Source organism: Poromitra crassiceps, assembly GCF_964638095.1.
Source record: "Poromitra crassiceps genome assembly, chromosome: 25".
In the NCBI taxonomy this organism is placed as follows: Eukaryota; Metazoa; Chordata; class Actinopteri; order Beryciformes; family Melamphaidae; genus Poromitra; species Poromitra crassiceps.
Genome location: NC_139649.1, coordinates 3,198,869 through 3,343,047, shown reverse-complemented (window position 1 = coordinate 3,343,047; position 144,179 = coordinate 3,198,869). Strand labels below are relative to the sequence as shown.

The 144,179-nt window shown below is 43.4% G+C and overlaps 3 protein-coding genes across 13 annotated transcripts in view; 1 reads left to right on the top strand and 2 right to left on the bottom strand.

Moving 5' to 3' along the window:
• The window catches only part of grm7 (glutamate metabotropic receptor 7), a gene marked incomplete at both ends in the record, with an annotated part of 298,362 nt that extends 249,095 nt beyond the window's left edge, over positions 1-49,267 (top strand). The window contains 3 exons of the mRNA XM_083660993.1: positions 6,691-6,891; positions 23,951-24,090; positions 48,299-49,267. Coding sequence (XP_083517119.1) covers positions 6,691-6,891; positions 23,951-24,090; positions 48,299-49,267 — 1,310 coding nt within the window. The remainder of the gene's footprint in view (positions 1-6,690; positions 6,892-23,950; positions 24,091-48,298) is intronic.
• Positions 49,268-61,416: 12,149 nt separating this feature from the next.
• LOC310798372 (uncharacterized protein) lies at positions 61,417-116,743 on the bottom strand. Of its 6 annotated transcripts, none has more exons than XM_083660915.1 (6): positions 116,731-116,743; positions 114,617-114,703; positions 113,597-113,657; positions 104,142-104,239; positions 69,286-69,378; positions 61,417-66,752 (listed from the first exon to the last, which is right to left on the bottom strand). In XM_083660915.1, exons 5-6 carry the CDS (start codon positions 69,368-69,370, stop codon positions 63,172-63,174), a joined length of 3,666 nt encoding a protein of 1,221 aa, XP_083517041.1. In that variant the 5' UTR covers positions 69,371-69,378; positions 104,142-104,239; positions 113,597-113,657; positions 114,617-114,703; positions 116,731-116,743; the 3' UTR covers positions 61,417-63,171. The 6 variants fall into 6 exon arrangements, 4 of the variants coding, with proteins under 4 accessions (XP_083517041.1, XP_083517040.1, XP_083517039.1 ...); XM_083660914.1 differs by having other exon boundaries at positions 104,142-104,234; XM_083660913.1 differs by lacking the exons at positions 61,417-66,752; positions 69,286-69,378 and adding an exon at positions 94,381-99,923.
• Positions 116,744-140,895: 24,152 nt separating this feature from the next.
• The window catches only part of LOC310798392 (uncharacterized protein), a 19,642-nt gene continuing 16,358 nt past the window's right edge, over positions 140,896-144,179 (bottom strand). For all 6 annotated transcript variants that reach the window (XM_083660942.1, XM_083660943.1, XM_083660945.1 and 3 more), the window contains one exon: positions 140,896-144,179. This exon is cut by the window's right edge and continues 4,394 nt beyond it. The gene's annotated coding sequence lies outside the window, so the exon portion shown is untranslated.

Below are 144,179 nucleotides of genomic sequence, written 5' to 3'. Positions count from 1 at the left end.
TGGAGGGAGTTTGTACATTCCTCCACATGGCTGCGTCGGTTTGTGTCAAAACAAAGTCGTGCTAAGCTTGATCCACAGGCGCTCGCCTCAGCTCCCGCAAGTCACAAATTATCTCAAGATCTGCTTTATTCTACGGTTCCCCCCCCCCCCCCCCGCACTTTACATTCTTACATCCGCAAAGGAGGTTTAGTTTTTTTTCCGCAGGCTCGCTCCCCCCGCAGCTCGCCAGCTACGCGGCCTCGCCAGCTACACGGCCTCGCTTGCTCTATGACATCACATCATCATTAGGTAATTAGGGCAATTAGGTAGGGCATTAGGTAATTAGGGCAATTACCTCATTAAAAAATCTGGCTCTATAGCCCAATCGCACATAAAACGGTATAGCTGGGGCCGGCCAAAATTCTTGAAACAGAGAGAGAAGCAAACATTGCTCACATGCTCCCTTTTATAATAGGATAGTGTAGCATGGGACAACCCATTACATTTTGCCGTGTATCCGATCTGATTCGGGTCAAGGGAGGGGGCGGGGCTAGGGCAAAGGGGCCGTAGCTAGGCCGTAGATACTCGGGATTCGAGGGCTGGGTAGGGGGAGTGGGATGGGAGAGGGTGTGGCCAGGAAAGGGAGAGCGGGGGGTGTGGGGGAGGAGAGAGCAGGGAAAGGGAGGAGGTGGAGAGGGAGCAGGGGAAGGAGGGAAGAGGAGAGAGAGCAGAACAGGTCAAATACAGTATACTGTGTCATGAATAGTCACAAGGGACAGTACAGGGGGAGTGTGGGTCAGTCAAGTTTAAGGTTGTGATGCGACTCACAAAATGTGCATATGACAGCAGACTGGAGTAACTGGTAAATGGCCTGCAATGGCTTTTTATCCAAAGCGCTTTACAGTCAGTAGGTACATTTACCTATTCACACACCGATGGCGGCAGGTTACCACGCAGGGTGCTGGCACACCATCAGGAGCAATTTGGGGTTCAGTATCTTGCCCAAGGACACTTTGACATGCAGACTGGAGGAGGCGGGAATCGAACCTGCGACCTCTTTTATCCAAAGCGATTAGTGGGACGACCCGCTCTACCTCCTGAGCTACAGACTGGAGTACTGGCCTTGGTGGAGGTCTGCGCTCTCGGAGTGCACTTGTAGTTTCCATATGGGCTTATACATCATTATAGCTGTAAGCTGGTGACCTTTGGCTGTGGTATGACTGATGCTGTCTTTACACAGCCGACACGCTAAAAGTGTCAAAGCTGAGCGGAGATAGAGTGAATCTTGATAGGTTTCCGTTTATATCCACGTTTCAGCAGCGATCATCACCTTCTCAATGTGCTACGTGGATCAGCAGGAAGCGCTGGATCATCTTTATGTGCATGATTCTAGACTCAATCACCGTGACGTTGTGCTAACGACAGTCACTTCCAACAGACAACTGGCGAATGATTTGAATTGTGGAGTTATCTGCATTACATTACATTACATTACATCATTTGGCAGACGCTTTTATCCAAAGCGACTTACAATAACACATTTTTGTCAGCAATAGAGCAATCAACTATGCAACACAGTCTATGACAACTACAACTTCTGAAGGAACAGTGGTACAAGTTTAGTTCAGGTTAGTTTTTTTTTTTAAGAGAGAAAGAAGTTAGTTCAAGAAGGGCCCAGGTGGAGCCTGAAAAGGTGTGTCTTTAGCCTTTTCCGAAAGATCTGCAGTGATTCAGCCGTCCTGACCGAAGGTGGAAGCTCGTTCCACCATTGAGGCGCCAGGGACGAGAAGAGTCGCGAACGGGATGAGCGACTTTTGAGCCCCCGTAGTGAAGGAGGGGCGAGGCGTCCTGCACTGGTGGAGGAGCGGAGGGAACGGTGAGAGATTTGGAGACTGACCATAGATTGTAGGTACAGAGGGGCTGAGTTGGTCCTCAGGAACCTAAATCTCTCCGTCCGTATAACAGAAATCATGTCCGTCAACCACAATTGAAAAGAAGGTGACGATGGGGACTTCCATTCCTTCCGAATGAGTTTTTTGTCAACAGTAGTCCCTTGTGTTAGAGACTGTTGCACAGCTTCCTATCTGACGTTTATGCTCTGCTTGTTTTATGTAGCTTACAGTGTTAGCATCTTTGATCAACCAAATCTACCCAACAGCGACAGGCTGGTCGGACTAACTGCTAGTTTTTGGCAAAACATTAATAGGACGAATCAGCATGACGTCACTTGCCACCCAGAAATGCGGAACCCCGTGGCAGTTAATAGTATGAGTTGTGCCAAACAAACGTTTATATCTCAAAAACTATCCATCACATGGCTTATATTTTGACATTCTGAGTGAGAGCAGAAGTAGCTCAAGAGTTTGATGTATAATATATGCATGTCGTGTTAAAGTTGTGTGAACTGTCGCAGTTTTTAAAATGTAAACAGAGTTAACTGGCTAGAGTCAGACACTCTAGCCTCGCGCCACTTGGGCTCCATAGGGTTCCATTGCCGCTGCCACCCAGTGACTCAGTTTGTTTACCAAAATGCTGCTCGGCTGATCCCTCCTATTTCCTTTAGTCTGTGGCCCAACAGGTGAATTAGATCTCCAAACTAATGTTATTAATGAGCTATGAGAATATCAAACGTGCATTTTAGACTTCACCATTTTCTCTTCATCACAGTTGTTCCTCGCCCCTTACCATTACCATTACCATTACACTGGAGCTTTCTACCTGGATTCAGAACATATTGGAAAAATTGTGATTGTGTGGTTCTGTTGCCACTCGGCCACTTACAGTATATGTCCGGTAGATTCAACAAGTTTTTGTTCACATTTGTAGTTTTGCTGACTTGAATGAACACACAGTCTCAATTAAACTAGATTAGATTTTTTTTCTCCTTCACCTCAGGCTGTTTCCCAGCTTCCACACACGCCTGACGCACATGTGTGGGAATGCTTGTTGTGGTGTGAGATGGTTACCTTGGTTACCTTGGAGTTTGCTCCTGCTATTCCACCTTCTGTTGACATACTGTAGAACACAGGCTACGTATCCAGGTCGCTTCCATCAACAATAAATAAAACACCATAGTTAATGAGTGAAGGTGATAATGCGAAGCATAAAAACAAAGCTCACCACTCTGTCTGCTTTGTCAACCATGCTTTTGACCTTCAGTGTAAGTCTGTGAGTAGCGTGTGTGTGTGTGTGTGTGTGTGTGTGTGTGTGTGTGTGTGTGTGTGTGTGCGTGTGCGTGTGTGTGAGATAGAGAGATATATATTAATCGTTCTAATCTCCAGATAAACCTGATGGTGAGACTTCAGGCCCGTCCCGTCTATCAAATGACAAACTAAAATTAATTTAAACACCTTTTACAGGAAACGATGCCAAAATGTAATAGAGTCCTCTCTGAAGTCAAGTCTAAAGCACAGGGAGCCCATAGAAAAATGCTTTGGCCACTTTTAAACACATTATAGTCAGTATTTTTTTTAGTATTTTTTTTTAAGAACCTACTTTGCTCTGCGTTTTATGAAAGTTGGGCCCTGCAGCTGTCGCCATTTAAACCGCTGAAGTTATTTTGCTGCAGAATGCGTCTGCTGGCCTCATGCAACACATAAGGAGAAGTCTAACTAAAGCTTCATTTATACTTGTGTCGCTCAGCACATGGTCTCAGACAAAAAAGAAAGTGTCGCTCATGGTGTTGCATTTATACTTCAGTGAACGTTTGCCTCGGTTCAACGGTCACGTGACACTCGAATGCTATAAGCAGACAGCCAAGAGATGAGAGGGAACGCACAGTGAAACCACCTCGGAGGCAAGATGTAACGTACTTGGCTGCAGCCGCATATAAACAGCACACAACCACACAACTCACCTCCTCTCTCTCTGGGAAATTGGTCACGACGTTATTTGTGATTTTCACAAAGTCATACATCAAGGACAGGCTGATAAAAATAGCGGGGACACGTTCATTCATTTCAATCGAGCGAAAATTAAAACAAGGAAGTCAAGCGCGTGCCGTCTATATAGCCAATCAGACTTGCGCGACACATCGTGGCGTAGTCAGCGACACTAGACATTTCACCAGGTAGCAGACACTGCTGCTCGCCGACACTTGAAAGTGTCGACTCAAGTCCTCATTTCTGTCGGCGACCGTTTCAAAAGTGTCGGCAGACGAAGCATAAATTGGGTTTAACTCGTCATATTTGCCTCAATCTCTAAGCTGGGTATTTGGAACCACAATGGAAATAAGTTTGACAACTTTTTTGTGATATCCTGATGAATTATTATAAGTACTGTATGCTTGTTGCTGTACTGTATTTTTTCATTTGTCAAATAAATTAATTAATTAATTTCTCTACCCCTTTCATTGTCACATCATCTGAATCACATACAGCAGCATATCATTATAGATGTTTTTATTATTATTATTATTATTATTATTATTATTATTATTAGTGCACAGACACAGGGGTTTGTATGAGGTTGGTTATCAACATGTTAAAATTACAATTAATGTCTAGATAAGACTAGTCATATATCTGCTCTGTCCCGTCACGCTCCTGCTAGCAGGGCTGCAGTGCAGCAAATGGGATTACACTTTAATATAATAATGTTGCAGGATGTATTAGTATTGTAATAATATTGTGTGACAGCACACAGCAAAAGGGTTGACAGGGAGAGTTCAACCAGAGCGGCCTTCATTGATTTTCTCATTCACAATCATATCCACTTTTATAGGTTTTTGAAATTCAGTTTGGAGAGCACAGCACGATTAGAAAAGTGCAGTATTTTGTGCCAATGTTCAATATCTTGAAATGCTTCTATCGCATGCCAAAACAAGTGTTTTTCCATAGTTTCCCTGCAGAATCCTATTCTTGTAAACACAAAGCATTTAGACGATGGGGACACTACAATTTTTAGATTTAACCATTTATTGCACAAATGAAAATACAGTTATGTTTTGCGCGGATGACTACGCTCTTTACAGAAGATGCTCCCTGGATCAGCCCAGCAGCATGCAGAGCTGAACACGGAGCACAATGCAGAATCCCCCCATGGGGATACAAGAGTGAGCCCAGCAAGACATCGAATAAAGTTGAACCTTTGAGCCATTCAGACTGAACTAGAAAGGTGGAGGCTGGGGTGGTTTAGGACAAGCTTTGCCAGCAGCAGCGTGTGACAGCATAGGTGAAGCAAGATCAGACTAAGAGGAGGCCATATTCAAATGGACCACCTTGTTGTGAGAATGGATGTGATTGGTGAATGATTAAATCCTCATCCAATCAGTGGCTGTCAGCTGATTACAGCCTGTGACTTCCATGTCCTGGTTTAAAGGCACTCGCAGGGAAACCGTGAACAGGTTGCAGAATTAATCATTAATATAAATAAAATAAAATGTAATTTCCGCTTTTCTAGACTGGTTTTAGGGTAGCTGCGTTTAGGGACGAACCTGCATCATTTCGGCAACATGACTACCGATACCTGGTATTTAACAAAAGGCCAATTTTGGTTCGATATATGAGCAAACTGATTCACCGGTCTGCATACTTCATACACTGTATACTGACCCTCCTTTGGGAACACATAACTTGAAACAGAGCTCGTCCTCTCTGTGGAGACAGACTCCCTCAGGCGTCAGCTCCTACTGGGAGAACAGTGATACTCATATATATATATATAGCCTCAGGAAATGATAAATGGTGCCACTCGTCTCCGGCTGCAGCTCCTCAGTCCTCACCTCTCTCCATGCTCACCTTCACACCTGCTTACCACATAGAGTACTGCATGTTCTGTTTCAAGTGGTGTGATGTTTTTCTCCTTCACTACAGAGTGCACGGCTTACTGCTGAGAACCTGTGGAGCTCTCTGAACAGCTGTTCATACTGTACATGTCAGACGCTCAGAACGCCAGTAGTCTTCTTTGTGGCTCCTTCCAGTCGGGGAACGGCACAAATCACTGTCTTCAGTCTGAGGGTGGAAAGCAGGGCGGTTAATTGATCCTCTAATTACAGTTCTGTCATTTCCATAATTACAACAATGACATTAACAAGAATCCCAATATTACAAAGGCTCTATTATGGGATGAATAATATGACGGAGACTACAAATGATCCAAGAAGGCGTGTGAGAGACTGGACTCCGCTTCTCTGCTTATTTGCAACGATTAGTTGAATCTCAGACAAAACAGACATATCAAATGGTGGAAAATGAAGTCTTTGTTCTTGAACTTGTTTTAGCCCTTTGTTAAATAGTGTCTAATTGTTACCCATTTTCAAATGCCTCCCCCTGCAGCGAGCTCTGGGAGCGCGTGCCCAGGGTAGGAGGGCACCTTGTCCTGTCTGGCACCGGCCCAGTAGCTACTTATGGGTCCAGCACGGGCCGGGGCACTGCTATACTATCAGAATTTTGATCCATATGATGCGCTTCCTTACTGGATGTATAAACGATTTAATAGAATTACTTGGGTTCGACTGAATGTAAACTGCATCATCATCATCATCGTTGCATTTGACCTAGCAATTAAGACAACTCTTCTTCTCTCATTTGTGTTCTTCTCTTGTGTTGTGTGGTCTGTGTAGTAAAACCTTGTGCTTATTGTCTGACCGATTGTCATACAGGTACGTGCTTCCGCTGGAGATGTCTTGTGGAAAAAAGTAGGGATTTATAAAGAAAGCCTGTAAATATCGAGTCAAGTCAGTCACTTTCTCGTCCCTCTTGCCTCTCTCAGGTCAGGAGCGGATTGGACTGGATTCCAAGTACGAGCAGGAGGGGAAGGTCCAGTTTGTGATCGACGCGGTGTACGCCATGGCCCACGCGCTCCACAACATGCAGAGAGACCTGTGTCCCGAGTCGTCTGGGATCTGCCCCGACATGGACCTGGCCGGAGGGAAGAAGCTCCTCAAGTACATCCGCAGTGTCGGCTTCAACGGTGAGTTGGACAGGCTGGTGCCCGTGCTTCTGGAGGTGATCAAACGTGCACGTCTGCGCCCGGTGACGTGCTGTCTGCTTCTGGAGGTGATCAAACGTGCACGTCTGCGCCCGGTGACGTGCTGTCTGCTTCTGGAGGTGATCAAACGTGCCGTCTGCGCCCGGTGACGTGCTGTCTGCTTTGCATTGTGCTCCGAGGTGGAGATGATGTGGGCGGATTTCTGAGGGAAAAGTAGGTTCACTCAGGATGACATCTAAATCTTGTTGGAAGGAAACTCGAGACCGGAGAGTGGCAGTTTGACAGCTTTATTCAATCTTGCGGCTCGGGAGCCAAGGAACTCAAAGTCTGGATCTGAATTTTTATAGTGCTGAATATACATGGATTATGTTAATACAAATAGAATAAAGCTATAAGTGTAACTCGCATTGTATAACGTCCCCCCGCAGCTCAGCAGCTGGCATCGAAGTCGGAGCCTCCGGCATGGTCACCACGAGGTGGTCGACCGTGGACGTTCTAGCAAAGAGGCTAAAGCCAATGGGCTGGAGCTTCTGTTGCTGGAGCATCTCTTGACGCATCGGGGGAGTGAGGTTTACTCACGGCACGGCACGACCGCCGGTCCGCTGGCTACCATAACGCTAAGGTCATACAGTATATGAGCAAGACTGAACACAGGCAAGGCTAATTATAGTTAGCACTTAAAGGAGATGAGTCATAAGAGTGAGAGTGACATGACTAGCTTCTTCTAGAAGACAAGTTCTTATAATGTCAAGGCCACTTGTGAAAAACACACACGATGCTACGTTAGAGTGGAATCTGACTGTATCATGGTGACGCTGATTCACTATTCTTGAGTTTTACGCACTTCAGGTGTGAATATGGGTCAAATGTTACATATCAAGTGAGCACATAGGACTGCAGTGGTTCTCAAATGGGGGTCCGTGGCACTTTGCCAGGGGGTCCGTGAAAAGTTTTCAGGAAAATGAAAATAAACACTTTTTTGTGTGTGCAAAAGCTTCATAGTTCCATGAAAATATTGTATGCTTTAGATCTAAAATGGTTCATGGATTACATTCTAATCTAACAAACCTATCAATTTAAATGTCAAGCACGTTAACGTGGAAACAATTAAGCGTAGCCCAAAATCACAAATCAGAATGAGGGGGTCCCCGGTATATTTTCTATCTTGTAAGGGGTCCTTTTGAGAACATTTGAGAACCTCTGGTCTATAGCAATAAGAAACAAAAGCAGAAGATAAAAACACTGCTACCTGTAAAAGTTGACCCAGCTGGCTCATAATATTGCCCCTGGACCATATGGTCTTAGGGTTATATATCTTTGGCACTTTTTTTTTAACAGAGGTAAACAGCGTGTGTTCAAAGCTAAAAATAGGCCATTGCACAGCTGCCACCTGGCCGGGGCAGCTGTTCTCCCAGAGCGTGCGTTTCAGAGGATGGACTGAGTGTCACCAGCGTGCAGGTGCACTGGACACTTCCCTGACCACATACAGTACGCTCTTATTCTGAAATGAACCAGGAGAGCTCTTATTCTGAAATGAGCCAGGAGATTGTCATGACATTGTTTCCAATACATAAACGGTGGCAGCGCCATAATATCGTCACGGCCGGATTAATGGTTGATGAGTGTAAATCTAGATCTAAATGGTAAATGGTCTGCATTTATATAGCGCTTTTATCCCAAGTGCTTTACAATGTGCCTACATTCACCCAGCTGGCACAGCCATCGAGAGCAATTTGGGGTTCAGTGTCTTGCCCAAGTATTTTAGTTCTTCTTCTTCTTCTTCTTCTTCTTCTTCTTCTTCTTCTTCTTCTTCTTCTTCTTCTTCTTCTTCTTCTTCTTCTTCTTCTTCTTCTTCTTCTTCTTCTTCTTCTTCTTCTGTTCTACATTAGAAAGGCCACATGAGTCGGGCTGTCATTGAGATTCTAAACAACATTTGTGAAACACACGTCTGAAAACAAGACTGAATATACTGTAGGTCCAAATTATGTTTGAAACCGTGGCTTTTCATGGACTTTTTATTCATTTCAATCGCTCAAAGTGCTGTGTGATACAATACACTGATACTGTATGATTAGTCAGTGTTACAGTGTGTTTGCTATTTTGATTGACTTGACTCAAAAATCACCAATCAGTCTTTTGAAATCACCAATCAATATATATATATTTTTTACAAGAGGTCAGAGAGTTATCATTGTTCACACAAGAAAGGACAGTAGATTCTCTTCTGTGTGAGTATTTTTAGTCCACTCCATAAGAACTGTGCCTTCCAGCGCACATTGCCATGTGTAGCAGTGTTTTACAGTGACGGGGGATGCAGGGTTCCCTGTGCAGCTCTGCAAAGTATTAAAAATGAATGAATGAATAAATGAATGAATAAATACATAAATAAATAAATAAATAAACATGTCTGGAAATATAACTTGAGTCCACAGCTTTTGTTGATGTGTAGGATAATATTCAGATCGAGGGATGCTCTTATTACCCAGCCGCTGTCAGTATGCATTAAATATCAAATACCCGCCAAAATCAAGTAAGGAAAATAGAGTCTGTCTGGAAAAATATGGAATTTTAAAATGGAATGCGTGTAGGAGCCCTGCCAATCATCTCACATATTCTGATATCTGTCACTGTGAAGAACAATCTTCATCTATACAGTGATATGACCTAGATAGCAGGGGCAAGATGTCTATCTGCGTAAATCATATTGAACACCAGACAAAGTATGATTTTATTTTTTATTTTATTTTGAAATGTCTAGGAAGTGTGTGGCTGCTGCTGCAGGCAGGTTGCCTCTGTAGTTAACAGAGGATATATTTGACAAATTGACAGAGGACAAGGCTTTGCGTCTGTTGCTGGTTGTTCATGCAGTAAATGAGCGGTTGTGTGATAACGTCACCATACCCTCCTTTCAGAATGTCACATCGTTTTTTTACACGCGGCACCTTGTGTGTGTGTCTGTGTGTGTGTCTGTGTGTGTGTGTGCACGTGTGTGTGTGTGTGTGTGCGTGTGTGTTTATGACATCGATACCGCCCATCTTGGAAGGGGAAAAGGGAAAGGTTGATGGATGCCTGTCACATGAGATAAAGCAGACTCAGTGTTTAATGGCATCACAGAATACTGTAGCAGCAGCATAGGGCAAAATTACATTGTCAGAAAATAGCAGCTTGAGCGGTTTGAGTGCAGTGCAAACTGACAGTCTGACACACATGACAGAAGGACAGTAGAGCCCAGTTTACCACGGGGGGGAACTTCATCTGAAAAGAATAAAATGCCAGAAATGGAAGAATTTACATTTCCTCAGAAAGCGTTTCAGAGTAGGCGAAGATGATGGATGGTCTCCATCTCGGTCACCATGGTTACGTTGCCGAGGCGGTGGGATTCACGCCTTCCGGACTGTACTCTCTGTTTGGGAAGAAAACCTCTGCGAGGACTTTCATCTCCTCCTGCCGCCTATTTGCATGTTCAACACCGCTGAAAGGACGGCTTTGACCAAAAGAGCCAAAAGACAATCAGGCAGCGAAGAATATGTTTCCACATTTTCAACATCATACCATCATAAGGGCTGTTTGACAGCAAAGTAAAGATATAGCGTACATGTATGGTGACATTGAACAGAAACCGAAGAAATGTAATGACATATTATTAGACATATATATTATTTATGTCTATAATGAGAGTTTAACGAACCAGTTATGTCCCAGTTTTCTCCTCGAAATTGAGTCTTGTGATTTTTTTTTGTTGCATACATTAAAATAAAATAAAAAATACGACATTTTGGGGTTCAACTTGTCTTGAATTAGTTAAACCTTGGTTAAATATGCATGAACAGTCACGCACAGGTTGCTATTTGCTTGGCAGTGTGCTTTTTGCCCCCTGCAGGTGGTTAGCGAAACATGCAATTTTTTTATTTTATTTCTTTTTATCGTTCAACGCCTGCAAAAGTGTTGCAGTCCTTTTGTGAATTCATCGTTAAGTGACCACTAGATTCACATAAGAAATAGTCAGCACTCTCCATTATAGCAGAGAGAGAAGACTTCTTTCCAATTGTTGTTCCCATATCCCCATTTTAACAAACACGGCCCAAATATCGATTCAGAAACAAAATCCATTTGATATCAAGAGATTGCTCTGTGTTGCCGGTGGTAGCTATTAACCCTCCTATTGATCTAAGGCCGTTGTCTGGTCATGGCAAGAATGACTAATTGAGTGAAGGGGAGTGCTACCCAACAACAGCAGTTAGACACCAGTCAGACTGTCAGTCAGTGGCGCCAGAACAAGTTTGCAATTAGGGGGATTTTTTTTTTTTTTTTTTTTTTTTTTTTTCCCTTCCTCTCTCTCTTTTTTTAATTTTTTTTTGCCGGCGCCCGGCATTTTTTTTTTATGTTTTTTGGACGTTTGGATGATTTTTAGCCATATTTAGAGGAATATCTCATTTTGGCTGTGTAAACAGTGTAACGTGGGCTCTCTGTAACTTGATCCCCAGGTCTGTCTGTCTCAGGTGTAATAATCCCACAACGATCACGACTTTAACAAGCATCACAGGCTGTGTAAACAGTGTAAAGTGGGCTCTAAGCGTCAGGGGCAGTTGCCGCCTCAGATTTTGAAAAATAATTTTTTTTTTAGGGGGACCAGATTTTAAGGGGGACAAAATGTCCCCATGTCCCCCTGCTTCCGGCGCCCGTGCTGTCAGTTAGACACCAGTCAGACTGTCAGCTAGACACCAGTCAGACTGTCAGTTAGATACCAGTCAAACTGTCAGTTAGACACCAGTCAGACTGTCAGTTAGACACCAGTCACACTGTTGGTTAGACACCAGTCAGACTGTCAGTTAGACACCAGTCAGACTGTCATACCACAAGGCTTTTAACAACACCAGTCAGACAGTACTGTCATACTGTACTACAAGGCTTTTAGCACTTTGTCATACTAATACTATACTATAATAAGTACTAGGGGTGTCAAAAATAATCGATTATAAGATGCATCGCGATGCGGATGTGCACGATTCTGCATCGATTCACAAATGTAAAAAATCGATTATTACTATTATTATTATTATTTATTTATTTATTTTTTATAATCGAATAAAATATAATGGAAGTACATGCAGTTGTTTATTTGGATCATAATACAATGCAACCCCAAATGCACTTTTATTTTAAAAGTAGCCACACAGTGAGAAAAAATAAATCATGTATTGGGAAAAAAAGTGATGGATCGATTGAAGATGCATCGAGATGCATCGACAATCGTAATCGAATCGAATCGTAGCCCCCTGAATCGTAATCGAATCGAATCGAATCGTGAGGCCAGTGAAGATTCACAGCCCTAATAAGTACTACTACTTTTCAATCGTCAGTTAGACCGCTTCATGTCTGCATCTTTGGAACACTGTAATAACTACTGTTTCATCATTGAGTGTGCGCGTATGCATGCATGCATGTGCATGATGAACATGCAGAGAGGGAGGGAGAGAGAGACCGAATGAGCCAGTGAAGAAAAAGTAATGCGCGTGTTTTATATTCCATCATGTTTGACTCCAGACACGGACGTGCGCACGCTGAGCAAGGTGTCGGGTTTCAGCCCATGTGCTCCTGACCAAACTGAAAACCCGTTCAAACCACTTCCCTCACTCTCTCTCTCTCTCTGTTAGTATTGTATTAGCTGTAGTTAACGTTAACACCGTATTACGTAGGCTGTCAGTGTTGATAGTAGAATGAACTTGTTAAGGACAAAATGTATAATGCAAATTTGATGCCCTCTCTCTCTCTCTCCCTCTCTCTCTCTCTCTCTCTCTCTTTCAAGTAAAACCTACCCACATGGCATGGCACGTGTTTAGGGGACGTGCAAATTTTTCTTTACCGTTTAACTGATAGTATTAGTCGGTTAATGTTGAAACGGTCGATTATCGGTTAAACCGTTATCAGTCGACATCCCTAATTACAATTATAGCATTTTATACAATCTACTGCATAGCAGATGATAAATTGTTGAAGTAATCTAATAAACCATATGGTTCATATTCATAAGAACATCCATTTGTTACAATCCTTGAATTTGTACAGTTCAGTAGAGCGTGGAGGAGAGTGCAGCATGTATTCATCACCAACCACCATCCTGTTTCCTTTCATCTTTGCTTTTTGTCCATAATACGCACATACTCTGCATGCCTTCATCTCAATGATTTAATCTGATCACTTTTGATCACTGAGGCAATGTGTGTGTGTGTGTGTGTGTGTGTGTGTGTGTGTGTGTGTGTGTGTGTCCTATGTGCATTGCGATTGTTTTGTATCCATTTTGATCACAGTATATCAAAGAATTTGTTTTACTGGGATGTGAGAGTATGTTTGAATACCATAAGTGCTACCTTGCTTTAATCTTTCCTCAATCTGCCTCTTTAAAAAGCTCTTTATACGTCCAAAACATCACCATCTTCATCACCATCATCATCATCACCCTCAGCAGCAGCAGCTAAGACTATTAAAAAATGTGCAGTCTGAATTTCAATGTGGAGTTTTCTTTATTTTTTTTATTCACAATTGAAGTTCCCTGGTTCCAGACGTTTGAATCCGCCCACTCCACTGAGTTGAGTTTGGGCTGCTTCTGGTCTGGCATCGTGACAGGCAACAGTGATTTCCTCGTTTGAACAAATGATTAGCCAATCAGCGCCGAGGGGGATTAGCCAATCAGCGTCAATAAACGGTGCAACGGGTGGGACTAATGTCTTTGTCAAGCTGTTTCTGTTGTCAAGTGAGCTGAGGAGTAATATCAACAATGGCGAGCGCCATGGCCCAGATAGATGCTGCTCTCGATTAAGAAAACCACTTACTTTGAAATCCAAACAGCACTCTGCTTTGAAGACAATTATTCAAAGAGTTTTTATTCTTATTTTTTTGCATTGTCACGACTGGATTAATTAGATTCAGGCTGATGCGTTGGTCTCTAGTGATTGGTTAGGGAAAATGGAATTCCCCTGGGGGAATCCCCTCATGGAAATCAGTTAGAATGGAGGCAATGTCAGACTAGAAGCTGGGAATGAAGTGTAACGAGTCAGTCTGATATCAGGCTACAATTGAAGTGTGCTGGAGCTGGATGTGTGAAGCAAGAATAGGAGTGCTGACATAGCCCAGTTTGCTTTTTATATTTCTATAGAACTGTGATCCTGGATGAGTGCTCTCTGATTTTAAGATTTGAATATGAGATGTGAATCGAACCAAAGAGCTACTGTAAGATATGAAGCGTTTTTGTTTTGGTTTCACCTCTTCCTGCATGCTTGATGCACTGTTGCACCACCTCTGATTGTCCACAAATGTTGCTCCTTTTAAAGCAACCAATAGGAACTAACAGTCGACCAATAGGAACTAACTGTAGTCTCATTTTAAAGCAACCAATTCATAGCTTTCAAGGGGCGTTACGTTCTGCCGGGAACGCCCACCTGGCGGTCAAAAAAAAACTTGTTCATTCCGCAGTGCCCGCCGAGTCACTAGTTTCTCACGCTGTTTGTTCAGCCAAAATGCCGGATACCTGTTGTGCTATCGGTTGCACTAACCGACGAGGAGACACACCTGGCTTGTGCTTTTACAGAATGCCGTCGGAGAAAGAAAACTCACACACACACACACACCCACACCAGTCCCCTTACGAGGGAACTGCTTTTTACTGGCAGAGCTGTGCTGCGTTTCCAATATGAAGCAGACACTGGAGTCACGGTGCAAAGTGAATCGATTCACCGTGTCAGTATGTCACTAATGAAACAGAGCTGTGCTGCGTTTAAATTGCTGATTTGCTGGCGTCATGACTCCTCCTCTATCATGGCGGCAGCTGCAACAGCAGCAGCCTGTGTGCTCGCAGCGGCGTCCAACAAGCCTATTATTGAGCTTTTTAAATATTTTTTGCACCTTGATTTTAATCACAGCCGCGGTAAAAAACTTGCGACCAATACTTCTACATCAGAAAATAGTTGATGAATCCATGGAGAACTTTCCGACGTTCTACCTTCCCGATGACAGTACGACAAGCTACAAACACTTTGGCTATGGACTTGTGGCAACGTATGACTCTTTACTACGGCGTAAATGGCGGCCCCTCATTGCAAAGGGACGTGAAGATAGCAGACAAATAACTTCCATCTGTCTGCTGATTTCGGGCGACATCCATCCGTGCCCAGGCCCCACACCGTATACCGGGGGTACGGAGGCTAATAACAACAACTACCGCTCAATCCAACAAATAGCCTGGCTCCCTCAACAGTCAGTAGCTAACATATTAGCATGGCTTCACTTACCTCCACCGGTTTTCAGGTGGTTAAGTGGAATAGAACCCGCCGGAGGTAATCTCTTCCACCCTACCTCGTCCCAAAACTCCATGGAGGGTCCATCGGGCAGCCAGCCGTATCTTCCCTCGAATCCGTGGCAGTTGAGGGGAGTCGATCCAGGTGAGCGTCCGCATCGGAGCGTGCTGCGGGGTGGTTTCAACGAGCGCCCGCCGCCAGGTAGGCCGCTAGCTAGGCTGCTAGGTAGGCCTATCGGGCCCCCACGGCTCTTGGCAGACCATCCGTCATCTATAACACGGGATCGGGCTGGGCCCCCGCGACCCATGGCTGTCCATCCGACAGCCTCGACTGATCATCCGTCAACTTTAACACGGTCGCGGGCTGGGCCCCCGCGGCCGTCGGCTGATCACCCGGCTAGAGCCTTCATCGAGCTATCATCTGGCGATAGCTTAGCAGCGCCAGCCACATCCGACACGGCAGACCATCCGACGTCTACAACACGGGAGCGGGCTGGGCCCCCGCGGCCCAAGGCTGTCCATCCGACAACCACGACTGACCATCCGTCAACTTTAACACGGTCGCGGGTTCGGCCCCCGCGGCCGTCGGCTGATCACCCGGCTAGAGCCTTCATCGAGCTATCATCTGGCGATAGCTTAGCAGCGCCAGCCACATCCGACACGGCAGACCATCCGACAGCTACAACACGGACGCGGGCTGGGCCCCCGCGGTCGGCGGCAGACCATCTGGCTAGAGCCTGCATCGAGCTATCATCTGGTGATGGCTTAGCAGCGCCTGGCCATCCAGCCGCCAAAACACGGTCGCGGGCTGGGCCCCCGCGGCCTATGATCGGCCACCCGGTCTCTACAAGCGAACACCAGCGAACACTAGCGAAACACACGGACTTGGCTACCTCTACGCGAGGCAGAAGGACTCTGAATACGGCCTCCTACCTGTCTCCCCAACCAGCAACCTTTTCAACCCACACAGCTACTAAGGTAAATCCCAGAAATCCGGTCCTCAAAAAACACAGCAGAATCAAAATGTTTCAGACTTTAAATCACTCCAGAATTGTATGGGACCCTCGTAGTAAACCAAAGGGCCTGTTATGCGGTCATTTAAATATCAGAAGCATCGGAAACAAATATGAGCAGGTTGAACATCTACTATGTAATTCTAATATTGACTGTTTTGGGATCTCGGAATCTTGGTTGAAACCTTCATCTGCTGCAACCCTCTCGACCATGCCTGGGTATCACGTGTTTAGGAAGGATAGGGAAAAAGGCAAAGGTGGAGGCGTACTATTATATGTTAAGAACAGCTTAACTTGCAGACAGTTAGAATTGCCAGCGAACATTATGTTTGACTGTGTTGGTGTAGAAATCAGTTTATCACACGAAATGTCTTTTATTTTATTTTGCCTGTATCGACACCCGAGTGCCAAAGTTGAGTTCTATGACCATCTAAAAACCATGTTGAATTCATGTGATTCCAACAAAGAGATCATTTTATTAGGTGACTTTAACGTTAACTGGGATAATAAAAGAGACAGAAGTAACCTCAAACGAACCACAGAGTACCACAATCTAGTGCAACTCATAGAGAAGCCTACTAGAATAACGAACTCTTCCCAGACTAGAATTGATTTAGTTTTCACTAACAAACCAGACAGAATCCCTAAGACCCTTAATTTTCTGACGGGCCTATCGGACCATAATTGTATTTTTTTCTCAAGAAAGCTTACCAAACTGAGGTTCGTAAATTCTCATAGAGGTACACCCCACACAGCTTATAATGTTATCCCCAAGAACCAGACACAGAATTTCAATGCTGCATTGAAAACTGTAGACTGGATGGAAATTCTGTCCTCCACCAATATAGACTCTAGCTGTGATTCCTTTGATAACAAACTCAAGGAGGTGATGTCCTCTTTTGCCAGTAGAGGGAGCCGTAGGACCAAGGAAGGTGGCAGCTTACCATGGTTAGATAACCACTGTAGAACTCTTATAAAATCTAGAGATCAGCTGCTCAAACAAAGCCTGCATTCCAGGTTGTCTACCGACAGGCAAAAATTCACTCATGCGCGTAACAAAGCTACACAAGCTATAAGAAAAGCTAAGGCTAACTTCTTTATCTCTATTATTGAAAGTGCAAAAGGCAACGGGAAAAAAACATGGCAAATCTTGAACAAACTGCTAGGAAAAAACAACAAACAGGAGAGTAAGGCACCTGAACTAGAACTAAACGGTGTCCTGGTAAAGGATCCCACGGCAGTGGGAAACTCTTTTAATAATTATTTCATAGACAGTGTTTCAGAGATCACAACCTCCTTTAGTCCTTCTACCATCCTACCATGTCAATTAGATAAGGATAAACCAATTTTCCAGATTAGTTCTATTTCAGAAGCTGATGTCTTAAAGATCACTGGTGCCCTCAAAGGCTCCAAAGCTAGGGATGTACATGGAATTGATACCAACTTTGTGAAAACGCACATCGATGCCTTAGCTCCACCCATCACCATCATGATCAATCAGTCAATCAGTCAAAATTCAGTTCCATCATCATGGAAAGTAGCTACCGTGGCACCCATTTTTAAATCCGGGTCCAAAACGCTTGTGGCCAACTATCGGCCTATAAGCATCCTGCCAATCATCTCTAAGATCGCGGAGAAATGGATTGCGAGCCAATTGATTTCACATCTTGACAATGGCCCCTCCATGTTACATCCAATGCAGTTTGGATTCCGGGCTAACCACTCCACTGAAACGGCGAACTGCCTTTTCACTGAAAGGGTTAAGTGCCTTTTAGACAAAAATCCATGTGTAGGAACTGTATTTCTTGACCTCAAGAAGGCTTTCGACACTGTCAACCATCAGGTTCTACTATCTAAACTCTCTTATTTCAATTTCTCAGCGGATGCTTTGTTATGGTTCAAGTCATATCTTTCAAACAGAACACAGTGTGTCTCTGTTGACGGTGTTAAATCTACTTACCTTAACAATCATGTCGGTGTCCCTCAAGGATCTATTTTAGGGCCTTTACTGTTCTCCTTATATATAAATGACCTCCCAGATGTTTGTAAGGAATTAGGCGTCCTGATGTATGCTGACGATGCAGCCATCATTGCGCAAGGTAAGGATGCCATGTTAACTGCATCCAAGCTAACTAGTGCATTGGCCCAGGTACAAGCATGGTTACGAGACTCATGTCTCATGCTCAACACAAAGAAAACTGTATGTATGATGTTCACCAAGCGACCAAATAAGTTGAGCAGATCCTATGTATTCCTGGAGAGAGAAGAACTGGAACTGGTACCACAGTTCAAGTACCTTGGAGTTATTTTGGACTCTAACCTCACTTTCAAAAAACATGTAAAAAAGGTGTCCAATACAGTTAGATTTAACATACAGAATTTCAAACAAATCAGGCCCTTTATCACAACGGATGCGGCTAAAGCCTATCTCCACTGTATGATCCTCTCTCACATAGACTACTGCTCCACTGTTTGGTCCTTCGCTGGTGTCACTGTGCTCAAACCCCTTGAACAGCTCTATAAAAAAGCCATCAAGGTGTTTGACAAAAAACCACAATCACATCATCACTGTGAAATCCTAGAGAAATATCAGCTCCTTAGCTTTAACAATTTTAGAACATTTAAAAGCACGTGTCTAATCTATAAATGTTTACACGGCTTGGCTCCTCCTCCTCTAGGGGAGTTCATTAGAAGGAAGAATAGAAATTTGAGCACAAGGGCAGCAGCTAGGGGGGACTGCGAAGTCCAAGCTAGAAAATCCACGTTCTCAAAAAACACCTGGTCGATCAATGGCAGCACTAGCTGGAACACACTTCCTATGGCTATTAGGGAAAGCCCCACTTTTGCGGCATTCAAAAGCCAGCTCAAAATATGGCTTAAAACAAACCAAATTTGTGAACACTAGCTTTATAGCTGCCTTCCAAATCTTCTTCTCTTCCTGCACTAGGCACTTCACCACTTAAGTGTAACACTTAAGAGAGAGTAGAGTAGCCTTCATATTGTTTCTATGTATTGTTATCTTGTAACCTGTCGAATGGAAGGTGTAGTATTCTTCTTTTAGCACTGACATGCTGCATGTACATCCTGTCTGTGTTTTGCTGTAATTTTGATGTCTGTAATGTGTGGTATCTCTTGCGATGACACGCTACAGGTATATCAGTTTGTTGCGTACATCCTGTCTGTGTTTTGCTGTAATTTTGATGTCTGTAATGCTGTGGTATCTTTTGCGATGACACGTTACATGTATATTTCAGTCTGTGCGTTGAATGAATGAAATGAGTGACTGTTTTGATATTTATTGGGGACAACGGATGTAAATTAGCATTAGCTAACTCCGGCATATTTACATGTTTTTGTATATAGAGGCTTCTGTATTTCTGAACATGTCCATTAATGTGCATTGTCCCGTCACAATAAACCAATAAAAAAAAAAAAAAAAAAAAAAAAAAAAAATATTCCTGACTGGAAACTGGAGGAAAAAAGACCGCTTTTTGCTGCATCTGCGTCTGGTCAGTGTTCAGCGCCATTGTTGTTTTGAGTTTTGACCGCCAGAAGGGGCGTTCCTTGTACCTACGTAACGCCCCTTGAAAGCTATGAATAGGAACTACAGTAACAGTAGTCTTCTTTTAAAGCAACCAATAGGAACTAACCGTAGTCTTCAAGCACTTTTGAAAGTGAGTCATTGCAGCATGCCTATATCTACAACCTTTAAGAAATGGGGGGTGTTGATGGTTATCACTGTACTTAATGGGCTTTTTGGCAATAGTGCTCTGCTGCCTTTAGGTGACCCAGTCACAGCCTGCGTGTAGAAGGTCTCTGCTGCCTTTAGGTGACCCAGTCACAGCCTGTGTGTAGAAGGTTTCTGCTGCCTTTAGGTGACCCAGTCACAGCCTGCATGTAGAAGGTTTCTGCTGCCTTTAGGTGACCCAGTCACAGCCTGTGTGTAGAAGGTTTCTGCTGCCTTTAGGTGACCCAGTCACAGCCTGCGTGTAGAAGGTTTCTGCTGCCTTTAGGTGACCCAGTCACAGCCTGCATGTAGAAGGTTTCTGCTGCCTTTAGGTGACCCAGTCACAGCCTGCGTGTAGAAGGTTTCTGCTGCCTTTAGGTGACCCAGTCACAGCCTGCGTGTAGAAGGTTTCTGCTGCCTTTAGGTGACCCAGTCACAGCCTGCGTGTAGAAGGTCTCTGCTGCCTTTAGGTGACCCAGTCACAGCCTGCGTGTAGAAGGTTTCTGCTGCCTTTAGGTGACCCAGTCACAGCCTGCGTGTAGAAGGTCTCTGCTGCCTTTAGGTGACCCAGTCACAGCCTGCGTGTAGAAGGTTTCTGCTGCCTTTAGGTGACCCAGTCACAGCCTGCGTGTAGAAGGTCTCTGCTGCCTTTAGGTGACCCAGTCACAGCCTGCGTGTAGAAGGTCTCTGCTGCCTTTAGGTGACCCAGTCACAGCCTGCGTGTAGAAGGTTTCTGCTGCCTTTAGGTGACCCAGTCACAGCCTGCGTGTAGAAGGTCTCTGCTGCCTTTAGGTGACCCAGTCACAGCCTGCGTGTAGAAGGTCTCTGCTGCCTTTAGGTGACCCAGTCACAGCCTGCGTGTAGAAGGTTTCTGCTGCCTTTAGGTGACCCAGTCACAGCCTGCGTGTAGAAGGTTTCTGCTGCCTTTAGGTGACCCAGTCACAGCCTGCGTGTAGAAGGTTTCTGCTGCCTTTAGGTGACCCAGTCACAGCCTGCGTGTAGAAGGTCTCTGCTGCCTTTAGGTGACCCAGTCACAGCCTGCGTGTAGAAGGTTTCTGCTGCCTTTAGGTGACCCAGTCACAGCCTGCGTGTAGAAGGTTTCTGCTGCCTTTAGGTGACCCAGTCACAGCCTGCGTGTAGAAGGTTTCTGCTGCCTTTAGGTGACCCAGTCACAGCCTGCGTGTAGAAGGTTTCTGCTGCCTTTAGGTGACCCAGTCACAGCCTGCGTGTAGAAGGTCTCTGCTGCCTTTAGGTGACCCAGTCACAGCCTGCGTGTAGAAGGTCTCTGCTGCCTTTAGGTGACCCAGTCACAGCCTGCGTGTAGAAGGTCTCTGCTGCCTTTAGGTGACCCAGTCACAGCCTGCGTGTAGAAGGTTTCTGCTGCCTTTAGGTGACCCAGTCACAGCCTGCGTGTAGAAGGTTTCTGCTGCCTTTAGGTGACCCAGTCACAGCCTGCGTGTAGAAGTTTAACCAGGTCCAAACTCTAATCATGTCTTCTGCACGCCACTCCCACTCCCAGCACCCGGCAGACATGTGATTGAACACTTGGCTACCATAGGATATACTCCAGCCTTTGAGTTTAAAGCTGCTGTAAGTGATAATTTTTTTGTTAAAATAAGTGTGCAATAGCTCTATATTCTGACAACAATCACTATAGGCCAGGGTATTTGGTCAGTAACAGGGGTCCCTCAGTCTCTCTGCAACATTTCTGGTATCCCATATCCCACTTTATCCAATCAGGAGAGAGAACTCAAAGAGGATTGAGTCATCATGGTTCTCATTTCAAAGTAGTTAAATACTGATACTTTGGGTTGGTGATCTGATCCAGAGCACAACCCAAAGTGTCAGTATTTAACTACTTGGTAATGAGAACTGTGTTGACTCAAGCCTTCCTCCAGAATCGCTTTAATTGTGGACTTACACACTGTGTGAATATACTGTAGTTATCTCTTGATTATAGGCTCAATATCACTGTGTGAATATAGTTATCTCTTGGTCATATAGGCTCAATATCAAACTCATTATACATTTTCTTTGCCAAATAGAGAGCACACTGGGGCTATAGGGTTAGTCTCCTTACGTCTAACTCACGGAGAGAAGTCATTCTTGTATGATCTCTGTTGGCAGTTGGCCTCCTCTACCCGTGCATGGTTGGGGGAATGATTGCGTTGCGTTGTGTAATGTGCTTAGTAAGCCCAAGAGAATGAGGAGAGCGAGCATGAATGTTGCCTTATAAAACACACGCACACACGCGTGCCCACACACACACACGTGTGCCCACACACACACACATGCGTGCCCACACACACACACACACACACACACACACACACACACACGCGTGCCCACACACACACACACACACACACGCAGCCAGCATGCACACAGACATGCATTCAACCAGCCCGTTCTCCTCCTCCCAACCCGTCAAATCGTGACGCTCGGTCAGGAACCCTTACCGTCACTTGCAAGGTCGCCTTCTCTCGTCAGAAACCAACGGTGCGGGCGAGGGGACCGCTAGCCATGAGTCACATAGCCGCTAATCACATGACCGCTAGCCATGAGTCACATAGCCGCTAATCACATGACCGCTAGCCATGAGTCACATAGCCGCTAATCACATGAGCACATGAAAACTGAACAGTCCTAAAAAATACAAAACAAACGGCTAGATGACTCAGACGAGAGCCTCTGAAAACACAAGTGTTCACAATTAGTCATGGAAGTACAAACTACAAACTTATGAGAAAAACATTCGTGAAAAATAAGTTAGTGATCCTGTCTCGGGTTCTGGTTGTCCAATATTATTGGATAACAGCTAGCTTAGCTACCAACAGCAAGAAACTGCAATAACAAATAGGCTACACTTTCCTGACAAAAGAGCTACGATATCTCTGCATTCTCCTATGAATTTGGTATTGAGACAGAAGGAGCTCAGCACTCTCTCTCTCTCTCTCTCTCTTTCCATCTCTCTCTCTCCTTCCTGCTCTTTCTTCAATCTCCCTTTATACTCTTTCTAACACCTCTCTCATCATCCCTCCCTCTCTCTCTCTCTCTCTCTCTCTCTCCCTCTCTCTTTCTAAATCCAATACAGACTTGAAAGAGACTCCTGGCCTACACCAAAGAGAGCTAAGCCAAAGTAAATAAACAGGGTGTCTTTGAGGAGGCCTCCTAGTGTCGCAGAGTGAAAAGAATGAAGGAATAATGAAGGCAGGAAAAGGCTCTGGGAGGCAGGCAGAGAGGCAGAGAAGATGTGGAGGTCAGAGAGCCAACCCATCCAGAGAGAGGATGTGACACGCAGGACAGCTAGAGAGGCTCAGAGAAGGAGATGAGTGTCAACACACCAAGAGAAATGGTCAGGTCTGCCCACTGTTTACCGTGCCTTGTCCATAATACTTGGCTGATATCAGACAGAATTGTGAACTCATTAGACTCCATGTCCATCTTCAGTCTGACATTGCCTCCACACTAACCATCTCCGGTGGGGGAGGCGGAGTCGATTTTCCCTAACCAATCACTAAAAGACCAACGTATCCACCTGGATCTAACCAATCAGAGACCAACGAATCCACCTGGATCTAACGTCATTTTAAGTCTACACTGATGATGCGCAGACATGACAACACCAGAGACAGTTCAGAAAGTCTACTATACAGTATAGAGCATCTTTGACAACACAGAGCAACATAAAAACAAAGTACGATGCAATCTGGGAAGCCAGAGTCTATGAGTAGTTTTTGGTTAGCCAACTTTTTATTTATTTATTTTATCGGTGATTGTTTACAGTCCGGTTGATGTGAGGATGGAGTTGGAGTTGATCAACGGTTCAGACGGCATTTCTGCTCATCTCTATAAACAGATAACTGCATAATAAACATCGTCAGACTGTCAACAATTATGGAGAAACCCCGAAATAAGGGTTGTCTGTGAGTAGAGATATGAAATGTAGTTTGATTGATTGATTGATTGATTGATTGATCGACAGTAGTAATGAATATTCTCCCCCCACAGGAAGTGCTGGTACTTCAGTGACGTTCAACCGTAACGGTGATGCTCCTGGACGCTACGATCTGTTCCAGTACCAGTGGAACAACGTGACCGGGCCGGGCTACCGGGTCATCGGACAGTGGACGGAGACCCTGCAGCTTAATGTGAGTGCAGAACACATGAAAACGTAGCGCTGTTATTCTAGTAAAGATCATGTTACGGTATTTAGAAAAAGTTTGTGTTTTCAACGTTGATGCGTTTTGATGGCCATTGACAGTCATGTATGTCTAAATGCACGTTGGAGTGACGTTGAAAACAGGCCCACGGGTCATGAAACTCCATTTGGACTCATCTGTGTATCTTTGAATATCGAATAGCAATGGTGAGACGCATCATTCCTTCAAGATTTGTCCAAATCTGATGATTGTTATCTGAGAGATTATGCGTAACACATGGACGAACTCGACTCGACTCGATCTCGACTCTTCTCGTCCCTGGCACCTCAATGGTGGAACGAGCTTCCACCTTCGGTCAGGACAGCTGAATCACTGCCGATCTTTCGGAAAAGACTAAAGACACACCTTTTCAGGCTCCATCTGGGCCCTTCTTGATCTAACTTCGTTCTCTCTCTTTCTAAAAAAAAAAAAAAAAAAATACTAACCTAAACTTGTACCACTGTTCCTTCAGAAGTTGTAGTTGTCAGAGACTGTGCTCCATAGTTGATTGGTCTATTGCTGACAAAAATGTGTTATTGAAGTCGCTTTGGATAAAAGCGTCTGCCAAATGACGTAATGTAATGTAATGTAATGTAATGTAACGAACAAAAAACTTTACACTGTAACCATCACATAACCTGAGCAGATTTTGATGGATTTAGGGATTTAGGGCATTACTCTGTTGGCGTTATTTAGCCGCCGTCGCATGCCGACTTCATTCATGAAACCCTATTCAAATGTTGCCCAGAGTGGCTGATTTTGCACTTGGCTGCAAAGTACCTCTCTCAGACTTCAGCAGGGGGGGACACACTAGAGGATTATCGTGCCAATTTACACCAGCTTTGTCTACAATTGGACAATAGGAATTTGTGATTGGATGCAATGATTATCGGGTAGTGTGAGAGGTTTCCAGTTCCAAGCCTGATCTGAGCCGCCCCAATAAGATCAGCCATGCTTGACCACCCATCGTGTCTGGAACAAGTCCTGAGAATTGTGTGGCTGCGCAGTCACACATGAATTCATACCAAGAGTGGAAACAGCCAATAGGAACCGAGTTCACAGTGAGGTGAGAGCAAGGAAACAGCCAATAGCCAATAGGAACCAAGTTCACAGTGAGGTGAGAGCAAGGAAACAGCCAATAGCCAATAGGAACCAAGTTCACAGTGAGGTGAGAGCAAGGAAACAGCCAATAGCCAATAGGAACCAAGTTCACAGTGAGGTGAGAGCGAGCAAGCTGAGTCTGGTTGGTCACCTCCATTGATGTTTTGATTTCATTCACAGATCGCTTGACTTCCTGTCAGATAAAATAAATAAATAAAGTCTTCTCGTGTGCTTAGTGAGCTAATACAATTAAATTCCTCAATATGGGTCAAGTTATGATAACATTTTACATTACATTTTCATCATTTTAGTTATTTAGTTGAGAGAACTTGCATATGGACATTTGAATTCTTATAAGTTGTCTAATAAGGATAAAACTTCTGCGGCCCAAAAGTCTCATTTAGGAGATAGCAGAAGGGTTTCAAACGATTAATTAAGAAGTAAAAAGTGTTAAGATAGAGGAGACCTCTCTGCTGGCTGGAGGCTGGAGTCTGGCATGAAGAGAAGTGGGGTTGTATTTGTCTCATGTGCAGAGTCATTCCTGTCCCCAGTTTAAGCTTCCATATGCTCACTGCTGGGAGTGCATCTTGCATTTTTCTACAAGGAAACTGATCTACTGCAATTAGTTATGTTCCTAATTTCCTTGTCGACGAAATTTGAAATTTAGACAAGTCAATTTAGACGAGTCAACAAATTAGGTACGAAAACACTCAAAACCAGACCAAAATTGAGCACAATTGAATCTATAAGGTTACAATGTGTGAAAAAATATTACGTATTTAAGAGCCATTTGAAACCGTTAATTACGTTTGTCAATAACCAAATCATGTGTGGAACTTTGTGCCATTCATTATGAACGCTACACATCCGAAACATGACAAGTCACCCCGGCATTGTATTCCCAAGCCTTTGCCTTCAACAGAGTTGAGTGGAAGCATCTTGTGCAGTCATGAGCGGCATCACAGTGTTGGGTCTGTAATTACGTCTATTGGAGTGTGGATAAGTAACGTTAGCAGCTAGCATCAGGCCCTGCTGTCCTTGTAGGTTAGCATCCACATGAATGTGCAGAATTGGGGTTATGTATTGCTATTGCTCTGGTCGAGTGGTTAATAATACCAGTTTTATCTGACACAGCCTACATTACAGTGCAACTTTATTTTAATTTTCTAGATCAAAATACTGCCAAGCCACGCTGGTTTTATGAGATGTCATCTCTATCCGCTCCCACTAAAACATCCCAAATCCGGCGCATAGCGGGGAGGGGGACTACCGTAGGTGGCGTTATATACATTATTAATTAAATGATTAGTTTAACCAACTTTTATGGTGCTGACTAGCGAGGCTAGTGGACTAACCTTGTCACGCTCCACTCTAGTGGTTTGAATCTGAACCACCAGTGGTTCGCACCAATCATCAGTCCAGAGGCAGCTGCGGACGGGCTTTAGGTGTGACGCCACAGAGGAGCCTGGGATAGATGTCATAGACAGTTGCTTCATCCAATCATCTGCTTTTTTTTTTTTTTTTTTACATGCCTGTACCGTAATTTGAAATGGTTCCCAGATGTTTATGTGAAAACGAACCATCTGGCAGTGTCAGGTTAGTCAAGATACTGGATGCTGGACAGCAACGTGATGTATTATTAACCAAACGTTATCCCTCAGTTACAGCCAGGCACTGCCTTCCAAAAAGTCTGTCGAATTACATTTTTCAACCATCGCTCAAAATAACTTTTCATACTATTCCCATGATGTCACAAGCATCTTCCTACCAATATGGCGCTACAATACACACAGCTCATTGGCTGTTTGTGTCACTTGATTGTAATCACCTGTTAATTGATTACAATCACCTGTTATTTTCCTACCAAGATGGCCGTGTGGTGGTGATGTAACAGAATACTATACACATGTGAGCACAGTGGAAGATCTATCAGTGTTCACTGTGGGTATGAATGGATCTCTGATCCTACAGTAGCAAGGGTTGAGTCAGTGGAGATTACCAGTCCAAGATCTGTTCTGCTGCGCTTACAAGGGAGCTCCAATCATCTCTACGCAAATGTGCTGACACATGCTGAAAATGGAAATGTGTGCTGTGTGGAAAGTCAGCGCACACATTTAACTGTGTGTGTGTGTGTCTGTGTGTGTGTGTGTGTGTGCGCGCAGTGTATTCAGCGCACACATTTACCTGTGTGTGTGTGTGTGTGTGTGTGTGTGTGTGCGCAGTGTGGAAATTCAGCGCACACATTTACCTGTGTGTGTGTGTGCAGTGTGGAAAGTCAGCGCACACATTTACCTGTGTGTGTGTGTGTGTGTGTGTGTGTGTGTGTGTGCGCGCACAAAGGTACATGGAGTTCAATCATATCATGCCTCACCGTGCCTTAACAAACCACATGATACAACACATTTTACACAGTCCAGCCTGCTGTGTTGATTGCTTGATATGACTATTATCTGTCTAAACATGCATAACGTTATACAACAGTATAGTTAATGTAGAAATTCTCACACGCTGCGTTTACATTACAGAATTGTCCAAGAAGCTCATGTGGAACACATTTTAGGGGCCATTTTGGTCCTTTATTGAGCTATGAAACAATACATTTACAAATACTCGCCATCTGTGCTGATAAGGTTTGGTTCATTTAAATCCTAACATGCCAGCACATAAAGAGGATAGCCTAATAATCAGACATGTTCTACTGCTTCAGGCTGCATGCTCAGTTGTTTGCTGGTCAAAGGCGACTCCATTTTCCTCATCCAGAATGCAAACGGTCAAAGGTTCCTAAGCTGCTGTGGTGCACGGGGGACATCATTCACATGATGCCAAAATGTCACTTGACTTTGACGCAAAAGGTAATTAAAAGTACAATCAAAAATAACAGGATGACATGGTACTTTAATTATCAGGAGACATATTTTTTGCCCCCTTATTTTCTTTTACTAGGCACATGCTCCCTTTTATATATATAGATAGATTAATTCCAAGAGCATTTTATGAACTTTGAAAGGCATTTTCAGGTCCTGTTAATTTCATACACAACTATGACCCTTGCAACTGTAGATACTTGGATCCACAGGCAAATGTAAAATTTAAATTCCTCGTTTGCCGTCCTCCCGCTGTTCTCCAGGAGTTGGAGACTGGTTGGTGTCCCTGGTGTTTGAAACTGGACAGGTTAAAGGTCGGGGCGTGTGATTGGTGAGCTGCGCGATCACTGGACAGGTCAATCACACCCGAAAACATAGGCGCTTTATCGTCTATGTTACTCTAAACGGGACCATAAGATGGACATGACGCTGTATTGAAGAAGACTCGAAACTATCGATTGAGACCAGGAACGTTTTTACTGAGGTAATAAATCATGTGAGAAGGTGGGTCACATTGACTTCTATTCACCTTATGTTGTCACGCCCACTTTTTCTTTTCCGTGTCAGTCGCAATTGTATTTGTTCTTCCGGTTCAGCGTTAGCCGGCCGGCCGGTTGCTTTGTAAACTGTAAACGATGAATGAAGTTTGGCAACATTCAGAAGCTACACTGCGGCCAACTTCAGTTATCATAGCGTTACTGCTGCGAGGAGCCGATGGCTGTACCCGATCGGCATTTAACGTTAGTTACAAAAGCACGTCGACAGTGTTTTCTCACTGCCAGTACAGCAGTAGGGGTTGACAGATACTAGCTCGTCCGACCGGTCAACACAGCCAACGCTCTCAGTCCTCTCGCTGCTCGTTAAAAATTCCCAAATAGGCGTTATTCTGAGAAACCGGTCACATATTTGGAATGGTACGTTCTAGGGATGTCACAATATATCGTCCCACAATATATCGCGATATCAAAACGTGACAATATGTATCGTTGAGATGAAATCTCACATCGTGAGAAAAAGAAGCTGAACATGGTGGCACTGATCTGCATCTGATTGCATGCTCGCTCTCCTTTCCATTGCTTTGTTTGAACAGACGAGGGACGTTCGACACGGAGGATGAAAATGGTGAAATGACTCAACTTACAAATCGATCACAGAAAAATATTGTTAAAATATCGTACCGTATCGTTATCGTGAACCCAATACTGTATTGTGTATCGTATCGTATTGTGAACTGAGTGTATCGTGACACCCCTAGTCCGTTCTCATCTGAAAAAAGAAAAAAAAAACGTTATAACAGTTTGTTTGTTTTTAGCTTGAAAAGCTTTTTGGCAAGTCTAAAAATGATAAAGGTAGGAGTAATCTACTTCCGGGTCTAAAACGGAAGAGCGATTACAAAATGACGTTATGCAGACGCGTCCTGATATGGGCCAATGATAAGGTGAATACAATCAGACTTCTTTTCACGGCCAGTGGAGTCACCCCCTGCACATCATTCAAAAGAATACCGATTTAAGACACTTCCACATTGGCTTGACGTGCAGAGCTACAACCTACTGTACCCCCCCCCCCTTGGTGCTACAACACCATACCTGAGCCGCACTCCTCTGCTTCTGCATGCATGGCCATGTCTCTGCTTCTTCACGCCACTAAATTATTCACCTGAATGGCTCCTGGTGAGCCACATGTGGCAGAGCCCGCTGCTGTTAGGCCGGCCATTACTGCTGCTTTGCCTCTGTCCTTACAACTCCTCTGTGTGTGCTCTGTGTGGGGGGGAGGGGGAGGGGCTCTTACTGAAGCTATATGTTCCAGCATGACAGTCAAGCCTAATAGGATTTGGCTCAGGTACAAGCTCGCTGATTTGTCTTATGCAATTTGAGATCAAGGCTTAGAGGAATAATAATCAGCATCTTTGTGAAGATCGCTAACCTTTGTTTGAACTCGGTGGGCGTGGAGAAGGAGAAAGAGCCCCGCCCCCTCCCGCCGGCCTTGAGGGGCTGTCTGGCACCTTGTGTGTATGGATCAATTAGCCTAATGTGCCACAGTGACATACACATTGTGGCCTACATGTGCTACTGCGCTACGTGTCTGCTATCACAATGAGGGGAGGAGAGGCAGACCCACTCTCTCTGCTCTGTGCTTTGCCCCATACTCTCGTTTGTGATGCCCCCGCCGGCAATAGACGAGGCGGCGGCCTTGACGGGATTTCTTCAAATCGGGCTCAAACGTCCACTTGGACTGAAGGATGATCCGATTAGATTTTGGCGGTCAAACGTCAACAAGTTCATGGTCACGTTAACTGTGTAACTGATTAATCCATGTATGTTAAACACTTGTTTTGCTCCCACTAAGTCCCTAATATCTGTCATTGTACAAAGTAACAAACTACATACAAATGCATACATTATAACTACAGTAGTGTAGGTAAATACAGTGCACATTCATCAAACAAAAATATATATATATATAGAGTTCTCCGTGGTATCGTGATACTACCCAGTATCATGATCATTTGGCTGGTATAGTATCGCAGGTTAAAATATTTGTATTGTGACAACACTAGTCTACAAACTGTATGATAGTGCTGTCATCGTTAGATGAATGGGGGAAAAATACAAAGAGAACTTGCTTGATTAACCAGTACTGCGCGAGGGGCCCCATATACAGTAGTATCAAAATCAGTGTCCCAGATATAGGCTATCCCACAATGCAATCTGATTCAGAATCGATACAGGTGGATTCAATTGTTCACAATTCATGTGGGATTGCCAGCTTAATGGTACTCTTTAAGAATGACTGGTGAAATGGCTATGCGACGCACTGAAATCCCTGCAAGACATTGTTTAATAATGTACCCACCTGGGCTTTGGACTGCTGAACACAAAGCACAGCAGCACTACACTATGTGTGCTTGAGTTTGTAGATAAGCTGTCCTCTGCAGGGGGAGCAGCTGGTCACAGAACCTCAGCATTGCCACCAAGCATACTTGATTAGTTCATCATTGTTGGCTGTATCTTGCATGAATCTGATTCAAGCATGCATCCATCCTGATACAAATCCATTGTCGATAGCCTTATGATAGCGCTGTATTGCAATAAATAAATAAATAAATAAATAAATAAATAAATAAATAAATAAATAAATATACATTGTCTGACACAGACAATATTTTCCCCTCATTCGTTTCCTCCCTCTCCTCTCCTCCCCGCTCTCTTGACATCTGCTGCTAATCCTCTCTGGGACGGAGACCCTGTTTCATCCCGTTCCCGGCCTCAATTCAAATTAATTCAATTTATCGCTTGTAATTTCTTTTCCCATTCAGTAAACCTCTTGTATATTAGCTTGGCAGTCAGTCTCTTCAGAGGGCCAAATTGATTGTGCATGCTATGTGATACTTTCCACATGCGCTGTATTATACACACGGTGTTATCGCCTGCAGCAGAGAGAGCCGTGGTGGGGTAGGACTCACATGACCCACACATGATTCTCCTCTCTGCTTCTGTCTTCAGAGAAGGTTTCTGACCCTCTCCCCCTCTCTGCTTCTGTCTTCAGAGAAGGTTTCTGACCCTCTCCTCCTCTCTGTTTCTGTCTTCAGAGAAGGTTTCTGACCCTCTCCTCCTCTCTGCTTCTGTCTTCAGAGAAGGTTTCTGACCCTCTCCCCCTCTCTGCTTCTGTCTTCAGAGAAGGTTTCTGACCCTCTCCCCCTCTCTGCTTCTGTCTTCAGAGAAGGTTTCTGACCCTCTCCTCCTCTCTGCTTCTGTCTTCAGAGAAGGTTTCTGACCCCCTCTCTGCTTCTGTCTTCAGAGAAGGTTTCTGACCCTCTCCTCCTCTCTGCTTCTGTCTTCAGAGAAGGTTTCTGACCCTCTCCCCCTCGCTGCTTCTGTCTTCAGAGAAGGTTTCTGACCCTCTCCCCCTCGCTGCTTCTGTCTTCAGAGAAGGTTTCTGACCCTCTCCCCCTCGCTGCTTCTGTCTTCAGAGAAGGTTTCTGACCCTCTCCCCCTCGCTGTTTCTGTCTTCAGAGAAGGTTTCTGACCCTCTCCCCCTCTCTGCTTCTGTCTTCAGAGAAGGTTTCTGACCCTCTCCCTCTCTCTGCTTCTGTCTTCAGAGAAGGTTTCTGACCCTCTCCTCCTCTCTGCTTCTGTCTTCAGAGAAGGTTTCTGACCCTCCCCCCCTCGCTGTCTCTGTCTTCAGAGAAGGTTTCTGACCCTCTCCCCCTCTCTGCTTCTGTCTTCAGAGAAGGTTTCTGACCCTCTCCCCCTCGCTGCTTCTGTCTTCAGAGAAGGTTTCTGACCCTCTCCCCCTCTCTGTTTCTGTCTTCAGAGAAGGTTTCTGACCCTCTCCCCCTCTCTGCTTCTGTCTTCAGAGAAGGTTTCTGACCCTCTCCCCCTCTCTGTTTCTGTCTTCAGAGAAGGTTTCTGACCCTCTCCTCCTCTCTGCTTCTGTCTTCAGAGAAGGTTTCTGACCCTCTCCCCCTCTCTGCTTCTGTCTTCAGAGAAGGTTTCTGACCCTCTCCCCCTCTCTGCTTCTGTCTTCAGAGAAGGTTTCTGACCCTCTCCCCCTCTCTGCTTCTGTCTTCAGAGAAGGTTTCTGACCCTCTCCCCCTCGCTGTTTCTGTCTTCAGAGAAGGTTTCTGACCCTCTCCCCCTCTCTGTTTCTGTCTTCAGAGAAGGTTTCTGACCCTCTCCCCCTCTCTGTTTCTGTCTTCAGAGAAGGTTTCTGACCCTCTCCCCCTCTCTGTTTCTGTCTTCAGAGAAGGTTTCTGACCCTCTCCCCCTCTCTGCTTCTGTCTTCAGAGAAGGTTTCTGACCCTCTCCCCCTCTCTGTTTCTGTCTTCAGAGAAGGTTTCTGACCCTCTCCTCCTCTCTGCTTCTGTCTTCAGAGAAGGTTTCTGACCCTCTCCCCCTCGCTGCTTCTGTCTTCAGAGAAGGTTTCTGACCCTCTCCCCCTCTCTGTTTCTGTCTTCAGAGAAGGTTTCTGACCCTCTCCCCCTCTCTGCTTCTGTCTTCAGAGAAGGTTTCTGACCCTCTCCCCCTCTCTGTTTCTGTCTTCAGAGAAGGTTTCTGACCCTCTCCTCCTCTCTGCTTCTGTCTTCAGAGAAGGTTTCTGACCCTCTCCCCCTCGCTGCTTCTGTCTTCAGAGAAGGTTTCTGACCCTCTCCCCCTCTCTGCTTCTGTCTTCAGAGAAGGTTTCTGACCCTCTCCTCCTCTCTGCTTCTGTCTTCAGAGAAGGTTTCTGACCCTCTCCCCCTCTCTGCTTCTGTCTTCAGAGAAGGTTTCTGACCCTCTCCCCCTCTCTGCTTCTGTCTTCAGAGAAGGTTTCTGACCCTCTCCCCCTCTCTGTTTCTGTCTTCAGAGAAGGTTTCTGACCCTCTCCCCCTCTCTGCTTCTGTCTTCAGAGAAGGTTTCTGACCCTCTCCCCCTCTCTGCTTCTGTCTTCAGAGAAGGTTTCTGACTTGAGATTTTTGAACATTTAAAAGCCAAAATTCAAACGAGCGATCTACTTATTGTGCTGTACTTGTTGTTGAGATTCTCTCTGCCTCCTCTCTGTGATCTATCATCAAGCTCAAAGAAAAATTTATTTGAAATATTCTTTGAGGCTTTCTGAATAAATGCTGCATAATGTATGTGAGAAGCTGCAGGTAGGTTTATACTAAGCAGAAAGCGGAGAAGAGGAAAAAAAACACTCCAACCCCAGCCTCAGCCAAACAGTCAAAACAGGGAAATTGCAATATTTAGGATTTGGGTTGAAAACTAATGTCTACAACCTTTTGGTGCTTACAATTAGGCCACAAGACCTTAAATTATAGCTGGAAGGTTTTGGTGCATTTTGGTCACCAGGGTGTTTTAAATAAAATGACTTTACAGTCAAGTTAGATTTGAGCCTACTTCAGCAGCCCAAGAGAGAAGATGAAAGAGTTCAGCACACAAAGAGGAAACCACAGAGGAGGAGAGATGAAGGCGACACAGCCGTATCTCATCTCCCTCTGATCTCTTCAGCGAGTCCTCTGTGTGCCTGTCTCTGAGGGGGCGTGGCCTCTGGGTGCCTCTCTATGAGGGGGCGTGGCCTCTGGGTGCCTCTCTCTGAGGGGGCGTGGCCTCTGGGTGCCTTTCTCTGAGGGGGCGTGGCCTCTGGGTGCCTCTCTCTGAGGGGGTGGTGGATATCAAATGTAGGCATACGAGAGAAGGGATTGGAGGAAGAAACCCGCACGACAGAGAGTAAAAGAGTGAAAGGAGACGTGACAGTGAGGAACAGGCTGTGTGTGAATTGGCCCATAGTGGCTCTGGTGTGGCAGTTGTGAAGGGAATGATAAACTATAAGGGGATTTGTGCATCAGATCGAATGGTGCTGGTTCAGTAAACGTGTGTGAGAGTCCTGCAAAAGAGACAATATAGGATGAAGATCAGCCCATCAGATGGAGGGAGAGGATGAAAGACGGGAGCGATCAGAGGACCTGAGTCAAAGCCGCAAACAATGATATGAAAGAGAACATGAAAGGGACAGATGTTTCAGGGGCTTCTCACTCTGACGCGTGGGCAGCCATGTTTCTCTTTAATGTAAGATACAAAGCAGGGACCTGAAATTCAACAAGTGGGTGAGAAACAGACAGACAGACAGAGAGAGAGACACAGAGAGACAGACACACAGACAGAGAGAGAGACACAGAGAGACAGACACACAGACAGAGAGAGAGAGAGAGAGAGAGAGAGACACAGAGAGACAGACACACAGACAGAGAGAGAGAGAGAGAGAGACAGACAGACAGACAGACAGACAGACAGAGACAGACACAGAGAGAGAGACAGACAGACAGACAGAGAGAGAGAGACAGACAGACAGACAGACATTGCGGCCTTGCATGCTCTATGACATCACTGATGACATCATCACTGATGCCATCACATCATTAGGTAATTAGGGCAATCACCAAATTAAAAAAATCAGGCACCGTCAGGTCACCCGCACAGCCCAGGGGCGGAAGCCATCGCCTCCGTCTGGTTCCTCCCCGACCTACTATACTCCATCACTTATAGCCTCAGACTGATGACATCACTTATGACATCATCACTGATGACATCATCACTGAACTATAGCCTCAGCCTTAGGGCAATCAGCCTTAGGGTAATTAGGGCAATTAATCTGCCCTAATTAAAAAATCCCACACGGGTGCTCTTTACACCCCCTGAAAGTTTCAGCCCGATCGCACATAAAACGGCATAGCTGTGGCCGGCACAAAAATTGAAACAGACAGAGAACAGAGCCCACATTGCCACATTTATATAATATAATATAATATAATATAATATAATATAATATAATATAATATACTATAATGTGAAAGCTGACCGGTGGGGGAGAGGGGAGGGGGACAGGGAGAAAGCAACAGAGAGGGAGAGAAATATGATGATGTCATCTTCCTGCGACCCTACGTCTCACTTCATAGTGTGAGTGGGAGAGAAGGGGTGAAGTGAAATGGTACACGAGTGACAGCCAGACGAGACGTGGGGGAGAGACATTGGAATTGCGTTTGGTCTGTCAACCCTTTGGCTGCATGCCTCCTCCCTCTGTAATTTAGTCCAAAGACCAACCAAAAAGAAGAACATTGAGATGACATCTCAGATGCAGTTTAAGAGACGGGCGAGGAAGGAGAAACATCACATCACAAGCTCATCTCGCTGTGACGCCTGTATGCATCTCTATATTGGAAGGGGGAGGGTGCCAGCTATAAATCAGTGGCTGTGATTGGACGAGGAAAGGAGAAACGGACAGGAGGAGATACAGTATATAGGAGCTCATCTTTCTCTATATGCCTGCATGCCTCTCTCTCTATAATGTACGCAAATAGAGGCAAACGGCTCAAGACGCTCCATCAGACGCATTTAATATAATAATCTGCTATATTTTTCATATACATGTACAGTACGGCAAGGCAGGTTTATTTATTTAGCACATTTCATACACGGGGGCTATTCAAAATGCTTTACATAAAATATGTAAAATAAAAGAGCATAGAGGGATAATAAAACAAAAGATTACAAAGTGAACAAATAAATAGAAGAAACATGCATTACATTAAAATAATCAATTAAGTAAAATAGAGAGATATTTTTTACCCCCCTAAAGGAACCATAAAATGAAGGGGTCTTACTTCTTGGTGGTCTGTTTGCCGGCCTCAACAGACAAAATGTGCCTAGTGCTGACTTATGGAGAGTGAACTCTCTTAGTATTGAGTAGTCACGCTCCTACTGGTGACACTGTCAACCAGTAAACATATAAACATATGACAAATAAATCAATGAATGTTGTGATGCTCCCTATCGCTGATTGATATAATACAGTAGTGAGGTGGGAAGCCGGAGTGAAACTCCTCACTGTCAGGTGAGGAGAATCAGAATTCGGCCATAGTATGTTTGCACATACAAGGAAATTCTATGTGCATAACATGTATCGGAGGAAGCATGTGCATGCTAGTCTACAACTCTCTCCAGAGCAGCAGAGCTGGTGGAGCAGGGAACTGGCCAAGAACAATCAAAGAGAAAACCAGGGGCAAATCTGAAAGAAAAGAAAAAAGAGAACAGAAGATCCAAGTAAAACCACATTGCTTGATTGTCAGGTAATCTCTGGGAAGTGCAAACAGACTGATTAACAGATCATTAATCATTCATTTGATTTACTGTAGTGCTGATCTGAGAGAGGAAGAAACTGGGAAACAGCTTGAGACACAGAGAGAGCCAATCATGTTTGAATGTGATAGACCCTTTTCACAGCAGCCGTTTTGTGTCTCAAAGGCAGGATAAACACAGGTGCCAAAACAATACAAACAATTAGGGTTTTCCAACTTCCGGTCCATTTGGGTGTTCCAGTGCTGCGGCCCTAATTAGTGAGTTGGTTGCACCTTTGTTTACCCAGCCTTTCAGACACAAAATGGCGGCTGTGGAAAGGGTCTATTGTCCCCCACAGCCCTGTGATGGCAAGTTCCTGACTGACATGTAACATGGAGAGACAGGGATTAGATATCAGATACACAGAGAGTGAAGAGTGCAGCAGAGAAAGCAACACCAGAGTATATATGAACGGGTCCAGAGAAGCAGGACAAACACAGTGAGAATAGCATGACTGAGAGACACATTAGGACCTCATTGTTCTATAACCCCAGACTGGATTTCCATAAGACGGTGAGAGAGATCAGAGAGAGAGAGAGAGAGACAGAGAGAGAGAGAGACACACAGAGAGACACACACAGAGAGAGAGCAAGACGTCTTTTGATGTCAGTCTTCTCTGACCCTTCAGCTGCCTATATCTCTGTAATGGGGCTTGTTCTAGTCGTGAATGGAAATGCTTCAAAAAGACATGTAACGGCCCATTGGTCTGACAGCATGATTACAGCATCTATCAGAGACGAGCGGTCCAACGCACCCATGCACCAACCAACCACGGAGGAGGAGGAGAGAGAGGAGGGGTTTGAGCACACACACACACACACCAACCACGGAGGAGGAGAGAGAGGAGGGGTTTGAGACACACACACACACAACCCTATGGCTTATGAAAATACACACAATAGACTACCACGTGACATCGTTTTTGTAGGCTTACCTAGAAATCCCTGCACTCACTTCCGGGTTCGTAGGTATAAAAGGCAATGGGATTTTTGTATGGGAATTTCGGTTTAAAATGCATTGAAATAAGGTATGTGTTTAACTAAAGTTTATAAAACAGAATCATCATCGAAACATCATCTTCACAAATACCACTTTTATGACTTTTGAAGTGTAAATGTGTGTTGTTGTTGTTTTCAAACTCATTCCTGCGGTACACAGCATGTTGACAGATACACAGACTTGAACTCGGTCTCAGCCCGTGACGTATAAATAACAGGTTTCCACTTTCAAAATATGTGCAAAGTCAAATTGTGCGTTCAGTTGATACGTGGAGCGGACTAAGCCGAGACAACAGTGCGTTAGGCGCTAGTAGAGCCGCCGCGGGCGAACTCCAGTGGCGACAGCAGGGTAGACACGGTGTAACCGGTGGTGTGAGGTCGTTTCCTCGTTGAAAACGGTGCCGCATTTCCTGGTCATGTTTAGGCAAGTAAAACATCTTGGTTATGGTTAACGTTAAACAGGACACGTCAGGAGTCAAACCCTCTCACGGTTGAAAGACGAGGAACTTACCAGGCGACCTCTGGCGGGCCAAAGACTCTTTGGCGTATCCCCTGCACACAATTGGAACGTTTGGTGTATTCGCTGCATGTAATTTGAAAGTGTAAAGTGTTATAAGTGTTATAAATGAGTTATTATTTATTTCATTAGTTATAAATTAGCTATTTGTACGCAGATCGAAGAGAACGGCCTGCAGATTTACAAAGATCACTGCATCTAGACGGTGAAGACACTGCAATTCTTTTCATGTATCAACTGAGGAGGAATCAGAGGAGGAAGCAGTATCTTAAGCCACTAATACTGTACATTTCACCTCCCTGTAGACCAGAAAACACATTACTTTATTTCTGAAGTTACAGAATCCTATGCTTGAAGTCCAATACCATTTTTGGGGACTTTTTACAAGCAGCAGTACACTTAATGCTGCAGCAGAGATCTATCTCTTTACTCCTCTCTCTCTATGCTCAGGATTGATATAGTCTCATTCTCTTAGTGCTCAGTGACAACACAAATATCACAAACAGTTTACAAAGAGAAAAAAGGGGAAAATAATTATAGCTCCCAGGTCAGTTTATTGACGTTTCGACCATCAGGTCTTCGTGCGGACTTTATTTATTTTCTGCTCTAAGTTTATTTTGTATTTGTCCTGCACCTGACCTGCTGAGCTGATGTACTTCTTTCTTCAAAAAAGGGGAAACTCCCATGTGGAATGTTGACAGTTGAAGGTGATTCTGACCCAGCAGTGATGAAGAAGATACCAGACCACCTTCTCCTGAAACGTCTCCCCCTGACGCAGAAATCTGCTGCTTCTTGTCTTTCGTGATAGACAAGAGAAGGAGAGAGAGAGAGAGAGAGAGAGATAGCCCCTTTCACCACTAAGTTGGCTCTTTGCAGAGAAATGTCAAAGGGTACTCAGCAGCGCAGACAGGTCTTATGATCTTATATGGTCAGTTTTGAAAGTTCTGACCTCCTAATACATATGTTTAATATATTTCTAAAGAAACTCCTCAACTTTCGATTTCCTTCCAGCCATCACAGCAGCGCTCGCTATCGGCCCCTGCTGGTCGCTGGTCCCCATACACAAGTCTTATACCTCGTGTTTATTGTTGCAATAGGCCGATCAGCTGGCAACCGGCCCAAAACATAAGAAGACACGGCTGCCATCTTGCCATTTCTCGGTTTGACAGTTTGACCGAAACTTGAGGAGTTTCTTTAGAAATATATTTTAAAACCTCTTAGCAGCGCCGAGCTTTCAAAACCGACCATATGAGATGACAAGACCCTTCCGCATCAGCAAGTCACTTTGAAATGTCTCTGCGATGCTTGTAAGACGAGCGTTTTTCCCTGGACCGCTGCTTGAGACTTAATTGTGGGCTTTCCTAACGATCACATGAGGGAGTGTGTAGGAGCCACGTGACAGTGGTGAGAGGGGCTCAGAGAGACATTGTGATGGTGCTGAGTCTCATTAGGAGTAATGAAATGTGACCTTGCTCTCTGTCACAGCCCTGCCAGCTGTTTCATGAGTCAGCTCCAGAGGACGAGACACAAGCAGCCCGTCAGGACTGTCCAACCCTCCTGAATGGGGCCAGGAGGGTAGAGAAGCCATTTTAAGAGCAGGAGGTTGTTACTTCAAATCCCCACAGCAACCCGTTCTCACAACTCGTCAACTCATTAACGCTGCAGCATTATCACTAGGGCTGGGTTCAAAAAAATCGATTCTCCGATTTTTAATCGATTTTTATTTTAATCCTTGATTATCGATTCATATGTCCAGAGATCGATTTTTTTTTTTTTTTTTTTTTAATAGGCTAAAATATTATGCTGTGTGTGGTAGTTGAAACATAGTTTCAAGTTGACGTTTATTTATGTTTGTAGTTGAAACAAAAACATAAATACTGTAGGCTACATGAATGGAAATGTTTGATCATTAATATCTACTTTTAGAAATTATATAGGCTGAAATCAAATCACTGTGCATAATTGTGAAAGTGTCTTTATTGACAGATGAAAAGGCTGTTATTTACCCTTTGTCACCACCTGGTGAGTAAATATATGATATATTAAAATTGACAACAGGTCTGCAACTTTTTGTCCCATGTATCTACTTGGCTGGTTGGAAACCCCTGTGTTACATAACTGGACAGTCATGTAATTCAGGGTACAGCTCAAAAAACAAATTTTGGTATCACTAACCAAATCAATATTGAAATTGATCGAATCCGAATCGAATCGAATCGAATCGAAATGAATCGATTCGCAACCTTGTGAATTGGAATCGAATCGATTCTTGAAATTTGAACCAATACCCAGCTCTAATTATCACAGCAGTGGCACTAACGCTGCAGCATTACCGCGGTAATCTGGTCAATTGAAATAAGCAACAAACTGTACTTTGTGTTTTGCGGTTTGTCTCTGGCGCTTCCCCATTTGCCTAATAGAGCGGCAGCACCTGTATCGTGCACACTGCTCTGCACAACAGCGACTGCACCATTTGTTTCAAAGAGAGATAGTGGTGGGAATTCAGTTAGTCACAGCGACGTCTGTTTACCGGCTACATTTTTCACTTATATAACAGTGTGCTCCTTTTGCCTGGGTTTGGCTTGCACGGCGGCGTCTTGGGAATGCAGTTGAAAGGAATATAATTATTCAAATATTGTTGTTTTTCTCCTGACTGTAACTTTTCTTTGAAGAAGGTTTAGCAGTGTGTGTGTTTATTCAGATTTATTCAACACCTGAACAAGAGAACAAAGACATTTAATTTCCCACCTGGGGGGAAGCACACGTCTCTCCCTCTTAGCCGTTAATATTATGCACGCTTTGCATTATTTTGCTTTTGAACAATCGAAGGTTGCCGCAGGTCAGCCATGAGTGCAACATTTAAGACTCCAAATGAAGTCGAACAGAAAAAGTTGCTCGTAAAAGCTTCCGCAAATATGTTGCCCTCTGGGATTAGGATGAAGGCTTAATTAAATTTAAGATTATTGTTTTCTCTTTTTTCACTTGGCTTTGAAATCTGGTTTAATCCTTGCTTCCAGTTAGAAAGTTCTCTAAGTTTCTGCCTCATTTTTATCATTTTGACATCATTTTGGTACACTGACTTCTAAAGGTGCGACCCACCTCGGCGTCCCGAGCCGGTCTTTGGGAACGACTGCACTAAAGCATTCTGGGCTTATTTCCAAATGTGCCATCATTAACTGTCTCCTTGCTCACCTAATACTCCCCCCTCCCCCACGTCACTTTTTACTGAGCGAAAACGCTTTTGCAGTTAATCAAAATGTGACGTTTGCTCAGAAGGAAATTAGTTCCGCACTGTGTATTGATCATATAAATGCGATCTTATTTTTGTTCAGATGCATGGTTGAGGTATGACATGTCTCAGTGAGCTGTGGTGAGTGTGTTGGGGGCAGAGCCGTTCTTGTCTGTTCGCTCTGTTTTCTCTTGTATTTCTCATTTTGTTCCTGTCACTCGGGCGTGCCGCTAATCTGCTAACTGTGTACATCCAACTGCACACAGCTCCTTTCCATTCAATTAATCACTTTAATCATGATCCACACAGTCGCCAAGTTAATGATGTGCCACACATTGATAGAAGGGAAACTCGAGTCTGCGTGTGTGTGTGTGTGTGCGTGCACGTGTGTGTGTGCGTGTGTGTGCGTGTATGTGCGTGCGTGCGTGCACGTGTGCGCGTGCGTGCGTGTATGTGTGTGCATGCGTGCACGTGTGTGTGCACGTGTGCGTGCGTGCACGTGTGTGTGCACGTGTGTATGCACGTGTGCGTGCATGCGTGTTTGTGCGTGCCTCTGTGCCTGCATGGTGGTTAGATGTTAGTTGATTCGGTTGAGGGTTTTGACGACTTTTGTAATGAACAGAGGCAGTTACTCACAACTGACAGACGCCATTAGGCACAGCCGATGACTGTGCGGCGCTGTGTGGGGACGAAGAGGGAGGTGGAGAGTCCCATTCACTTTGCATATTAGCATTAGCATCAAAGATGTGTTCCACTGTGAGGCCATGAGCTCCAATGAGTCTCAGCCGGGATGATGGAAGGCAGAGAGGTGAAGGGAGACGAGGGGAGAGCTGCCCGTTTATTACTGTTTTGTTGTTATTCTGAATAGATTCTGGTTCAGCAATAGTCTTCTATTCTGTTCTATCTTTTTCACATTCCATTTAATTTTCTTTTCTCTTCCTCTTTGAGTATCTTCAGATTTGGTGATTTATGTTACTGGGTAAGAAAATGTCTTGTTTTTCTGGTTTTGTTTCTTTGTAATTGCTAAGTGTTGCTAATGTATGCTTTGGCAATGTAAGATCTTATCATGCAAATAAAGCCCATTGAATTGAATTGAGAGAGAGAGAGAGAGAGAGAGAGAGAGAGAGAGAGAGAGAGAGAGAGAGAGAGAGAGAGAGAGAGAGAGAGAGAGAGAGAGAGAGAGAGAGAGAGAGAGAGAGAGAGAGAGAGAGAGAGAGAGAGAGAGAGAGAGAGAGACAGACAGACATAGGTTGGAGGAAAGGGCTACGATCAAAAGAGAGAAGAGTGCAAACAATGAAGGAAGGAAGAAACAAACAATCACACAGAGGGAAAAACAGACTTCTGAACAAAGAACACAGAAAAAATAAGATCCAGAAACCGCAAAGAAAAAACATATTTTAAAAGTGTTTTACTAATAGACCGTATAAAAATATGGATGATAATTGACTAATGATGCTGTGTTGAAGAAGACTTGAAACGAGCGATTGAGACTCGTTAGGAAAGGGTTTACTGAGGTCATCAATCAAGTGAGAAGTAGGGTCAGACAGTTTTTTGTTTTCTTGTGTTCAGACATATAGGTTTATTAGATGTTTTTACCTTGACAGTTTCGGCGATAGCTCTCGCCTTCCTCAGAAGCAGTCTACTGACAGCTGGGTATGACGACTGGCCGGGTGCCCAGCAGAACATCTAATAAACCTATATGTCTGAACACAAGAAAACAAAAAACCACTGTTTAAAAAAAAAAAAATACCAGCCACCCTGGAAGCTGAATCGACAGCCATCCGAGCAGATTCTGCGGCTCGAGCAGTTGCGTTGTGACGCGTTCTGACATAAAACGCGTCACAGTGGAGCGTTTTTCCAGATGAGGAAATGGGAGCTTCTCTGTGTGGAAAACATATAGAGAAGGTAAACACTGCCCATCTGCTGATATTAACCACATGATAATGATACAAAGTGAGTTGATCATCGCTAAAGCAATCCTTTAAATACAGTAACAAAAATGTTAAACATGACTCACAGTTGAAATGTCGACTTTGGAAACCTTGGGGATCGAACACAGCTCTCTGGTGTGAAAGGCAAGTGTTTTTATATGCCCTCCAACCACAACCACACCACCCTTACTGGCCACCGCGCTATTCAATAGCACACTCGGTGACTCTATTTATGCAGAGCAGGTTGGGTTGTTTGGACCGTGGGTACAGTGGATTTATGCAGAGCGGGTTGGGTTGTTTGGACCGTGGGTACAGTGGATTTATGCAGAGCAGGTTGGGTTGTTTGGACCGTGGGTACAGTGGATTTATGCAGAGCGGGTTGGGTTGTTTGGACCGTGGGTACAGTGGATTTATGCAGAGCAGGTTGGGTTGTTTGGACCGTGGGTACAGTGGATTTATGCAGAGCAGGTTGGGTTGTTTGGACCGTGGGTACAGTGGATTTATGCAGAGCAGGTTGGGTTGTTTGCACCGTGGGTACAGTGGATTTACACAGAGCCACCCTAATGTCAGGCCATTTGAAGTGCTCATCTACAGCCACATCAAGCCGCCAGGCTGAGTCTGACAGCAGAGCAGAGGCTGCTGGCGCAAGAGCAAAGGTCTGCCTGGGACTGATAAGGGAGACAGAGAACCACAGAGGAAGAGGTGGAGAGAGAGGTAGGCCCAATTCCAATCCGCCCCCTTACTGACTCACCCCCTTAGAGGCGCGTTCACGTGAAGGGAGTGAGGGCTTAGGGATATCTGTAAAAAAAAACAAAAAAAAAACACGCAAAACGAACGAGGAGACCGAGGAGCCGCGTGTACGGGGTGCGCTGGAATGCGTAAATTGACAATGAAACATTACATTAATAGGGATTTTAGATTAGACAAAAATATTATATCAGCGGAATGCAAGTAGTTATATTACACAATCCTAGTATAATCATCTATCATTTCTATTACAATTGCAATCCACAACGTTTTTGATGAATGAGAAATAGTTTTACCGAATCTGTATTGTACAGTATTGACATTGTGTATAATGTTGGGTGACATGTCATTATTAAGATGATTTTAATTATAATTAGCCTACACAGTTATCAATTGCAGATTTTGCAGTAGGCTATATTTATTATTTTTAAGTGACCTGTTGTCCACTCTGTAGAGCCAGAGCCTGGACGAGAACAGACTCATCAGGGAGTCTATCCCTCAAACACTTTAGGTGTCTTGACAATAAACAATATATATAGCGAGTCCCAAACCTGCCAGAGTCAACATCATGTTGTCAAGTGCAAAGGGCTCTGCTGTCCCAATACTCCTATTTATCCAATGTGGATCCCTTCCACACTTGATGACTCAACCACTTTCTGCTGGCGGCCATTAGAGGGAGTGAGGGTACAGGGCTTGAGTCTTTAGGGGGCGGATTGGAATTGGGCCGTAGAGTGAGGTAGACCCAAATAGAGGAAGAGACGGATGGTGAGAGAGAGAGAGAGAGAGAGAGAGAGAGAGAGAGAGAGAGAGAGAGAGAGAGAGAGAGAGAGAGAGAGGACGAGATGGAGAGGTTGTGCACAAACAGAACTCTGGCCCCCTCTTCTCTCTTTCTCCTCTGCTCTCTTATCTGCTCAAATAAATAAATAATCTGCTCCTCTGGTCTCAGGCTGGTCGCTAGAATATATATTATTATTATTATTATTATTATTATTATTATTATTATTATTATTATTATTATTATTATTATTATTATTATTATTATTATTATTAAAAGTTAGGAGTTCAGGACTCTGTGACTGACTCACTGGGTAAAGCAGGAGTTCAGGACTCTGTGAAAGTAAAGGGTAAAGCGAAGGCTGGAGGTGCAGGGAAAATGGGAACATGTGGACTTTTGTGTGTGTGCGTACTCATCGATTTAAGAGCAGGGAGACAGACGTCTTGTCCACGTGTCTCTACCAGCTGTGACATGTCTTCAAACACCTGAGTGAATGATTGAACAGCAGCCCTCCTGACCGCTACGATTGACCCTCCGTCGCTCCAGGCACTTCGGATCCCATTTGAATTCCTGTTGGATTTATGCAGCCGAGTCGTTTCAGAACCAGAACCACAACTCTGCTGCTCATCACTTCTGTCAGAACCAGGGACAACTCTGCTGCCCATCACTTCTGTCAGAACCAGGGACAACTCTGCTGCCCATCACTTCTGTCAGAACCAGAACCACAACTCTGCTGCTCATCACTTCTGTCAGAACCAGGCACAACTCTGCTGCTCATCACTTCTGTCAGAACCAGGCACAACTCTGCTGCTCATCACTTCTGTCAGAACCAGGGACAACTCTGCTGCCCATCACTTCTGTCAGAACCAGGGACAACTCTGCTGCCCATCACTTCTGTCAGAACCAGGGACAACTCTGCTGCTCATCACTTCTGTCAGAACCAGGGACAACTCTGCTGCCCATCACTTCTGTCAGAACCAGGGACAACTCTGCTGCCCATCACTTCTGTCTAGCTGCTTTCTTACTGTACATGTTTCAGAACCAGGCACAACTCTGCTGCTGACGACATGTCCACCTGCGTGTGAGATATGACTGAGGAGCAGGAGGAGGGATTTGTGTCAGCTGCTCATGTCATGTTGATGGCCTGTGTGTCGCAGCACTGCGTGGCATATCGTTGCTTATCTGGAGTGTTGGAAGTGGACGGAGGGAGGGAGGGAGAGAGGGAGGGGGAGAGGGAGAGAGGGATGGATGGATGGAGGGAAGGAGGGGGAGAGGGAGGGAGAGAGGGAGGGAAGGAGAGAAGGAGGGAGAGAGAGAGGGATGGGGAGAGGGAAGGAGAGAAGGAGGGAGAGGGAGGGAGGGAGAGATGGAAGGAGGGAGGAAGAGATGAAAGGAGGGAGGGAGGAAGAGATGAAAGGAGGGAGGGAGGAAGAGATGGAAGGAGGGAGGGATGGAAGGAGGGAGGGATGGATGAGGGAGAGAGGGATGGATGGGTGGAAGAAAGGGCTTATGTGAGCAGAACCTCATAAAATGCAAAGAGAAAGCATGGTGGCAGAGAGGGTGAGATATGCAGAAGATGTGTGGGAGGAGGAAAAAGAAGAAATTGTAGTTTTCTTTCTTTTCTTATATATTTAGCTCTTCTTCAGTGTTGGCCTGGTAGGCAGATGAGAGGGTTGCTCAGGGTTGAGTGAGTGTTTTGTTAATGCCAAATACAATGCAAGGAAATGGAAGAAACAAATGGAACTCGTAGTTCCGAGTGGGGCAGTCCTGCACACAATACGCTTGGCCTTCAACTAAGCGGTTCCGTTGTGAGAGCACCGTTGCAATGCTGTTAACCAACTGTTGACACAGTTCACAACGGGTGAACATCGGAGCTTTCAGAAAATGTCCACTTAGGAAGTTGTGAGTACCACATGAGGGCGGGGCGTTCATATGGACTCGTGTCGTAGACACGGAAAAACACGTACCCCATTTGAAGGCAGCACGAGGCTGACACAGTCCGTTGGTTCGATGTCCTCGGCTTCCTCAGGGTACCAACGCACGGGGGGGTGGAGAGTGGAAGAGAACATCCCATATCAATATTGACCTCTGAGACGAAGGACCGGTCCAGATCTGTCTTTGGGAGATCATCTATTTGAGGATGCCTCTCTGTGTAATTGATCGGTTCTGGGTCACCTTTGAAATCCCTCCAAGTCTTTTCAAACAGAAGCCAGCTCTCTGCCAAAATAAAGAGACATCGAGATACAATAATCAGCCATTTGGCCCCCATCACTCACCAGAACTGCTTCCAAGCCCGGGCACAGAGTCAAGACGGGCCTGGAACACGAGTGGTAAGATGTGAAACTAGGAGATTTACATTTTCTCTTTCACAGTGCAGCTCTGTTCCCCTGCCCGCTTTCATATATTAGCACATTGAAAATTAAATATTGAGGATACTTCTGACTACTACTATTGCTCCCTTTCCCCAGTGTAATACTGTATAAATATAATATGATACTTCATGGAGAATGATCTCGCGGGTCAAGTAACAAACGCAGCGCTTCTCAAGCTCGTCGATTTCAGTGCCTTGCTCAAGGACGCTTCAGCTGCTTGTGGCCATGGGGGCTTGAACCCCCGGGCCTCCAGTTGCAAGGCAGTCCTCCTATATCACTACTGTGTGCCGATGGCTATCATATTGAGTGGTAATTGTACAGAACAGACATTGACTCTTAATGGTTATGATCCAGGTGGAATTTATCCTATTGATGTTTCCCCCTAGGGGATTCATTACTCGTTAGTTACGGTCAAACTGTCAAATCAATAAGACCTTTAGTAAAACACACACACGCACACACACGCACACGCACACACACACACACACACACACACACACACACACACACACACACACACACACACACACACACACAGTTTAACAGCGGTACTACTACACACTGAAAGATAGGATCCTGGCTATAAATCCAGGACCAAGCAACCATAACCTGAGAGTCAATATCAAATGGGTTTGTACCACACGGTGAACTTGGAGGCTTTAGAGTTTATGGAATAGACTGAGACCGGGTCACTGAGGTTTTGTATTTAGTTTTTCCTCCTGCACTTACGGGGTTCAAGGTGGGCTTTTTACCAAGAACCTCTGAAAGAGCATTCCACTTTTCCATATATATGTGTATATATATATATTAGGCCACAAGGTTTGCAAAACCGATTTAATAATCACAGTGTCTGCATATAAAAACCGTCAGAATTAAACGGTAAAAGGATGGAAAAGTGAGCCAACATTTAGCATCAAGCCACTGACTGCATCTAAGCATCCCTTGTGTCCCATGCTGTCTGTGCAGATGGAGGACATGCAGTGGCCTGGAGGTGAGCAGGACCTCCCCAGCTCCGTGTGCAGCCTGCCCTGCAAGACGGGCGAGAGGAAGAAGGTGGTGAAGGGCATGCCGTGCTGCTGGCACTGCGAGCCCTGCGACGGCTACCAGTACCAGTTTGACGAGTTCTCCTGCAAGCTCTGCACCTACAACATGAGGCCCAACGCCAACCGCACGGCGTGCCAGCCCATCCCCATCATCAAACTGGAGTGGCACTCGCCCTGGGCCGTGATCCCGGTCTTCCTGGCCATGCTCGGCATCATCGCCACCATCGGCGTCATGGCGACGTTCATACGGTACAACGACACGCCGATTGTCCGAGCGTCCGGGAGGGAGCTGAGCTACGTCCTGCTGACGGGGATCTTCCTGTGCTACATCATCACCTTCCTGATGATCGCCAAGCCGGACGTGGGCGTGTGCTCCTTCAGGAGGATCTTCCTGGGTCTGGGCATGTGCATCAGCTACGCCGCTCTCCTCACCAAAACCAACCGCATCTACCGCATCTTCGAGGAGGGGAAGAAGTCGGTGACGGCGCCCAAGCTGATCAGCCCCACCTCCCAGCTGGCGATCACCTCCAGCCTCATCTCGGCGCAGCTGCTCGGCGTGTTCGTTTGGTTCGGGGTGGATCCGCCCAACACCATCATAGACTACGATGAGCAGAAGACTGTCAACCCACAGCTGGCCCGGGGGGTGTTAAAATGCGACATCACGGATCTTCAGATCATCTGCTCGTTGGGTTATAGTATCTTGTTGATGGTGACGTGTACTGTTTACGCCATAAAGACCCGCGGGGTTCCAGAGAGTTTTAACGAGGCCAAGCCCATCGGGTTCACCATGTACACCACCTGCATTGTGTGGCTGGCCTTCATACCTATCTTCTTTGGCACGGCGCAGTCGGCAGAAAAGGTAAGAGATGAGTGCAAGGCTGGATGTAGATGAACGGATGCTGTAGATGGATACAGGGAGGATTATGCTGGATGGATGGATGGATTGATAAAGGTATATGTATTTGTATGAAACCATATTGTTCAAAGAAACATCACTCTATGTTCACCATACTTTGATTTGTTCCACATCGATCCTCGTGCAGACGGATCAGAAAAAATGATTGAAAACGCTGTAGTATGCATGTGAGGCCACTAGGTGGCGGGGTAACTTTGCAACTCAACACCACAGAATTCCTTCTACAGTGCGGTAAGTACAAACAAACATGGTGAAAGCACACTCGAAAACTAGATCATTGTGTTTGGACAGACGATGGAGTAAGTCTGCAGCACAAACAGCTCGATGGCGGCCGTTGTTCTTGTTGTTCTTCTGTTCGTGCATGCCTATTATGCTGAAAATGTAATAGCCATGTGCGAAGTGGAGCCGCGTCGTCACAAGAATTGCTTATTGCCAGTTTACACGGCGACGCTACGGATGGCGTTTTGAAAATATCCCACTCTGGAACCCGCTTTCAAAAGTTTGTATTTACAGGCCCCCAAAATGCTGTAGTCGTGTGAACGAGAGGCCAAAGCGCAACAAAAGTTTCCCTCTTTTTATGCAGAGAGCGTTGTCATGTAAACGGGGCGGGGCCACAGACTGCGTTCATAAAGCAGAAAACTGTAATTACACTGTAATTACACATCACAAACCAATCACAAGCCAACAAAAAAGCTGTGTCAAGTGGGGCATCACTGCATCATTCGTAATGGCTGACTGTCAGCCATGTTTCCCCTCTATTCACCCTTAAGGCTTCCAGACGAGCCTGATCTGCTGCTGGAAAATAATCTCATTCCCTTCATGCAGGAAGAGAAATGCTTTGATATGAAAGTCAATGAGCCAGATTCTGCACGTCTCTTTTAAATTAAAAAAGATGATAAGAAGTAGAAAGAAAGGGCCTTTATGCTGTCCTTGTTTTATAAGTGTAGGAATCCAGATGATATTTAATGTGGTAGTAATACCCCCGTGTTGTTAAAATATTGCATTAAAATAGAGACATATTTCTTATGATGTGTTTGTGACGACCCCGGGCGCTGTTTGTTCTCATCTACTACTCGCTCGTAATGAAGCCATTCCACTGCGGAGATGGAGAAGGACAGCTGTGATCTCCAGGTGTTAGAGCTGTCTCTCCAGAGGTGCTCCAGGTGTTAGAGCTGTCTCTCCAGAGGTGCTTAGGCTCCTCCGAAACTCCACCTGATTGTGTTCTGTTGTCTCTGTTCTTTTTTTCCCCTGCTTGTAACACGTCTGAAAAACCCTCAGAAGTCGACGTGATTAGCTCGTTTTCACCAACCGCCTATGGCTGATGGCTGTGAGTTCTGCTGCGCTGTGAGAAGAAACTTAGGATAGAGAGGAAGTTGTGAGAAAAGTTTGAAGCGTCTTACAGTAATTGCAGCATGACCTTTTACTTTCTTATCAATTTTTTTTTATGAAAACTATTCCTTAATTAAATTAGTCTCCACGTTTAGGTCTCTGCCAATGTGCCAAGCAAATGTTAATACGTTTCAGCAAAAACTCCATCAAGCCATGCAAGGTCCAATAATGATGCTGTAAGCTCTGTTAACTGGTTAAAGCCCCTATGGGTCTATGTTCTCCTGGTTCCTGTTTTCACATCCTGTCACAGAGTAATCCAGGGTTTTGATGAATCGTTTGCCTGGAGGGAAACCACACATATGTCTGCTGTTTGCTCGGATGTATTTATTAATGACACTTTGCTTAATAAACATGCATTCTAGATGTGATCTGGGGCTATAATGGATTCTAGATGTGATCTGGGGCTATAATGGATTCTAGATGTGATCTGGGGCTATAATGGATTCTAGATGTGATCTGGGGTTATTCGACGCTCAGAAGCTGTTGCATACTGTATGTTACAGTGCTCCTTGATGCTAATTGTGACCTTTCACATCTGTATTACAGTTAGTATCTGAGTTAAGAAGCATTTTTTGATTAATTATGAAGTAACAGCCTGGTTGCCAGAATACAATGATGGCATGTTTCTGCAATCCAGCGATACGTAGAATATCAGGTCTCTGAACTAAACATATGTGTCTAGATCACGTTTCTAGATAGGTGTATTATATCACTGTTATACACGTTGTAGAGTCTGCTATTGAAATAGTGTGGTGGCCAGTAGGGGCGCTGTGGCCGGGGTGGTTGGAGGGCGTAAACACTTGCCTTTCACACCGCACGGCCGTGTTCAAATCCCAGTCACGGTCACAGCGTTGAGATTGTAGGTTTGCAGAAATGTAAAATGCTGAGATTTTGTTTCAAATTTCCATTGAGGCTGTACGATGGATTGCAGAATCGTACAATGCCGAATGAATTGTAAGTAAATTAAAAATTTTAATTGTATTTGTTATTTTTTTTATGGGGGGGGGGGGGGGGGTAGAGCTCTTTATATAAGCCAGAGGCACAGAATAAGAGGTTTGGTCAGTCAGTTCCCTAAGGAGGATATGTGCCTGCTGTCGACTCGTCACCAGATCAGCGGCCGAGGGAAGAGTCCACCCAGGCTGTGAGGTTTGGGGGGTTTGATCCCTGCAGGGTGGCTCTACACTCTAAGCTTCTCTGCTTGGCTCTCAGTATTAGAGAGGTGGATTGGGCTAAACCCCTGTGATGGACCTGTCCTGTCCAGAGGGCCTAACCTGCTTTAGGCCACAGAAACAGCTGATACGTCTTTGGCCTGTGAGGGGCCGACCAGCCCTGACTGACAGCTGACAGTGCACCGTAAGGGAAATCACTAGGCATATGCAGGCTATAGTGGCGGCACTGCACAATTAATCAAAACTAATATTGAAATATGTGTGATTTTCCCATCGCAAGAGGCAACAAGTTCTTCTGAGGGGAAGGTGCTTCTGGAAAGGATTTTAAACAAGGTAGTCTTGGGCTGCACCGAATCCCTCAACTGCATAAATCAAAATTCAGCATTCGTAACTTTCCACATGTATCATCCTCTGTAGCCTGCGCTTTTTTGGGGTAAGCAGTAAAGAATAAATATGTGAAGGCGTTATTGTACCAAAACACCTGATAGAATTTGCATGTTGGGATTTATGCACAGAAATATTCACGCAATCGTGTTCTAAATTTGAACTCACAGAAAACTTTACAAATCTGCACGCAGCTGCAGAAAAAGTACTTTTTGATACAATACAATATATCATTTATTTATTTATTTATTGCAACTTTGCACATTTTCTGTTGCAACCTATCAGATACTGTCTTACATGTCACAAATGGCGACTCACTTTTGCTGCAATTGTGGAGCATTTGATGCAAAAGTGTAGATTTGTAGATCTGAACCTTCAACATGGTGGCCAGTAACAAGCTGTGTGGACTGATTGAACATGGTGGTCAGTAACAAGCTGTGTGGACTGATTGAACATGGTGGTCAGTAACAAGCTGTGTGGACTGATTGAACATGGTGGTCAGTAACAAGCTGTGTGGACTGATTGTAAAAGTAGAGATTGTATTGGAACGAGGTGCCGCTCGTTGGATTTGATGTATGCAGAATTAATCAAAAGTCAATAATCATTCCTGAATGCTCTGCACATTCATTTGGCAACACGACTCCCAGAGTTTAGAATGGGGTTTTTGGCATAGTGTGAAATAAGTGTAACTGCCAGACTTTTGGGGCTTGGCATAGCACACAAGGCAGAATGGTATGCATAAAAGTTTTTATTAAAATGCTGTTTGCTGAATCTTTTATGCTGAGTTTGGCGAGAGGACAGGAAAGCATTGCCAAGTTTGAACTAACCAAATTCAATATGAATATCTAATAAATACTATACTATTAATATATGATAATATAACCTATATGGTTTTAGATAGCCGAGAAAAAGGAGGGAAAAAACTGTTTTAAATGGCTGTTCATGCAGATCACACACTTTAAAATAAATTTGAGCAAATATCACATTAAGAGTTTGCAGCTTCGATTCCATCCATTCAAATATTGACTTGGACAATATAAATCATTTCAATGGATTCAAATGTAATGTTTGGACACATGTTAGTTGGACACATTTTATATGGGTGTAAATTCCAATATACAAGTTGATTTGCTACAATAAGGCCATAATAGAAATGACAGAAAACCACATGTATTAGAATTCATATCACAATCCCAACATTCACCAATGATAAATCAAGATTATTATTTTTTTGTATCATGCAGCTCTAACGAGTGGGCCTTCATATAAGGAGTCTCTGGAAGAGGGACACATTTTTACCACAGGAGAAAAACAACAACTGAACAACTTTATGAATGATGTTCCCCTGAAATGGGTACATGTCTGGTGTTTGGGTGACTCTGTGTCCATTCAGAGTCACATAAATAAGATAGGCAAGGTTTATTGAAGAAGGACTGGATGTGCAGCCAAATGGACCATGAGAGACCTTGGGAGAGAGAGATTGGAAAAAACAGATAGATGAGTGTGGGGAAGAGAGAGAGAGAGAGAGAGAGAGAGTGTGGGGAAGAGAGAGAGAGAGAGAGATAGAGAGTGTGGGGAAGAGAGAGAGAGAGAGAGAGAGATAGAGAGTGTGTGGGATGTGTGGGGAAGAGAGAGAGAGAGAGAGATAGAGAGTGTGGGGAAGAGAGAGAGAGAGAGAGATAGAGAGTGTGGGGAAGAGAGAGAGAGAGAGGAGAGAGATATGTGGATATGCCAAAAAGTATTTTATCCCAGTCATCAGAATAAAACTTTGGCATTTTACGTGTCTGTAATCAGGGAAATTGTAATGCCTTATATTACTTAGTTACTAAAAAAGTAACTAATTACAGTAGTTACTGCCCAACACTGGAAATGTGATATTAGACGTATGTGTGGATTTATTGTGGCGATCAGGCTGTGTGGCTGCAGGGCTTTAGGAGGCGGAGCCAGAGAATCAGCTGGAATCCAAGGTGGAAAGAGGTTCCATCATTAGAAGGAAAGTCTCATCTGGGGAGAGAGGGAGAGAGAGAGAGAGAGAGAGAGAGAGAGAGAGAGAGAGAGAGAGAGAGAGAGAGAGAGAGCGAGGGAGGAAGAAAGTGAAAATAGCGTGTGTCAGTGTATGTGTACCTGCACTTGAGCGTGCAAGGATGTGTGTGTGTGTCAATTTGTTTGTGTGTGTGTGTGTGTGTGTGTGTGTTACCTGGCCTGATGATGAGCAGAATACAAATTAGCACAGGGGAAAGAGCTGCTCGCCACCCACAGATTGCACGTGCTCACGCACACATGCAAGTACAGTGTATGCATGTGCGTGCGCGCACACATACATACACGCACACATACATACACACGCACACATATGCACGCATGCACGCATGCACGTACACAGTGGCGGATGAAGGACTTGAAAGACACAGTTGAAAAGTACAGATATCTTACCAGAAAATGACTTTGGTCGAAGTTAAACTTCTAACGGTTGGGTTTAGTAAAACAACGTGGTTAAGTTTAGGCTTCTGGTTTGGGTTCGGCTTGAATAACAGAAAAGTTAAATGTGACTTCTGGTTGAAATGTTTGAACACGCTGGGATCGAACACGGCTCTCCAGTGTGAAAGATGAGGTTTTTGTTCCCCTCCGTCCACCCTGACCTCTGCACCCTGACCTCTGCACCCTGACCTCTGCACCCTGACCTCTGCACCCGACCTACACGCCTGGCTTATGTCAATTTCACGCTGCTTCCTGGTTATAGCTCCTGACTCTTTACTTCCTGGTTATAGCTCCTGACTCTTTACTTCCTGGTTATAGCTCTTGACTCTTTACTTCCTGGTTATAGCTCCTGACTCTTTACTTCCTTCCTTGAAAGTGTAAAGTTGTGTTACAGCACGTGTACGCAGATTGAAGAGAACGGGCCGTGCAAACCAACTCACTGACAGACAGCGAGGCACGGAGGAGTGGGTGTTAGCACAAAGCAAGCATGAAGGAGAGAAAGAAGGAGAGAGGGAACGAATGAAACAGACAGACGGCAGAGGACGGGATGGAGTGATGCAATGAAGGTGCAGGGGGAGACAGAGAGCGAGAGAGAGAGAGGGAGGGAGAGAGCTATAGAGAGAGGGGGAGAGAGAGGGGAGGGAGGCAGGGTGAGTGAGGAGAGCAGGGCGTAAAGGAGGCTGTGGACCAGGCTGTTGCTGTGGCTAGTTTTACGGAAACAAACACAAACAGAAGGAAGGGCAGAGAGGCACAGAGTCTCTCCTACGCAATGCGAGTGCAACACTGAGGTAACTGATGCTAATGAATACACACACACACACACACACACACACACACACACACAGTCCACACAAACATGCTTCTATATGCACACACACACACACACACACACACAGTCCACACAAACATGCTCCTATACGCACACACACACGCACGCACACACACACACACACACAATTTGTGCTCACATGCACTTGCACTCGCACACACCTTGGCTTTGTCTCTGCACAGACTCACACACAGCTTGTCCAGACACAAAGAAGCAAAGGAAAGCTATGCAGCCCATTAAAAGTGAATATAAAAACAGCAATATGAGTCCTCATAAAGGTTTTGTCAACACAAAGTTTCTAGAGCCGATTGAATAAGTTGAAGACAGAGACCACTGGACCAACAGCGGACTGCCATTCCTCCTGCTGGAAACTCTGCTTCTGAGAAATGAGGCCAGTGGGGAAGTGCTTTAAACCTGCATCACTTCTAATGGCCGACGTCAGATTGTATAGAAGTCAATGGGGAAATGACCCTATTCTCACTTGATCTATCTCAGTAAACACTTTCCTAATGTGTTCGTGCCATAATGGTCTCAATCACTACTTTCAAGTCTTCTTCAATAACACCACGATGTTCATTTAGTAAATCATGCTCCCCTTTTTTTGGGCCAGGTGTTGCTCGAAAAAGAGTTCTTTGATCTCAAGCTTTTATCTGGTTAAATAAAGGTAAAAAACAACAACAATTAGAGTCAAATAGAGGATAAAGACAGATGATATGCTTTGGGGTGTGGTCACGGACCAATAGCAGAAATCAGAGCAATTTAGAGAGAGGTGGCGTCAGCGGAGGACCAAAATACGTGACTCATTAGCCAATGAACAGCCAGGAAGAGGTCTCGTGCTACTTTTGAATGCTAAAATAAAGCTGACAATGTACAATTTGATTGTAAAAAAAAGCTTTCAAAGTACAACACAAACTGTCCATTTTGCTCCAACTCAACAGTGCTACTTCATCCAGGACCTTACTTCCTGGAACTCTTGAGAGTAAAAAACTGGTCCATTGGAGTGAATGGAGATGTCACGACTCTTCTATATACACGGCTCTGGCAGGAACTACTGCTGCTCTAGATCAAAATGAAATAGAAATAGTCGCTGACCCTCTCCTGGTCTGCCCAGGGCCTGGAGAAAAAGAAGCTCTCTGAGGGCCTGTTGTGGTTCAGAGGATTAGATGGACTGGATAGCGAGTAGTGATGAGCCAACAGCACATTTGGAGACGATAGGAAATGAGGATTTTTAACTGTGATTGTTTATTAACTTTTGGAAATGAAATATGCTGGGATAAGAGTCATTGGATATTGGTCTGTCATGCAAGATAAAAGAACTAAGGTAGCATATTCCCCAACATTTGATGAAATGACTCTGGATAGTATCCAAAATGCCTCTGAAACTTATTTCACAAGGGCAAAAAAAGCCCTTGTTAAAAAGAGTTGATTTCAGCCTGGAACTTGGAGCAGGATCGAACACGGGTTCAATTCAGTGTGAACTTGGAGCAGGGTCGAACACGGGTTCATTTCAGTCTGAACTTGGAGCAGGATCGAACACGGGTTCAATTCAGTGTGAACTTGGAGCAGGATCGAACACGGGTTCATTTCAGTGTGAATGGCATTAAGGAAGAAATTCAATCTTATTCTCTTCCACTCATAAGTTGGCCTGGAAAAGAGCTTCGGGTAAATGGCTTTTATGTCAAATGTGAATGTGGATTTCCTCTCATTATGAATGTGACTTGAGAAGGTACAGTACTGGATTTCACCAGTTTTCACATTTACTTGGCTGAGTAATTTTGAAATAAACCACTGGCTGTTGAGTATTTCTGCTCTCGGAAGCTTTGTAAGCTGATGAACCATTTCATTTACAATGCACAAGATGTTAGAACAATCTGTTAGAAAGTTACAGGCTAAAGCAAGCTGACACTGACTCTAATAGGAGGCCTATTATTGAATAGTTGAGTCTCTCTCTCTCTCTCTCACACACACACACACACATGCGCGCATGTGCACACACACACACACACACACACACACGCACGCATATATCTGTTAAATTTTAAACAGACTACATCAACGGTGTGCCCACAGACTTCATCTGAGATAAGTTGCTAATACATTTTTCATGTTTTATTTCACTACTTTCCTAAGCCTCAAACAAACTTCTTAGCCTTAAATAAACTTATATTCTCAATATGAAAAATAAATACACTTATTTGATTTGGAGTCAGTCTACTAAACATGCATGCGCACACTCACAAACACACACACACACATGTGTGTGCGCGTGCGTGCGTGCACACAATGACTCACCCCATCCTCATCCCTGCACCACTGTGCAGGGATTGTACTATCAAATAATGCTCAGGGATTAATCCTATTCTCATATTGATAAAAGCTGTTTACAGTCCACATCAAAAGGATTTGCTATATCTAAGTGTAACAGAGTACACTGTGTGTATTCTCTGATATGAATGCAAATGCAGACTCAGAGGATTTAGCAGTTAGCTTTAAGTTCAGGGCCCTGGGGGAGGTGCTGTATAGTACCGGTACTGTATGTACAATGGATAGACAGGTTGTGTGTGTGTGTGTGTGTGTGTGTGTGTGTGTGTGTGTGTGTGTGTGTGTGTGTGTGTGTGTGTGCGTGCGTGCGTGCGTGCATTTGTGCATAATTGCTAATATATTGGGCCAATTTTGCCAGCGATATGATGGAGGTGAGAAAATGATTTTACTCAAGATGTTAGATATCATCAGTTTGTGATGTTTATTCCAGGAGTTATTTTGTGATCAAGTTTAATTGACTTTTCCGGGTTATCCACTTCCCTCAACGACCTCTGCTTCAGTGCTTTCAGAGGTTTCCCATAATTACTTTAGACAACCTCCAGAGAAGATGTGAACTTATTCCTTTCAATCAAAGGTGGAATATGGTCATATAATATTAGGCTAATTAGATAACCAGGTAAATCATTAGTGCCAACACTTGACTCCTGTATTCCACTACTGAACTCTACTGTACTGTACACTACACAAACCCCGTGATGTCATGTGCTGACGCAAATAAAGATGGCACCACACTAGGTAACAAATTCAGCACAAAGGTATTTTCAAAAATGGATTTTCTCAACAATGGCTTACTTTTATCATGTTATTTTTATTGTAGTACATCTTAGTAATACACAGTTTTGGGCAAGTTACTTTCAAAATGTAATATACTACATATTACTAGTTACCTTCATTTGAAAGTAATACGTTACTTTACAATATTACTGTCTGTGTAGAGTAACTCGTTACTTATTACACTACTTTTGCATTACTTTTACCAAAACAACAGCAGCAGCAGAATGACATTACCGCCCCGGAACCATCCCGAAAATAAATGTCAACCACCTTGAAATCAGTGTAAACAATCCAAAATTCTAAATGTTATTCTTTTCCTTTGTTATTGTCATCTGTAGTGGTTATTTGCATAAAAACACATTTTGATTAGGAAATGATTCTATCTTTATTTAAATATGTGCTTTGATTTAAAAAAATGAAACTCAATTTGTAACTTGAGTTACTTGACAGAGTAACTGGTATAATATGACTGAAATCCTATAAGTAATAAGTTATATTACTGTGTTACTGCTAAAAGTAATATATTACATGTAATATGTTACTTTTGTAATGAGTTACCCCCCAACACTGGTAATACACTCTGTGTAGTTGTCTATTTTTGTTGTTTCATGTCCTCTTTAACGTTACGATGATTACATCTATCAGCAAATAACATAGTAAGCAAGCACATGCTTGGTGAGTTAAAATACTATCTAGTGTTGTATTTCAAATCAGAAGTTCCCTTCATTTGTATAACTTCTATAGAAACTTAGGAGTTCCATTGAGCTTTGTTGTATACAGACATCAGAGAGAGGCAGAAGAAGACAAGAAGAAAGCCCAGGCCAGGCAGGTAAAGAAAGTGAACAGCTAAGACTTTGCACTATGAGCTGTACTGTTACCTCAAAGAGCACATCCTTCTGATCTGAACATTGCCTTAAACCAACTTCCCCCATCGCTCATTCAAAATGCATGAACAGAGTGGATTTTTTTTTTTTATCACTTAGTGGTTGTCAATCATGAGACACAGACATGTGTGCTGCAATATTATCTCATCGGGTACATCCTTATGATGTCGCCTAATTGCAAAAGAAAAAAAGAAAAGAAAAAAGTGCCAGATCAAAACTAGACAAATATAATTGTGTAACTACTGTGATTTAAATACAAATATATGTAGAAATCACAGCTAAATAAATATGTTAGAGATGATAGAGGCAGACAGAGAGGGCAACAGAACCCAGGCCAGGCACAGAGAAGCCTGTGACAGTGTATCACATGGTGCTTGTCCATAGCCATCAGCCAGACAGACAGGCCCAGGCCTTTTGTTTATGCCTACAAAGCAAATGTTACTTTGTACTTGAGTTCTCCCTGAAGTGATTTTGGTAGATGGGCTATTGTATTTAAGCAAGCAGAATTCTACCATATAGTGACCTGTATGCAGAATATATATATATATAGGGAGATAATTATAAGCACATAAGAGCCTATTAGCATGATGTGTGTAGTCCTTCATAGATCTAGCCTCTTCATTTTGTTCTCAAAGTGCACCAGATTGATGCATTTTACTTCAAAATGTACAACATTTTCTTCCGGGGGGCCATGCACCTATGGCGTCTGCGGACCCTCTGCCAAATGTCCCCCCCACTTTCCAAATCAAACCTACACCCCTGTGTGCTATTCTCCCTGTCTGATTGTTGAACGGTTCAAAGAGGAAGAAAGACAGAAAGAAACACTCGCTCTTTGATTGTGAGGGACTGACACTGAGACATTTCAGTTTGAGATAGTTGATTGTCTCCTGTCAAATGTGGAATATAGCTCACGTCACAGCATTGACTGTTGTCCAGTTATCTGCTGGAGCCTGGAGGATGAAAAATACTGTTGTCCAGTTATCTGCTGGAGCCTGGAGGATGAAAAATACTGTTGTCCAGTTATCTGCTGGAGCCTGGAGGATGAAAAATACTAACCTGACACTGCCAGATGCTTTGTTTTCACATAACCATCTGGGAACGAGTCACTCGGGAAACTGTTTCAAAGAGCACATACTTTTTTCCGGGGGAAACAATGAATTCCTGTATTGATTAAAGGTATACTATGCATATTTTCCCTGTATTTACGTAAAAAAACAATATGCATATATGTAGTTCTCCAGTACATTTTGCCACGTTCACATCATAGAAGTGCAGGAATAGGATGACAACTTGCTGTTACAACCTTGAAATATTCATGTGTTCAACTCATTGGAGCGCCCACATCCAAGATGGTCAATAATTGATTAATAATGACTGATTTGAAGGTAACTTCACCCTGTTCTTGGAGATAGGCATGATGAATTACCTGATCTAGAGCTATAATGGATACGTTTGGTGATGTTGAATTTATTTGACAACTAAGAAATACAATACACCAACAAGCATGCAGTATAAAATACTTCATCAGGATATCACAATAAAGTCGTGGTAAGACTTATTTCCATTGCGGTCCTGAAGTCTCGGCTGGGAGGCAGACAGAAAATGGAGTGACGCTATTGATATCCCATTTTATAATACACATAAAAAACATCAATCTTGTACAATCATGAATAATAAAAACACACACACACAAGTTGATTTTTTTTTTAAGTATTCAGAGAACTATCAGATTTAATTTCGTTAGGTATTTTGTTCCACTCCTCCCCCCTGTTTAGAGGAATGTACTTCTCCCAACTTTTCTTTTTAGGTTGGGTTGTTTCAAGTTTGACACACTAGCCCTAGTGGTTGTTTGTCTTTTCATACTGCATGAACAAATAATGTGTATCCTAACTACTTAGAGTATAGTAACTTTTCTAAAAACAATGTTTACAAGGTGCTGCTAGGTACTGTAATACACAGAGACTCAGATGTTTTTCCATCACAAACATTTATTTCCATTGTGTCTTCTATGAAAGACCAAAAACAACTTGACATACACACAAAACAGCCAAAACAATAAAAGGTTGATAGAGCTATAGCTAAATTGTCTTCATGGTCACTTCTATTTCTTCCAAATTAATGTCCACTTCCTTTTTAAACAGCTTTGGGAGGAGAATGTTAGATTGTCAGGGAAGGTAGAGATATCAGAGGAGCAAAATGAGCTTTGAGCTGCTGAACTTTTCACATGGGGGATGATACAAAATGTGGAATATGAACCATAGTAATAATAAGTTCTGAGAGGCTATCCAGGGCAGTGCCATTTATAACATCCAGGGGCAGTGACATTTATAACATATCAAAATTTAATTGGAGGATAAACCCCTTGAGCTTTTGTAGGGGGTCCTCAGGCATAAAACATAGAAATTATCATTTAAACAAAACAATATACATAATAATAAACAATCCAATGATGCTAAAAAAATCAACATAGTAACATAAAAAAATACATACACATAAGGGCTCTCACACAGACCCAAACCACACTATCTATTACAAATGCCATCTGTAAAGAATGAATAAAAAATGTAAAATTAACAAAGCAAATAACATGATTGTGACCTTGGAATTACAAGGTTCTACTCGCCTTCCCTGTCTAAATTGAGCTACTCACATTAACCTACTCTCCATGAATGCCCATCAACATATTTGTTTATTTATTTAGAAAACACATGATTTTTTTGATTTTGAAAACAAACTGACAAATCTCCATTAAACTCAGTGAACGCCAAAAACTCTGAAGCTCAACATCTCTGAACTATCCTGAAGGTAGATAGAACCCCACAACTCAATGAAAATGAATAAACAGTAAATACAATCAAAAACATATGTAAAGAAGTAATCAATCTGATTGAATTAGGCTTTTCTTCCAGTCTGATGGTGCTTTATACATAAATGCCTTGATTGATAATACAGGACAAACAATCTGTAAGAGCTGACTTTGAAAAACAAATGTCACATTATGTACACAAATCTCATCCGTTTTGTTTCAGCACTTTTTTATGTTTAAACGTATTATGATTTTTTTTTGTGCATCTGGGTGGGTCTTCTGTAAGGGTTCATTGTTCAAAGACATAATGCATTACTTACTGGCGAACCCTTAATCAAACTCATAGGTGTTGAAATCATAAATCTAAAATCCTAACATGTAATTAAAGAGTAATAGAGGATATATGGGCCTCCATCGGTCAGCGTGGAGCATGTTGCATCCTGGTTAGAAGCCTGGGCAATGTGGAAGGAGGACAGGCTGCTGCCCATGTAGCACGTCCTCTCTCTCCACGTCACTGGTGGATCCAAAGGAACAGCAGAGCTGTTACAGTTTGGTACCAGGTTACAGTTCAGAACCAGGTTTACTGCCTTAGGGGCTCTGACTCCTGATTTCTCATCAAGATTTACTCCCAAAGCCTTTTCTATGAGTGGATATAGCCGCAAGGCAGTGGAGGATTTAAAGCAGTTTTCCTTCTCCCAGTCAAGGCTAACAAGCTCTAACTACCCGCAATGATATATTAATAATAGTAAAAAAAAATCACTTATAGCCAGGCTGAAGAGAGGTGGTGGTGGTGGGAGGGGGGCGGGGAGTCAGTTGAGACGATGCTCGTGCATGCAATGTGTCATTCAGTAATATTCTCTTTCGTCTTTCCCTTGCATGATTTTTGCTTTCTTTTTCAGTGCCTTCAAAGCTTTAATCCGAATCAGGCCAGCTCCCTCTGCTTTTTCTACTGCAATGAGCATGTCAATGTAGTCTGGAGTGCTCAGTGGGATAGGCCTCAAGGCGATATTATTCAGTCGATCTAATGTCTCCTTTACGAGACCCATCATCTTATCCTGAATTGTTGGGATCCTTCCCTCTAACTTCTCAATCACTTCTTGAACATTCATCTTAGCTTCTTCATACTCCTGCTTTAGCTCTTTCATTGTCACCTTCTCTTTACATTTCTTACTCACCCATTTTGTGCCAGTGTTGGAATGCACGCTCCAGTCGCATCTTCCCGGACACACGGTACATTTCCCCTCTTTCATGACTGTACAGCCCTTCTTGCTGACATCATCTTTAATTTTACATGGGTAGTGGCATGTTATTTTACATTCCATGCAGTTGGTGACATGCTGTCCCTTTTTTTTTATCTTTTTTTCGACACGCTTATGAAGGATTCTCTCAAACTTAAAATCTTCATTTGAAGAGATCTCATCTTGATGCGCATTCATTTCCTGTATTGTAGATTGAATTGTTTCAATCGATGCTAATTCAGTTTCCGTTTGCTCTTGCATACCTTCAATAACTGTTTCAAGAAGCTTGCGCTCTTCTAGAACCTCTTTGGTCAGCTGCAAGCTTTTGGTTGTCATTTGGTCTAAAGAAGTGAAAAACTCTGTCATGCTTTTGATACCCAAGTTCCAAAATAGTTGACCAAGACCCATGTCTTCTTCATGAATGTTTACAAACCACGCTGAGTTGTTGAATTTAAAGTGAAATGGAAGTCCGCTGTCTGTTTTGGGGCATGGGACCTTAGATGTGCGGATCGCCTCGAGAACCTGTGGCTGCTGGGCATCTACAAATGTCACCAAGATCTGAATGTTCTCTTCTACATCTTTACCAAAAATTGCGAACACTGAATCAAACACAGTTAGCTGTGCGTGAGAGGCCTGGGTCACAAGACACACTGCATCAATCTCACTGAATCCCTGATGAGATTTGAAAAGCGTCCGGATCTGCTCTGTGATCTCCTTGTCTCTTTCTATTCCTCTTGTGTCTCCAAAGCCTGGTGTGTCAACAATGGTCAGAGAATGTGGGATTTTAAACCCCTCTTGGTGGTTAATTTTGTAGACAGTGACTTCAGAAGTCTGGCTTTCAGTTTGTGATCTCAACTGTCCCTCATCAATTAATTTGAATCTGAAAGTGTCATTCCACTTTACACCAAGGATGTAGTTGATCATTCCATTGATGAGAGTGGACTTTCCTGATCCGGTTGCTCCAAGAAGCATTATAGTGCGATTTCGCTTCATGCTTTCTAGGCCAAAACTGTAGCTGCTGCATCCGTCTACATCGGTTTTGTCTTTGTCCAGAGGAAGTTTGTAAACTGAAGGTGATTCAGACTTTAAGTCCAACTGACTTTTACGTATGAGTAATTCTTTGAGGGATTCATGCTTTGTTGTCGAGACATTAACTGTGATGCTTTCCTTGCTTCTGCCAGCTTCACCACACTCACATCTGACCCTGACAGCGTACTTTGTCTCTGGCAGAAGCCCAGAAATTACAGTCTTTTCTGCTCTTGACACTATTTGTTTCCATTCAAGTTCTTCGTGTTTCACCTCTGGGGTTGCGTTTGCATACTCCACGATGTAGCTCAAAATGTTGACACCTTTGCTAAGCTCATCAGGATTCTCCCAGCTAACTGATATCTCACTTGAATTTGCTTCAACTTGAAGTTTTTCAGGACTAGTGGGTAAGGTTGTGATGGAACCACTGACATCACTGGCTGGCCCTATACCTACTGAGGCCACTGCTCTGGATCTGAACATGTACTGTGTGTTAGGAGTCAGACCAGATACTGTGACGTCTTCAGCTTTTGTTGCTTTCTTTTGTTGCCAAACATCTTCTCCATTGACACAGTACCGGTACTCAACAGAGTAGTGGGTGATGCCCTCTACTCCAAATCTAGGTGGGTAAATCTTCACTGTCACACTGTTGTGAGTTGTGTCACTTACTGTTGGTGCTTCAGGCTTTGAAGGTGGTTCAAAGTTCTCAGTGACTAAGGAGCCATCTTTATACAGATGGACACTTGCACCTTTTTGCATCTCATTTGGTATACCTGCTATTAGGAACTTAATGTTGTTGTTGTTCTTGTTGTTCTCTGCAAAATCAACAAAGAGCTTTGCTTTCCCCCTGATTGCATCTGATACTTCCTTTGAATAATACCATGATTGTTCGGGGGCGTCCTGCTGGCTCAGTGGTGTAGGGCATGTACCATGTAACTGGTACGTGCTGGGTTCAGGTAAGTGCTCCGTTTCTTTTAAATAGTTTGATAAAGCTGAGAGGTATGGTTCAGCGTTTTTCAGTGAGGTGAAAGCAAAGCACACAGCATGCTCTGCACTGAGGATTTCTTGGTCAAGCAAATTTCGAGATTTGACTAGGACTATCTTGGTGTTTTTCATCTTGTCAGTAAGAGATTTTAACATGTTGAGTTCTCTCTCTTTACAATCAAGCCACTCATTCAGGTTTTCGTTGTTGAATGGAGAAGAATGTATCTTTTGTAGGATCTCTACCAGCACACCCTCCTCTTCCCCACCTCCCCGGATTGATGGAAGTTTCTTTGCCAGGATCTGCTGGAATGCCAGCGTGTACTCAGAGCACAATTCTTTAAACCTTTTCAGCTTTTTGAGAATCTGTGGGAATTGCTGGGCTGTAATGCTTTCCATTGCATCATTGCATCTCATCTCCACCTCACTAAAGTCCTCCAGGACCTTCTCAACTTTCTGCACAAGTGTACCTCTTATCTGACGGAAAAGTTGAGCAGCAGATGAATCTAAATTTGTCAGGGGCAGCAGCCAGACTTTCATTGGTACAGCATTTTCTCCATTTGTTCCCAGTAATTTTGGGAGGCTTTGGTAGACTTGTACTGCATCCTGAAAAGACACAGGATTCTTCTCAAGGTAAAAATCTCCATAGAATTTGCAGTGGAATTCTTCAGCATTTGCAATGTCCAATTTTTCTGTTTGCAGGTAACATTCAGCTCCTATGTCAATCTTAGGAATCTTGTTCACCGCTACCTTCAGTTTGCCCTCAACTTTTTTATGCTCCTCCTTTTCAGCCACCTCACAGTCAAATACAAAGAAGGCTTCTGCACCATAAAGGATACCTATGACTACATGTGTTGCAAGTCCTTCATCAAAAACATCTGGATGTTTCACATTGCCTCTTCCAAGGTGTTTCATTGACAGTTGCCTCAACTTTGTGGTAGTTTTGTATTTTAATGTTACTCTGGCCTGTTTTTTGGAAGTCTGGCAATCTTTTAGGTAATTAGCAGATCCCTCAAAATCTACCAGTCCACTCAAGACACTTGCCCGCAGGGAGGCTCCAACGTTTAATGCTTTAAATTTGTTGTTAATTGAGTCAGATGCAACTATCTCAAATTCACTTTGTTTCTGGGGGGTTTCTCCGATATTCTTTTCCAGGGCATCTTGGTCCCACAATGTCTTGCCTGCAACAGAGGGGATAAAAGTTCTTACTTTTGTTGCCAAACAGCCAGGCTGCAGTTCATTTAACTACAGATGGGGCGGAGGGGGGTCAACGGAAAAAAAGCTCATGAAGACGAGCTACATTTTAGATGAAAACAAGGGAAATTTCAAGTAAATCACTACTGCCAGATATCCCAATTACATGTGTCACTCATTTTAGTTTTAGTTTAGTTATATATATAGTTATATATATAACTATATATATAGTTATATATATAGTTATATAACTATATATATAGTTATATATATAGTTTTAGTTTAGTTTTATATATATATATATATATATATATATATATATATATATATATATATATAGATATATATATATATATCTATATATATATCCATTTATGTATACTGTATGTATACATAAATAAATTATGAATTAATTAGCCTACTATAGCTTTAGATAAAAACAAGCATTGCACATTATAGCTTAGTCCTGTGACACTCACATTAACACTATTGGTGACAACCAACATCTGTTATTGCCCCTATCAAAGCAGTCTAAATCAGAGGTTCTCAAATGTTTTTCAGCCAAGGACCTCTTACAAGATAGAAAATATAGCGGGGGCCCCCTCATTCTGATTTGTGATTTTGGGCTAAGCTTAATTGTTTCCACGGTAACATGCTTGACTTTTAAATTGATAGGTTTGTTAGATTAGAATGTAATCCATGAACCATTTTAGATTTAAAGCAATAACATATTTTCGTTGAAGCTATGAAGCTTTTGCACAAACAAAAAAGTTTTTATTTTTATTTTCTTGAAAACTTTTCGCGGACCCCGTGGCAAAGTGCCACGGACCCCTGGGGGTCCCCGGACCCCCATTTGAGAACCACTGGTCTAAATGGTGCTGAAAGACCAGCAGCGCTACTTCCCAATTCATATTTAGGCTAATGAAAAATATTATCTCATTATTATGAGAAAACGGGCTTGGTTATCTCGAGATATCGTTATCACGAGAAAATCACTGTTGTTATCTCAACATACTGAGATAATTATCTTGTTATATTATCATGAGAAAACCTGGTTCCCTGGTCCGCTCTCGGCACTCTCTCATTAGAGCAGGCAGACAGAGAGGAGCAGAACAGACATTTATTTAGTTGAAAAAGTTGTAGATTAATGTTTAGGATGCATTGCATTATTTAATAGCTTTACAACCCTTGTACCCTCCTAGTCCATCTGATGGACTTTTCCTGCAGTCGCGTATGGGCCGTTTCCACATTTTTTGAGTATATGGTCTTAAAGTAAGGCTAGGTATTTTTTTTGGGGTATTTGACAAAAATCAATCATAGTTATAATTTTTATACGATCCTAAGACCTATTTTCAAAAATACTCCTCAATTTACTCCTGGTCCATCTGATGGACCCATTGACTTCCATTGAAACCACTCTATTGGTACTCCCAGCAAATTTTTACAAAATTAATTTATTTCATTTATTTCAGCGGGCATCCTGGACCAAATACCTTGAACTTTGACCTTAATATCTAACCTTGGAGTTGGTAGAAATTTTGGGGGAGTTACATGGTCTCATAGTCCATTGCATAGTTGTCCCATTGATTTCAATGTTAATTTTGCACAAAAAGAACATTTTTTTTTGACTTCCAGCTAATTTTTCAAAAAATCATTATTTCCTTGATGTTACACATCTCACCTTGACTCAAGGGGTTAAAATTGTAGTTTCTACTTTTTTTTTTTTTTTTCCCATATTCCCCCAGTTTTGGCATAGCAATCAATTCCATACAGTTTACATGAAATGTAAAAAAAACTGATTCCTATGCCAAAGATGGGAAAATATTATAAAACTGAATTTGACAGTCCACACTACTGATTTGAAGCCTTTAGACCAGGATAGATGCTGGACTAAAGCTCGTTTGTGTTTTTTGGGGAAAATGGCTGGTAGTCCAAAACATGCGCTTTTTGGATTTTTGGCTCAAAATATGAAAAAATACTATTTTTACAAAAAATCACAAAAAATACAAAAACCCACTGATGATGTCACAATGTCTGTGACATCATCAGTAATGTCATCAGTGACATATTATTGACAAAAAATCATCTCATGACATCACTGATGATGTCATAGGCTAGTGATGTCATAGCTATTGTGACATCATGCCTGTGAATCTTTGATACTAGGCATCTTGCAGTGGTGACTTTTGTAAAACACCCCAACTTGCCCATAATATCAGACCCAAAGCCAGTTTGTCTTTATGGAAATGGAAAAAAAAAACTTTTTTTTTTTTTATGTACTTTTTTTTTTTTTACTGTACTTACTGTACACTGGCATTTGAGGGGTTAAAATTCGAATAGGTATGAAATGTTGGTATGAGGTATTAGGGAAGAAGTTACCAATGAATTATAAACAGTCAAAAATTTAAAAATTTAAATTAATATTTATAAATTAGTACAGTATTCTCGTTAAGGTCCATCAGATGGACCAGGATTAAATTGAGGATTCCGCGGCAGCAGGGTACAAGGGTTAAGGCTTACCAGGAACCAGTTTGTCTTTGCGACAGTCGTACAACATCCCAAGACTGAAAGGCCGGCCGAGCGCTGCCACCTGCATCATCTCCATCGCTCACTCTGCAGTTTAGAAAACAGACAACAGTTTGTTACTGTAGTTTATTAGTACTGTACTTATTTACTTCTAGTGGAAATTCTAATTGGCTGGTAACTTTCAAATCTAGCAGCCATATTGGCAAGTGGTCAAAAAAGTTAATTTCAAGCCCTGCAGGGAGAGCAGGTGGTGACATAGGAGTGAGTGAGAAAAGGATCAAATATTGTTGTTTAAGACTGAATAATGACATCACAACTGTTAATTTAAAATGAGTTATTCCTCTAAACCTGGCTTCAAATGCCCCAAATTTTTCACGCTGGCGCCGTTCAGCCTTCAGCAAAATCTGGTAGCGAGGACATTTTTTTGTGGCCCTCTCTATCATCAAAGTTGCCCATCCATTGGTTACGGCATGACAATATTTGTTCGGCCCCCGGCAACAATCTGGGTTTCTCATGTGGCCCCCCATGAAAAATAGTTGCCCACCCCTGCACTAGTCTGACTTATTGGAAGCAGGCTGCAGGGATAAGCTCTGCATTAATGCAATAACCAAATAGTGCAAATAGTGGAATAAATGTTCAAAATTGTGATGTTTCCCAAATATCGCGATATTTCTAAAAATCGGCCCAATCCGGCAACTGCTCAGGGTTAATGTGTATGTAAAAACTGTTGTCTGTAAAAAAAAATAATAATAATTGGTGCAATTCTCTGGCGGACCACCAGGCGGAGCCCCGCGGACCACAGTTTGGGAACCAGTGGCCTAATATAAATAAATAAATAAATAAATAAAAATTTGTGTTATTAATTTAATTTTTCTCGAATATTCTAGAGGCAATAGACAATTGTCTACCACTGATATTGTAGTTTAGGCCAAGACACAACATAGGCTCCTTGCTTTCCACCTCTCTGCACCTCTTTTCTTCTCCATATTCGCACCATTGAACAGCAAGTTGAGCAGCAAGTTTTTTTTTTTTTTTGCAGGCAATGCGAGATGCTGCACAATAATCAATAAATGTTCGTACCTCCGTACGCCGACCGTCTGTCCCGGTCTGTCCTCCCGTCGAGAGGCTGCTCACTACAGTACATCACCTCCACTCTGCAGCTAAAACTCCTCCCCTCTGTAGCTGAAACGGCTCTCCTTTGAGCTCCAGCGAGTGCCATCTCTGACTATAAAGTTATCTGCCTCAGAGCATTCTGCATTCCCAAATGTATCTTTGTAAATAGGCGTTATTCAAAAACCGATTGCATATTGAGGGTCAACTAGTTTTTACTACTAGTTACGTTTGACTACTGAAACTATAAAGTGCTATATTAACCATAGATAGAGCCTAAACTAAACAGAAAGTAAAAAGTTGCCTTTGGGGAGGAAATGGAGCGGAGGTCTATTTTTCTCCCATCAATGCCGAAATGCATTCTGGGCAGTGTCAAACTATCGTACCACAGACAGAGGGTCAAAATGCTATTGGTTTTGGTGGTAAATTATCGTACAAATATGATAATTATCGTGCAGCTGGTGTTTTGGTGTTCTAAATCAGCATCAAATAAGTCATGTAAAAAACCTTGCTCAACAAAGTTTTTAATATTTATTTTCCTAATAATATGTCGCTTTGATTTATTTGCCTTGGAGACTCTGACACAGGCAATATGGCAATGATCACTAACGCCTTGAGCAAATATCCCACTATGGGGGTATTTGCAAGGCCTATTAGTTAGAGCAATGTCAATTAAAGTTGACTTTGACAGGTTTTTCATATTTAATTAGGGGTGGGAATCGCGGAGTAACTCATGATACGATATGGTCACGATACTTGGCCCTCAATAACGATATTATCACGATACAGCGATTCTGCGATAATCAATATATTGGAAGAAATTTAACCTACGATACATCAAGATATCTGTGTAACTGAAGAGAAAAAAATACCCCTAAAAGGCAAGAGGCAGGTATTATGTATTTATTATCAGAATTGACATGAACTCACTCAGAGTTCACTCACTCACTCATACCATTTTCGATACCACGGAGGAAAAATTACACATTAACTCATTGGCTGCCAGCCACTTCTGGAAAACGGATGCTCCCAGGGCCAGCCCTTTCAGAGCGTTTTCAGTGATTTCTCAAGACCCACAGAATATTGTGTGATATTACTATGTAAACACCGAACACGCCCAAAGAACGATGAGACTCTCTTGTATCATCAGCAAAAAAAAGTTTATTGATATCATTTTCCGTTCTTTAGTTATCAGCAGTAGAAGATAGGTTGGTTTCACCAAAAACAGACGTTTCAAACTAGAAGCTGAGATAATGAGCCTTTTGTGAAATGAAGCATTTCAAGCACATCACTGACTCTGAAGCTAATATTTTCTGATGTAGTGACACCTCAAAAATAATTTCCTTCAATAAAACAGCGAAAACAAAGGAATTTTGATGGCAAAATAATATTTTTTAGCTGCAACCAGCAGCGCTGGCCCCTGCGTGCGCAGACCCTACACCTTCTTGCTGGTCTTGATTTACTGCTGGTGGGCATCAGGTATTCTAGCTTGTGTTTGCCAATCTGTCCACCGAGCCTGCTGTCTGGGTCGGTGTTGTATGGTGCCCTGCGTGCCCCACCCCCCTCAACTGCAAACTCCTCCGTGGGAGTGTCTCTGGTGGCTCTCTGCTGCACGAATTTTCTGCTGCACGTTTCAAAGTTCACTGCACCCAGCTCTATTTTCACAGCGCTCTGCCGTTTTTGTGCGCCGGCTCCCAGTGCTTCCAGCTGAGAATGATTTGGCTTTTCAGAAAGACGCTGGTGTCGGGTGCTCCTTTTCTGGCAACTAATCATGTGGAGGGGCTATTGCAGCGGAGACGGAGGGGCTCAATTGTGGGAGCAGATTGGCTGCTGTTCACAGCTAACGTTACAGCATGCATCGGTTTCCGTTTCCCCACGGCTTCTTCTACTCTTTTTTCTCATCTTTCTCTAATCCGGAGAGCACTGTCGCCACCTAATGGGTCCGTAAAATAGCTTATACACCTTCAAAATCCCCCATACCTTTACAGGAGATGCATCAGGCTTTGATCCACGTCCCACCGTCAAAAAACGCAATTGACGTCTTTAGACGTCATTGGCACTCAATGAGTTAAGAGTATTTATTATTATTATTATTAAAACAAGAGAACAATGGCATATATTCACAATATATGTTTAAATTGTCTTAAGTAGTTAGTGGGGGGTGGGGATGTTCCAGCTTTCATGTTTCATGTAGGCTACAATTCCCTCCAAAGCCTCCCTCAAGCTGAGCTGCTGCAGTATGCTCAGAGTGTAGCCCAAGACAGCCCAAACACCAGCTCTGCATGTCCAGGATTCAGTTATAAATCGCAGTGTAAGCTATTTGTTACTGCCATCAGTGTGCCTCTTAGCCTAAACCAATATTTCATCAATATGTTTGACAACCCTAGGACTCTGTTTATCAAAATGGCTGTGGGGGAATCAGTTTCAAGATCCTGCATATTTTAATAAAATATCGATACTTTGTGCCAGTGTATCGATAACGTATCGCAAGTGGAAATATTGTGATACCGTATCAATATTTTGTCCAACCCCTATATTTAATCTTGTCGGGTATAGGACAAGTTGGGTCAGGTTAAGTTCCAGGCATAGCTGCTTTAAGTTGGCAGAGCCCTCGGAGAGCCAATCCAAATTCATGTCTCCTACTGTATGATCAGAAGCTCGGATGCGGCATGAACACGCAAAATCTCCCCAAGGCTTTCTAAAGCTGCTATTGGGGCAGATGGCGGGCCGGGCAGTAAACCCCAGATACAAAAATATGAACATCGCCCCCTACACAGATATCCAATACAATACATTCAAAACATTTCAAAACAGAGGAGGCTGTAACAACGTGGGTGACTAGGTGTTCTCTAACATAAATCGCTACACCCCGTTTGGCTTTTCTGTCTATTCTAAACAGGTTGAAGCCATTTATCATGATATCAGAGTCAGGGACTCTGCTAGATAGCCATGACTCTGTGATGACAACAATCCATTTTAGGTAATAAACTCCTGATATTTACATGTAAGAATTTTAAGCCGTCAGCGGCATGGAGCTCCTGTGGAGACTTCAAGTCAACAACATTCGTACTGATGGAAGGCACAGATGAAGTAATCTCGATACTTATCAAGTTACTCTGTGTGACATGTATAGTGCCTATACATGTAGTTTTCACTTGCCGATTAAAACCTGTTTAACTGATTTAAACTAAGAAGCTGTAGGATGTGCAGATTACACAACACAAGTAAGACATCAGGACTGAATGCAACATTGTCTTCATAAAGCAGCATCAGATGTAGAGAGAGAGGTACTTACAGGAGAAGAGTCTCTTCTGAGTCTGTGAGCCTGCACTCTGCCTTCTGTCTTTATAGCCGGTCTGTACTGTAGGTGTAGACCAGTGAGCAAGCCCGCCCCCTTTCCCAGGAAGATGCGAAAGTCTTTGTTTAAGCTGTAATTCCTCGAATGGCCACTTTTGCTCGGGGGCAGTAGGCAGATCTCCCCATGTTAAAATGCCCGACTTTGTAACAGGATTAAACATCTTTCCAGTGAGGGGCAAAACACTGTTTTGGTCTATATAGCTAATTTCACATTTTCCTAACAACTGTAGGGGGGTAATTTTTGATATAACTCGCCCGTTTGGATAGAAAAGGGGGTGATTGACAGATCGCCTGTCCAGTGATCGTGCAGCTTGCCAATCACGGACCAATAGCAGGCGGAGCTGTGGCTCTGGGAAACTCCCATCTCAGATGAGGTGTGGAAGGACTCAACCATTCCCTCCCACATGATAGAGCCATAACGTGTTCACACACACACTCCCCCCTTCTGCCTTTATAAATGCAAAAGTCTTGAGTAGGGATATGTGTTCAGTGATATGCTGCAGGAACTGAGCTGCAGGCTATTAGTAGGGTCTGTGTTGACCAGATATAGCCCATATTTGTTGTAGCCTACTTTGCTCTCTTTCTTTTTCTTATTCATTGTTTAATTCAAGTTGTTGTTTGTTCGACATTAGTTTGCAGCCTTGTAAATACAGGCTGACCTGTACATATCCTCACCTGGGAAAATAAAATCCTCACTTTGGCACTAATCTGTGGCTCGTCCCAGGAAAATGTGACTCACAAGCCAGGGGCATTGAGGTCTAGTCTGATGGCAGAATGACCTCTGCAATCGAACAGGAGTTCAGTTAAGATGCAAAAACCAACACACAAGCTGAAGTGCCAATAGAGCACTGCAGGAATGAGTCTGGAAGTATACTTCTGGGTTCGTAAAGGGAAAAGTGAATGGGGTTTTAGAATGGGGATTTCACTTAAATGCATAAAATAAGGTCTGTGATTAACAAAAGTTTATGGGAGCACAAATTTGTGTTCAGCAGGATAATCTTCACAAATGTGAAGGTCCAGTTTAAAGACTAAGGGCCCTATCTTCGTACGGCGCTATCGTTTGCGCTGCATTTGCACGCCTCTTATTGCTATCTTCCCAGCGTCTTAAGCTATCGTCTGCCTCCACTGTCCAGTTTTGCGCTGGGATGACACAGGTGTAGGCGTGGCCCAGGCGTGTCGGTGGGCCTCTAGCCTATCATGTGTCTCGCGCAAGTGTCATTTAGCGCTCTGGGGAAGATACCGTTGGTATGTGCCGAGCGCAAAGAGAGGCTTGGGCGTTGCCCATTCCAAAATAGGCGTTCCAACGCAATGTGTTAGAAAAAGAAGCCTTGGGTGCTCTCAATTTTAATGCCAGCAAATAGCTGGTCTTAGCGCAAACAACCCAGGCGTATGCCTGAGCGCAGACAGTATTCTCCGGCGCAGTGCAGGAAATCCTTGCTTATAGGCCCATTACGCAAGGCTCGCGCGCAGACACACTTCCCTCCTCAGAATGCAACGTTGATTTTCAACTAACCTACACTGCAGAAAAAAACACACCTTGATTTAACTCATTGAGTGCCAGCCACTTTTGGAGAACGGACGCTCCCAGTGCCAGAGTTTCAGAGCGTTTTCAGTGATTTCTCGAGGCCCACAGAATATTGTGTGATATTACTATGTAAACACCGAACACGCAAAAAGAACAAGGAGACTCTATTGTATCATCAGCAAAAAAAAGTTTATTGATACCATTTTCCGTTCTTTAGTTATCAGCCGGAGAAGATAGGTCAAAAACAGCAAAAACATGCATTTCTATCTAGAAGCTGAGATATTCAGCCTTTTGTGAAATGCAGCATTTCAAGCACATTCACTGACTCTAGCTAATATTTTCTGATGTAGTGACCTGGTGTAGTTCTGTGGAGCCTGCGTGCCCCACCCCCCTCTCCCCCACTCAGCTGCAAACTCCTCCCCACACGCACCCAGTCTATTTTCGGAGCCTCCGTTTTTGCGCCGGGCGGCTCCCGGGCGGCTCCCGGGCGGCTCACAGCGAAATGCCAAATGGGACTGCAGGTAAAGGTTTGGCCCTTCGGCGTCGGGTGCTGCCTTTCTGGTGGGTAATCGTGTGGAGAAACTATATGCAGACAGACAGACAGAGGCAGAGGAGCTCAGTTGTGGGCGCGGATTGATTGCTGTTGGCAGGCACCGTCAAGTAGCAGCCAGAGCAATCTATATGGCTCTGGGCTGGAGCATGAGCGGTTTCTCTTTGATCACGGCTTTTTCAGGCTGTATTCCTGACATTTCTGTAATCTGGAGAGCACTGTCGCCACCTAAGGGTTCTGTAAAATAGGTTAGACACATTCAATAGCTCCCATATTGTAAGACGCGATGTAAGAGGCTTAGATCGACATCCCCCCGTCAAAAAACGCAATTGACGACTTTAGTCGTCAATGGCACTCTACGTCACTAAATGAATTGACGACTAAAGTCGTCATTGGCACTCAATGAGTTAACAATGAGAATTTGTTTGTCATTGACCCATATTCAAACCTGGCTTACCCGGTCCTGTCTTCTGTTGAACACAAAAAAACTGTATCTATGTTCTTTTCGAAGCAGTCTTCTACCCTTACACATTCAAATGTCTTCCTGGGAGCTGAGGAATTGAATGTTGTAAATTAATTCAAATACTTAGGTGTTATGTTAGACTCCACACTCTCATGTCATGTCAAAATGATCTCGAAAACTATTAAATTTAATTTATGTAATTTTAGACAAATAAGGTGTTCCTTATCTAATAGTGCTGCTCTAATGTTCCTGCATTCCATGATACTCTCACTGAGCCACTGCTTAACCAGTTGGTCTATGACAGGCTGAACAATTCTTAACCCAATCGAATCACTTTACAAAAAAGCATTAAAAATCCTAGATAAAAAACCCTTCATCTATCATCACTGCAATATTCTAACCAAATTCAACATGCTAAGCTTTGACAACTTCAGGAAATTCACCTCTGCCTGCTTGATATACAAAGTCCTGCATGGCCTAGCACCTCCACCTCTTGTAACCTTTATTAAATATAGATCTACTGCCAATCCGACCCGGCTAACTAGAGCCATCACCAACAGGGATTGTGAAGTTCCGCTCAGAAGAACCCTGTTTGGTCAAAACGTGCTAGCCTTTAAAGGAAGCGCTGTATGGAACAGCCTACGTCCCTCTATAATAGGAAGCTCCAGCTTGGCCACCTTCAAGGGCCATCTGAAGGCGTGGCTGAGAATTAACCAGTCCTGTGACCATGTGTGATTGTGCAGGATGCTCACACATGTACTAACTCTTACCATTAATCATTTATTTTTACTTTTTTCTCTTTTACTAATTGTACTATTACTGATATTGTATATTTCCTATGTAATGTATGTGTTTTCTGTCACTTTGCTTTTTCTTTCAATTACATCAACCTGCCAAGGGACTCCAGATGGAAACTAGCCTTCGAGCTATAATCTGGCATATTTACATGTAGGCTACTGACTGTACTTTTCATTAATATGCACTGTCCCTTTCTCAAAAAAAGTATGCCATCAAGGAGTAGCCAGGGCGACTCCGCGCAGCGGCTGAGCTGCATATGTGAGCTGCAGGGCCAACTCAGTGAGGTGCAGGGCGGGTGAGCCCGCGTAGGGGGTGAGCCTAGGAATCGAGCGCGCGAGATGCCTAATTCATTCAAAATGCTCATGACTGGATTAGCTGGGATTAGCTTGGACGATGATGCTCTTCTACACCTCCACCGTTGAGTCCATCCTCACCTCTTCCATCACCGTCTTTTGGGTGGTGGTGCTGCTGCTGTCTGCAAGGACATCTCTGGACTGCAACGTATCATCCACCAGAAAGGTGATCAGATGCAACCTACCAGTCCTTCAGGACCTGTACAAAGCCAGAACGCTGAAGTGGTTGTGAAACATCTTGACCCCATCCCACCCAGGCCACAAACTCTTTGAGGCTCCCCCCGTTGGCAGGAGAATGAGGTCTGGCAGAACCAGAAGCCCTCGTCAAAAGGACCCAACTGCCACGAATAAGGACTTCATCACCTACGAACCACCCCAGCCCTTAATCTGTGCATTCCACAATTAATCGGCCCTAATTACCTCATTAAAAAATCCCTCTCTGTTAGGTCACCCTAACAAGTTTACACTTCTTGAAAGATTCATCGTGATCACACGTAAAATGCCAGATAGCTGTGGTGGAACACACGTATGCTCACACAAAGGGGGACACTTTGCATTCTTATTATAGGATTAATGTGATTGCCATGCTGCATACTTGCACAAAGACAAATTCTTCATTTGTAATCTGATTACTTACTGTGGTGCTGATTCGTGTGTCCAAAATTAAGGAACTGAATCCTGTGTTATTTCTTTTTCCACAAGGTTTGCAAGTTTAAGTTTAAGTTCCAGTTTCTGTTATTAATTTTTCCACAAGGTTTGTTTGAGTTCCATTTTCTGTTATTTATTTTTCCACAAGGTTTGCACATTTGAGTTCCAGTTCCTGTTATTTATTTTTCCACAAGTTTCTCTAGGTTTAAGTTCATGTTCCTCTTGTATTACATGATTAATACACAACTCAGTAGGCCTATGCCGCTGCAATACACCTACCTTGTAGTGGATTGTACTTGCCATGTAGCAGAAACTTACTTGATTTGTGAATTGCCAGATACATAGGTAAGATAGATAGAGTATATAGTAGATTTTTTTCCACATGTTTATTTTATTTTATTTTTTAAATCAGAAATTGATCTATGATTCACCATACATACATACATGCATACATATGCACACATACACACACACACACACACACACACACACACACACACACACACACACACACACACACACACACACACATATATATAGTACATACTGTACATACATACATACACACATACATACACACATACATACACACATACATACATACATACATACATACATACATACATACATACATACCATATCAGGGCTTAAAATTCACTTTGCAAACTGGGGGGGAATTCCCCCCTCATGTTCTTCAGATAGGGGGATTTATATATTTTTGGGGGGGATCTATAGACTTTAGGGGGGATTTTTTTCAGCCGATACTATAACCTACAAATATCTGCTTCTCCTGTCCGATAAGTGATAATAATTTCACATTTTTGTATTTAAAAAAAGAAGTTCACCTGTAGTTTATGCACACCTGAGTCTAAATTACTATGGCTGTTGTCATTGTGTTTTATCTGCAGACTAAGCAGTCATAGGCTTTCGGTTCGATCAAAGCCTTTATTTTTTGAGTGATACACTACTAAAACACTCATATCATATTATATCAGAAGTGTTTGTTTTGTGTTCACAATAGTGATGTCAGTTAGATTTGGTTACATCTGCTTTTCTTACTGTCATGTTACTGACAAAGCTGTTTGAATTTTGCATTGGGGAGGGTTCTATTGAAGTGAATGGGCAGGTATGGGAAGTTTGTCCCACCATAAACCATTATCTGTGTCATTTCACTTTATTGAAAATGTGTCCACCTGATTAACTCATTGAGTGCCATGGACGAGCATGTTCGTCATTTCGTTTAGTAACGTAGAGTGCCAAGGACGAGTATGTTCGTCAATTGCGTTTTTTGACGGTGGGACGTGGATCAAAGCATCAGGCATCTCCTGTACAAATATGGGAGCTATTGAAGGTGTGTAACCTATTTTACAGAACCCTTAGGTGGCGACAGTGCTCTCCAGATTACAGAAAGGCGAGGAAAAAACAAAGAAGAAGTCGTTGGGGAAACGGAAATCGCATCGCATCCGTATGCATCGATATGCATGAAGCATAACGTTAGCTCTGCCTGCAGCAGCCAATCTGCTGCCACAATTGAGCCCCTCCGTGTCCGTTGCGACAGCACATCCGCATGATCAGCCGTGGAGTTGTTATTATTCTCAACTGGAAGCATGGGAGCCGGTGACAAACACACGCGGAACGCTGTAAAAAAGCTGGATGTCGCGCACCCTTCATTGTGCACAGCAAACGCAGCAGAAAGCCACCAGAGACACTCCCATACGGAGGAGGAGTGTGCAGTTGAGGCGGGGGGGGGGGGGGGGGGGGGGCACGCAGAGCAGCACACGCAGAGCAGCACACAACACTGACCCAGACAGACCCAGACAGCAGGACAGGATTGGCAAACGCAAGCCAGAATATCCGATGCCCACCAGCAGCAAATCAAGACCAGCAAGAAGCTGCAACCAGCAGCGCACGCAGGGGCCAGCGCTGCTGGTTGCAGCTAAAAAATATTATTCTGCCAAACAAAATTCCCTGGCCTTCACTGTTTTATTGAAGGAAATTATTTTTGAGGTGTGACTACATTAGAAAATATTAGCATCGGAGTCAGTGATGTGCTTGAAATGTTGAATTTCACAAAAGGCTCATTATCTCAGCTTCTAGAAAAAAAATTCTGTTTTTGGTTAAATCAAGCTATCTTCTCCGGCTCATAACTAAAGGAAAATGGGATCAATAAACTTTTTTTTGATAGAAGAGAGTCTCATCGTTCTTTGTGCGTGTTCAGTGTTTACATAGTAATATCACACAATATTCTGTGGGCCTCGAGAAATCACTGAAAACGCTCTGAAACTCTGGCACTGGGAGCGTCCGTTCTCCAAAAGTGGCTGGCACTCAATGAGTTAAAGAGAATACATTATGTGATGTTGACTGATGTTTGTATGTATTGCATCAAATATTACATGTTTTCTGGAAGCATTTTTCAATCAAAAGTGAAAGGACACAGATATTATGGTTTATAGAGGGACTGATTTACCCTGCAATTTAACGTTAGCTCCCCTTAGCCACCTGTTAGTTAGCCGGCTGTTTATGGAGCCACCAACCGACACAAAACCTGAACGTTTCATTTTGGGTAAAACATGAGAGTTTTTCATATGGATTACGCCAGCTCTGGGAGTATGAAGTTCTTTAAATGTGGGGATATTTGGTCACACAAAGCGGTTTGCTGCTTGCCGAGTGGGGAGGCTACGCCTTGAAGCTACGTTCAGCAAAACAGTCCATCGTCAAATAAAGGTAAAGGTAAAGTCCCACTGATTGTCACACACCTCAGTGTGCGAAATTTGTTCTGCGCATTTGACCCATCCCCTGGGGGAGCGGTGAGCGGCAGCAGTGCCGCGCTCGGGAATCATATGGTGATCTAACCCTCCAATTCCAACCCTTTGATGCTAAATGCCCAGCAGGGAGGCAAATGGGTCCCATTTTTTTATAGTTATTATTTGCTATGACTCGGCCGGGGATCGAACTCACAACCTCCCAGTCTCAGGGCGGACACTCAAACCACAAGGCCACTGAGCTGGTCAAATGTGTCCCACCAGTCGGCCGTATTCAGCAACGTTGGTTCCGTACCGTCGGCTTAACATAATAGACATCGGCCCGCAAACAATTGTGCGACTTCTCCCGCATTATAAATTACAAATCTGCGGGAATTGACAAAAATATGCACGATTCTCGCAATCCCGCGCCACATTTGAAGCCCTGCATATTATGAGCGGAGTGAGCGGGGAGCGAAACGGGGGGATGTTGGCTTGAGCGGTGAGCGGTACCAGATCGGTACCGGAGCGAAAGTTGGAGCGTTACCAGATCACCCGCTCCGTCCACTCCAGTCTAACACAGAGTTCTCTTCTGTTTATGTGATTCAGTGCCTCCCTTTCTCTCGCAGACAGGCTGCTGTGTGTGTTTGATAATTATACCATAATATAATTATATCATATATTTTATGTGTCATCGATAGACAGTTCTTTTTTCTGTTTTTCTTTTATAAAGTACAATTGTGTAATACTAAGGTTTTGATATTTGAAGGACCCCAGTGGAAATAAGCAGGCTTCTAGTTTGTAACTTTAAGCTGCTTTACTGGGCTATCCTTGGATCTTTTTTTTTTTTTTTTTCGATTTACATATTATGTACTTTTTCTACTACTGTATTAATGTAAAAAAAAAAAATTGTAATGCTTTTATGTATTCTTGATCCGAAATAAACCAACAACCAACATACACACACACATGCTGAAACCTGGAAACACCACCTTCCCACAGCGTTTGGCGCAGGTGTTTGGAGGTGTGAGTGTGTTTATTTGTCCAAACCCCCGCATTGGTAGTCTCTTAGAACAGACGAGTTGGCTTCCGCAATTTTCAAATGCTTCCGCCATACCGTCTGTAATTCGTGGGGGAGAATCATGCACCAACCGGAATGGGAAGCAGAAAGGCGGGTCAACTTCCTTGTGCATGTTCTGGGGGTGTAATGTACAGACTGTATAGCTGCATTCGCCGGATGTAGATGAGACAGTCTGTTTTAAGAGACTACTGCATTGGTGGATAAGCACCATGAGTGGCTGTGAGTGGTGGAGCGGATGGAACGGACCGCTCCGTGAGCGATGAGCGGAAATTCTCACCACTCCACTCTGCTCACATGCTCTGATACATACATACAAAGTCTCTATCATGTTACTTCATACAAACCAGAAGAAGGAAGAGTTTCTGGGGAGTTAAACCAAAAGCAATGCATACTAGGGCCCCTATTGCCATACAGGCGCTGTCGTTTGCGCAGCAGCTGGCGCACCTCTTATGCCATCTTCCCTGCGTCTTATGCTATGTGAGGTGGCTCAGGCTATCGAACACTTTACAGTCTTCAGCATTTAAATATATCTTGTGTTTGACCATGCTTCCAGGGCCGCCCAGAGAGATGGCAGTGCCCCTGGAAGGGTCCAGCCACTATGCCCCCCCCTCCCCCGCACGCGCTTTACTCATATCAACGCTGCAGCTTTCGGAGCTGACTGAAAAAAAGTTTGTTAACAGATTATTTTTTGGGTCTAAAGCCCTTGCCTGCTCCCGCCTTTTTTTTGCCCTGTGATTTTGGCATCCTGACTTTTGTTTTGCTCCTGGCATTTTGCCATCACCGGTCTTGTTTTGTTTGCTAACACCTGTCTGTGTTGTGTGTTACACCATAAATGGTCCCTCTAGCTGCTGCTGCCCCAAGCAAAATGGTCCGCCCCAAGCCTGCCTTCTTCTTCTTCTTTTGGCTTTCCGGCAGACTAGATACCTTGCGGCACATTGCTGCCTCTCACTGCACTGGTCGGATGGGGGATTACATCAGAATGGCACTATTTTCCACAGGAGCACTCCTGCCCAAGCATGCCTTGTTACTGCTGCTGTGTTTTGTGTATTTGTTCGAATCCTTGCAAAAAATAAATTAGTTGCCGCATTTTCAGGATGGGAGATATATTTTAGTGTTATTATTATTATTATTATTTTTTTTGCCTGGCTCCAATGCCGCCCCTAGTGGCGATGCCCCTGGAAGCTTACCCCTTTACCCCCCCTTATGGGCGGCCCTGCATGCTTCCTCAAGTTTGAGGTGTTTCGCTGGCCAGCTTTGCAATTCACATCGCAAACGTTGGAACCAGCGTTGTCTGAGTCTATCTTGGTAAAGTGTAGCCACACTTTGGACCGATTTCAGCTGGTCCTGTTTGTTGATGTTTGCTTCAGGACGTACTGACGTAACTCGCTCTCGCGTGTTGCCTTTAGGTTCCATTGGGAATTTCTACTCCGCTCACTTTCTTTCTATTACTCAGTTGCATTCAAGTACCGACATTTGGTACAGTTTGTTTTTATGTGAACTGATACTTGGTAGTACCAACGTCATTCGGTCGGTACCGGTAAAAGTACAGAGTTCGGTACTCCTCTCTACTCATCCTTAGTGTTTGTGTGTGTGTTCAGACCCAGCACCCATGTTAATGGATCAGGTTGTTCACACTGGGCACAGCGAGCCGCTCGCAATCTGTAAAGCTCCAATTTAGCTACAGGTAGGCATCTGATCTAGCACATATTTCACAGGAAAACACTCTAGATGTAGATGGTCATATCGCCATGATATCACCACAGAAGCACAATTATAAATGACCAACTTAGGTTCTTCACTGTTGATGAATCCATCTGCACTGATGCAGGTTTTACATGCAACACATTGTAGGATGATGATCTGTCTGCTTTTGAATTATCACTTGCCTCAAATCAAAATCAAATTGTGTCTGCTATTGAATCACCATGAAAGTAAAAGTAAACATGTTTAGGCTTGTTTATTTATAGGCTAGTGAGGTCTCCAGACCATAGTTCAAGCAGAAGGCCACTCACGCGTAATCCGATCTCAACGTGGTCAAAAATCCTAGTATGACGTCTGCTATGACGTCAAACATGACGTCAGTTAATCCTCATAGCAAGGGTTCTACGTCACCTCTTTCTCTCTGGTCGATCATAGCAGCAGCAGCCCACGGCAGTCCATCTCCCTAGAAGCCGGCCTCCGAAGCGTTGTTTTGCATACCCTGTTCCGGGTCGGCACGGAGCGCATTGGCCTTCCGAGACGGCCGGGCCGCAGGCTGCCAACGCGGGGCGCTCCACTGCGAGGGGCCGCCGACGCTGTCTCTCACGTCGTCAATCTTTCCTTGCTATCTCCATTCACGGAGCAAATCGGCTCAAGCAAAGCGGCCATTTCCCTCCAGCCAGGAGTCCGCCCCAAGTCAACAACAGACTTTCAGACTGACAATCAGTGACTAACATTTTCGTTCAGCAAGCAGCATGTCCAGGCGTCCAAGCATTCAGGCCTCCGCACCGCGATCATCGCGTCCCCAGGCTCTACCAAGGACGGGGTCGACGACCACAGAACACCGAGCATACCCCGGAGGACCAGCCACCCGCGGACGCGAAAGGACCCATGAGGAAAGTATCATTACTTCAGTATCTAAACGGGCAATCTACCAGTCCAGTAAAATTCAGACGTATTCCGTACAGAGGTCGAAATTATCGTACACATACGATAATTATCGTACGTCTGGCAACGCTGGCGGAAATCGCTTTCTGGCAAATGGCCAGCGGGAGTCACAACTTAATAATAATAATAATGATAATAATAATAATAATAATAATAATAATAATAATAATAATAATAACCACGCAAGGGGCCATTCTAACACCCCTGGCCCGTGGAGCTTGTCTGAGCATCAGCTAGAATGACTGCACAACTTTCAGACCGAACCCAGACGGCCCAGGGAAATGCTGACGTCTTTTCCGTGTCAAGCTACCCGGTCTTAATACACCACTTCCTGTGCTCAACGAATTTCAAAGTAAAATGCCTCTGGCATTTCTTCAGAAGCAGAATCAGAATTACTTACGTTACAGTAGCTCGCTCACAGAACACACAGCTTAAAATAAACAGTAGTAAATGCAATGCAAATGCAGTAGTAAGCAATAAGCAGAAAAACACAACATAGCATAGAATAACTAGTAAATGCGCTAGAAGCAAAAATAAGTGGAATGTAAGTAGCAAAAATACAAAATACGTCAGGCAAGTATACATTCCGTGTCAATTATCACTATTGCACCCTGGACCATATTAAGTCGGCTTGCCCTATACGTTACACGTGGCTCAGCCAGGCACAGTTAACCTATCGGCTGGCTCAGTCTCAGGGAGACTGAGCGTCTCCGAGGTGCTCTTTTAAGAGAGGCATTAAATAGACCAATGGCCACAGGCAGGAATGATTCCCCGGGCCTCTCCGTACTGCATCTAGGCGGAATCAGTCTCTCACTGAACGTACTCCCGTGTTCGACTAGCACGCCGTGGAGTGGGTGCGAGTCATCGTTCATGGTGGAACGTAGCCTGGACAACATTCTCTTCTCTGACACCGCAGTCAGAGAGCCCAGATCCAGCCCCAGGCCTTATGGATCAGTTGCTGAGTCGTTGGCATCCGCTGCCTTCAGCTGCTGCCCCAGCACTCAATAGCATACAGGAAGGCACTAGCCACTACCGACTCATAGAACATCCTCAGCATGGTCCGGCAGACGTTGAAGGACCTCAGCTGTCTCAGAAAGTAGAGACGGCTTTGCCCCTTCTTAACCATAAACAATACCAAAGCTAAAATAATTGATACAGTGTCACGCTAGTCAGGTAACAAGAGGCTGCGAACCCCATCGCTATATGTGGCCAACCATAACATATCACTGCGAGTTGCAACTAGCAGTCCATGGTGCACTTGCAAGGCGGTGAAACCATCGCTTTCTCTCACTTGTTTATTAACCAGTTTCTTTATATCTCATGCATTAAGCACTACATTTCAGCTGTTGCCGCCAGAGTGAGCCGTTCGCCCCATGGACCTTTCGGTCTGCCCAGAGTGCCCGAGAGGCTGCGGCACCCCAGCTTCAGCGCTTCTCCAAGCCGCTCGTCACCACATGACAAGATCCTGGTTCGTCCCGCACCTCAAGCGGACGCTCCAGAAGTGCAACCTCCCGACGAAGAACTTCTCCAGCCACTCCTTCAGGATCGGAGCGGCCACCTCAGCCGCCGTGCAAGGAGTGTCCTCCGCCTCCCTCCAGCAAACGGGCCGCCGGTCTTCATCAGCATTCTCCAGCCACATCCGCCCGGAGCGGGTGGCCATACCGGCGGCCCAAAGGACCCTCCTCCCTTCATCGGCAAGCATGGCAACGAACAGTGTCCCGGACGTCCGTGCCAAATAATGTCTCGTTGGTGGTGGCCCCCGAAAAGCACGGCGCCCAGTAAGGCGCAGTAAATCTCCCGGTTATTTTTGGGGGAAAGAGAGTTTATCTCTAGCACGAATTGATGAAGCAGTACCCAATCAAATATTCCTAACACCACACTTTCACTGAGTAAATCCGGGCCTTGCCCGGTAATCGAAGTCGTATCTTAATAGAGGGGAATACAGAGGTGGCAATCAGACGAAAGAACACGGATAGCCTATGGGAATGCAGGGGCAAAATGCAGTCCAGCTGAGAGATCTAGACGGAAGCGAGGGGGTGCGATGGCTGCGGAGCCATCAAGGTGCTGGGAGGATCTGCATCACACGAGTGTTGTCCGGCTCTGCCTCTTAGTAGCAAACCAGAGCGGTGATCTGGCTTAGCCCTTACCTACCCACGGAATCGAAGAAGGCACTGGGCGGGAGGGGGCTGACCGCCTCATTGTCTCTAACCGCTGTGGGGGTAGGCACGTCGGTGCCCTCGCCCAACTCATGTGTCCCTCTTCGGAGGGCGCTGGGAGGGCAGGGATTCTCAACGGTGCAGCTTCCCTCATCCACCTCGCTGCAAGCACTAACACAACAAGAGGAGATAGACAAAGAGTAGGGGGAAAGAGAGAGAGCCAGAGAAAGTCAGGGTCAGTCAGAAGGCCAAGTCAGGGGGCCAAAAAGGGGGGGGAAAGAGAGAGAGCCAGAGAAAGTCAGGGTCAGTCAGAAGGCCAAGTCAGGGGGCCAAGAAGGCCAAGTTAAAATGGTGAGGCGCCAAGGCGGCCAAGTAGGCCAAGCTGGGAAGCGCCAAGTCAGGTAAGGCGCCATGGCGGCCAGGAAGGCCAAGCCGGGAAGCACCTTAAGTCAGGTAAGGCGCCATGGCGGCCAGGAAGGCCAAGCCGGGAAGCGCCTTAAGTCAGGTAAGGCGCCATGGCGGCCAGGAAGGCCAAGCCGGGAAGCGCCTTAAGTCAGGTAAGGCGCCATGGCGGCCAGGAAGGCCAAGCCGGGAAGCGCCTTAAGTCAGGTAAGGCGCCATGGCGGCCAGAAAGAGCCAAGCCGGGAAGCGCCTTAAGTCAGGTAAGGCGCCATGGCGGCCAGAAAGAGCCAAGCCGGGAAGCGCCTTAAGTCAGGTAAGCCCGACCGAGCTGGGAGCGCCAGCCGCAAATAGCTGTAAGTCGCTAAAAAAGGTCGAAGGCCGGAAAAGTACAATCGCGAGGCGCCAAGGCGGCCAGGTAGGCCAAGCTGGGAAGCGCTATCGCGAGGTGCCCGACCGAGTTGGGAGCGCCAGCCGCAAATAGCTGTAAGTCGCTAAAAAAGGTCGAAGGCCGGAAAAGTACAATTTTTGGGGGAGGGAGGGATAGAGAAAGAGAGAGCCGGAGAAAGTCAGGGTAGTCGCGCCAAGGCAGCCAAGTAGGCCAAGCCGGGAAGCGCCAAGCTAAACATCAATGTACCAAGATCGAAGGCCCGACCGAGTTGGGAGCGCCAGCCGCAAATAACGTAAGTCGAAAAAAAAGGTCGAAGGCCGGAAAAGTACAATCGCGAAGCGCCAAGGCGGCCAGGTAGGCCAAGCTGGGAAGCGCTATCGCGAGGTGCCCGACCGAGTTAGGAGCGCCAGCCGCAAATAGGGGGTAACCCCCTCCTCTGTCCCGGCCTGGCTCGAGGCCGCGTCCGTCCGTCACGTCTCTCTCTCCCCCCGGGGAGAGGCTGCGTGGCGGCGGGCGCGCGTTGAACACCTCTGACTCTGGACGGCCGATCCGACCGGACGCTGCGGTCCCTCCCGGGGCACTCGTCCCCGTGGCCTGTCCCGACGTCTCCTGGAGTGGGAGCGGCGGGCTTGACACGGGGCGCCTCGGGCAGGGGGCTGTCTGGTAACCGGACGCCATCTGACCTCGGAACCTGAAAATTAGTGCGGCACGGGGAGCGCTCCACTCCTCGTGTCGTGCGCCTCCGGGTGCCCGTTACTCGCTCTCCCCTTCCGGGGGAGGCGGGGGGCTTAATGCGCTTCCTCCCCGCTCCGTCGCACGAGTGCGGCTTGCGGGTGGAGTCGCCCGGGGGTCCCGTCGTCCTACGTCAACCCCGAGTTGGGAGCGCCAGCCGCAAATAGCTGTAAGTCGCTAAAAGGTCGAAGGCCAGAAAAGTACAATCAACTACTGGCGCCTGCAGATCTCAATTAACTTCCGGTAATCAGATCTTCCTTTTGGGGGATCTCCTAGCCCATGCAGGCGCCCTCCTCTGCCTCAAGAGCAGCGCCACTGGCCAATGGAGTCAAGCGCCAAAGCATTTGCCATGCATGCCGATTGCTAAATAAAGTTTGTCTAATCCTACCAACTGGCCTCTCCTGATTGAAGTGAGGTCTCCAGACCATAGTTCAAGCAGAAGGCCACTCACGCGTAATCCGATCTCAACGTGGTCAAAAATCCTAGTATGACGTCTGCTATGACGTCAAACATGACGTCAGTTAATCCTCATATATATAGCAAGGGTTCTACGTCACCTCTCTCTCTCTGGCCGATCATAGCAGCAGCAGCCCACGGCAGTCCATCTCCCTCGAAGCCGGCCTCCGAAGCGTTGTTTTGCCCCACCCACCTCCCCAGTCCACCACCAACGAGTCTTGACTCCCGATCCCCCACGGGGGGGGGGATCTCCTAGCCCATGCAGGCGCCCTCCTCTGCCTCAAGAGCAGCGCCACTGGCCAATGGAGTCAAGCGCCAAAGCATTTGCCATGCATGCCGATTGCTAAATAAAGTTTGTCTAATCCTACCAACTGGCCTCTCCTGATTGAACTTAATTTAGGCCTATATGTCATTATTGAGAGAGGGAGAGAGAGAGGGCGGGAGAGAAAGAGAGCGAGTTCAAGATAGGTCCCTTCAGTGATTCTCAAACCAAAATCAGAATATTTCTGATATGAATTTATCCAGAGTTCCATGGCTGTAGCTAGAGAGAGATAACAGAGATCACAACAGTCATTCTTCTACATTTGACTAAATTATTTTTAAAAGTGAGACTTCCCCTACAGCAACCACAGGGAGAACTGAAGACAATAACCTCAGCAAAAGTTGGTCAAAACAGGAAGCGCATCTGCTGCATCTGCTGATTCAGCTGAATAAATCACCCAAAATGATTCAACACTTGATATCGCAACGCCAAACTTTCCAGCATCAAGCTCCTGAAATGGACCAATAATGCTGCTCTGTTTATTCTCAACAGAAAAACTCCTCCTACGTGCATCTTTCTCTCTCTCCCCCTCTCCCTCACGTGTCGGGAAGGGCGAGCTACGGCTGCATGTAAACGGGAATATTAGTGGATTATTCATTTAGTCTGAATATTGTCATTTTCCGAATATGGGCAAAAAACTGAATATTGTGTGCATGTAAACGTAGTCACTAATTAGTCTACATACTGTATTTGATGAGCGAATGATACATTCCATGTTGGCACATGAAAACACCACAAAATGACAAAGTAGAGAAGTAGAAGTGTATAGAAGAGAGAAGTGTAGCCTATACTTAATAAGTGCTACAGAAGGCATTTCATACAACTATTAACAATAATTACATTTGTGTTTGTATATCTGAGTAATTCATTATATTTGTCCAGAATAGCTGGTTCAGATACTGTTGTTAGATGCCCTGTGATCAGTATAGGCTGTTTTATCGTTAGACAAGTAGAAGGGGAGCTCCGCACGTCTCTTTTTTGGGCAGGTGCATCGGACAGGAACAGAATTGTCCACCAAATGTAAAAAGGGAGTCTCGCACACCGTCCAAACTTGCAAATAAGAATTTATTTTGTGACGTTTCGGTCACCGACCGCATTTGTTTGAAAAAGGTCGGTGACCGAAACGTCACAAAATAAATTCTTATTTGCAAGTTTGGAACGTGTGCGGGACTCTCTTTTTACATTTGATGGTTAGACAAGTTAGTGTCAACAGGTGTCTTACAAAAAGTGTCGGGCGAGACTGAGGGTCAAATGACATATCGGGAGAGATTGAGATGTCTGCACAAGCTCTCTCTCTCTCTCTCTCTCTCTCTCTCTCTCTCTCTCACACACACACACACACACACACACAAAGTCAGGGATGGGCAACTTTGATATTAGAGAGGGCCACAAAAAATGTCATCACTACCAGAGGGCCAGATTGTGACTGTGCACCTCCACCAGTAGCCTATACTGTAACACCATCACTCCCAGTTATAGCTACTAATTTTGATGAAAAGGACGAAATATGTACTGGTAATGAAATGCCACGTGACAAGGGAGTCATACGTGGGGGGATTCTCTATCCTAGCCTATTCAGATGCCCTCCTCTCACCTCAAGAGGAGCGCCACCTGACAAGGGAGTCATACGCCAAAGTAGTTGCCATGCTCGCCATTTGCTAAATAAAGCCGCTTGTTAAATCTTACCGACTGGCCTCTCATGATTGAAATATAATTGTGTAACTACTGTGATTTGAATAAAAATATATGTAGAAATCACAGCTAGATAAATATGTTTGTCAGCGGACAGTGTATTATATAGTGATTGTCCATACAGGCATCAGAGAGAGATAGAGGCAGACAGAGAGAGCAACAGAACCCAGGCCAGGCACAGAGAAGATGCTTCATATTTTTCCTCTTATCCTTATTTCCTCCTCATCCCTTTCTTGTTAAATTTTCAAACTACTAGACCCTAAGTTAAATATGCCCCCCCCCCACACATACACACACACACACACACACACACACACACACACACACACATCGTGAGACTGTAAGACAGTCGCTTCTGTGTCTCACTCTGTTTTTACTAAACTCTCAACTCTTTCATTGATCAGCTTCAATTTTGTAGCTGCTCACCTCGATTCTCTCAGCACTCGCCACTGATTTTGATGTTGCTGCTTCGGTGAGTGTGATTTGTCTTTTAGTTTGATGTTGCTGCTGGGGTAGAGAGAGCAGGCTCAAATGCTTCACGCTAGCAAAGTGGCTGTCCAGTGACGTTTGTGGTTCTCCACGACAGGGTTGCACGGAGTGCAAAATAGTTTGCCTCCACTTTCATGCAAAACATTTGGTAATTGTTTTGCGGTTATTTTTGTTGGCAAATGTGAGCGAATGTGAGGGGTTTGCCCTCGTTACGTTACGTCCCATACTCTCAGGCAAGATGACAGCACACATATCTCAAACCCAGGTAAAGATGCTGCATTTTACTAACTTTTTGCGGCGAAATCGCGGGAATTTTGAAAAATTGCAAGCCCCCGCAAATATCGCAGAGTTTGGTTGAATTTGCGTTCATTATTGCGATCGCAAAATCGCAATTTCCTGGGGGGACTGGTTAACTGCAACAGGAAGTGTGGATTTTCACAATAAAAGCCTCGCTAGTAAAACGTGCGTTATAAATTACCAGTAGCTAATATGTTTGTGGAAACCTGTTAATAAGTGAGGGGAGTATAATTGTAGCCATTTGATTTCATCCTGTTAGAATTAATGGATCAGTAATAGTAATCAGTAATTTGTTCAGCATTCATAAAATGCACTTATGTTAGTTTTACAGTGACTGGAATAAAGAAAATATGTTTACTACTTATACTGTAGTTGTCTCCTTAGTTAACCTTATAAGGTTGACATTATGTCATATAAATTAATTGCATAGAAACAACTCATGAAAATTTACTATTGCACAATTGATTTCACAAAAAATCTTCAAGCAAGGGGGGGATACCCCACCTTGCACCCCCCCACCGCGGACCTTACCATACCTTGGCCTTTACTGAACTGACGCCACTGCTACAAAGCAAATGTTACTTTGTACTTGAGTTCTCCCTGAAGTGATTTTGGTAGATGGGCTATGGTATTTAAGCAAGCAGAATCCTACCATATAGTGACCTGTATGCAGAATATATATAGGGAGATCATTATAAGCACATAAGAGCCTATTAGCATGATGTGAGTAGTCCTTAATAGATCTAGCCTCTTCATTTTGTTCTCAAAGTGCACCAGATTGATGCATGTTTACTTTAAAATCTACATTTTCTTTCCGGAGGGCCATGCACCTAGGGGGTCTGTAGACCCTCTGCCAAATGTCCCCGCCACTTTCCAAATCAAACCTACGCCCCTGTGTGCTATTCTCCCTGTCTGATTGTTGAACGGTTCAAAGAGGAAGACAGAAAGAAACACTCGCTCTTTGATTGTGAGGGGCTGACGCTGAGACATTTCAGTTTGAGATAGTTGATTGTCTCCTGTCAAATATGGAATATAGCTCACGTCACAGCATTGACTGTTGTCCAGTTATCTGCTGGAGCCTGGAGGATGACAAATACTAACCTGACACTGCCAGATGCTTTGTTTTCACATAAACATCTGGGAACGAGTCACTCGGGAAACTGTTTCAAAGAGCACATACTTTTTTCCGGGGGAAACAATGAATTCCTGTATTGATTAAAGGTATACTATGCATATTTTCCCTGTATTTACGTAAAAAAACCAATATGCATATATGTAGTTCTCCAGTACATTTTGCCACGTTCACATCATATCAGAAGAAGTGCAGGAATAGGATGACAACTTGCTGTTACAACCTTGAAATATTCATGTGTTCAACTCATTGGAGCGCCCACATCCAAGATGGTCAATAATTGATTAATAATGACAGATTTGAAGGTAACTTCACCCTGTTCTTGGAGATAGGCATGATGAATTACCTGATCTAGAGCTATAATGGATACGTTTGGTGATGTTGAATTTATTTGACAACTAAAAAATACAATACACCAACAAGCATGCAGTATAAAATACTTCATCAGGATATCACAATCAAGTCGTGGTAGGACTTATTTCCATTGTGGTCCTGAAGTCTCGGCTGGGAGGCAGACAGAAAATGGAGTGAGTGGAAAGCAACAGATCACACAGAGAAAACGGAGAGCTTTTAGCTTTGACAGCTTGATGGTGATAGGCTGAATGGGAAAAGGTGTCTTACTCTGATTGGCCTAAAATAAATGTTACCTCCCACAAACAGTGACGCTAGATAGAAGAGGGAAAAGGGTGATTGATGACGTAATTTTATGAATGAGTGGGCGTGACAATAAGAGGGTTTCTCTTAAGAGGGAAAGAAGTGAATGACTGAAGAGCTGAATGAGTGCCCGTGACAAGTGACGACTAAGGGATTCTCCTAGAAAAGTGAATGCATAAAAAGAGAGTCAATGATGATAATTAAGTCTCTCTTAAAGAATTTTCGCTTAAGCTACATTTATTGATATTGATATCCCATTTTATAATACACATAAAAAACATCAATCTTGTACAATCATGAATAATAAAAACACACACACACAAGTTGATTTTTTTTTTAAGTATTCAGAGAAGTATCAGATTTAATTTCGTTATGTATTTTGTTCCACTCCTCCCCCCTGTTTAGAGGAATGTACTTCTCCCAACTTTGCTTTTTAGGTTGGGTTGTTTCAAGTTCGACACACTAGCCCTAGTGGTTGTTTGTCTTTTCATACTGCATGAACAAATAATGTGTATCCTAACTACTTACAGTATAGTAACTTTTCTAAAAACAATGTTTACAAGGTGCTGCTAGGTACTGTAATACACAGGTAGGCTACTTACAGTATAGTAACTTTTCTAAAAACAATGTTTACAAGGTGCTGCTAGGTACTGTAATACACAGAGACTCAGATGTTTTTCCATCACAAACATTTATTTCCATTGTGTCTTCTATGAAAGACCAAAAACAACTTGACATACACAAAACAGCCAAAACAATAAAAGGTTGATAGAGCTATAGCTAAATTATCTTCATGGTTACTTCTATTTCTTCCAAATGAATGTCCACTTCCTTTTGAAACACACTTTGGGAGGAGGATGTTAGATTTTCAGGGGAGGTAGAGATATCAGAGGAGCAAAATGAGCTTTGAGCTGCTGAACTTTTCACATGGGGGATGATACAAAATGTGGAATATGAACCATAGTAATAATAAGTAATAATAAGTTCTGAGAGGCTATCCAGGGCAATGCCATTTATAACATCCAGGGGCAGTGCCATTTATACATATCAAAATTTAATTGGAGGATAAACCCCTTGAGATTTTGTAGGGGATCCTCAGGCATAAAACATAGAAATGATCATTTAAACAAAACAATATACATAATAATAAACAATCCAATGATGCTAAAAATCAACATAGTAACATTAAAAAATACATACACATAAGGGCTCTCACACAGACCCAAACCAGACTATCTATTACAAATGCTATCTGTAAAGAATGAATAAAAAATGTAAAATTAACAAAGCAAATAACATGATTGTGACCTTGGAATTACAAGGTTCTACTCGCCTTCCCTGTCTAAATTGAGCTACTCACATTAACCTACTCTCCATGAATGCCCATCAACATATTTGTTTATTTATTTAGAAAACAATGATTTTTTTGATTTTGAAAACAAACTGACAAATCTCCATTCAACTCAGTGAACGCCAGAAACTCTGAAGCTCAACATCTCTGAACTATCCTGAAGGTAGATAGAACCCCACAACTCAATGAAAATGAATAAACAGTAAATACATTCAAAAACATATGTAAAGAAGTAATCAATCTGATTGAGTTAGGCTTTTTTTCCAGTCTGATGGTGCTTTATACATAAATGCCTTGATTGATAATACAGGACAAACAATCTGTAAGAGCTGACTTTGAAAAACAAATGTCACATTATGTACACAAATCTCATCCGTTTTGTTTCAGCACTTTTTTATGTTTAAACGTATTATGATTTTTTTGTGTGCATCTGGGTGGGTCTTCTCTATGGGTTCATTGTTCAAAAACATAATGCATTACTTACTGGCGAACCCTTAATCAAACTCATAGGTGTTGAAATCATAAATCTAAAATACTAACATGTAATTAAAGAGTAATAGAGGATATATGGGCCTCCATCGGTCAGGGTGGAGCATGTTGCATCCTGGTTAGAAGCCTGGGCAATGTGGAAGGAGGACAGGCTGTTGCCCATGTAGCACGTCCTCTCTCTCCACATCACTGGTGGATCCAAAGGAACAGCAGAGCTGTTACAGTTTGGTACCAGGTTACAGTTCAGAACCAGTTTTACTGCCTTATGAGGGGCTCTTAAGGGGCGTTCACACCGAGATATTTATTTTTCGCTCTGTCGCTCAAGTCAACCCTTTGGAATCGCTCTGTCGCTCTGTTTAAATCGCTCATCAACAGGCACACGAAATGACGGACATGTGGGGGATATAACGTTACGCAATGTCATGCTGTTTGTCCACTACGAGCCACCGTCATTGTTTACAAGCTAAAGCCTATCAGCGTGCTCCTAATGCGAGCTGCATACCGGTAGTACAGACTTCACTTCATGTCAGCTGTCAGCCTGTCAATGCGGTTTGTTGCCACACAATAAACCAGCGGTTTGTTCCAAGCCAGAGTGATCCTTGACTCACTCTCACACGGCAGCCAATCAGCGTTGAACAGCGAGCGACTGATGCCAGCGTATTTTCGCTCGAGTTGGAATATTTCATCTTGAGCGACGAGCGTATTTTCTCCCTATCGCTCTGTCTCTGCCGCTCGGACGCCCAGCGATTATTCTCCCAGGCGAATATACGCTCAATCGCTCGTTTGCATTGACTTTGTATGTAAACTCGACGCCAGCGACCAACTTTAATAGGTCGGTGTGAACGCAGCTTTACTCCTGATTTCTCATCAAGATTTACTCCCAAAGCCTTTTCTATGAGTAGATATAGCCGCAAGGCAGTGGAGGTTTTAAAGCAGTTTTCCTTCTCCCAGTCAAGGCTAACAAGCTCTAACTACCCGCAATGATATATTAATAATAGTAAAAAAAAGAATCACTTATAGCCAGGCTGAAGAGAGGTGGTGGTGGTGGGAGGGGGGCGGGGAGTCAGTTGAGACGATGCTCGTGCATGCAATGTGTCATTCAGTAAAATTCTCTTTCGTCTTTTCCTTCACCTTGCATGATTTTTGCTTTCTTTTTCAGTGCCTTCAAAGCTTTAATCCGAATCAGGCCAGCTCCCTCTGCTTTTTCTTCTTCAATGAGCATCTCAATGTATGCTGGAGTGCTCAGTGGGTTAGGCCTCAAGGCGATATTATTCAGTCGATCTAATGTCTCCTTTACGAGACCCATCATCTTATCCTGAATTTTTGGGATCCTTCCCTCTAACTTCTCAATCACTTGTTGAACAGTCATCATAGCTTCTTCAAACTCCTGCCCCAGCTCTTTCATTGTCACCTTCTCTTTACATTTCTTATCCACCCATTTAGTGCGAGTGTTGGAATGCATGCTCCAATCACATCTTCCCGGACACACGGTACATTTCCCCTCTTTCATGACTGTACAGCGCTTCTTGTTGTCATCATCTTTCAATTTACATGGGTAGTGGCATGATATTTTACAATCCCTGCAGTTGGTGACATGCTGTCCCTTTTTTTTTATCTTTTTTTCGACACGCTTATAAAGGATTCTCTCAATCTTAAAAGCTTCATTTGAAGAGATGTCACCTTGATGCGCTTGAATTTCCTGTATTGTAGAATGAATTGTTTCAATCGATGCTAATTCAGTTTGCGTTTGCTCTTGCATACCTTCAATAACTGTTTCAAGATGCTTGCGCTGTTCTAGAACATCTTTGGTCATCTGCAAGCTTTTGGTTGTAATTTGGTCTAAAGCAGTGAAAAACTCGGTCATGCTTTTGACACCAATGTTCCAAAACATTTGAGTAAAACCCATGTCTTCATTATTGTTTGCAAACCACGCTGAGTTGTTGAATTTAAAGTGAAATGGAAGTCCGCTGTCTGTTTTGGGGCATGGGACCTGAGATGTGCGAATCGCATCGAGAACCTGTGGGTGCTGGCCATCTATATGTGTCACCAAGATGTGAATGTTCTCTCCTACATCGTTACCAAAAATTGAGAACACTGAATCAAACACATATTTCTGTGTTGGTGTTAGCCGTGCCTGAGAGGCCTGGACCACAAAACACATTGCATCAATCTCACTGACTCCCTGATCAGATTGGAAAAGTGTCTGGATCTGCTCTGTGATCTCCTTGTCTCTTTCTATTCCTCTTGTGTCTCCAAAGCCTGGTGTGTCAACAATGGTCAGAGAATGTGGGATTTCAAACCCCTCTTGGTGGTTAATTTTGTAGACAGTGACTTCAGAAGTCTGGCTTTCAGTTTGTGATTTCAAAAGGCCCTCATCAATTAATTTGAATCTGAATGTGTCATTCCACTCTACACCAAGGATGTAGTTGATCATTCCATTGATAAGACTGGACTTTCCTGATCCGGTTGCTCCAAGAAGCATTATAGTGCGATTTCGCTTAATTCTCTCTTGGCCAAAACTGTAGCTGCTGCATCCCTCTACATAAGTATTATCTTTGTCCAGAGGAAGTTTGTAAACTGAAGGTGATCCAGACTTTAAGTCCAGCTGACTTTTACGTATGAGTAATTCTTTGAGGGATTCATGCTTTGTTGTCGAGACATTAACTGTGATGCTTTCCTTGCTTCTGCCAGCTTCACCACACTCACATCTGACCCTGACAGCGTACTTTGTATCTGCCAGAAGCCCAGAAATTACAGTGTTTTCTGCTCTTGACACCATTTGTTTCCATTCAAGTTCTTCGTGTTTCACCTCTGGGGCTGCGTTTGCATACTCCACGATGTAGCTCAAAATGGTGACACCTTCACCTTCATCAGGTTCCTCCCAGCTAACTGATATCTCACTTGAATTTGCTTGAACTTGAAGTTTTTCAGGAGGACTAGTGGGTAAGGTTGTGATGGAACCACTGACATCACTGGCTGGCCCTTTACCTACGGAGGACACTGCTCTGCATCTGATCATGTACTGTGTGTTAGGAGTCAGGCCAGATACTGTGACGTCTTCAGCTTTTGTTGCTTTCTTATGTTGCCAATCAACTTCTCCAGTGACACAGTACTCAACAGAGTAGTGGGTGATGCCCTCTGCTCCAAATCTTGGTGGGCAAATCTTCACTGTCACGCTGTTGTGAGTTGTGTCACTTACTGTTGGTGCTTCAGGCTTTGAAGGTGGTTCAAAGTCCTCAGTGACTAAGGAGCCGTCTTTATACAGATGGACACTCGCACCTTTTTGCATCTCATTTGGTATAGCTGCTATTAGGAACTTAATGTTGTTGTTGTTCTCTGCAAAATCAACAAAGAGCTTTGCTTTTCCCCTGATTGCATCTGATACTTCCTTTGAATAGTACCATTGCTCGGGGGCGTCCTGCTGGCTCAGTGGTGTAGGGCATGTACCATGTAACTGGTAAGTGCTGGGTTCAGGTCCGGCACAGGACATTTGTTGCATGTCATCCTCCCCTCTCTCTTGATCTTTCCTGTCTCTCTCACCTTGGAACAGTCTAGCAGGGGCAATACTTGAACTACTTAAGGAGAGCTTGTGAAGGCAGGCTTGAGGACTCTCTGTTTCTTCTAAGTAGTTTGATAAAGCTGAGAGGTATGGTTCAGCGTTTTTCAGTGAGGTGAAAGCAAAGCACACAGCATGCTCTGCACTGAGGATTTCGTTGTCAAGCGAATTTCGAGATTTGACTATCTTGGTATTTTTCATCTTGTCAGTAAGAGATTTTAACATGTTGAGTTCTCTCTCTTTAAAATCAAGCCACTCATTCAGCTTTTCATTGTTGAATGGAGAAGAATGTATCTTTTTTAGGATCTCTGCCAGCACACCCTCCTCTTCCCCACCTCCCCGGATTGATGGAAGTGTCTTTGCCAGGATCTGCTGGAATTCCAGCGTGTGATCAGAGCACAATTTTTTAAACCTTTTCAGCTTTTTGAGAATCTGTGGGAATTGCTGGGCTGTAATGCTTTCCATTGCATCATTGCATCTCATCTCCACCTCACTAAAGTCCTCCAGGACCTTCTCAACTTTCTGCACAAGTTTACCACTTATCTCACGGACAAGTTGAGCAGCAGATGAATCTAACTCTGTCAGGGGCATCAGCCAGACTTTCATTGGTACAGCATGTTCTCCATTTGCTCCCACTAATTTCGGAAGGCTTTGGTAGACTTCTATTGCATCCTGAAAAGACACAGGATTTTTCGCAATGGAAAAATCGCCATGGAATTTGCAGTGGAATTCTTCAGTATTTGCAATGTCCACATTTTCCTTTTGCAGGCAACATTCAGCTCCTATCTCAAGCTGAGGAATCTTGTTGATCGCTGACTTCAGTTTGCCCTCAACTCCTTTAAGCTGCTCATTTTCAGACACCTCACAGTCAAATACAAAGAAGGCTTCTGCACCATAAAGGATACCTGTGACTACATGTGTTGCAATTTTGTCAAAAACATCTGGATGTTTCACATTGCCTCTTCCCAGGTGTTCCATTGACAGTTGCTTGAACTTTGTGGTAGTTTTGTATTTTAATGTTACTCGGGCCTGTTTTTTGGAAGTCTTGCAATCATGTAGGTATTTAGCAGATCCCTCAACATCTACCAGTCCACTCAAGACACTTGCCTTCAGGGAGGCTTCCACATTTAATGCTTTAAATCTGTCGTTAATTGAGTCAGATGCAACTATCTCAAATTCACTGAGTGTCTGGGGGTTTTCTCTGATATTCTTTTCCAGGGCATCTTGGTCCCACAATGTCTTGCCTGCAACAGAGGGGATAAAAGTTCTTACTTTTGTTGCCAAACAGCCAGGCTGCAGTTCATTTCACTACAGATGGGGGGAGGGGGGTCAACGGAGGAAAAAAAAGCTCATGCAGACGAGCTACATTTTAGATGAAAACAACAGAAATTTCAAGTAAATCACTACTGCCAGATATCCCAATTACAGTTGTTACTCATTTTAGTTTGGCCACATTACTGCTGGGTTTCAACATGTTCTCACTATGCCGGCATCGATTTGCGTTGCTTTGTCACATGCCGTGTGCATCATGTTTGGACGCACACGGTTGGGGTGAGCCACCCTGACACACTTGGGTTGGGTGTAACCTCGCGTCACCAGGCTTTCTCTCAAAGAAGAAGAGCCTGGTTTCCATTACTGGCTTCTCGGTCTTCCTGTCTAAGACCCATCCCAGATCCGGCGGATGTGTGTTACAGTGTTATCGTTCCCCCATAGAAAGATGGTTTTATATGGTGTTCATTTTATTTTTGTGTGTTAGCTACATAGCTAGATAACTCTCATCACATTTATTTATGACTGAACTCATGAGAAAGGGAGGCATTTTCATCCTCCCTCCAGGGAAGAAAGGCCCTGTTGCGTTCTTGATTTGAGCAACAACTGATTAGTGAGCATTTGAAAAACTTAATGAACTGGATGTAGGTAGGATCATACAGAAGCCGAGAGCGGACCATGAAACAATTCCTTTTTTATTGCCGTTTTCTCGTGATGTTAACGAGATAAAAACACATGTATACAGTATGTGTATATGTGACACACACAGTGACTTGAGGCTTGACTTGGTTGTACCTCGTTGTAAAGGTGACTAATCAGGCTTTCCAACGATATAAAATACAATACCAATTGGTATTATTAAAGCAGCTACGAGCAAGATTTGCGATTGTTATTAAACAGTCTAAATTTAATATCGATGCCTCACATCTTACCTCTAATATTAGACAAGACCAACGCAGAGTAGTCTCGCTTGAAAGCCGAGTGAATCGACGAGTGTTGTCTTGATGATTAGTCTGTCTGTGGGCCGGTGTCATCAGGAAGTGAAATGAAACGACAAACTGTTAGAATATAACGAGAGATGTTCGCGAGAGCAGAAAGTAGCGAGGGCAGCAGGAGGGGAAAGCCGTCCTACTTGTTCTGGGTCTGTTGCTAGGCACAGCGAAACGGTTTACGGCAGCTGTCAACAGTTGCTAGACAGAGCGAAACGGTTTACGGCCGTAGCAACAGACCCAAAACCTGCCCTCGCTACTTTCTGCTCTCGCGAACATCTCTCGTTATATTCTAATAGTTTGTTTGAAAGTAATTTTGTAATTTTGTGGTTATGGCCGAAGTGGCTGCCACAAACCGTTTTATTTCACTTCCTGATGACACCGGCTCGCAGACAGACTAATCATCAAGACTGTAGAAAATGCTCCGTAATGGCCCACCATCAGGCCTGTTCTTGGGGCAAAGGACGCCCACCAACCAAGGCGCCAACGACGTAATGATGATGACACTGCCGTGACATCATCGATGATGATGTCAGAGTTCACCTCGTGAGGTCATCGGTGATGTCAGAGTTTCCCCTGTGAGGTCACCAGCGATGTCAGACGGTCTAGGCTGACTGTAATGGCAGACGTGACTTTATGAGGTCACAGATGATGTCATACCTCCCCGGACGTTGTGACATCACCAACGATGTCATACCTCGAAAGTGGGGGGGTATAAAAGGTGTTGTTCTGTTATGATATGTATGGTCCTATGTTCCCCTTTCTGCAATCTGTATGCCACTCTGTATACTGCTTCTGCCTGATATTTCAATAAATTTGCCTGAAAGACATCTCTGTGGTTCTAACCGATCACTGCCCGTGAGCCCTTACCTAAGATCCAGCACACTTCACACTTCACCCAAGGCAAGCACATAAACTTCCCTACAAAGACAACACTCGCCGATTCACTCGGCTTTCAAGCGAGACTACTCTGCGTTGGTCTTGTCTAATATTAGAGGTAAGATGTGAGGCATCAATATTAAATTTAGACTGTTTAATAACAATCGAAAATCTTGCCTCGTACCTGCTTTAAAGGGGAGAAATAATCGACGCAAATAAAATTTCAGAACTTTTTTTAGTATATATATATACCGGTATATATATATATATATACTGGTGTATGTATATATATATATATATACTGGTGTATATATATCTATATATATACTGGTATATATATATATATATATATATATATATATATATATATATATATATATATATATATATATATATACCGGTATATATATATATATATATACCGGTATATATGTATATATATATACACACACACACACACACACACACACACACACACACACACACACACATTTATGAATATGTATCTACATTTTAAATAAGTTATGAATTAATTAGCCTACTATAGCTTTAGATAAAAACAAACATTGCACACATTATAGCTCCTGAAGAACACTCATATTAACACTAGTAGTTGGTGTCAACAACCAACATCTGTTATTGTCCCTATCAAAGCAGTCCAACACCGCTCTAAATGGTGCTGAAAGACCACGCAGCGCTACTTCACAATACCATATTTAGGCTAATGAAAAATATCTCATTATCATGAGAAAACATTATCTCGAGATATTGTTATCACGGGAAAATGACCTTTGTTATCTCAACATAATGAGATAATTATCTTGTTATTATCATGAGAAAACCTGGTTCCTTGGTCCGCTCTCGGCACTCTCTCATTAGAGCAGGCAGACAGAGAGGAGCGATGTATTTAGTTGAAAATGTTGTAGATTGAAATACTTTGTATCTAAAAGAAAAATGGGAAGGGGAGGGGAAATTCAATCTGGAACGGGAGGAATGGGAAATGATAACTGAAAGACAGTGGAAGACCACAAACTCTCTGTCATGGAGGGAGTTCCAATGGAAAAACCTAGTTAGATACTTTTTAACGCCAATTCAATCAAGGGGAGGTCAAACAGGCTGTTGGAGGGGGTGTGGAGAAGAAAGAGCGGATCATTACCATATATTTTGGAGTTGCCCTGTGATAAGTTAACCTGACGCTGCCAGATGGACGGTATAGCTCCACATACATTTCACTAAACCAGTCGATCTGGGAATGCAGTAACCAGACCTGCTGACGGAGGCGGGCACTTTTTCCAAGCTACTTGGCAGGTGATTGGATGACCCATCTGTCTATCACCGCTGGTGGGTGTTAACTTCAACCAATCAGATCGCCGAAGGTGCTTGTGCCTGATCTCCGTGGTATTCATTGATTGAGTCCTCACGGTCGTAAAGTCACCTTCGAAGCATTTAGTTAGATTATAACGAACTAGTTGTGTGGCTTAGCCTTCCCAAATGTTGAGGGTCGTTTTTTAGAATTTAATACATAGAATTGGGAACGTTACATTCAATTTCATTCAGACTGCCTGCCACTTCTGCGGCGGCAGCCATGTTGACGAGTGAAAAGAACTACAAAGACCATGTACCCACTACTTGCCCAGACAAGCCTGAGCCCGCCTACGGCTGCCGCTGATTCGTCGGGCCGGCATGGTTCGACCAATCATCTTAACTGCCTGTGCATGACAAGATGGATACGTCGAGAGAATCTCTTTTGATCTCGCGAGGTTATCCATCTTGCAAGCAAGGTTAGTGATAAGTATGTTTTGGGGGGAAATAAGAAAGAGCATGGAGAAGGTGCTAAAGATTGAGATTCATCACAGTTTTGAGGTTTTGTATTTGGGAAGGGTGCCCGAAATGATCAATGGTATTGAAGATATGTACATGTTTAAACTGATGCTAGTTGCCAGCAAAAAGGCTATAACGAAGAGATGGTTGAATAAAAGCCCACCGGCTCTGTCAGACTGGCTGAATGTAATGCATAGCATATATGTAATGGAAAAGTTAACATTTGCTCTGAGACTCAAGACTGATGCTTTCGAAATGTACTGGGAGGGATGGGGTGATTTTGTCAAACCGTTGAGAACAGATTTTTGTTGAAATAAGAGAATGAAGGGAGGTTGATGTATGCTACATGTGTCCATTTTGTATTTTGTTTCTGGTTTATTGGTTTTTGTATATGTTTTTGTTTTGTGTGTGTATGTCTTGTGTGTTGCAAAAACTTTTTTTGTTGTAGATTAATGTTTAGGATGTTGTCATTGCATGATTTAATAGCTTTACATTAAGGCTTACCAGGAACCAGTTTGTCTTGGCGACAGTCGTACAACATCCCAAGACTGAAAGGCCGGCCGAGCGCTGCCACCTGCATTGTCTCCATCGCTCAGTCTGCACTGGAGAAAACAGACAACAGTTAGTTACTCTAGTTTATTAGTACTGTACTCATTTACTTGTCATTTTGTAAAGTATAATATTTGTATTTGTATTTGTATTTATTTAGCACATATTAAAATAATCGGCATACAAAGACACCATCAAATGCAATTTAAATAAAAGAAAACATGCAAGGAGATTCCAAAAAGCCCTCAAGGGGCTTGACAAAGCGGAATCCCCCAAAATATCTTAAAGGCACAAAAAAGCATAGCTTAAAAAACATAAATAAGAACACGCACACGCACACACACACACACACACACACACACACACACACACACACACACACACACAAGGACATCAGAGTACAGAGATTAGAACAAACAAAATAAGTAAAAAAATGTTAACAAAAAACAGAACAAAAAAAAGACAGAAATGCAAGTGGCAAATAATGTTGGGCTATTTATATAGCAACATATTTTTTGTATATTTTTTAAATGACTGAGGAGAGAGTTCAACAAGGTGGGTGGGGAGTGAATTCCATATCTTGGAACCTCTATAGGTTATGTTAAATTGAGATGAGGTGGTACGCGATTGAGGGGGGCGGAGCTGAAGTGCTTTTCGGGTTGGGTAATTGTGAAATTGATTGTTAGGAGTAAAGAAATTGTGAAAAAAAGAGGGAAGTATTTTGTTCAAAGAATCATATACAAATTGAGTGACTTGAAGGGTGTTAATCTGAAAAATATTTACAATGCCAAGTTTACGAAACAGAGGTAAAGAGTGACTTCTTGGATCTGAGAAGGTAATGATTCTCACTGCTCGTTTTTGCAACCGAAAAATCCGTTGTAGTTTTGTTTGATGAGTGCTAGCCCAAGCAATGTTACAATAACTGATGAAGGGGTAAATCATAGAATAATAAAGGTTGAGAGAAACTTTTGTGTTGATGAGATAGCGGATTTTTCCAATTATACCAATGTTCTTTGCAATTTTGGATGATATTAATGAAATATGAGGTTTCCAAGATAGGTTTTCATCAATAAGTATACCAAGAAAACGAGTCGATTTGACATTAGCTATTGCAATATGGTCAATAAGAACCATTATATTCTCAGTGTGCTTCTTATAATTGGGACCAAACAAAATGAAATTAGTTTTCTTAATGTTCAGTGACAGTTTGTTGATTTTAAACCATTTTGACATTTTTTCCAATTCCTCGTTAACAACCTTCACAACCACATCAAGCTCTGAGTGAGAATAAAACAAGCTTGTATCATCAGCAAATAAAATTTTGGATAGCAGTTCTGATACATTGGGCAAATCATTAATATAAACAAGGAATAACAATGGCCCAAGGATTGATCCCTGGGGGACCCCACAATTCACCATAAGAGGAGGAGAGGTTACTCCTTTAAAGGCCACAAACTGTTTTCTATGTTCTAAATATCTGGTGAACCACAACAAAGACTGATCATCCAGTCCCAAATAATTTAATTTCTGTATTAAAATATGGTGGTCTACGGTGTCAAAGGCTTTTGACAAATCTAGAAAAATTCCTATGGTGTATTTCTTATTATCATTTGCTCTATGTAATTCATTGGTAAGATGTGTAATAGCCATGTATGTAGATCTGGATTTTCTGAAACCATATTGATGTTTATATAATATTTCATTCCTGTCAACATAATAACAATAACAATAAGCCTGCTTGGTACTTTTGTTGGATGGTTGTAAAGATAACGGAGCATTTTTTATCTCTCACTATAGACAAGTTTCCTGGGCACTTCCGGTTTGCTTCCGGACTCGGCCGCGATATGTCTGTCTCTTCTGGAATACAGAGAAGCGTAACGTACTAGTGTAGTAGCCATAGCGACCGCCGAAAAAATGCAAACTTGGGATCATTCTCCGAGTCTCCTGCCTAACGAAAGAGTGTCTATCCCACACCCGTTGACAGTGGACACATGGGAAGATAATATGTGTAAATGGTCGAACGTAACTACAGGCAGGATTATAGCGTATTTTGAGGAATCAGTGGCGGTGGACGGCAACGCGATGAACAATCTCAAAAGTTCCGAAGCGTACCAATATCTCCACAGCAACAAAGTAGGTTGGGCATGTTGTAACGTGTTGTAATGTATTTCATCAAATTACCCACAGTCAGGCTATCTCCAGTTGTGAATGAATATTACAGCTATAATAATATTATATATATAATATTTAATTGGTCGGCACGTCGTTCTCGGTAAGGACGCTTTCGTTATTGAAACAGACAACATGCATGCATGCTCCTACTGTAGCCTATCTATCTGCATTTGCAGACACTCATGAACCCATATCTTCTGGACATTGCCTTGATGAAAAAACAACGTAGCGTTAGCTAAAAGTAATAAGTGCGACAGTGTCAGTGCAGACAGCGCACAACTTGAATCTCCAGCAATAGGCTACGCACCTTAATCTCTCCCACTCCACACCTGGCACCTGCGGCAGCTCTCCTGCACTCGTTCTCGGCTCCCCTGTGGCTTTATTTGTGGTCAGCATTTTTATTAATCTCCTCATCATATGAACGTCGGGCAACAAGCGCGAGCCATTGATTGATTGATTGATTGATTGATTGATTCGCCCGACGTAGGTAAAAAGGCTTTTTACCTCCGCTAAATTGACAGCCTACGTCGGGTCTCTTTTGCTTTTGACGGCGGCAGGCACGCTTCTGTTTCTTTCCTGCCGTCTTGCTGGCCTCGGCTGAAGTAGGCTACTTGTTGCATGATCTCGATTAAAAAAAGGACTGGCCTAGTAAGTGATGTCTGTTTTGACATTTCGGTTTCCTCCTGTGTGTTTCCTCACAGCGGGTCCAGCGCTGGCCGGCGGGACTGATGCTGCTTGTTGTGCGGCTTTTAAGCGGCGCTCTACAGTAAAGAAAGCGTCTGCTATATTTTTCTTTTTCACCAACACTCAACATACAGGGGGTGGAAAAAATATGATGTAATAAGTCTTAACCGGACTTAACCGGAAGCCAGGGACATAAAAGGCTGCTATGGCGCCGCCCAGTGGCGTGTCTAGGGAGTGGCCTGGGGTGGCATGGGCCACCCCTAGAATCTGATTGGCCACCCCAGGTGCCACCCCATATGATTGGCTCTCTGCACAGTCAGTAAACCAAGCTTCCATGTATAGGCGCAATCCAGTCTTAAACCTGAGAGGCAGTAATGAGCCATAGTAGTGTCTAGCCTGCCGAAAGCCCCAGAGAAGAAGATCTTGATTTGAGGATTTGGCGCAGCTGAGCAGCAAACAACTTGCTAAGCCTGCTACTAACAGGGTAAACGGACAATAAACCTGTGTGCTAGGCTACGTGATAATGTGGTGCAGCAGGTGTGTTTTCATCTCAGCTTGCGAGTTGCTAACATGAGCAAACCTGTCGTCAGTCATTGTTTGGTTGTCAATGCTAATGCTAGCTATGTAAATCTGTCTTGTGTAACTTTGTAGGCCTGATGTGAGCATGTCAAATGTATCCATGCATGCACAAGGAAATCTATTGTGCAAGAGATATAAAGTGACATACAGTATGTATTCATGTGACTATTACAGTATGAAAAGAAATCAGAACATTGAGGATTTCTTCTCCATCAAAACAAAGAAATTAAAAACTGCACAGCAGGACAGAGCAGCCAGCAGGACTGCTACCAGTCATTTACAGTCAGAGCTGCAGGAGAGAGCAGCAACAAGCTCTCCTCCTTGTCAGTCAGATGAGTCAAGCCAGCAGCTTGACAGCAGGAGCCCCCAGCTGTATGTGTGCGTATGTATATACTGTCAAATCCTAATAGTTCCAGATTTATCTTCAGTAACCTGAACAGTTATCTTGATATTGCCTTGATGTCAATGGAATTGTGGTTAATTGCCAGACATTGCAACTGTGTAGAACTGGGAAGCTTTATATTACATTTGTATGGTGCTACTCTGTGTGATTGATGGGTCTATTTCTCTTAAATTATGCTTTAAACACAGGAACGTAAGACACTGTAATGTTACTAATTAAAGTAGATATATGTAGTCTAGTTGGGACGAACATGGTAAATTAACGCTATTCTGACGTGTGCCGTGTGCGTGCGAGTGCGTGTGTTTTTCTGTGGCCACCCCTTCGTAAGTCTGTGCCCCACTTGTGCCACCCTGGTAAAAAAAAAGTCTGGACACGCCACTGCGCCCTAGGCCAGCGCGGGGAAACTTGTCTATACCAGAGTGATAGTAAGAGCAGCCAGACTCTCTCCTGCGCTGTTAAAGTACAGTACATCTTGGGCGGGAGTACTTGCCTTGACAGACAAACTCCTTCAGCCAATCAGCATAACATAACATGTGACACCATCAGGGTGCGCTGTTCAATGGATACACGGGATAAACAACACATCATCAAACCGAAACGACAGAAAAAGTAGATTTCCAATGACTCCTAAAATGACATTCATTAGCGTTAAGCGGTGTGTTTGCTGGTTATGTTTAGGCAATTAAAACAACTTGGTTAAGGTTAGACAATAATGCCACATTTGATGTGTTTCAAATGGAATATCGTTTATCTACTGTATATTGAATCCAAACTAGTTCATCCTTGTTTGTTTTTTCCACTTGCTCAGAATTGCCTTCCCCAGATGGATTATTTTCACTGTCATAGCATTGTGCTTTAGGAAACTACAGGCCTGCTTGTCATGTATCAAGTCTGCCTTTCTTATCTCTAATTCCCCTTGCCCTATGTCTCAGTAAAAGCACCCTGCACTCAAGCATTAAAACAAGCAAATAACAATAGTTTCCGGTCACTGGCAGATACATGTACAAATGGTTCAAAGCAAATCTCTCAAAGTCTCAAATCTGTCAGCATTCGGCTTGTGTTATTGCAATGATATCCTACGTTGAAACTAGGGCTGCCCATTTTCCACAAATTCCGAAATCGATCATTGGCAACGTTAACGAGCAATCAATCGAGTAATTGTAATTAAAAATACAAAATTTTCCAAACCATACCAAATGCGTTTTTTCCTCAATAAAACTTTTATTTATACAGCAGCAACTTATTGTATATTTCTCACAGCATTGCATAGCATAGCCTATGCTATGAAACACATAAAAATGTAGAGGCATAACTTTTAGACATGTCAACATTTGCCCAGAATCCCCACACGGCCGCTGCCTAGGTCCAACAGGGGCTCACCCTCCCGCATTTTCTGCTCGCACTGCATCGCAGCCGTCGCAGCTCTTAAACACTGATGCCGAGTTGCTCAGCTCCAGTCCAGGTGAGGCTAGGATCCTAATGAACATTGTTCAAGTGATTGTTGTTGTACGTGCGTCGAAACTCTTCCTCTTCCTCGCTGATGGTGGGTGTATATATATATATATATATATATATATATATATATATATATATATATATATATACAGTATATATATATATATATGTTTGGGTTTATAATATAATTGCTACAATAAATAAATAAAGAACATTACAAAATAGTTATGATTGTGACAAGAGCAGCTTGTGGTAAGGATTTCAGATATTTTTGGTTTAAAGCTGGACAAAGAGATGAGGGAGACTAATTTCAGATGAGTCTGCAGGTCATTCTAAGACCACGGGCCAAAATAAAGCCCGAACAGTTGGTACTTTAACATGTAGCCAAGTGTTGGATCTGAGGTTGTAGCAGTTATGAATGGACTAAACTAATGTACAAGGGTAACTTGCTTAGAATGGCCTTGTACATTAGAACAGGGGTTCCCAAACTTTTCAGACCAAGTACTATGTACCAAACCAAATTCCTGAGGGACCAATTCCACTGCGGATACAAACAAATTTTCCCCATGAAATAAAATGTGCTTATTTAACCATGCAATAACATCAGAAAGGCTAAACCAGTCCCCAATTCAGCCTGCCTATTTTTGATGCCTATGCGGAAATTGCATTCTTTCAAATGGCCAGTGGGGGGCGCAGCTTGTGTAGCACTCCCGGGAACATCCATTCAACTCTATGGGAAATGAGCCAACTTCTCTCTCGGTCTATGTCTTAAATAAACACTTTCCAAATGAGTGTATGGTCTGAAAAAACAATTTCAAGTCTTTTTCATGCTCTAACGCGCTTCGTTTTCCAAATTATAGCCCCATTTTGAGGAAAATTTACGACAAACATCGGATAATAAGAACAGTAATACTTCCGACCGGTAGAGGCAGCAATGTGCCGCAAGGCATCAGGTAGCAAGTAATAGTTGAGCAAATTATCAGAAAATAGCGTTACTTTATGATATTTTAATAATGTTAGTAGACACACGTAACTATATAGATACCATACATCTAATGTCCATTTAACGTTATCTATACCGTTATCTATACCGTTAGATAAAGCCTTAAGCCTTCTCTGTATTCAGACCATTCAGACCATTGGATTCAGCCCAGAAACCGGAGTACGATATCGTTATAAATATAGTTACGTTATAAACAACTAACCAACGCTGGGGGTCCGTATGGAAACAGTGTTATTCGAAATGGTTAAAAGTTAAATCAATTTGGTCATTCAGTGCCGTTTTACTGCAATGTAAAGTAAGTAGCGTTAGCCGCTAACATTAGCCACAGTAGCTGACTACCCATAATGCATTACGGCGATAAGCGAGACAGGGCAAATTCGGAAACTCCCCCGGCAGCCGCTAGGGGTAGCCGCCCCCTCTCCTCGTACTTCCGTGTAGCATTAATTAATTCAACCAATCAAACGAAATCAAACAATATCCGGAAGTGAGCTTCATTTTGCTGTGTCAAAGTCAATGAGCTCCGTTGGTCCATTATATATATGTCAATGGGCTAAACACATACCTGCCAACAATACACACCTGCCATACATCTGATTGGATAGTTTGAGGTCGACGCCAATTTTGATCCAAACCGAGAAAAGTTGTTATTTTCTAGGAAACGGAATATCGGATCGCAATGCCTTTAAAGGACTATATGTATTTTTTTAATCCGAATCCAACGCATCTCTACGAGTTACGGTTGCGGAGATACGTCCGCCCTGCCTGCAGGACTACAGGAGAGAGAGAGAGGACAGCGGGGGGTTGGGGGTTTCAAGTCACTGACCAAACACTCTATTTCAGTGATTGCTGTCAGAATATAGAGCCATTTAACACTTATTTTAACACAAAAACATCGCTGAATGCAGCTTTAATGTGTTGATCGAAGCTCATAGCTTGATCAAAAACAACACCAAGCTTCCTCAGGTTGGATCGCACAGTAGAGGAGAGAGACCCCATGCGCTGAGCAACCTTGGGGACAATACTATCTGGAGCAATAAAATAATAAAATCCAGTCATTGATAGCAAACAGACAATTATGCAATAAAGAGAGATTAGGCTATCAGTTTTATCTGGCTTGAAAGATAAGTGCAACTGAACATCATCGGCATAGCAATGATAGGAGACACCTTCAAATTGGTTAATAATTGATTCTAGGGGAAGCATATAAACACCAAATAAAATAGGACCCAAAACAGAACCTTGGGGCACCCTGCAGGACAGGACAGCAGAAGCAGACATATATGGACCGACGGACACAGAAAAACTTTTATTCGCGAGATAGGAGGAGAACCAGTCTAAGGCCCTCCCAGAGACACCCACCCACTGCTGAAGCCTATCAATTAAAATGTGGTTATCCACAGTATCGAATGCTGCACTAAAATCCAGCAGCACCAAGACAGAGCATTCACCTCTATCAGAGCACATCATGATGTCATTTGACACTCTGAGAAGAGCGGTTTGAGTAGAATGTCTCTGACGGAAACCAGACTGGAATGTGTCGTAGATGTTGTGTTCATTTAGAGCAGCCGTAAGCTGTTAAGCAACAACTTAAAAAAAAAGAAAAAAAAAAAAAGAAGATAAAAGGCAACTTAGAAATAGGCCTATAGTTTTTGGGCAGGGATGCGTCAAGATTCATTTTATTTAAACGAGGCTGAGCAACAGCATGTTTAAAATAAGAAGGGACACAACCAGATTGGAGAGAATCATTAATAATTGATACCAGGCATGGACCAATAGACCTGAGAGTATTTTTTTAGCAGAACGAGGTATGAGAAGTGAGGGAGTTTTGTACGAGGCAGGAGGAATGACAGCGTTTTCGTATGAGGACTGAAGCCGATTCAGGGCACTCATGAGGCATGAGGTATGTTTAGTCTGAGGTAGGGCATTCACGACTAGTGAATTTTACTAGTCGACTAGTCGTCCCTAAAGGTAGTCGACTAGTCGTTTTTCTTTTTTATCTTTAAGAAAGAATATGAGGTATTTACACGACATACATGGACTATCATATCCCATATCCCATATCCCCCACAAAGAACATCAAAACACAACAAAACAAAACAATAAAACTGCATAAGATACACAATAATCCAAGAACAAACAAGACTATTGGACAAACAACCAAACAAAAACAATGCATTCAGCTCCTATCCTGATAAGCCTAATGACACTGGGGTAGAAAGTTCTTAAAGTCAAACTCTGTATGTGGTTGCCATATTTTGGGGATGTCTAAGAATCTGCCTTTGCTCTTGTAGTAAATGTTATCCAACGTATGGTAGCTTGAGAGTTCATTCCACAAGTGAACTACAGCTGGGGGATTGGATGCTTTCCAATTTAAAGCTATGCATTTCCTAGCTGCCAACAGGGCAAGATCTATGTATTTACTTTGAATGCATTGTTTTTGTTTGGTTGTTTGTCCAATAGTCTTGTTTGTTCTTGGATTATTGTGTATCTTATGCAGTTTTCTTGTTTTGTTTTGTTGTGTTTTGATGTTCTTTGTGGGGGATATGGGATATGGGATATGATAGTCCATGTATGTCGTGTAAATACCTCATGTTCTTTCTTAAAGATAAAAAAAACCAACAACAAAAAAACGACTAGTCGACTACTAAGCACAGTGTCGACTAGTGGTTTTACTAGTTGACTAGTCTGTGAATGCCCTAGTCAATGATGCCTTTTACCTTAAGGTCTGAGGATGCCCTAATATGGCTAATATGGCTCTGATTGATTAGCCTCCTTGCGTTCCATACATTCCAAAGCAGCAGAGGGCAGATGAAAGTGTCGGCGCGAAAGACAGCCAATGTCAGGCCTTCCAGCCAAAAAACCTTGGGCACACTGATTGACAAGCAAATTTGAAAATGCCACTTCATATCAAAAAGGTTGCAGACACCTGCACTAAAGTATTAGTGGAAACACATTCAATATCAGTTTGCAAATTATTTGTGGAAACACAGACGCAGGCATGTTCATGCAGGATTTAAAAGAGGTAGTAATGAGAGATTGGGCTTCAGCATCTTCTCCCAACAATAATGATAGAAGAATAAGAAGAAATAAAAATAATAAAAATAACTTTCTTACCGTCTCTCTCAGCTGCTGCGACAGTCAGATGCTCCAAGTCTTAATCAGCATGTTCTTCCCTCTAATGGCAAACAGAATTAAACTATTAGGACTTTTATCACTGTTAATGTGACAACTTCCCATTAATGCAATAACCAACAGCAGATAGTGGAATAGTTCTGTTAATGTAATACTTTTAGCATAATTTAAGGAAAACTTTAAGGAAACATCATATTTTTTAAATCCAGATTTATTTATTTTTTAATGCATGCAGCGTAATGAATATGTGTAAATGAGTGACAGTTGAGTTGAATTTTCACTGTTACATTATGAGTTAATTTTAACAGGAAAGATGTTAATGGCCTACGTTAATGGCAGGCAACTTTTATTACATTAATGGGACATTTATCATGACACCATTATAGCTGCAAATTATTATTTTAATGGGAACTTCATAACAGCTATGGCTAAATAAATATAGTATCAATACTGCAGTACAGTATCAGTACTGTGGTGCAGTATCAGCTTATAGAGCTGAACAGTCATGTGACATCTCTTGCCCCAGAAGTGAGTTTCCCATTCATTGTCTCATAGACATTTCCAAAAATCTAAGGCTGGAACCAAGTCAACCCGTGACATACTGAATTATGAGTGACTATACAAAAATTCACTTTGATCAAAAACAAAAAATAATTGTATAATAATTCTAATTGTTATTTTTTGTTTGAATTTCCAAGCCAACTATGGACGCAGTCACGTCGTGTAAACCCATCTACAACTCCCGTCAATATCCATTGAGAAACTCAAATATAGCTAGTCATTGTTCATACAATACAAATTTCTTATACCAAAATCTAGGGAAAGATTATGAGACAAGTAGCTCCATTCCCATGCATTTGATTTAGTAGGAAATGTCTTCTTTTTTTAAATAAAAATGTTGAAAAATAGGTTAGCAATTTTTGATCTTCCTAATTTATTCTCCACACATTGGGTCTCATTTATAAAACCTTGCATAGAATCCCTACTAAAACAATGACTAACCTGTCCAGTGACAGTGGATCTACTCGATCCAATCCGTGTTTCACCACCCAGTATTGTCTTGCAAAGGTATCCCACACAAACGTAGTGCTGTAAAAAACAACAACAAAATGGTTAAAAAGTAAACAAGACAACTTACGTAAATAATTTAAGCAAATCCTGACCCATCTTTAAGTCCAGCGCCCTCAGTGGTGAGGTGCGAAGATAAGTCACTGCGCAGTTCGCACAGACGCCCCACACCCCACTCAAATTACATTCCAAAGCCGAAATACATAAGGTTGTTGTGGTTATGTAAATATGCAAATAAAAATGCCAGACCGCCCTCAAACTGAAGTGCGTGTTTCCCTTTTGTCTTGACAAGCGGAGGTTCTTTGATGTGAATGTGTTTTGAAAAGAGCGGAACCCATTCGCCTATTTTGTTGTGTCACTAAAGTCTGTTTTTCCCCCTTCGCAACTCCCCCCTTCAAGTCATTGGAAAAGTTTCAATCAGCGATTGGGAACTTGGACCAACCATAGCCAATACATGTACCAGCAAACACTGGAATATATTCTCTTTTTTTTCTCCCTAATTAATGCTTTAAATTCATGTGGGCATGAATGGACTGTTAAAGAGCATGATGCAGGTTAGACACCACTTTGCATTAATATGTGGGAATTTTATGTAGCAATTAGGATTCTCTTTTGTTTTTTTCCCACACATAGCTGCATCTAGACTGGTTTTTGTGAAGCATCTGCCACGCGCACATAAAAACCCTCAAATCTAGCAATAACACCTGTGACGATTTTAATACACAATAATCAATAAGTGCTCCCTCGGAAACATTACCTCCGTACGCCGGCCATCTGTCCCGGTCTATTGAGGGTCAACTAGTTTTTACTACTAGTTACATTTGACTACTGAAACTATAAAGTGCTATATTAACCATCGATAGAGCCCAAACTAAACAGAAAGTAAAAAGTTGCCTTTGGGGGGGAAATGGAGCGGAGGTTTATTCTTCTCCCGTCAATGCCGAAATGCATTCTGGGCAGTGTCAAACTATCGTACCAGACAGAGGGTCAAAATGCTATTGGTTTTGGTGGTAAATTATCATACAAATACGATAATTATCGTACATCTGGTGTTTTGGTGTTGTAAATCAGCATAAAATAAGTAATGTAAAAAACTTAGCTCAACAAAGTCTTTAAAATGTATTTTGCTAATATGTTCCTTTGATGTATTTGCCTTGGAGACTCTGACACAGGCAGTAGGGCAATGATCACTAACGCCTTGATCAAATACCCCACTATGAGGGTATTTGCAAAGCCTATTAGAGCAATGTCAATCAAAGTTGACTTTGACGGGTTTTTCATATTTAATCTGGTCGGATATAGGACAAGTTGGGTCAGGTTAAGTTCCAGGCATAGCTGCTTTAAGTTGGCAGAGCCCTCTGAGAGCCAATCCAATCATGTCTCCCATGATCAGAAGCTCGGATGCGGCATGAACACGCAAAATCTCCCCAAGGCTTTTTAAAGCTGTTTTTGGGGCAGATGGTGGGCAGTAAACCCCAGATACAAAAACATGAACATCGCCCCCTACACAGATATCAATACAATACATTCAAAACATTTCAAAACAGAGGAGGCTTTAACAACGTGGGTGACTAGGTGTTCTCTAACATAAATCGCTACACCCCCTTTGGCTTTTCTGTCTATTCTAAACAGGTTGAAGCCGTTTATCATAATATCAGAGTCAGGGACTCTGCTAGATAGCCATGACTCTGTGATGACAAGAATCTATTTCAGGTAATAAACTCCTGATATTTACATGTAAGAATTTAAAGCCGTCAGCGGCATGGAGCTCCTGTGGAGACTTCAAGTCAACAACATTCGTACTGATGGAAGGCACAGATGAAGTAATCTCAATACTTATCAAGTTACTCTGTGTGACATGTATAGTGCCTATACATGTAGTTTTCACTGAGTGTGTAGTCACTGCACTTGCCAATTAAAACCTGTTTAACTGATTTAAACTAAGAAGCTGTAGGATGTGCAGATTACACAACACAAGTAAGACATCAGGACTGAATGCAACATTGTCTTCATAAAGCAGCATCAGATGTAGAGAGAGAGGTACTTACAGGAGAAGAGTCTTCTGAGTCTGTGAGCCTGCACTCTGCCTTCTGTCTTTATAGTCGGTCTGTACTGTAGGTGTAGACCAGTGAGCAAGCCCACCCCCTTTCCCAGGAAGATGCGAAAGTCTTTGTTTAAGCTGTAATTCCTCGAATGGCCACTTGGGCTCGGGGGCAGTAGGCAGATCTCCCCCAGACTTTGTAACAGGATTAAACATCTTTCCAGTTAGTGGCAAAACACTGTTTTGGTCTATATAGCTAATTTCACCTTTTCGTAACAACTGTAGGGGGGTAATTTGTTATATAACTCGCCCGTTTGGATAGAAAAGGGGGTGATTGACAGATCGCCTGTCCAGTAATCGTGCAGCTTGTCGATCACGGACCAATAGCAGGCGGAGCTGTGGCTCTGGGAAACTCCCATCTCAGATGAGGTGCGGAAGGACCCATTCCCTCCCACATGATATAGCCATAACGTGTGCAGTGGTGTAATGTAACAAAGTATAAATACTTAAGTACAGTACTTAAGTATTTTTTCTGAGTATCTGTACTTTACTTGAGTATTTATATTTCTGTCAACTTTCACTTTTACTCCACTACATTTCCCAAATAAAATGGATACTTTTACTCCACTACATTTCCCCCAAGCATCTAGTTACAAAGTAAAATCAGAAGAAATTGCGTAGCCTGCAAGCAATCAGGTTTGTCAAATCAGGGCTCCTAGTTTGCAAGTTACGTTAATCACGATCCACACGCCATTCCATTTGGTGGCTGTAATGCAACATAACATTGTTTGCCAGTGGCTATAAAAGTCAAGAAGAAGAAATAGACTTCCACTCAAGCCCAGGCATGTCTTTTACTTGATTTTTTTAACAGCATTTACTCATTTACTTTCAATACTACATTTTATATCAGAAAATTACTTTTGATACTTAAGTACAGAAAATATCAAGTACTTTAAGACTTTTATTCAAGTAATATACTAATGAGTGACTTTGACTTTTACCAAAGTCTTTTTTTTGGGAAGATATCTTTACTTTTACTCAAGTATGGTTTTCGAGTACTTTATACACCACTGAACGTTTGCACACACACTCCCCCCTTCCGCCTTTAGAAATGGAAAAGTCTTGAGTAGGGAGGTGGCCTGTTCAGTGATCATAATATGCTGCAGGAACTGAGCTGCAGGCTATTAGTAGGGTCTGTGTTGCCCATATTTGTTGTAGCCTACTTTGATCTCTTTCTTTTTCTTATTCATTGTTTAATTCGAGTTGTTGTTTGTTCGACATTAGTTTGCAGCCTTGTAAATACAAGCTGACCTGTACCTGTACATATCCTCACCTGGGAAAATAAAATCCTCACTTTGTGCACTAATCTGTGGCTCGTCCCAGGAACATGTGACTCACAAGCCAGGGGCATTGAGGTCTGATTAGCAGAATGACCTCTGCAATCGAACAGGAGTTCAGTTAACACATTCACTGCCAGCCGTTTTTCAAAACTGTAGTTAGCTTCTGCCAGAGGGTTTTTTTGAGGATTCTGGCTCATCTTTCAAGAGCCGAGGATTCGTTTCTGTTAGGATTTTGTGAACACACAATATCTCAAAAGAACTAATAGAATGTGTGCTTTCTCTGTCTAAAAGAGTTAGTTTGTAGAGTTAGTAGTTATGTAAGCATTAGCAGTTGAATACAGCATGGTTTCAGCGTCTGTAAATTTATTCTGAGATAAACGGCTTTTTGTGAAATTCGATAGAACAGTCACTTTAACCATTCATTTTTGGCATCAGTAAGACGTCAGACATCTAAACAATAGTTTTGAACAGTAATTTCCTCCATAACAGCAGGAAACACCCCTCTCCTTCAAACTCCTCCCTCTGTGTGTGTTCTTCTTGGCTGCAGCGGGCGTGTCACAAGCTCGTTGCTGCTGCTGCTGTAACCTCGCGTCACCAGGCTCACTGCTTTACTGCTGCTGTGCCTGTCTGCCTGGCGGCCGCTGGGCAAGTCTGGATGGATGGGCTCGCTCGTTTCTTGGGGTTCTGAGAGCTTTGATGAAGCTTTTGCGATTCTGGTCTTATTTATGCTGCGTGTTTCAAAGTGTGTTCCACCCGTAATCTATTATGCAAATTTGCAAAACCCCACCGCCAGCTCCCAAGCGCGAAAGCGTTTTCGCCAATCCATTTTCATGAGAATGGCTTCCTCACAGTGCTTTTTGCTTGCCTTCCTCTAGAATGGAGAGCACTGTCGCCACTTAGTGGGTCGGTAGAATGGGTTGTACACGTTCGGTCGCTCCAATATTTTTATAGGAGACGTGGGGGGCATTGATCCACGTAGCACCATCAAAAAATTTTTTTTTTTTTTTTGACGTCTCAACTCGTCATTGGCAGTGAACCGTTGGATTTTTTTTGACGAGTCAACTCGCCATTGGCAGTGAACGTGTTAAGATGCAAAAACCAACACACAAGCTGAAGTGCCAATAGAGCACCGCAGGAATGAGTCTGGAAGTATACTTCTGGGTTCGTAAAGGGAAAAGTGAATGGGGTTTTAGAATGGGGATTTCACTTAAATACATAAAATAAGGTCTGTGGTTAACAAAAGTTTATGGTAGCGCAAATTTGTGTTCAGCAGGATAATCTTCACAAATGTGAAGGTCCAGTTTAAAGACTAAGGGCCCTATCTTCGTACGGCGCTATCGTTTGCGCTGCGTTTGTGCGCCTCTTATTGCTATCTTCCCAGCATCTTAAGCTATCGTCTGCCTCCACTGTCCAGTTTTGCACTGGGATGACACAGGTGTAGGCGTGGCCCAGGCATGTCCGTGGGCCTCTAGCCTATCATGTGTCTCGCGCAAGTGTCATTTAGCGCACTGGGGAAGATACCGTCGGTATGTGCCGAGCGCAAAGAGAGGTTTGGATGTTGCCCGTTCCTACGCCTATCGGGGTTTGCGCTGAGATGACGTGAAGCGCAGCGGCCCGACACGCCCACAATTAGGGCTTTGCGTGGCGCTATTCCAGCACAAAACGGGCGCTAACTCAAAATTACTGCCATTGGGAAGATAGGGCCCTAAGACTAAGTTTAAAGACTGTGGTTTGATTACCACAGGGACCCTACACTCTCACCAAGAAACGCTTTTTTTTTTCAATATTTTATTTTCAGATTTTTACAGAACAATAAACAAACAAGACAAACAAGCTCAGACACAGGAAAACAAAAAATAAAAACAAACAAAAAAACACATCTTTGACAATAGTATTGTAACGTGGTGCTACCAGCCCTATACAGTAGGGTTAGGGTTAGGGTTAGGGTTAGGGTTAGGGTTAGGTAACCCTAACCCTAACCCTAACCCTATGTGCTTATACAATATGCATTGAGTCCTATGAAAGGGGTCCATGGAAAACCATCCAGGTAAGCAGTCCATCACGAGTACCAAGAAACACTTTGAGGTTTGGGAAACTTTTATCATGTTATGAGCACATTTGAAAATTAGACCAAGGGGGAATGGCGGCTATCTTGGATTCAAGGTTAAATTTGACTTCCCTCCACATCTGAAAATAAACCTTATGGTATTCACTCACTACGCGAGAAATGTCATGCTTTTTTGAAGAAGTGCACAAGTGTTATAAGCACATTTGTATATTAGACCCGTCCCTCCACATCTGACAAGAAACCTTATGATATCCACTCCAGGGTGATACAGCATCCGGCTGAGCTGCATATGTGAGCTGCAGGGCCAACTCAGCCCGTGTAGGGGGTGAGCCTAGGAATCGAGCGTGCGAGATGCCTAATTCATTCAAAATACTCATGGCTGGATTAGCTGGGATTAGCTTGGACGATGATGCTCTTCTACACCTCCACCATTGATCTCCATCACCGTCTTTTGGGTGGTGCTGCTGCTGCTGTCTGCAAGGACATTTCTGGACTGCAACGTATCATCCACCAAAAAGGTGATCAGATGCAACCTACCAGTCCTTCAGGACCTGTACAAAGCCAGAACGCTGAAGTGGTTGTGAAAAATCTTGACCCCATCCCACCCAGGCCACAAAATCTTTGAGGCTCCCCCCGTTGGCAGGAGAATGAGGTCTGGCAGAACCAGAAGCTCTGGTCAAAAGGACCCAACTGCCACAAATAAGGACTTTGTCGACTTCGACTTCATCACCCCCTTCCCCGGTGTTCCCTGAGTACAGCCGGCTTGGCAACCGGCTGAGGTCCCCCACGCTGACTTGATCCTAACCCCCCATCATATGTCAATTTTTGTGGTGGTTTTGACTGTTTTTCTATATAGCTTTGTCTTCCATACTAGCGGAAACCCCGTGCAGTGTATCGAGTATATGTAGTGTTCTCTGCACGCCCAACCCTGTGTGCTTGCAGGCTGGCCAGGCAGCACGGGCAGACATTTCTGCGTGGTCTTTGTTCCAGAGACATGTAGTAAAATTTGTCAAAAATAGCCCTCCAACAGATATAAAAACATGAGCATATAACATCCGCAATCGGATTTGTGAAACATTCATTAAAAAAAAATCATGATTTGTCTCTCCCTGCGCTTTAGGGTCGCTCCTCAACTCGCCTCAACTGCACCATTAATCTGTGCATTCCACAATTAATCGGCCCTAATTACCTAATTAAAAAATCCCTCTCTGTTAGGTCACCCTAACAAGTTTACACTTCTTGAAAGATTCATCGTGATCGCACGTAAAATGCCATATAGCTGTGGTGGAACACACAAAGGGGGACACTTTGCATTCTTATTATAGGATTAATGTGATTGCCATGCTGCATACTTGCACAAAGACAAATTCTTCATTTGTAATCTGATTACTTACTGTGGTGCTGATTCGTGTGTCCAAAATTAAGGAACTGAAATCCCGCGTTATTTCTTTTTCCACAAGGTTTGCAAGTTTAAGTTTAAGTTCCAGTTTCTGTTATTTATTTTTCCACAAGGTTTGCACGTTTGAGTTCCAGTTCCTGTTATTTGTTTTTCCACAATGTTCTCTAGGTTTAAGTTCATGTTCCTCTTGTATTACATGATTAATACACAACTCAGTAGGCCTGTAGTGGATTGTACTTGCCATGTAGCAGAAACTTACTTGATTGTGAATTGCTAGATACATAGGTAAAATATATACAGTATATAGTAGATTTTTTCCCACATGTTTATTTTATTTTATTTTTTAACACATTGACTGCCAGCCGTTTTTTTCTTGCTGTAGGTAGCTTCTGCCAAGCCGTTTTTTGAGGATTGTGGCTCATTTTACAAGAGCCGAGGATTATTTTCTGCTTGGAGTTTGTGAACATACAATATCTCAAAAGTACTAATAGAATGTGTACTTTCTCTGTCTAAAAGAGTTAGTTTGTAGAGTTAGTAGTTATGTAAGCATTAGCAGTTGAATACAGCATGGTTTTAGCGTCAGAAAAAATATTCAGAGATAAACGGCTTTTTGTGAAATTCGATAGAACTGTCACTTTAACCATTCATTTTTGGCTCTCTCTCTCTCTCTCTCTCTCCCTCCCCCTCTCGCTCTCTCTCTCTCTCTCTCTCTCTCCCCCTCGCTCTCCCTCCCTCTCTCTCTCTCTCTCTCTCTCTCTCTCCCTCCCTCTCGCTCTCCCTCCCTCTCTCTCTCTCTCCCTCCCTCTCGGGAGGGAGACGCACTAGGTTTAATCCTAGTGAGAGGGGGAGAGGGAGAGAGAGAGAGAGAGAGAGAGAGGGAGGGAGGGAGAGAGAGAGAGCGAGAGAGAGAGAGAGAGGGAGAGAGCGAGAGGCAGAGTTGCTTCAACTCCTCCCTCTTCTTGGCTGCAGCGGCCGTCACAGTCTCAGTGCTTTTGCTGCTGTCCTGTGCCTGTCTGCACAGCTGCTGTTTGAGGAAGTCGGCATGGACTCGCTGCTTCTTGGAGTTTTGGTTGAGAGAAGCTTTTGCGATTCTGGTCATATTTATGCTGCGTGTTTCAAAGTGTGTTCCACCTGTAATGTATTATGTAAATTTGCAATCCCGCATCGCCAGCAATCAGCGCGAAAATGAAAGCGCCTTCGCCAATCCACCTTCATGAGAATGGCTTCAGTCACACTGCTTTTTGCTTGCCTTCCTCCTTCCTTGTCGCCACTTAGTGGGTCGGTGGAATGGGTTGTACACGTTGTACACGTCCAATACCTATATAAGAGATGTAAAAGGCTTAGATGCACAACCTACCGTCAAAAAAAAAAAATCTATTTTTTTGACGAGTACACTCGTCGCTGGCAGTTAACAGCTGGATTGTGTTTGACGAGTACACTCGTCGCTGGCAATCAAGGTGTTAAATCAGAAATTGATCTATGATTCATCATACATACATGCATACATACACACACACACACACACACACACACACACACACACACACACACACACAGACACACACACACACACACACACACACACACACACACACACACACACATACATACATACATACATACAATACATACATACAATACATACATACATACCATATCAGGGCTTAAAATTCACTTTGCAAACTGGGGGGGAATTCCCCCCTTATGTTCTTCAGATTTATATATTTTGGGGGGGATCTATAGACTTTAGGGAGGATTTTGTTCAGCCGATACTATAACCAAATATCTGCTTCTCCTGTCCGATAAGCGATAATAATTTCACATTTTTGTATTTAAAAAAGGAAGTTCACCTGTAGTATATGCAGACCTGAGTCTAAATTACTATGGCTTTTGTCATTGTGTTTTATCTGCAGACTAAGCAGTCATAGGCTTTCGGTTCTATCAAAGCCTTTATTTTTTGAGTGATACACTACTAAAACACTCATATCATATATTATATCAAAAGTGTTTGTTTTGTGTTCACAATAGTGACGTCAGTTAGATTTGGTTACATCTGCCTTTCTTACTGTCATGTTACTGACAAAGCTGTTCGAATTTTGCATTGGGGAGAGTTCTATTGAAGTGAATGGGCAGGTATGGGAAGTCTGTCCTACTATAAACCATTATCTGTCATTTCACTTTATTTAAAAGGTTTCCACCTGATTAAAGAATCACATTATGTGATGTTGACTGATGTTTTTATGTATTGCATCAAATATTACATGTTTTCTGGAAGCATTTTTCAATCAAAAGTGAAAGGACACAGATATTATGGTTTATAGAGGGACTGATTTACCCTGCAATTTAACGTTAGCTCCCCTTAGCCACCGTAACGTTAGCCGGCTGTTTATGGAGCCACCAACCGACACAAAACCTGAACGTTTCATTTCGGGTAAAACATGAGGGTTTTTCATATCATTTCACAGCTCTGGGAGTATGAAGTTCTTTGAATGCGGGGATATTTGGTCACACGAAGCGGTTTGCTGCTTGCTGAGTGGGGAGGCTACGCCTTGAAGCTACGTTCAGCAAAACAGTCCATCGTCAAATGTGTCCCACCAGTCGGCCGTATTCAGCAACGTTGGTTCCGTACTGTCGCTTAACATAATAGACATCGGCGCGCAAACAACATCACAGTTTGTTTTTATGTGAACTGATACTTGGTAGTACCAACGTCATTCGGTCGGTACCGGTAAAAGTACAGAGGTCGGTACTCATCTCTACTCATCCCTAGTGTTTGTGTGTGTTCAGACCCAGCACCCATGTTAATGGATTAGGTTGTTCACACTGGGCACAGCGAGCCGCTTGCAATCTGTAAAGCTCCAATTTAGATACAGGTAGGCATCTGATCTACCACATATTTCACAGGCAAACACCCTGGAAAACACTCTAGATGTAGATGGTCATATCGCCATGATATCACCACAGAAGCACAATTATAAATGACCAACTTAGGTTCTTCACTGTTGATGAATCCATCTGCACTGATGCAGGTTTTACATGCAACACATTGTAGGATGATGATCTGTCTGCTTTTGAATTATCACTTGCCTCAAATCAAAATCAAATTGTGTCTGCTATTGAATCACCACAAAAGTAAAAGTAAACATGTTTAGGTTTGTTTATTTATAGGCTACTTAATTTAGGCCTATGTGTCATTATTGAGAGAGAGAGAGAGAGAGTTCAAGATACGTCCCTTCAGTGATTCTCAAACCAAAATCTGAATATTTCTGATATGAATTTGTGCAGAGTTCCATGACTGTAGCTAGAGAGATAACAGAGAAACTATGATCACAACAGTCATTCTTCTACATTCGACTAAATTATTTTCAAAAGTGAGACTTCCCCTACAGCAACCACAGGGAGAACTGAAGACAATAACCTCAGCAAAAGTTGGTCAAAACAGGAAGCGCACCCAGACGCTGATTCAGCTGAATAAATCACCCAGAATGATTCAACACTTGACCATGGTTAGAGATCTCACAGAGGTAGACCGCCGCTTCTCGCCATCAGGTTGTTATCCGGTTAGAAACCTATGCTGCTACATGTCCAAGTGATGTAGATATGCTAACCTGGCCACTTGTTAAAGGGATAGTTCGGTTTGTTTGAAGTGGGGTCCTATCAGCTAGTTCGATACACTAACTTAATTAGGTACAGTGTTCAGGAGGCTGCGCGCATTGTGGAACGAGACCGCGCACTCAGCGCAGCAGCCAAACCAGCCTTTTCTCTGTAAGTACGGGGGGTCAACAACTAAAACGTAATTTAGCCACCTAAAACAACGCCCACCTAAACAAATCGATATCCATGTACATGCACGCTCTATTTTGACAATTTTCAGCGCTTTACTTTTCCGCAAAACAACAGTTTCATTCGGCACTGCTTTTTCTCCCAACCGTACAACTACCGTATTCCTCCGCTAAAAGCCAGCACAGAGCACAGAGCCACGGTTTACAAAACAGGAAGGCTTAGAAGAGAGATAAAACACTGACTTACTTTAGAGACAACAAGTCACCTGGCCTCTCTGGTCTGGGACGTTTTCCACAATTTATCCTGGGAATGGTGAAAAAGGTCTGCACTGCAGGGCACCCCGGCATTTAGGCAGCAGGCGCATCTCTTTCTGCCTGTTCACTCTCTGCAAAAGTTCCTCTTCTGTATTCTCTCTGGTTCATAATTGTATCCTCTTGTCACCAAGGTGAATGGCATATCATCCTCGCTATCAAAATCACTCATATTTTCGTTTGTGTATTCTATTTGTTGTGTCTTCACTAACAAACCGGGAGAAATAAAATACCCCCAAATAACTGCGGAGTAATCCAGTGCTGCGGCTCTGTGCAGGCTTTTAGCGGAGGAATACGGTAGTTGTACGGTTGGGAGAAAAAGCAGTGCCGAATGAAACTGCTGTTTTGCGGAAAAGTAAAGCGCTGAAAATTGTCAAAATAGAGCGTGCATGTACACAGATATCGATTTGTTTAGGTGGGCATTGTTTGAGGTGGCTAAATTACGTTTTAGTTGTTGACCCCCAGGACTTAGAGAGAAAAAGCTGGTGAGGCTGCTGCTCTGGGTGCTGGATCTCGTTCGACGCTGTGCCCCGCTTCAAGACCACTGTACCTAATTAAGTTAGTGTATCTTACTAGCTGATAGGACCCCACTTCAAACAAACCGAACTATCCCTTTAAGTGAGAGCTGATCCAGGATTCTGTACTGAATTGCGAAGCAACAGATAACTGTTGCGTGTGCCACAGCAGGTAAAGGCCCAGCTTCCCAATAAGAGACTGTCACACAAGCTGTACTTTGACAAATCTAGCAGACCACTTCAACCTCTGATGGAAGGACAGGTTGTCAGGTTGCAGACCCCACAAGGTTACAACAGGACAGGGATGGTGAAGGAGGTCTGCAAAGAGCCCAGATCGTACCTCATCCGTTCTGAAGGAAAGCTCTACAGGAGGAATCTCCAACACTTTCACAAGTGTGCTAACAACAGTCATTCTTCTACATTTGACTAACTGAAGACAATAACCTCAGCAAAAGTTGGTAAAAACAGGAAGCGCACCCAGACGCTGATTCAGCTGAATAAATCACCCAGAATGATTCAACACTTGACCATGGTTAGAGATCTCACAGAGGTAGACCGCCGCTTCTCGCCATCAGGTTGTTATCCGGTTAGAAACCTATGCTGCTACATGTCCAAGTGATGTAGATATGCTAACCTGGCCGCTTGTTAAGTGAGAGCTGGGGGAAAAAACCTCACTCCAAGCTGGAACTTGCAGTATTTTAAAAATGTGAAAATAAATTCTGTTGCAATTAGTTTAAGGTCAAACCTTATTTCCCCTAGACTATATACCCACTACAATAAAATGGACTACACCACTGCCTCCACCATCCAGTTTTGCACTGGGATCTAAGTGCAGACACAATAGGGGCGGCTGTAGCTCAGGAGGTAGAGCGGGTCGTCCACTAATCGCTTTGGATAAAAGAGGTCGGTGGTTCGATTCCCGGCTCCTCCAGTCTGCATGTCGAAGTGTCCTTGGGCAAGACACTGAACCCCAAATTGCTCCCGTTGGTGTGCCAGCACCCTGCGTGGTAACCTGCCGCCATCGGTGTGTGAATGGGTGAAATACATAAAATAAGGTCTGTGGTTAACAAAAGTTTATGGTAGCGCAAATTTGTGTTCAGCAGGATAATCTTCACAAATGTGATGGTCCAGTTTAAACACTAAGGGCCCTATCTTCGTACGGCGCTACCGTTTGCGCTGCGTTTGCGCGCCTCTTATTGCTATCTTCCCAGCATCTTAACTCATTCACCGCCAAAGACGTCTTTGACGTGTTATCAGAAATAGCCATCCACGCCAAAGACGTGTTTGACGTGTTTTTGTTTTTATTAGTGCAGCGCGTAGTTCAAACACTTCCCCAGCCTGTGACATGGTATGAGGTCCCTAGCCTCAAAGACAAGCCGACAACACGCGATCAAACACATACCGCAGCTGTTGTTTGAAATGAGCAGGAGGAAAAACAGAGAAACGCGCTTCCTTGTAGAGAGGAGAAACGCCATTGAAACGCCCCTCGGCGCGCTGCACTGCTCGCCTTGCTGCAGGGCGAACCTGGATTGAGTTGTTCGCAGTAGTCAAACCCGTGACGAACATGATCGATCCGGTTCCAGCGCCTGGTCCCAAAGCCAAGCCCGACCCGTTCCTGTGTCGTGTCGCAGCATTCGTCCCAGCCCGAACGAGAGGAGGAAAACGAGCAGAGGCAGTTTGGTGTTCCCCTCCTATGCTAATTTGCGGGGGAAGGAGGTGCGATCCAGCAGCAGCTGTGGACAGAACTCTCTCTGTGTGTGTGTGTGTGTGTGTGTGTGTGTGTGTGTCTGTGTCTGTGTCTGTGTGTCTGTCTGTCTGTCTGTCTGTGTGTGTGTGTCTGTCTGTCTGTCTGTCTGTCTGTCTGCACACTCACTCACACTGAGTAAACTGTATTGTTGAATGTAAAAAAAGCACTTCATATATATATATATATATATATATATATATATATATATATATATATATATTTTGTCATTTGTGTCATAATGAATAATATTTACATGTCTGATGTCATTACAGTTCAATATAAAAGAATTGTGTCTTTTACAAAAATTGCCTTTTCTGCTGTTTCTCTTCTCCGAGAGACCTTTTTGGTGAAAACAGGGTGTATATAAATGGCTATAAGTAGAGTACAGAACATGCTAAAAGCTCAGTTTTTTTTTCCTGGTGAACCCAGAGATGTACATCTTCATTTTGAGGTATTGCAAATCACTTTGGTGCTAATAGATAATTTACTGTGGGTCTTGAAAGATGACCAACAATTATGAAAATCTTTCGCCTGTGCTAAATATTGGCAGTCCTAAACTGGCCATGAATGAGTTAAGCTATCGTCTGCCTCCACCGTCCAGTTTTGCACTGGGATGACACAGGTGTAGGTGTGGCCCAGGCGTGTCCGTGGGCCTCTAGCCTATCATGTGTCTCGCGCAAGTGTCATTTAGCGCTCTGGGGAAGATACCGTCGGTATGTGCCGAGCGCAAAGAGAGGTTTGGGTGTTGCCCATTCCAAAATAGGCGTTCCAGCGCAATGTGTTAGAAAAAGAAGCCTTGGGTGCTCTCAATTTTAACGCCAGCAAATAGCTGGTCTTAGCGCAAACAACCCCACTACTCCAGGCGTATGCCTGAGGGCAGACAGCATTCTCTGGCGCAGTGCAGAAAACCTCGCTTGGATAGGCCCATTACGCACGGCTCGCAGGCAGACGCACTTCCCTCCTCAGAATGCCACGTTGATTTTCAACTAACCTACACTGCAGAAAAAAACACACCTTGATTTAACAATGATAATTCGTTTGTCATGGTTTTGTGCGAAAAAGTGATTTGCGTTTTGAATTGGATTACCAGGGGAACGAGGGTCTGGCAGGGAGGGGTGCTTTGTGTTTGGCTAGTGTGCCGTGTCCTGAAGGGGGGTCTCCCCGGAGAAGGTGTGAGCTGGGCGGGGGGGGGGGGGGTTGGTGCACAGGGTGGGTAGAGGCACAGCCGAGGCACCGAGGCAGTGCTGTGCGTGGTTCCGCCGATCGAAATCAGTTTCTGGCAGCAAATCACTTTCTGACACAACACCGGCTAGGGCTGGCACGGATCAGAAAACCCTCGGATCGGATCGCGTGACGGATTTTGAGCCACGGATCACGGATTTTTCGGATCAGCAAAAAAAATATATATAGGCTATATCAGATTTTTTCTCTCAAAATTAGATTTTCGATTAGATTTTTTAATACTATTATACTTCTCTAACCGTTTGTTGCCCTGCACAGCTCAAAATATATTTTTTTCTCATGACACAATTTATGCTTTTACTCTGAAGGCAGAACAACCCAACTTCCTGTTTTAGGTGGCACTGTGCCTAACTTCCTGGCTGTTGCTTGCCAACGTAGTCACTTGACACGGGTACAGACCAGACCGGGTGAGTCTGGAAACATAACGTTGATGCTACGTTAAGCTACTCGGTGGCCCCACGTGTTGTTTTGTTGTTATGTTTCCAAGGCAACATTTCACCGTCCGGTGATAATGTGTTCGTGAAATGTGTGCGCGTGTGTGTGTGTGTGTGTGTGTGTGTGTTGTGGCTCTCGTTATCTTGTGCAGCCCGCAACACGCTGCTCGCATTCCTGTGCTTTTTCAGAGGTGTTGAAATAAGTTTGTTGTCTTTAGTAGCCACTAGCCACAGCCTTCAGAGAGACTTTACAGCGGCGACGAGGGACGAGGAAGCTCACTTGTGCTTGCCAGGATGATACCTGAAAGGGGAAGAAGAAGACAGGATTAGTCAAAACGATATGAGAAATACACAGCATGTCTGCCGTGTGACTTTTCCGGGTTTACTGTCCTGCGTGGGGGGGTACAGACGGAGGTAGGGGACGAATTTCGAGGTTTGACTGACAGATTGAGGGTGAATGGCATTACGAGATTTACTCACAAGCTCGTTTTAATGCTTTTCCATTGGTTGCATTTGGTAAAAACCACACAGAGACGTGAAGGGTGACCAATGGCACTGATTTATGACAAAAAGTAAAAAAGGGACATTCGAGGTCCTGGAACGACAGCGACCGTATGTGAGCTGCAGGGCCAACTCAGCGAGGTGCAGGGCAGGTGAGCCCGTGTAGGGGGTGAGCCTAGGAATCGAGCGCGCGAGATGCCTAATTCATTCAAAATGCTCATGACTGGATTAGCTGGGATTAGCTTGGACGATGATGCTCTTCTACAACTCCACCGTTGAGTCCATCCTCACCTCTTCCATCACCGTCTTTGGGGTGGTGCTGCTGCTGCTGTCTGCAAGGACATCTCTGGACTGCAATGTATCATCCACCAAAAAGGTGATCAGATGCAACCTACCAGTCCTTCAGGACCTGTACAACGGCAGAACGCTGAAGTGGTTGTGAAACATCTTGACCCCATCCCACCCAGGGCACAAACTCTTTGAGGCTCCCCCCCGTTGGCAGGAGAATGAGGTCTGGCAGAACCAGAAGCTCTCGTCAAAAGGACCCAACTGCCACGAATAAGGACTTCATCACCTATGAACCACCCAGCCCTTAATCTGTGCATTCCACAATTAATCGGCCCTAATTACCTAATTAAAAAATCACTCTCTGTTAGGTCACCCTAACAAGTTTACACTTGATCGCACGTAAAATGCCATATAGCTGTGGCAGAACACACTTATGCTCACACAAAGGGGGACACTTTGCATTCTTATTATAGGATTGATGTGATTGCCATGCTGCATACTTGCACAGACGACATAATCGCACAGAAGACATATTCTTCATTTGTAATCTGATTACTTACTGTAATGCTGATTTGTGTGTCCAAAATTAAGGAACTGAAATCCTGCGTTATTTCTTTTTCCACAAGGTTTGCAAGTTTAAGTTCCAGTTTCTGTTATTTATTTTTCCACAAGGTTTGTTTGAGTTCCAGTTTCTGTTATTTATTTTTCCACAAGCTTTGCACATTTGAGTTCCAGTTCCTGTTATTTATTTTTCCACAAGGTTCTCTAGGTTTAAGTTCATGTTCATGTTCATGTTCATCAGGAGATACAGGTCCATCCGCTCTAAAACTTCCAGGATGCTTAACAGCTTTTTCCCACAAGCTGTCAGCCTGCTGAACACTACCCCTCGAAACACAACACAACACAACCCCCCCCTCCCCCTCTCTGTACAACATTCTGGACTCACTGTTTACATGCACTACTGAACAGTCACTAACTCTGATGCCTTTGTAGAATAATGTCTTTATTTATTGTATGTATTTATTATTTGGGCCGATGCACTTTACCTTGGTGTTTCACTGTACGTCTCAGGGAGATGCTTGTCTATATCTCGTTGTTGGAGCAATTTAACAATGACAATAAATATACTTGAACTTGAACTTGAACTAATCTTGTATTACATGATTAATACACAACTCAGTAGGCCTATGCTGCTGCAATACACCTACCTTGTAGTGGATTGTACTTGCCATGTAGCAGAAACTTACTTGATTGTGAATTGCCAGATACATAGGTAAGATAGCAGGGCCGCTGGAAGTCATTTTAAGCGGGCCCCGGCGAAAAAAATTTGGGCGTTTTTTTTTTACATTTTTTTGCCATATTTAGAGGAATATCTCATTTTAAATCAGCATTAGGATACTGTTGTGATGTAATTATTCAGTATTTTCTCCTTTTCTCACTCATTCAGAGCAAAGAGGGAGATATATAGCATGATGATGATGCTCTATATCTCCCTATTTGCTCTGAATACACCATGACACAGACTTAACATGAAATATTATCAGCAAACTTAATGACTAGACTACGGTAATTATTCTGATCTGAATGGCATATATCAAGAAACATTGACTCCTCTCTTTGCTGTCTAGTGGGAGGTGCATTTTTTAGTAGGCTATTAAAATAGCATGTCAAGTTCACATTTCTTTATTGCCAGATTAAACAATTCGTATTGGTTGTTGGTTGGTTCAACACAACATGTGCGTGCATGCGCGCTTCTTCTTCTTCTCTAGCCTACAAGCATGTAACTTCCTTGATTGTTATTGTTGATAATTCTATTTAAATAGGCTACATTTTCATTTCCCGAAACATTCTTAAACAAGAAAGGAACATAGTGCACTGCAAAATATTTTTAATTACATTTGTAAAAATTTTTTTTTTTTTTTTTTTTTTTTTTTTAATCTAGGGGGTGCTGCAGCACCTGCAGCACCCCTACTTCCCGCGGGCCTGTAAGATAGATATGTTCAGACCAAATTGGTTGAGGAAACGTTGCTGCGGGAATGCCCGCACGGGGGATCCCCGAAGTCCAGTCCTTATATGGTCAGTGACGTCACATCATACAGGATTGTTAAACAGCTGATCAGCACACCTGAGAGCAGGATTTCATTTGACTCATTGGAATGGGAGAAGAGGTGCAGCTGTACCCCGTCCCAGATGACTAGGCCAACGCCAATCAATTAGCATTGTTCTTTTGTTTATTTGTCCCAATCCCCCTTCCCCAAAAAGAAATTAAATATTGCATCAACTGAAGAAAACTCTCATCTCGTCTTCTATGCACCACAAGCCGTAACAAGATATATAGTAGATTTTTTTCCACATGCTTATTTTATTTTATTTTTTAAATCAGAAATCGATCTATGATTCACTATACACACACACACACACACGCACACACACACACACACACACACACACACACACACACACACACACACACACACACACACATATATACATACATACATACACACATACATACAATAAAATACATACATACATACATACATACATACATACATACATACATACATACACATACATACATACATACATACATACCATATCAGGGCTTAAAATTTACTTTGCAAACTGGGGGAGAATTCCCCCCTTATGTTCTTCAGATAGGGGGATTTATATATTTGGGGGGGGATCTATAGACTTTGGGGAGGATTTTTTCAGCTGATACTATAACCTACAAATATCTGCTTCTCCTGTCCGATAAGCGATAATAATTTCACATTTTTGTATTTAAAAAAGGAAGTTCACCTGTAGTTTATGCACACCTGAGTCTAAATTACTATGGCTTTTGTCATTGTGTTTTATCTGCAGACTAAGCAGTCATAGGCTTTCGGTTCGATCAAAGCCTTTATTTTTTGAGTGATACACTACTAAAACACTCATATCATAGTATATCAGAAGTGTTTGTTTTGTGTTCACAATAGTGATGTCAGGTAGATTTGGTTACATCTGCCTTTCTTACTGTCATGTTACTGACAAAGCTGTTTGAATTTTGCATTGGGGAGAGTTCTATTGAAGTGAATGGGCAGGTATGGGAAGTTTGTCCCACCATAAACCATTATCTGTGTCATTTCACTTTATTGAAAATGTGTCCACCTGATTAAAGAGAATACATTATGTGATGTTGACGGATGTTTTTATGTATTGCATCAAATATTACATGTTTTCTTTAATCAGGTGGAAGCATTGTTCAATCAAAAGTGAAAGGACACAGATATTATGGTTTATAGAGGGACTGATTTACCCTGCAATTTAACGTTAGCTCCCCTTAGCCACCGTAATGTTAGCCGGCTGTTTATGGAGCCACCAACCGACACAAAACCTGGACGTTTCATTTCGGGTAAAAAATGAGGGTTTTTCATATCATTTCACAGCTCTGGGAGTATGAAGTTCTTTGAATGCGGGGATATTTGGTCACACAAAGCGGTTTGCTGCTTGCCGAGTGGGAAGGCTACGCCTTGAAGCTACGTTCAGCAAAACAGTCCGTCGTCAAATAAAGGTAAAGGTAAAGTCCCACTGATTGTCACACACCTGAGTGTGCGAAATTTGTTCTGCGCATTTGACCCATCCCCTGGGGGAGCAGTGAGCGGCAGCAGTGCCGCGCTCGGGAAACATATGGTGATCTAACCCCCCAATTCCAACCCTTTGTTTCAACCCTCTGAGTGCCAAGCAGGGAGGCAAATGGGTCCCATTTTTATAGTCTTTGGTATGACTCGGCCGGGGATCGAACTCACAACCTCCCGGTCTCAGGGCGGACACTCAAACCACAAGGCCACTGAGCTGGTCAAATGTGTCCCACCAGTCGGCCGTATTCAGCAATGTTGGTTCCGTACCGTCGGCTTAACATAATAGACATTGGTCCGCAAACAATTGCGCGACTTCCCACATTATAAATTACAGATCTGCGGGAATTAACAAAAATATGCGCGATTCTCGCAATCCCGTGCCAAATTTGAAGCCCTGCATATTATGAGCGGAGCGAGCAGGGAGCGAAATGGGGGGATTTTGGCTTGAGCGGTGAGCGGTACCAGATCGGTACCGGAGCGAAAGTTGGAGCGTTACCAGATCACCCGCTCCGTCCACTCCAGTCTGACACAGAGTTCTCTTCTGTTTATGTGATTCAGTGCCTCCCTTTCTCTCGCAGACAGGCTGCTGTGTGTGTTTGATAATTATACACACACACATGCTGAAACCTGGAAACACCACCTTCCCACAGCGTTTGGCGCAGGTGTTTGGAGGTGTGGGTGTGTTTATTTGTCCAAACCCCCGTATTGGTGGATAAGCACCGTGAGTGGCTGTGAGTGGTGGAGCGGATGGAACGGACCACTCCGTGAGCGATGAGCGGAAATTCTCACCGCTCCACTCTGCTCACATGCTCTGATACATACAGTACATACAAAGTCTCTATCATGTTACTTCATTCAAACCAGAAGAAGGAAGAGTTTCTGGGGAGTTAAACCAAAAGCAATGCATACTAGGTGCCCTATCGCCATACAGGCGCTATTGTTTGCGCAGCAGCTGGCGCACCTCTTATGCCATCTTCCCTGCATCCATGCTATGTGGGGTGGCTCAGGCTATCGAACACTCTACAGTCTTCAGCATTTAAATATATCTTGTCTTTGACCATGCTTCCTCAAGTTTGAGGTGTTTCGCTGGCCAGCTTTGCAATTCACATCGCAAACGTTGCAACCAGCGTTGTCTGAGTCTATCTTGGTAAAGTGTAGCCACACTTTGGACCGATTTCAGCTGGTCCTGTTTGTTGATGTTTGCTTCAGGACGTACTGACGTAACTCGCTCTCGCGTGTTGCCTTTAGGTTCCATTGGGAATTTCTACTCCGCTCACTCTCTTTCTATTACTCAGTTGCATTCAAGTACCGAAATTTGGTACAGTTTGTTTTTATGTGAACTGATACTTGGTAGTACCAACGTCATTCGGTCGGTACCGGTAAAAGTACAGAGGTCGGTACTCATCTCTACTCATCCCTAGTGTTTGTGTGTGTGTTCAGACCCAGCACCCATGTTAATGGATTAGGTTGTTCACACTGGGCACAGCGAGCCGCTCGCAATCTGTAAAGCTCCAATTTAGCTACAGGTAGGCATCTGATCTAGCACATATTTCACAGGAAAACACTCTAGATGTAGATGGTCATATCGCCATGATATCACCACAGAAGCACAATTATACATGACCAACTTAGGTTCTTCACTGTTGATGAATCCATCTGCACTGATGCAGGTTTTACATGCAACACATTGTAGGATGATGATCTGGTCATGGTCTGGTTTTTAATTATCACTTGCCTCAAATCAAAATCAAATTGTGTCTGCTACTAGATTCACCACAAAAGTAAAAGTAAACATGTTTAGGTTTGTTTATTTATAGGCTACTTAATTTAGGCCTATATGTCATTATTGAGAGAGGGAGAGAGAGAGGGCGGGAGAGAGAGGGCGGGAGAGAAAGGGAGCGAGTTCAAGATAGGTCCTTTCAGTGATTCTCAAACCAAAATCAGAATATTTCTGATATGAATTTATCCAGAGTTCCATGACTGTAGCTAGAGAGAGATAACAGAGACACTATGATCACAACAGTCATTCTTCTACATTTGACTAAATTATTTTTAAAAGTGAGACTTCCCCTACAGCAACCACAGGGAGAACTGAAGACAATAGAATCAGCAAAAGTTGGTAAAAACAGGAAGCGCATCTGCTGATTCAGCTGAATAAATCACCCAGAATGATTCAACACTTGATATCGCAACGCCAAACTTTCCAGCATCAAGCTCCTGAAATGGACCAATAATGCTGCTCTGTTTATTCTCAACAGAAAAACTCCGCCTACGTGCATCTTTCTCTCTCTCCCCCCCTCCCTCACATGTCAGGGAGGGCGAGCTACGGCTGCATGTAAACGGGAATATTAGTGGATTATTCATTTAGTCGGAATATTGTCATTTTCCGAATATGGGCAAAAACCGTAATATTGTGTGCATGTAAACGTAGTCACTAATTAGTCTACATACTGTATTTGATGAGCGAATGATACATTCCATGTTGGCACATGAAAACACCACAAAATGACAAAGTAGAGAAGTAGAAGTGTATAGAAGAGAGAAGTGTAGCCTATACTTAATACGGGCTACAGAGGGCATTGCATACAACTATTAACAATAATTACATATTGTGTTTGTATATCTGAGTAATTTGTTATATTTGTCCAGAATAGCTGGTTCAGATACTGTGGTTAGATGCTCTGTGATCAGTATAGGCTGTTTTATGGTTAGACAAGTAGGAGAGCTCCGCACATCTCTTTTTCGGGCAGGTGCATCGGACAGGAACAGAATTGTCCACCAAATGTAAAAAGGGAGTCCCGCACACCGTCCAAACTTGCAAATAAGAATTTATTTTGTGACGTTTCTGTCACCGACCGCATTTGTTTGAAAAAGGTCGGTGACCGAAACGTCACAAAATAAATTCTTATTTGCAAGTTTGGACCGTGTGCGGGACTCTCTTTTTACATTTGATGGTTAGACAAGTTAGTGTCAACAGGTGTCTTACAAAAAGTGTCGGGCGAGACTGAGGGTCAAATGACATATCGGGAGAGATTGAGATGTCTGCACAAGCTCTCTCTCTCTCTCTCTCTCTCTCTCTCTCTCTCTCTCTCTCACACACACACACACACACACACACACTCACACACACACACACACACACACACACACACACACACACACACACACACACACACACAAAGTCAGGGATCGGCAACTTTGATATTAGAGAGGGCCACAAAAAATGTCATCACTACCAGAGGGCCAGATTGTGACTGTGCACTTCCACCAGTAGCCTACTGTAACACCATCACTCCCAGTTATAGCTACTCATTTAGATGAAAAGGACGAAATATGTACTGGTAATGAAATGCAACGTGACAAGGGAGTCATACGTGGGGGGATTCTCTATCCTAGCCTATTCAGATGCCCTCCTCTCACCTCAAGACGAGCGCCACCTGACAAGGGAGTCATACGCCAAAGTAGTTGCCATGCTTGCCATTTGCTAAATAAAGCCACTTGTTAAATCTTACCGACTGGCCTCTCATGATTGAAATATAATTGTGTAACTACTGTGATTTGAATAAAAATACATGTTGATCTCCCCGTCTCTGCCAAGTGCTGCTGTTATCCACTGCTAAAGAGGATTTCCCCCGGATAGCCCTGGTTGGCTGGGATCGCTGCCTCTTTAGCCACCTAACGCTAGCCGGCCGGCTAGCTCACCAACAACCTGCTCTTGGCCTGAGCCGCCTGCTCAACATGGCTTTCAGAATCACACATAGTACCGCATCTAAATTCCTCACACGCACCTGTCACAACTTCTCTGGATATTTTGATGCCAATAAAACACATGGTATTGTGAATCGTCCACGCTATATTCACAGAGGTTCAAGCACCATCCCGTCTCTCTGGAGTGACGCACGACGCACTGGCGCATCCCAACGACGTCATCAGAGCACAGTCTCTCCTAGAATTAGTGGCAATCTCCACTACCTAAAAAAAAACTGAAACTCTGCCCCAACAGCAGCATGTCAAATTTGCCTCCCTGAACGTTCAGTCTCTCACTAACAAAACACTACTTTTAAATGATTTTATGTGTGATCAGGACATTGACTTTGTATGCCTTAGTGAGACTTGGCATCGTAGTGGTGACTATCTCACACTAAATGAGACCACTCCCCCTGGCTACAAGTATATTGAAAAGGCACGCAGCTCTGGGCGTGGTGGGGGTCTGGCAGTGTTTTATCGGGACACCTTCAGCTTGGCTGAGTTGCAGGTCCCTGATTCCCCATCTTTTCAATGTTTAGCTGCTAGATGCCTAATCCCAGAACCCCTGTTAATTGTGTCCATCTATAGACCACCTAAGACAAATGCAACCTTTATAAGTGCTTTTTCAAATCTCCTCTCTACCCTGTGCCCCACCTTTTCCAGGCTGGTGGTTCTTGGTGATTTTAACATTCATGTGGATGCCCCCAAGTGCTCCCTGGCCACTGACTTTCTCAACCTTTTGGACTGCCTCCCACTTACACAACATGTACAAGGTCCCACCCATAACCATGGCCATACTCTTGATCTCGCCATCACTGGTGATGTTCCAGTGACCAACTCTCACATTCTAGATCTTGGCACCTCTGACCACCGGATGGTGCTATTGGACACAACCTTTTTTCCACCTGCCCCTAGCAACAAACACAGCATCACCTTCCGTAAGACAAAGGACATTGACCATGCCCTGCTATCATCTGCTCTCTCCTCTGCCCTCTGCTGCACTCTCACTTGAAGAGCATGTCCGCCGTCACAATAGCACTCTGTGTGATGGCCTAGACAGGTGTCTTTCCACCGCTCCGCCCCCTGGTACACTGAGTAAACGTGACGCATAAAAACTGGTCCATGCCTTTATCAGCTCCCGCATTGACTACTGTAACGCTCTCCTTGCTGGTCTACCAGCCAAAACCATCCGGAGGTTACAGTATGTCCAGAACAGTGCTGCCTGGGTTCTTACCAAAACCCGCAAATCACAACACATAACCCCAGTCTTACACTCCCTTCACTGGCTCCCAATAAAAAATCGGATCACCTTCAAACTACTTGTGTTCAAAGCCATAAACTGTACCGGTCCAACATATCTCCAAGAACTCCTCACCCCTCAATCATCACCCCGGTCACTCAGGTCCACCAGCTCAAACCTCCTTGCTGTGCCGAGAACAAAGCTGGCCAGCATGGGAGACCGTGCGTTCTCATCTCTGGGTCCACGGATGTGGAACCAGCTCCCAGAAACGATTAGGGCCTCACTCACTTGCTGTTTTTAAATCACAACTTAAGACTCACCTGTTCCACTGTGCTTTCCCCTAGTTTTACCATGTTCTGTGCTTTTATTGCCCGTTTCATGTGCCTTTTAATATGTTGCTTTTATGTGAACTGATCTTGTTTTTAGCTGATCTGTTTTATGTGCTTTTAATATGTTACTATTATATTATGTTTTTTACTCTGTGAAGCACCTTGAGATTTCGTTGTATTTTAAAGTGTGCTATACAAATTAAATCCATTATTATTATTATTATTATAAGTATGAGCACATAAGAGGCTATTAGCGTGATGTGTGTAGTCCTTCATAGATCTAGCCTCTTCATTTTGTTCTCAAAGTGCACCAGATTGATGCATTTTACTTTCAAATGTACATTTTCTTCTGGGGGGCCATGCACCTAGGGGGTCTGCAGACCCTCTGCCACTGCCAAATGCCCCCCCCCCCCCCCCCCCCCCCACACACACACTTTCCAAATGAAACCTACGCCCCTGTGTGCTATTCTCCCTGTCTGAGTGTTGAACGGTTCAAAGAGGAAGGAAGAAAGAAAGAAAGAAACCCTCGCTCTTTGATTGTGAGGGACTGACACTGAGACATTTCAGTTTGAGATAGTTGATTGTCTCCTGTCAAATATGGAATATAGCTCACGTCACAGCATTTACTGCATTTACCTAGAGGATGACAAATACTAACCTGACACTGCCAGATGCTTTGTTTTCACGTAACCATTTGGGAACGAGTCACTCGGGAAACTGTTTCAAAGAGCATATACTTTTTTCCGGGGAAAACAATGAATTCCTGTATTGATTAAAGGTATACTATGCATATTTCCCCTGTATTTACGTAAAAAAAACAATATGCATATATGTAGTTCTCCATTAGATTTTGCCACGTTCACATCATATCAGAAGAAGTGCAGGAATAGGATGACAACTTGCTGTTACAACCTTGAAATATTCATGTGTTCAACTCATTGGAGCGCCCACATCCAAGATGGTCAATAATTGATTAATAATGACTGATTTGAAGGTAACTTCACCCTGTTCTTGGAGATAGGCATAGACCTGATCTAGAGCTATAATGGATACGTTTGGTGATGTGGAATTTATTTGACAACTAAAAAATACAATACACCAACAAGCATGCAGTATAAAATACTTCATCAGGATATCACAATAAAGTCGTAGTAGGACTTATTTCCATTGCGGTCCTGAAGTCTCAGCTGGGAGGCAGACAGAAAATGGAGTGAGTGGAAAGCAACAGATCACACAAACGGAGAGCTTTTAGCTTTGACAGCTTGATGGTGATAGGCTGAATGGGAAAAGGTGTCTTACTCTGATTGGCCTAAAATAAACGTTACCTCCCACAAACAGTGACGCTAGATAGAAGCGGGAAAAGGGTGATTGATGACGTAATTTTATGAATGAGTGGGCGTGACAATAAGAGGGTTTCTCTTAAGAGGGAAAGAAGTGAATGACTGAAGAGCTGAATGATTCTCCTAGAAAAGTGAATGCATAAAAAGAGAGTCAATGATGATAATTAAGTCTCTCTTAAAGAATTTTTGCTTAAGCTACATTTATTGATATTGATATCCCATTTTATAATACACATAAAAAACATCAATGTTGTACAATCATGAATAATAAAAACACACACACAAGTTGATTTTTTTTTTTAAGTATTCAGAGAACTATCAGATTTAATTTCGTTATGTATTTTGTTCCACTCCTCCCCCCTATTTAGAGGAATGTACTTCTCCCAACTTTGCTTTTTAGGTTGGGTTGTTTCAAGTTCGACACACTAGCCCTAGTGGTTGTTTGTCTTTTCATACTGCATGAACAAATAATGTGTAGCCTAACTACTTACAGTATAGTAACTTTTCTAAAAACAATGTTTACAAGGTGCTGCCAAGGTACTGTAATACACAGAGACTCAGATGTTTGGAGATTTTCCATCACAAACATTTATTTCCATTGTGTCTTCTATGAAAGACCAAAAACAACTGGACATACACACAAAACAGCAAAAACAATAAAAGGTTGATAGAGCTATAGCTAAATTATCTTCATGGTTACTTCTATTTCTTCCAAATGAATGTCCACTTCCTTTTGAAACAGCTTTGGTAGGAGAATGTTAGATTTTCAGGGGAGGTAGAGATATCAGAGGAGCAAAATGAGCTTTGAGCTGCTGAACTTTTCACATGGGGGATGATACAAAATGTGGAATATGAACCATAGTAATAATAAGTTCTGAGAGGCTATCCAGGGCAGTGCCATTTATAACATCCAGGGGCAGTGCCATTTCTACATATCAAAATTTAATTGGAGGATAAACCCCTTGAGAGAGAGATGCATTTTGTAGGGGATCCTCAGGCTTAAAACATAGAAATGACCATTTAAACAAAACAATATACATAATAATAAACAATCCAATGATGCTAAAAAATCAACATAGTAACATTAAAAAATACATACACATAAGGGCTCTCACACAGACCCAAACCAGACTATCTATTACAAATGTAATCTGTAAAGAATGAATAAAAAATGTAAAATGAAGAATGAATAAAAAATGTAAATTGAACCAAGCAAATAACATGATTGTGACCTTGGAATTACAAGGTTCTACTCGCCTTCCCTGTCTAAATCGAGCTACTCACATTAACCTACTCCATGAATGCCCATCAACACATTTGTTTATTTATTTAGAAAACAAATGATTTTTTTGATTTTGAAAACAAACTGACCCATCTCCATTCAACTCAGTGAACGCCAAAAACTCTGAAGCTCAACATCTCTGAACTATCCTGAAGGTAGATAGAACCCCACAACTCAATGAAAATGAATAAACAGTAAATACATTCAAAAACATATGTAAAGAAGTAATCAATCTGATTGAGTTAGGCTTTTCTTCCAGTCTGATGGTGCTTTATACATAAATGCCTTGATTGATAATACAGGACAAACAATCTGTAAGAGCTGACTTTGAAAAACAAATGTCACATTATGTACACAAAAACCTCATCCTTTTTGTTTCAGCACTTTTTTATGTTTAACACGTTCACTGCCAACAACGAGTTGAGTCGTCAAACAGAATCCAACCGTTCACTGCCAACGACGAGTTGAGTCGTCAAAAAAAAAAAAAAAAAATTTTTTGACGGTGCTACGTGGATCAATGCCCCCCGCGTCTCCTATGGAGATATTGGAAGTATTGAATGTGTATAATCTATTTTACCGACCAGCTAGGTGGCGACGGTGCTCTCCCCACAGAGAGAAAGTCAACCAAAAGCAGCCGCCTCCCGCGGCTGCTTCCTCCATTCTCAAGGAAATGGCTTGCCGATTTTACAGTCATCAGTCACCAGACTCGCCCCTCTCGGGCCGCGCCAGCAGCAGCACACGGGGGATTGCAAATTTGCATAATATATTATGGGTGAAACACACTTTGAAACGCCCGCAGAAAGGCCAGAATCGCACGCATTCCGAAAACCCAGAAACGAACGAGCCTCATTCTCATACTGTAGGCGGGGACGCTTTCGCGCTGCTGCGGTGGGGGGTTCCAGAAATGGACTGGGTGGGCAGCATAAAGCCTAGAGTCGCACGGGGCTTCATCGGGGCTCTCAAACCCAAGAGACGAGTGAGCCCTATCCACACTCGCTGCCAGGGAGGGAGGCTGCTCAAACTCGCTGCCAGGGAGGGAGGCTGCTCAAACTCGCTGCCAGGGAGGGAGGCTGCTCAAACTCGCTGCCAGGGAGGGAGGCTGCTCAAACTCGCAGCAGCAGAGCACTCGCTTGTGACAAACGCAGGCTGAAAGCCACTAGACACGCCCACGGAGGGAGGAGTTGAAGGAGAGGGCGTTCGGAACTATATTGTTTGGATGTCTGATCTCTCACTGATGCCAAAAATAAATGGTTAAAGTGACTGTTCTGCCTGTTTGATTGAATTTCACAAAACTGCGATTATCTCAGCTTTCACTCTCAGACAGCTGAAACCATGCTGTACTCAACGGCTAATATCTACATAACTACTAACTCTACAAACTAACTCTTTTAGACAGAGAAAGCACACATTCTATTAGTACTTTTGTGAACTTTGTGTTCACAAACTCCAAGCAGAAAAGAATCCTCGGCTCTTCTAAAATGAGCCAGAATCCTCAAAAAACGGCCTGGCAGAAGCTACCTACAGCAAAAAAAAAACGGCTGGCAGTCAATGTGTTAAACGTATTTTTTTGTGTGCATCTGGGTGGGTCTTCTGTAAGGGTTCATTGTTCAAAGACAGAATGCATTACTTACTGGCGAACCCTTAATCAAACTCATAGGTGTTGAAATCATAAATAAAAAATACTAACATGTAATTAAAGAGTAATAGAGGATATATGGGCCTGCATCGGTCAGGGTGGAGCATGATGCATCCTGGTTAGAAGCCTGGGCAATGTGGAAGGAGGACATGCTGCCCATGGGCAGCTACATGCTGCCCATGTAGCACGTCCTCTCTCTCCACGTCACTGGTGGATCCAAAGGAACAGCAGAGCTGTTACAGTTTGGTACCAGGTTACAGTTCAGAACCAGGTTTACTGCCTTAGGGGCTCTGACTCCTGATTTTTTTTTGTGATCAAATTTTTATTCAATTTTGTCAAATGAAGATCATGACAGTGGTACTATAAATAGTACAAGGAGTCATATGCATACAAACAGCAATTGACAGGCTATATTTATATCACCAATGCCTTGCAAAGAAAAGATTAACAATAAATGTTAGGAGTGAGGAGAAGAAAAAAAGAGAAACATGAGGGAAGCAGACAAACAAAACAATAATAATAAAAAAAAGTACAAGTACAGTAAAAATATGGACACTAGAAATGTGTATATGTGTAGATCTTATATCCTATCAGAGTGACACCTTAGATCTAAACAAGAGAGTCTGGGTTTGAA

Excerpts from the sequence above, each read along its gene's own strand:
- LOC310798372 (XM_083660913.1), bottom strand. The coding sequence starts at position 104,226 with ATGGAGACAATGCAGGTGGCAGCGCTCGGCCGGCCTTTCAGTCTTGGG. Across the intron at positions 99,924-104,141 it reads CCAAGACAAACTGGTTCCTG|GCAAGACATTGTGGGACCAA; the intron begins GTAAGCCTTAAT and ends CCTCTGTTGCAG.